Source organism: Vicugna pacos, chromosome 9 (assembly GCF_048564905.1).
Source record: "Vicugna pacos chromosome 9, VicPac4, whole genome shotgun sequence".
Classification (NCBI taxonomy): domain Eukaryota; kingdom Metazoa; phylum Chordata; class Mammalia; order Artiodactyla; family Camelidae; genus Vicugna; species Vicugna pacos.
Genome location: NC_132995.1, coordinates 14,014,704 through 14,120,256, shown reverse-complemented (window position 1 = coordinate 14,120,256; position 105,553 = coordinate 14,014,704). Strand labels below are relative to the sequence as shown.

General features: G+C 35.8%; 1 protein-coding gene and 1 non-coding gene across 9 annotated transcripts; one reads left to right on the top strand and one right to left on the bottom strand.

Annotated features, from left to right (window-relative positions):
• Positions 1-1,234: 1,234 nt before the first annotated feature.
• Positions 1,235-100,363, bottom strand: LOC102539973 (uncharacterized). 8 transcript variants are annotated; one of them, XM_072968687.1, is made up of 9 exons: positions 99,326-100,363; positions 89,983-90,042; positions 87,314-87,440; positions 86,912-87,010; positions 73,608-74,622; positions 59,962-59,977; positions 42,018-42,162; positions 41,077-41,933; positions 2,630-6,402 (listed from the first exon to the last, which is right to left on the bottom strand). In XM_072968687.1, exons 2-9 carry the CDS (start codon positions 89,989-89,991, stop codon positions 5,290-5,292), a joined length of 3,381 nt encoding a protein of 1,126 aa, XP_072824788.1. In that variant the 5' UTR covers positions 89,992-90,042; positions 99,326-100,363; the 3' UTR covers positions 2,630-5,289. The 8 variants fall into 8 exon arrangements, with proteins under 8 accessions (XP_031528371.1, XP_031528372.1, XP_072824785.1 ...); XM_072968686.1 differs by lacking the exons at positions 2,630-6,402; positions 59,962-59,977; positions 73,608-74,622; ... (2 more) ...; positions 89,983-90,042; positions 99,326-100,363 and adding exons at positions 50,935-51,027; positions 52,100-52,226; positions 53,474-53,559; positions 55,713-55,796; positions 59,273-59,384 and having other exon boundaries at positions 40,265-42,422; XM_031672511.2 differs by lacking the exons at positions 41,077-41,933; positions 42,018-42,162; positions 59,962-59,977; ... (3 more) ...; positions 89,983-90,042; positions 99,326-100,363 and adding exons at positions 15,210-15,308; positions 16,410-16,536; positions 18,857-18,943; positions 23,385-23,475 and having other exon boundaries at positions 1,235-6,656.
• LOC116277838 (U1 spliceosomal RNA) lies at positions 63,055-63,221 on the top strand. The gene has a single exon (XR_012076378.1). It is a non-coding gene; the product is annotated as a U1 spliceosomal RNA (small nuclear RNA).
• Positions 100,364-105,553: the final 5,190 nt, after the last annotated feature.

Here is a 105,553-nt window from a genome sequence, read left to right as displayed (position 1 = left end):
TAAAATTAAAAAGTCAATAAATAACCAAAAAGCATATAACTAAAAGACTGTCTATGCTGTGATTCATCTGTGCAACAGAATACCATGTTAACTATTACAGTAATGAAGTATATTCATATGCAGTGATTTTTACAAATACAATGACACTGCACTGATATTTTCTAACAGGGTACCCAAGAAACTTTTAATAGTGGCTGCCTCTGGGATGGGAGCTATAGAAGGTCTCACCTGATGGAGAGGGTAATAGCTCAGTAGTAGAGCATATGCTTAGCATGCATGAGATCCTGGGTTCAAGCTCCAGTATCTCCATTAAAAAAAAAATCTCATGTGCTATAGAGATTTACATTTCATCATGGACCGTTTCATTTTATTTTAAAGTTTTACCAAATGCAAGTGTATTTTTTATTTTTTCAAGGAAAACACTTATTTTCAAAAGCAGTTTTGCTACTATGTAAGGACCCGTGCAACTAACAACATGCCTAAAGCTGGATTTTTTTTGCTTTCATCTCAAGGAAACCCATGCAGAAGATGCAGCCTGAAGATGTTCACTTTAAAATTACTGAAATAGTAAACTATTTGAAACTATAATTAACACTGCTCTGTTATATATGAAAGTTTTTGATGGAGTAAATCCTAAGAGTTCTCATCACAAGAAAAAAAATTTTTCTATTTCTTTAATTTTGTTTCTATACAAGATATATATTCACTATGCGTGATAATCATTTCATGATGTAAGTCAAATCATCACGTTGTACACCCTAGACTTATACAGTGCTGTATGTCAATTATATCTCAATAAAACTGGAAAAAATAAATAACTATATCTAAACTTAAAATGTTAGCAAAACAATAAACACCATAGTACAGTTATAACATAAGCCACCTTGAGAGAAAATAAATCCAACATTTATAAATGTATAATACCTGGAATGATTAATACATGGATTATTTTAAGAATTCTGAAAAAAATCAATGAGATAAGCTAAAAAGAAATAGAGAAAATGCATGAATAAAAACGCACCTTAAGGGAAACATGACTGGTCAATAAACACATAGGAAAAAATGTGATCAATTCACTTGTAATCAGGGAAATATGGACACATATCCAGTAACCGAAGGGATTCAAAATTGGTACGATGATGGAGCAACAAACTGGCACTATGTGAAACAAAGTATCTTCTTGATGTATCTTTGAGAGTCTTGACTTTCTAAAGAAACAGGAAGATACACAAAATGGTATTCAATATAGCATTTTTATTACAATGAAAAATCATTTATGTCTCAATCACTGTTTAATAGAATATTTAAGCATGTTTAATATATACATTATCAAGGACCAAGCGGGAATCTTTTCAATGCGATAGAAAAGCACCAGCCCTCCATCCAGCCAGGGAGCTGCCTTGACTAGGACATAAGCTGCAAAGGAAGGTGCCCTTCCTCACCCGTTCCCGGCACGCTCACTCACCAGAATATCTGAAATGACATCCTTGAAGACAAGCATTGTGATTCTGGTACCATCTACCAAAGTGGTTCACATTCTATAGGTATTAAAAGATTAAAAGTCTCGAGTGAGACTTGCACAAGAAGTTTGAGATACACTGTGTTCAATGAAAATTTCTTTAATATATCTTTTGACAAGCTGATAAAGTGTACGTAGATATAAAGTAAATTTTTATCCTTTGTTTCATTTATACTTTTTCCCAAGAAATCTTTTTTTTTCCCCCAAATATCATCAAGGACTAGTATTCCCTGAAACAAACTTGTGGGGAGTGTTGGGTTAAGGCCTTAAGCAATGCTAAACACAGGTCTTCTGGAAATCTCTAGTACTTGGGAAAAGCAAAACACTAACCTATTAGTGAAGACTGATTTTCTAAATTCAACTATTGAGAATTATGAAGAACAGAATCTTCATAAATGAAGCTGGTCTAGATTTGGATTTTTAGGCGCTATCTTCATCTAGTTTTGCTCAGGATTACTTCTGCTGTGCAAAATTACTTGGTAAAATCCCTCTGAGGATTATGTATTTCTTAAGGCTTTTACATGTACAACTATCATATTTTTTTCCTTAAACGGGAATTTCACACACACATACTTGTCTGTTGGTCTTTCTGAGTCCTAGAGCAGAGTCAATTGTGATAACAGATTCTTAGAGAAGAAAATGTTTTCCTCTATATTTTTACAGGTATTGGAATACACACGGTACATATAAATAGTGTTAGCCTATAATTAAAAGAAAATTTTCTTGATAATCTGTAACTATGTCGCTATCATTGTTAATGCTCTTAATGTATTTATTTTCTTTTCCTCGATTAGACCTGCCAAGACATAGTCATTAACATTTGGATCAAATCTACTAGTATCTAGTCTCTTAAATTCTATTGTACTTTGCTTCTCTTGTGTTGGTTTTATTTTGCTCTGTTTCTGGTTTCTTGACATAAATGCTTATTCATTCTTTTAACGTACTTGTCTGTGTGACATGCCCAGTACTGACTGCTGTGGATGAGTGAAGAAGATGAAGACTGAGCCCAAACAAAGTTTCCTTAGTGCATTCAGGGGCATGAGTTTCTCACTGAATAGAATTTTAATGACTTCCGCAGGCATCACATTAACAGTCATTTCTTAAATAGTGTATAGCATCAGTTTTGATTTTAAATATTTTATTATTGAAACTTTCAAACACATTTTAAAAAGTAGAAATATTAAGGACAACGAACCCCCATAAACCACTCTATTTCAGTAATTATCAGCATTTTGCCAATCTACTCTCTAGCTCTCTTTGTCAATTCTATTGCTTTTGCTGGAGTACTTTAACACAAATCTGAGTATCTTATCTTTTCCTATATATGGAAGCACGTATCTCTAACACATAGCATCTTTTATTTCTTAATAACCACACTGATATCATCATTCCTAACAAAACTAATATTTCTAAATATCACCTAATACTCAGGGCATGCCCACATTTCTCCCGGTCTCCAAGATGTCTTTTTACATTTTGTTCAGTCTAGGTCCAAGTAATGCCCACCTACTGAATTTAGGTGATATGTCTCTCAAGTCTCTTTTAATCTGTTGACAGCGTCCTTCTTGTCTTTTTGTCTTTTTCATGCCACTCATTAGTTGAAGAAATCAGGTCATTTGTTTTGCAGAATTTTACACGTTCTGGATCTGCTTTGCTGCTTCCTTGTGGTACCACTTGCTTTGTTCAACTATTCCCCAAATTCTTGGATTAAAAATTTTTTTAAAGGTTTGACTCCTTCGGTTCATTATTGTGGCAACAGGGCTTCACAGGTGGGGGTGTGCACTTTCCATTGCATTGTATCAGGAGACACGTATTGTCTAACAAGTCCCACTTTTATAGAGGTTAAAACTGATCAGAGGGCTCAGCCGTGGTCAGCTTGGTAAGTCCAACATAAAGTTCTCACTATAAACTCTTTCACCAAATAGTTTTAATATCCATTGAAGATCATTTGCTGGACTCATTATTCCACTAGGAACTAGAAAATGATGAAAATGATGAGTAGTTTCTAAGTCTATCATTTTTTCTGTATTTACTGGTGAGATTCTTTGAATCAAAAAAAATTTTTTTTAATTTGATGTGCTTTGGGTGACCCTGAAACTTGGTTCACATAAAAGTAAAATAAATACTTATTTTCCCCTTTATTTACTGGTTTTCAGAATGATGAGCTGATGCCCATGCATCTTCCATGGCTGACCGAACTGTGCAGCCATAAGCAAGTAAACTAACAAACTACAACTGGGGTCATGACAAAAGACCCAATTCTCAGTGGTGGACAGTGGGGCAATCTGAGCGACAAAAACTATACTGGCTGTAATGGAATGTTTCTTTCTTTTAAAAAGAGTTTTATACACACAAACATGCACACACACAATATTCAACTCCCAAGTGGTTAGTTTCCTTTTTGCCATCTTTTTGATAGTTTCTAATTAATCTTGATGGTGGTCAGACAACAGGGATTACAAAACGTTAGCTCTTTGGAATTTATTATGGGAAAATAATTTCATGTTTCTCTGATTCTCCAACAGTTGAACTCTTAACAATCTCATCTTTATGAAATTCATAAGGTTTCTTTTCAGCGTGAAATTTCTGATGCAGCTCAAGTGATGAGTTACTTCTCACACTCAAGTCTAGGAAGTCATTTAACATCCTAGACTTTATCCAGAATAAATTATCTTAAGTTTAGTAAGTGCCGAGCAGTGACAGGAGGCATTTCTACATTGATTACTTCTACAGGATATTCCTTTCATATGAATTCACTAATACTAATGATGTTAATAACAATTATAGATAATATTTACAGAAAACATGCTACGTGGCTATTTTTCCAAGTATCAACTACTCAATCCTCACAACAATTCTATTACACAAAGTAGCAGGCTGACTCTGAGTTGGCCCCAATGGTCCCTCTCTCCTGGTATTCATACTCATGGGCAAGCCTGTTTCCTGGGGTGTAGGGCAGCCTAGTTCCTTGCTTCTCGCCAACAGAAGACAGCAAAGGCAATGAAATGTCATTTTAGTGATCATATCACACAAGACGATAACTTCCATGATGCTAGCAGACTCTTACCGCTTTCTTGCCTTACATACTTTGATGAAGTAAGCAGCTGGGTTGAAGAGGCCCTTGTGGCAAGGAACTGAGATCAGCCTTTAGCCTACAGCCAGCTGGAAACTGAAGAATTCAGTGCAAGAGCCCTCAAGGAAATGAATTCAGCCAACAACCACATGAGGTTGGAAGTGGATCCCTTCCCTACTTGAGCCATCAGATGAGATTCAGCCCTGACTGAAACCTTGATTTTAACCTCATGAGAGACCTTAGAGCAGGAGACCCAACTAAGTTATGCCTAGACTCCTGACCCATAGAAATTGAAAAAATAAATGTGCATTAATTTAGGCTACTAAGTTTGTGGTAATTTACTACACAGCAATAAATAACTAATATACATAGCTACTACTATCACCATTTTACAAGTGAGCAAAATGAGGCACAGAAATTTAAGTACCTTGTCCAATAACACACCAATAATAAAGTAGCAAAATGGCGATAATGATAGGTAAGGCTAAAGATTTTCCTGCATTCATTATATTATTTTCTCATATAAATTTGCTAAAGATAAATAATGTTTAAATGGTGGTAGAAGGTTTTAAATCAATAATTTCTTTCCTATAATATAAAGTTTTCTTATGCTTAGTTGTGACCATGAAACAAATTTATTCAAAAATGAATTTTCTGATGTTTTGTAACATAATGTGCCCTTGAACACATTCCTGTATTAAATTCCATTATGAATTTTCTGATGTTGAGTAAGGTGTGAATGTTGTCGAAAGGCCTTCTTACATTCCTTACATTTGTAGGGTTTCTCACCAGTATGAATTCTCTGGTGTTGAGTTAGAAATGAATAAAGTCTAAAAGCCTTACCACATTCCTTACATTCATAAGGCTTCTCACCAGTATGAATACTTTGATGTTGAGTAAGCTGGGAGAGCAGTCTAAACGGTTTTCTGCATTCCTTACATTCATAGGGTTTCTCACCAGTATGAATGCTCTGATGTTGAGTAAGTTGTGAAAGCAGTCTAAAGGCCTTCCCACACTCTTCACATTCATAAGGTCTCTCACCAATGTGAATGCTCTGATGTGAAATAAGTTGTGAGTAACTACTAAAGGTCTTCCAACATTCCATACATTCATAGGGTTTCTCACGGGTATGAATTCTCTGATGGCGAACAAGTTGTTGCCTTAGTCTAAAAGTCTTCCCACATTCCTTACATTCATAGGGTTTCTCACCAGTATGAATACTCTGATGGACAGTAAGCTGCTGGCATATTCTAAAAGCCTTTCCACACTCCTTACATTCATAGGGTTTCTCACCAAAATGAATCTTCTGATGTATTCTAAGGTCTGGACCACATACGAAGGCCTTCCCACATTCCTTACATTCGTAGAGCTTCTCAGAAGTATGAAGTCTCTGATGTCGAGTAAGGTGTGTACACTGTCTAAAGGTCTTCCCACATGCCTTGCACTCATAGGGCTTCTCGCCAGTGTGAATTCTCTGGTGCCGGGCGAGTTGCTGATGTACTCGAAAGGCCTTGCCGCACTCCTTACATTCATACGGCTTTTCCCCAGTATGAAGTCTCTGATGTTGAGTAAGTTCTTGGAGGACTGTAAAGGCCTTCCCACATTCCTTACATTCATAGGGTTTCTCGCCAGTGTGAAGTTTGTGATGTCTAATAAGGTGCGCACGCTGTCTAAAGGCCTGCCCACACTCCTTACATTTATAAGGCTTCTCACCAGTATGAATTCTCAGGTGTTGGCTAAGTGTTGAGCGACGAATAAATGTCTTCCTGCATTCCTTACATTCATATAACTTTTCTCCATTATGAACTCTCTGATATTCAGCAAGAAGATTATGCCTTTTGTAAGTAGCGATTTTTTCAGAATCAATTTTCACTTGCCCAAAATAGCCCTCCTGTGGTTCCTTCGGCCCCTCCATCTTGCTTTTGCATTCCCAATCATTTCTAAAAATGGAGTCCTGAAGGCTACAGCTTTTAATTCTTTCCATTAGCTCCCACTGGAATGAGCATATTTCATAAATGTCCTTTTCTGAAGATAAAATACTGGTCCTGTATCTGGATTCCAAACCTGAAAGAAAGCCAGAAAGCAAACACATGCTGTTTTCCTGTTCCAGAAGGAAATTTCTACACAGAAATAAAAAGCACCTAAAAAATGGCTACTACCAGTGAATGGACTGGACAGCTCAAGAAGACAGGCATTTCTGTTACAATAACACACATTTGCACCTAAAGAAAACCTATCCTATGCAAAATTACACACTGACAATTAGATTTTATGAGGAAAATAGGGCTGGAGAAGACCACTGAAACCTATGCAGCTTTACTGGTAGAGCACTAACAAATATATTCATTGATACCACATGAGATAACCAAAAGGCAGCCCAGCATCACTGAAGGTTGCTTCATGGGTACTAAGATGCACCAAAAATAAAGTGGAAATGCTGGATTTCAGGTGCTGAGCCATTGTACGTGAAAATTAAGTCCTGAGCCAGTGAGGTTACCGTTAAGGTGGGAAGAGGATGAAGTGTACCCTGTCAACGGCTAGCAGCCTTGCAAGGCTGATGGTATGTGTGTCTGGGGAGGGAGCCCTGGATGAAAGCATTTAATATTAATTTTCTTAATATATCAGTGAAAGGGCTCTTAGTGATACAGCATCAAACAAGGCTCCTCCCTGTCCTGCTGAATGTGATCAATACATTTCTACTATTCTGGCACCATTCAACTAGAAAAATTACCTGTGAAATAGCTAAGTTCCACATTATATTGATATCATTTCTGCTTTCATATCATTATTAAGCCTATTTGTATTATGGATTATTAACTATATTATGGAACAGACTGTATTCTCATGCACTTCAAAAAAAGGGCAAAGGGAACACAGAGAATAACGAGTCCAGGAATGGAGGTGAGGCTGGTGATTAGGGAAGCAAGTCAAATCAGTGGAGGTTTAAGCATGGATAAGAATCACCTGAAGATCTGTTAAAACTATACAGAGGTATGTTTACCTGGCTGAAACAGAATCTACAGGCCTAGGTCCTGGGCGTGTTTCTGTTTTGTTCTTATTTATATTCGACAATAAATGACCCTACTGCTGTTAAATGTTTTCTACTGATTATTTAAATGTTTTCAATGATTTCTTTTTACAATTAGAATAACATATAAATACCTGAGCATGGATAATAAGGCTTCTGCTTATCAAATCCTTTCCTACTTTCTCTTGTTCATGCCATACAGGCCCATTTTCAGCTCACAAAATGCACTACAACTGTTGCCATTAAATGGGACTGTTCACAGGCTGCTCCTACTTTAAGAAATCCTCTGACTTGGCATGGCTGGCTTCTCTCCATCCTCTGGACTCAAGTCAAAAGTCACATCTTCAGAAAAGCTATTCTTGCTGATCCTACTTAAGTCTATGCACATTATGCTCTGTCCCAGCAACCTGTTGCTTTTCTTTATAACACTTTTCCCAATTTTGGAATAACATTTGTATTGATTTTTCTCATTGATTTATTAATAACATATTAATTAATTAATGTTAGTTTCTTACCCCTAAGTTTTCCCTGTAGCATAAACAATTCTGTTTACTTACTATCGAATAACAAACCCCAAGTACACAATAGTCTTTTTTTTTTTTTCAACTGAAATGGTTAATTAAAATAGAAACTGTCTGATGACACTAATGGACAACCAAAGCAGCCAGGACTCCTGGGGCCAAGGTCCTAGAGAGAAAGCAAACATGAATTAAGCCAACACTCCACATGGAATTTCCTGAGGTATTTGCCGACTCTTCAACTGAGCATCAATCATGGTCAAGAAAGTAACTTCTAAAAGGCTAACAGTCCAGGTAAAGATTCTGGCAGTCTCAAAGCACTGGGGAGAAAGACACTGGAGTTCAGAATCCCCCTAAAGAGAAAGGTCCTCATAATCATCCCAGACTTTCAGCTGAGACCCCAGAAGGGCTGCAAACAAGCAGTAAACAGACTGTTCTTGAATAGAGGAAGTTGATCAGCCCATACTCTGTATGCCTACCAGAGGTAAATCATCTCTGAAGAAAGACAATATGTGATTCAGAAACAGTATTATTCAGAGCCTCTAAAATTTTTCAAACATAATGTCTAGAATCCAACTGTAAATAATCAGGTATAAACAACTGGTGAAAAAAATGACTAAAAAACCAAGAGGTAAAATGGACAATAGAAACAGACCCAAGCTAGTCCAAAACATTGATTAATATTCCAAGAAAACAGATACAAGATGTAGAATTTAACCAGAAGTGGAATTCATTAAAAATATTCAAACAGAATTCTTATAACTGAAAAATACAAGAACTAAAATTAAAAATTTAATAGAAGATTAGACATAGTAGAAGATCACTGAACTAGGAAATGGGTTTAGAGGTGATATCAAGGATGACGCACAAGATTAAAAATAAATAAGAGAAAAAGAAAAAACAGAAAAAAAAAAACCAGAAAAGATACACAAGACAATGTAAACATGTCTAACATATGTGTAACTCAAGTCCCAGAAAAGAGAAGAGCAAAAATGAAAAAGAAACAATATTACTGATAAGATATCAGATCTAATTTTTTTATTTCAAAACTTCAAGCAGAATATATACATTACAACATAAAACTATACACCACAATAAATCTGTGAAAACCAAATAAAACAGAAAATTCCAAAAGCAGTTATGGGGAAAAGGATGCCTCCAAGACAATACCTCCAACAAGTTACAACATGACTGACAAGCTGCTACTCAATGAAAATGGCAGAAACCAGAAGCCAAGAGGACATCTACTAACAAAGTAACTGCCAATCCAAAATTTCATACCCAACAACAACAATAAAATTCTCTACCCTTTAAAAATGAAGACAAAATAAAGATATTTTCAAATAAAACCTAAAGAGAATTCATTGTCAGCAGGTACAATAAGAAATACTAAATAAAGTACTGTACAGCACAAGGAACTATATTCAATATCTTGTAGTAACTTATGGTGAAAAAGAATATGAAAATGAATATATGTATGTTCATGTATTACTTATGTATAATGCTGTACACCAGAAATTGACACAACATTGTAAACTGACTATACTTCAATAAAAATACACATACAATAAAATGAAAACAAAAAACAAAAAAACAAACAAACAAAAAATCACTAAAGGAAGTTCTCCAGGGACAGAGAAAATGATTCTAGATAAAAACTACAATGCGGAAAAGAATAAGGAGCACTGTAAAAGGTTATGTACATAGGTAAATCTAAGTGAATACTCACAACATAATGTAAATTAATACTCTGTGGGGATATAAATGTAGATAGAATTAAGAAACATGACAACAGGAGGGAGGGTATAGCTCAGTGGTAGAGTGCACAACTAGCATGCACAAGGTCCTGGGCTCAGTCCCCAGTCCCTCCATTAAAAATACTACTAATAATTAAATAAATAAACCTAGCCACCCTAGCAAAAACAAATAAATAAAAAGATGAAAATTTTTAAAAAGATACCTGACAATAACAGTACAAAAAAGTAGAGGGTACATCAAAGGAATTAGAATGTTATTAGCATCTCTACAGTGTTGGGAAAGATACAAAGGAACTAATTTAAGATACAATGCAGTAAGTAAAGAATGCATGTGTGACTCTCTAGGGCAACTATGAAAAATACATGTATAAATGACATACTCAAGAGCAAAAGCTAAGATAAAAATACTTGATTAATCCAAAAAAAAGGGGAGGAGTGGGAAAAAAGGAGGAAAGAACAGGTTTTACAAACAAAAAATTAGGAAGATAGCAGATTCAAATCTAAATATATAAGAAAATTACTTAACTACAGATGGATAAAATACATCAATTAAAAGACAAAGATGCTCCTTATCCACATCAGGAGAAGGAGGCTATGTGAGGAGTCCAATCTGGGTAAAGAGGACACGTGCCCTCATGGGGGCAGCCCTGTGAAGGCTACTGGGGAGCTGAAGCGAGATGGGGAGAGTAAGCAGACAGAGGAGCAGCCCAGCACATGCTGGGCAAATCCGCCATGACACTAACACCTACCACCCACCACCACCACTCTAATCAAAACTACTATCATATTCCATTGGGACAAATGAAGTAGCCTCTTAATAGGTCTCCCTACTATTTAGCTTGCCCATATTCAACCTGTTCTGCACAGAGTGATAATTCTAAGACAAATCAGCTCATGTCATTCCCCTGCTCCAAAATTTCCAATGGCTTTCAATCACACTTAAAAGTCACACACCTTCCCCTATGACACACAAACTTTTACATCATCTAGTCCCTGCCTAACTTTCTGACTTCATCCTGTTATCCTACTTCTCATTTACCTTTTGAATAATCATTCTAATCATCCTAATTTTCTTGCTATTCCTCAAAAACACAGTTTTTATCCCTCCAACCTAAGGCCTCTGCATTTACTATTCTGTTAGGACTGTTCTTGCTTTAGATATTCATATGGTCCAAGATCTTTTTTCATGTCTCCACTCAAATATCACCTCTTCAAAAAGCCCCAGCCATCATATGACAAACCTATCTACACCTGCCACTTTCTATCCCTTGCTCTTCCCCCTTTTCTTAATCAAACTTGTCACTATATAATACTATTTATTCATTTACCTTTTTCCTTAATGTCCTTACTCCTATTAAAATGTAAACAAGACTGCTGGGACCTACCACTCTTGCTCACAATTGTTCCACTGGTGTCTAGCACAGTGCTTGGTTCAGATTGGGAACTCAAGTATTTTCTGAATAAATGAACAAGTATATTTTTAGGCAAGCATACATATATAAACTAATCAAATCATATCAGTGTGCATATAAACTATTCAAAATAAAGACAGAAAAGAAACTGGATCCCATGTAGATATTGCTATGGACTGAAATAAGTCCCTCCAAAATTATATATTTAAGCCCAACCGCCAATATGACTGTATTTGGAGACAGTGCTTTTAGGAGGTAACCAAGGATAAATTAAGTAGTATGAGTGGGGTCCTAATTCACAGACTAGTGGAAAGGATGGGCTAGGCTGGGCCAGGCGAGGCTAGGACAGAACTAGTGGCCTTAGAGGAGGAAGAGAGAGCTCTCTCTCTGTCTCCACCATGTGAGGACAGTGTGACAAGGGGCCATCCACAAGACAGGAAGAGAGCCCTTATCAGGCCCAAAAAGGCTAATCTTAGACAGCTAGCCTCCAGAATTGTGAGAAAGCAAATTCCTGTTGTTTAAGTCACCCAGTCTATAGTATTTTGTTACAGCAGCCTGAGCTGCCTAATATACATTCAGATATAGATGAACTGTAGTCACTGATCAAGAAAACAAGTAGCCCCTCTCTTTGTTCAAATCTTTTAACTATCACCCTCAATAGGACGTTTTAATTTACTTTTTTTGGATATTATCAATCACAGTCTCTTTTTTTTATTGAAGTATAGTCAGTTTACAATGTTGTATCAATTTCTGGTATACAGTATAATATTTCAGTCATTCATATACATACATATATTCCTTTTCATATTCTTTTTCATTATAGGTTAATTTACTTATTTTGAAGTAACTGTAGATTCACAGGATGTTGTAAAGAAATGTATAGGAAAGTCTCTTGCACCCTTCACCCAGCCTCTCTCAATGTTAACATCTTACAGACTATAGTGCAATACTTAAACCAAGAACTTACCCTTAGTATAGCTATGCATGCCCTCATGTGTGTATGTGTATAGTTCTGTGCAATTTTATCACATGTAAAGCCTTGCATAATCACCACCACAATCAAGATACTCAACTATACCAGAACCACAAGACTCCCCTGAGTTACTCCCTTATAGCCCCAACGATCTCCTCCCTCGCTACATTCCTAACCCTTGGCAACCACTAATCCATTTTCCATTTCTATAACTTTAATGTTTCATACATATTAGATAACTGGAGTCATACAGTTAATAAACTTTTGTGACTGGTTTTTCTCACTCGGCATAATCTCCTTGAGGTTCCCCCAAGTTGTTGTGTGTATTAATTAACGCATTCCTTTTTTGTTGCTGAGTATTATTCCATGGTATGGATGTACCTTTTACTCTTATTTAATTGGGCTGTTTATCATTATAGTGGTTGTAGTGTACAGACTGGATGCTAGCCCTTTGTTTTACTACTATTTTCTCTCAGTCTGTGACTTTTCTACTCATTTTTTATTGGTATATCTTGATGAACATTTTAAATTTTGATAAATTATGATTTATCAGTTTTTAATTTTTACAGTTATTGCTGTCACCTAAGAAACCTTTCCTTACTACCAAGTCACTCCCGTTTTCCTCTAAAAGCCTTATATTTAGCTTTTATATTTTTACATATAAAATATTTAGTTTAAAATTTTTTATTTTTTATATTTAGCTTTTATATTTGGATTTTTACATTTTTTTAATGTTTAGTTTTCATATTTAAGCCTAAAATCCATCTCAAATTAATTCTGGTATGAAGTAGAGGTTGAGATTTTTTTCCAGTTATTCCAGCACCATTTGTTGAAAAGACTTTCCTTTCCCCACTGGAATGCTTTGGTGCCTCTGTCAATAAATAAATGACCCTTTAAGCGCATGTGAGGTCTATATCCAGGGTCTCTGTTCTGTATGCTGACCCTTAGCAAATATCACAATGTCTTGATTACTACAGTTTTATAACATTATCTTGAAGTACCTTGAAGTCATGTAGTCTAAGTTCTATAATATGACCTTCCTTTTTCAAGATTATTTTAGACATGCTAAGTCCATCACTTTTCCATATAAATTTTAGAATCAGCTTATTAATGTTTAAAAAAAAAAGGTTCCTAGGATTATGACTGGTATTGTGCTGAATCTACACGATTGACATTTTTACAGTACTGTGTCCCCAGCCCAACAATGGTATCTGTCCATTTATTCAGGTCTTTTTCAATTTCTCTTAGCAACGTTCCATGGTTTTTATAATTGAGGTTTTGCACACTTTGTCAAATTTATTCCTCAGTATTTTGTTTTCTACACTATTGTAAATTGATTTAATTTACTTTAATTTTTCTTAATTAACTTTACTTTTCCAATTTTTTTCACTCTTAGTATACAAAAACACAGTTGATTTTTGTAGCTTAACCTTGTATCCTGTGATCTTACTGTGACCTTCACTTACTACATTGAGGAGCTGTTTTGATTCCTTAGGATTTTCTAAGTATACTATTATGCCATTTCCAAATAGCTTTACTTCTTCCATTTTGAGCTTTATATAAAGTCTCTACTTTCTTTTTCTTGCCTTATTGCAATGGTAGACCTTCAGTACAATGTTAAATAGACATGGGGAGATTGGGCATCCTTGTCTTGTTCATAATCTTAGAGGGAAGCTCTTCAATCAAGTATGATAAAGTTTATGATGTAGGTTAAGGTGCTTTTTATCAGGTTAAGGAAGTTTCCTTCAATTTCTAGTTTTCTGAGAATTTGTATCATGAGTGGACACTGAATTCAGTCATATGCTATTTTTATATCTATGGCGATGATCACATGGTTTCTCACATTTCTGTTAATATGGTGAATTACACTGATTAATTTCTGAATGTTAAACTAAGCTTGATTTCCTCGGATAAACCCTACTTGGTCATCATTTTTATATATTGCTGGATTTGATTTGCTGATATTTTGTTAAGACTTCTGTATTAGGGGGTGGGTATAGCTCAGTGGTAGTGCATGCTTAGCATGCATGAGGTCCTGGGTTCAATCCCCAGTACCTCCATTAGAATATTTTTAATTAAAAAAAAAAGAATTTTATATCAATATTTATGAAGGAATAAGTCTATAATTTTTTTCCCCTTTGGTAATCTCTTTGTGAGGCCATAGTATATGAGTTGTGCTAGCCTCATAAAATTAGTTGGGAGGAATTCTTTCCTTTTCTGAAGGAATCTGTGTAATACTGCTGCTATTTCTTCCTTAAATACGTAAGAGTTCACCAGGGAAACCGTCCAGCCCTGGAGTTTTCTTTGTGAAAATACTCTAGATAATAAACTCAATTAACTTGAATAGATATGAGGTTATTCATATTTTCTTTTGTGTCAGTTCTGGTTTCAAGAAATTTTTCCATTTCATTTAAGTTGTCACATTTATTGGCATGAAGTTATTTGTGGTATTCTCTCATTATTCTTTCAGTGGCTATAACATGTGAAGTGAAAACCTCTCTTTCATTCCTGGTATTGGTAATTTATGTTGTCTCTCTTTTTTTCTTGATTAGTCAAGCTGGTGTTCACCAGTTTTGCGGATCTTTTCCAGAACTCAACTTTAAGCTTTATGAATTCTACTTCTTTTTCTATTTGGTTGATTTCAGCTCTTATATTTATTATCATTTTTTTTTCTTCTACTGAGAACAGTTTCTCTCTTTGAAACAGGAGAAAAATATGAGAGCTGTAATCAAGGCCAGTAGGAAGCGCCCTTGCTGGCCCAGGCTTAAAAGATTTTAATTTGCTTCCCAGGCCTCAGGTCTCTCCTCCACAGGCCATGGGATTTTAAAGAGAGATCCCTAACAACATCTCAAGGGTATGTCTCTATCTTAACAAGCTTGGCCACTACCTATAGTAATGACTTTCCCATGCCTGCTCAGCCCTCACTCACCACGGTGGAGTCTTCTCGTCCCTTCCCTGACAACCATCCAGGGCTCCTTCCCTTCATCCAATAAGGTAATCTCATCTGGTTTAGAAATGGAAGGTCCTGCTTAAAAGATAATGTAACACGCAATGATAAGCCCCGAAGTCCTTAGGTTCTGATTTGGTTAAATTTATAATAAACTATAGATCAAAACAACACTTTATATAAGTCCTAAGAGCAAAGAAATGCAAGCAAGCTGAAGGACATTCATTAGGGTAACCTCAGGGCCACAAGGAATAGACACCAGATGGTTAAGAACAGGCCTCAAAACAACTTAAACTCATACCAGCTCTGTTGAGAGGCAGTCATATGTAATGGTTGTGAAAACAGACTATGGATCCAGACTGCCTGAGTTCAAATCCTGCCTTTGTTGTTGTGTTACTGCAACAAATTATTAACCTTTAGTGCCCAAGTTTTCTCCTCTGAAATGAGGATAATAGTACATTTTTCATAAAGTTGTTGTGAGGATTAATTAATAATGTACAATGCTCAGAATAGTACCTAAGTACAAATATATGCAGTTATATGCATATATACACATATTATTTGTGTGCATTAGCTATTAATTTCTATTGTTATCAATTTGCTGAGAGGAGAATAAGAGGCTTCCTGAGACATCCTCAGATCCTTACTAGGACATTGATTTAATGTTAAATGCAAAGCTCTTAGATTTTAACTTTCAACCACAAAGCAAGCAGAATTGACTATGTCTGTTATAGCAAACAGAATGCATTTACTTGAGTTTTAAATGAACTTTGTGGATCCACCTCATATTATATAAGTTCTACAGTGCCTCTGGTTTTTAAGGAGACTCAGCAGCCCTGTGTCTAGGTATCCCCTTGGCAGGTGAATTAGAAGTCAATCCTGAGGTCAAATACCATACGAAATCTGGCTTCTTAAACAGTGCTTCTGTTGGAAACAACCCAGAATTCAAACCTCGCCCCTTGGATACTAAGGAAACAAGGAAATAACAGAGCCTGAAGGAAGTCTGAAGGGCTTAGCAAAATGAGAGTGATGAAGTATTAGAAGGAAGGGCCTATTTCCAACCTAACAAAGCTTAAACCATTCCTTTGGAACAGAGAGAAACATTTTTATCTAGTTTCTCAAAACATAGTCCTGAAATTGACAGTAGAGAAAGTCAATATAATTTGGGATAAACAGTCTTACCCAGTGAGATGAAGTTGCTATAATTCTCCCACATCACATCCCTATATAAGTCCCTCTGGGCTGAGTCCAGGAACTCCCATTCTTCCTGTGAGAAGTCTATGGCCACATCCCTGAATGTCACTGAACCCTGAAAAAATAAAACTCATATATTACTTATGAGAATAAATGACATATTTTTTAAATGGAAAGAGAGATCAAGGACTGCACTGCAGAGAGGGAGCACAGAACAAGCCAAAAAGGTAGGGCTGAAAGTTTGTAACATGCATAAGAGACAGAAAATTAGTATCACTGAAGCAGAGTGCTACACGTCTTGAACAGTCCTGTGGCTGTGGATAAGATTAAATTTTTACCCAAAAATAATATCTGGAAAGGAATAAAATAATCAAAAAAAATCCCAATTAAATGAAACAGTGCTCACAAGCCTTCTGCAAGCTGTGTCTCTACCACAAATTCTTAAGAAACACGTCTTCTACTTTCTTTTCCCTTTAGTGATCATGAAAAAATAGTGATAAAAATTTCTCCCAAATGTACTAAGAAAATAGACTCAAGTTCATTACAAAGTTTCAGTGCTCACCTTTTACATTACGTATCACTTACGAATCTGGGTGGCCTTCTTACTCCATCCGCCACCTCTCACTCAACACTTTAACACTCGTGGTTAGGTCTTTGGAGCCTTGAGAAGGTATCAAGGCAGCACAAGAAATTTTAGGCCTCACAACACAAGGCCTCAGTTACATCCCTATCTAATCCACCCAATCCTAAACTTACCTACCGTAAGATCTCAACACATGCAGGGACTAAAGCCACCCAGTGCTAAATCTCATCTTACATACTTAAAAAAATTCAGGTCTGTGGAGTTCAACTAGCTTCACATTTCCCCCCAGTACAGAATTACAGCACACACATGATATCTTTGGCTTTAGTATTTTCATTGTCTCTTTCACTGAATTTTTCTTTTCATTTGCTTTGTTTCTTTCTCCACAATTTCCTTCAATACTTTTCCGACTTTTTAGGGGTTCATTTTACAAAATGACAAAAACAGAGGCAAAATGCATTATGAAAATATGTTTCCAACATGGTGGAACGTGACGGTAGGAATGGCTCACACTCAGTGTGGTGCTGACGCCTCCCTTTTCACCAGCTGGACCAGATATACATGCCCCCTTCAATGACACCTGCGTGCGCTGCAAAACATCTGCAGGTGCTTCTGAGGGTCTAGTAACTGTATCTGGAATCTAACAAGACATCCTGCACTTTTTTTATAATTTAGTTTTTTTTTTTGGTGGGGGGAGGTAATTAGGTTTGTTTATTTGTTTGTTTATTATTTTTATAGGAAGTACTGGGGATTGAACCCAGGACCTCATGCATGCTAAGCATGCGCTCTACCACTTGAGCTATACCTCCCTCCACAAACTGCATTTTTATTTGTTTGTATAAAAAAAAAGTTGCAGCGGGGAGGGTATAGCTCAAGTGGTAGAGCATATGCTTACCATACACAAGGTCCTGGGTTCAATCCTCAGGAACGCCTCTAAAAACAAATAAATAAACCTAATTACCTCTCCCCCCAAAATAAAATAAAATAAAATTTTAAAAAGTTGCTTTCATCTACACAATTTCACTTACATAAAGTTCTAAAAATAGGCAAAATTAATGTACGATGTTTGAAGTTGTGATAGTGATTACATTTAGACTGAGTGGGGAGAGAGTGACTGAAGGGGGGATGCTAGTAGTATCTTCCTTCTTGACCTGGGTGCTGATAGCATAGATGTGCTCAACTTATGAAAATTCACTCAGGTGCTCACTCCAAGTACGTTATATGTTAATGCAAACTTCAAAAAACTTTTAAAAGATGTCAAATTGTGTACTGGGGATATATATTTTTCCTATATAAAGCAAGGCCAAAAATCACTGTACTCGGAGAAATATGTTTTCTCTGATGTCTAAGTATTAAAATCAAAAGCTGAGGGTGTAGCTCAGTGGTAGAGCGCTTGCTTAGCATGCACGAGCTCCTGGGTTCAATCCTCAGTACCTCCATTAAAATAACAAATAAGAAAATAAATAAAAACCTAATTACCTCCCCCGAAAGTCAATAAACAAACAAACAAATAAAATAAAGGTATAACACTTTAAAAAAAAATCAAAAGCTGTCCTACAGGAAAAATGTTAATGGGGGGATATTCTGCACAGAATACCTGCATTTTCTCAAGGCATTTCACTTTTGTGCTCTTGTGGTTCTTGACAGATTCTGTGGACAGGACATGGTCCACATTAGTGGAAAAAAGGGAAAAGAGGACACTGGGTTGTCAGTTCCTATCCCTCCCAGGAATGAGAGGAACTGCAGTGGGTGCTTGGATGGAGCTCTGCTAGAGGAAGTTTCAGGATAAGGAATGTATACATGGCCTAGAAACTGGCAACATTTCAAAAAGGAGGAAGAAGAATCAACTTACGTGGGCCATTGTTTTGAACTTTAAGAACTGGTCAGTCCTTTTTAAGACTTCCCTGCTGGAGAACTTCAGAGTCCAGATAAGACAGATCTGGAAGAAGAAAAAGCAGGCATGAGACCAGATGTGCCTCAGAGTTCCCCAAATGACTTATGTTAGATGAGCTTTTTTCTCTTCCTTTCCTGCTTCTAAACTTTTCCTCACCACTGTCCCCACACCCAAACTGGAAGAGAGTACAGGGAGTCTGAAGAAACCCAAGCCCCGATAAACCTGAGCTGAACAATGATGATCTTGGTGTCGAAGCCCAGATACTTCAATGGGAGGGTTTCTGGCCAGTTCTCTATCGGGCAGTGTCGATCTGTCCTGACACTGGATTCCTAGGTCTTGTCCTGAGCAGCTCCTCCTCTCTCTGGTACAATTTTTCAGGGCTGAGAAAGAGCCACACCATCCACACAGAGCCTGCTATGAGCCCCCAAGATCCTGCCTGAACTGTCTAAACACAAAGACTGAAAACCACACAGATTGAGCCTGGCAGCTCCTGCCGCTGTAAAGGTGCACTGGCCTTCCCCCATCCAGGACAACTCACTACTCTGTTCCCCAGTCAGAACCTCTCACACTGTGTCATCCTTTGCCACCCCCTCTCTTTCAGTAGAGGACTCATGATCACTGTAGTCAGTCAACAACAAACATGTGTTGATGGCAGCTTTATGTACATCACCCACTGACCCTCAGCACTGTTCTGAAAGGTAGTTCCTCTCTCCTTCCAATGGTTCTGAAAACTAAACCTACTATATTGCCACACAGTATAAGTGGGAATTATATTCAATTTCTTGTAATAACATATAATGGGAAAAAAATCTGAAAAAATACATATATGTATGTAAAAAATTTTAAATAAATGCAAGAACAAGAAAGAAAGAGAGAGAGAAAGAGAAAGAAAGAAAGACAGACAGACAGAAAGAAAGAAACCGATGTTCGGGGTCAACTCATTTGCCCAAATTCACAGTTTTTATGTGGCAGAGCTTTGTTTTTGAGTCCACATGTCTCTAACTGAAAAGCCATCTTTCAGCTTTAGCTTTTGCCTCTGAAAGCTAGAATGCCTACTTCACTGAGAGAGACCTGAGCAAGGGCAATTCACTGACAAATAGAAACTAACCTTTCAAAAGATACTAGACGTCACTACTAATTAATGAAATGTGTGAAAGCAACCAAAAAGTATCTTTTTACAGTGACTAGACTGGGAAATCAAAAGACTGGTGGCACGCTGTATTAGTATTAGTAAGGCACAGGGAAGTGGATCCCAGGTTGGTCCAAATTTAGAACTACGTGAAATGGCGTTTAAACCTTGTAACCCTGTAAACCAGAAACTCTACTTCCAAGACAAAAGGAATTATTTGCACATAAAGCTGTTTGCAGAGGTATGCTGACAGATACGGTTTATAAGGGAAAAAAACCTAAAAAGAATCACACTGAGGAATGATTCTAAAAACTTGTTGAAAACCATGCAGAGTAAAAAATGATGTTGCCCTATTTTTGATGAAATGGGCAAAGTCAGTATGCTAAAAACAAATTAGAAAAAAACAAAAAATGGCATAAGTGAACTTATTTACAAAACAGAAACAGACTCACAGATACAAAATACAAATTTATGGTTACCAGTGGGGAAGGGGTAGGGGAGGGATAAACTAGGAATTAGGGATTAGCAGACACAAACTACTAACACATAAAACAGATAAACAACAAGCACCTTTGTTTAGCACAGGGAACTATATTGAATATCTTGTAATAATCTATAATGAAAAAATTTGATAAAAGAAAAAATATATAAATATGTAACTGAATCACTATGCTGTACACCGGAAACTAACACAGCATTGTAAATCAACTATACTTCAATTAAAACAACAAAACCAAAACATACCCCTCAAATACCAGGATGTGTGGCATTAAACCATCTTGACAGAAAAAAAATCACACATACGCCTACAAGGACTAGTTAAAATGTTTCCAGTGATAGCCCATGACAGTTGCCACTACATTAAACATAGTGTGACTCCGAGCACATAAATATTCCAAAGGTTAAGACTTTCCCAGTTCAAGTTTTCTTTCAGTCTTCTGTTGAACTGAGAAAAAAAAGCTCAGGATACTCTAAAAACAGCTGTTGTTTTTTCCTGAGTGGCTTTTCCTCTGTTCCTTAGCTTCTGTCTCATGAACGAACTCTATGATTTAATTTGCCCATGAATGTTAGATTACCACCTAGAAAAGAGCAACAAAAAGTCCCTGACTGATGTCTCTGAAACCCTGGTGGCAGTCTCTCGACTGCTTCCTTTCAGAGAGTCCTGACAAATGGGATTATTTTGCTTCTGAACCAATCCTTTGGGCTAAGATGTCTAATGAAGCCCTCCAGCTGCTAATAGATCTTCCTGTCCTATTAGTCTCACTTTGCATGTAACATCATTAAAATAAAAATTGTCAGGCATAAACTTTACTGTATGAAATCCACTTACCTCCACAGGGACCCCAAAGCTTCAGTATAATCTGGACAAAACTTAACAGTGCTTGCTGTCATCAGATTAATATCTCCTCCCTCGTGACAGATTACTGAGTAAGGCAGGGAGGATTTTTTTTAAGCATATCTATGACGAGATTTGGTATACTGTTATAACCACTACCATTGGATTTGCTGTCAGACTTCCAGGATATAAATCTCAACTCCTGCAGTTATTAGCTGTGTGATCCTGGACATGTTACTTAATTTTTCTGCCTTTGATTCCCCCCTATATAAAATGGTGATAATTATAGACTCTATCTCAGAGCATCATTATGAGTATTAAATAAGACACTACATATAATAACTCACTAAAGTAGGAAATATTTAATAAAAGTCAGCTGTATCAGTGAAGATGAACATCACTACATAGTCTTCTTCCCATAATTATTTTAAAAATTCTCTTCTTTCTTTTTTCTCCCACAAAAAATTTGAACTTCTCAGCCCCACTCTTCCTTATAACACTAATAAATTTCAAAGCTTCAAGCTGATAGGCAATTCCTCTTCATTAACAAGGTTATTGTGTTGTAGTGTCTGATTCCAACTAAATGTAATCTCAAAAAATCACAGCCTAAAATAAATCTGCATGAAGTTTACTTGCCGACCATCCAAAGGATAAGAAAGCAGTAGCTCACAGGAGGAATTAAATGTTCGTGTCAATAGCCACTGGACAGGAGAGGATACTGGAGGTGGGGGTGGGGGTGGGGGGGCTCTCCCCTCATCCTCCCCATCACTCGCTGGGAAGCAAGAACAAAGCACCAGGTCAATGGACAGGATATTTCGGGTGTTAAAGCCTAACGAGCTGAAGACTGCCTGGAACAAGCCTGTACAGTCTAACAAAATAAGATTTATTGACTCAAGAGAGGGAGGAAATTCCACAGGAACGGTTGGAATGTGATGGAGGAGAAGGGTAAGAAAAGCTCTTTTGTAAAGAGTTGTGTGCCAACCGAAGGATTTTGAGGAAGTGGGGAACAATCCTGGAATGATGGCCGTTTCTGAGGTAAGAATAGGAGAGGCAGGGATTAACTGGACACTGAGGGCTATCAGGGAAGCGAGGGTAATTTAGCAATTGGGTTACCCCAGTAATAAAATAAAAATAGCAAGGCGGGCCCAGAGCATCATTGGTGAGAAAGCTGTAGTGTTTCCACGAGGGAGTCATTACGGCATTTTACAACTGCCGCATGACCTGGGCAGAAATAATGTTTTGTATTAACTATACAGATGGCTTTATCTGACTTTTTTCTCCCAATCTGATTAATGTCAGGGCTGCTTTTTCTCTTTTCAATTCGACCTGATTTTCACTCTTTCACAGTAGAAACAAATGTTCCCAAGTCCAGAAAAAAATGAAAATTACATTTCATGGAACAAAGAGGAAGCACAAACTCATCTTTAGATATATGTGTGTGTGTATCATATCATATATATGTATGAATTCTCCCCTTTTTCTCTCCAATCCTGAAGACCTGCAGGTTGGAGGACGGAGACGGGAATGTCGACGCATTGAGCCTTTCCGGAGCTCAGCCCGGCCAGGCTGAGGACACACCCCCGCTATCACACTTGCTCCCACCAGCCGCCACACACATAACCCGAGGAAGCAAGAGGGAGCCTGGGGTGAAGCTGACCCTCCGCGGTATCAGAGAGAATGGACAGAGGACAAAGGCCAGAGCCGGAATCTGTCTCCGAGTTCAGGAGAGCTGCCTTGGGAGGGAGCTCTGGTTAAGCGGCGGTTCTGGGAGCTGTTGTTCTTTTCAAGGCTGCGCCTTTTTGTTAGGGGCCTTCACTGTGGGGTTCATAAATTTAACTCGGAGCCATTCTGGGCCGCTTCATCTGCGCGGCCCTGAAGCGGGAGGGCAGAGGACGCATCAGGGCACCCAGTGTCCAGTCAGCGTCACAAGCTACAGTCCCTGCAGCCCGGTACACACAGAGGCCCGCGCCGCCCCCGCGCCGCCCCCGCGCCCATTTCCTCCATGCACGCGACCAACTCACCTCTCCGAGCCGACACCAGCGAGGAAGCCGGAAGGAAACTAGGTGCAGGGACATCTGGGACATGTAGTCCCCGGTAGGGAGGGCCTGGTCATCGCCCCAGAGGGTTGCGCGGAATGCGCAAGCGCAGGCGCTGGCGCTGGCGCTCGGGGCCTGAGCGCGCGGCGGCCCTCCGGGCTTGGCGATGGGCGGGCGGGGAATGGCTTCCAGCCTGCCGCGGGCTGAACGTGGCACGCTCTGCGATCTCGGGTTTGTGTTGTGGTTGAGGAATCCCTAATAGAGCTTAGAGAGAAGTCTTGGCACCAGCGAGCGCTTAATATATGTACTAGGCACATGGCAAGTGCTCAGTATATATACCCAAGCAGGACATGGGTATACATCAGGTCTCAATATCCCCATAACCCTAGCAGACCTGGACACACGGAGGTTGCTCGTGCTCTCGCTCCCTCTCTCCCTCCTCTCTTAGGATTTTCTTCCTTCCTCTTGCGCTTGTGGAAGTATAGTTCTATTTAAAAAAAAAAAATCTATTAAGGTGGTTGATATTGTCGTTCAGAAGTTCTTTATCCTGATTTTTAAAAATCTAGATCTTGTAATTACTGAGAGGTGTGTCTATTTCTATTTTCCTTTTAGTTCTACCAGGTTCTGCTTCAGGTATTTTCAAGCTCTGTTAAGTACAAGCATTTAACGTTGTCTTCCTGAGGAGGAGGACTGAAAAGTGAACATTAGAAGGAGTGTTTTCAGAAATCTCTCAGATGTCTCCTGATTGGTCCTGCCCTGAGTTCGTTCAGGAAGGAAACAGGATAAGCCCACCAGGAGCCACACTGCAGCATACTCCCCATCTTGACTTTTTAATATATTAGTTAGTAGATGGAAGAATTTTTCTTCTCTCAAGAATATCAGACTTTAGAAATTATTTGAAAATATCTAGGCTAATCTTAAGCCTCATTTTGCGAACAGTAGAATGTATATGAAGAAGGAGATACATGAAAACTATGATTGGGGATTTATCTATTTCTGCCTTTAGTTAGTTCAGTTTTTGCTTCATGTATTTTGAAGTTCTGTTACTATAGAATATGCACATTTAAGATTGTGTCTTCCCAATGAATTGACCCTTCTGTTATGAAACATTTCTCTCTCTTGTCTTGACATCTGTTTTGTCTGATATTAGTACAGTCACTCAAGTTTCCTCGTGCTTACTGTGTGCACGGTATATCTTGTTCCACCTTTCTTCCTTGAACTCGTATGTGATTCTATTTAATATACATTTCTAGTAGACAGCATGTAGTTTGGGTTTCACATTTTTAATCCAGTGTGGCAGTCTCTGGCTTTTCATTGAAATATTTAATCAATTTATATTGATGTTATTATTAATTTGGTTGGATTTGTGTTTACTATTTTGTTGATTTCTATTTGCCACATTAAAATTTAACAACTTCTCCTTTCCTGCCTTTTTTGGGGGTAGGTGTTCAATTTTTTCTGATACATTTGAATTCTCCTGTTGGTTCTTCACCTACACCTCTATGGATCTCGTCAGAGGTTGCCCTAGGGATTAGATATATATTCTTTATTTAACATAGTCTACCCTTGAATTAATGGAGTTAATATTGTACCACTTCATGTAAAATATAAGAATCTGTAACAATATCATTTCATTTGCATTTCCTATTCTTTGCCCTACTATTGTCACATCTATTATATCAGCTACATACCTTATAAAACCATACCGTGTTACATTATTTTGCTTTAAATAGTTATGTTTTAATAACATTTAGAAAAGAAATCAAATTTTATAATTACCCACGTATTTTCCATTTCTGATGCTCTTTTCTTGCTGTTGGTCTTTTCTTCCCGTGTCATCTAATATCAGTTCCCTTCAACCTGAACAACTTCCTTTAGCGTACTGTAGTTGTGCTGGTTATGATCTAAATTTTCATTTATCTGAAAATATCTTCATTGTAAAAGGATATTTTTCTCTGGAGATAGAATTCTAGAATTCACATTTTTTTTAGTACTTTAAAGATGTTATTCCATTGTCTTTTGGCTTTGGTTGTTTCTGATTAAGTCAACATTATTCATGTTTTGGCTTCCCAATATGTTATGTATATTTTTTTTTGTATCTGATTACAGGATTTTCTGTTTATCAGAAATGAGGGATTTGGATCATAGTTTTTGTTCTACAACACTGTATCAATCCTCTCATTCTAGGGCTCTGTTTACAAGCAGTAGGTCACTTAATATTGTTCCATAAAAATCTTTTTTCCTTTTTCCAATCTTTTTCTTTTTTGTACTTCAGAGTAGATAATTATTATTGATCTATCATGGAGAGCACTGACCATTTATTTCTTCTGATGCCTCCCATCTGTTCTTATACTCATTCAGTGAAATGTTTGTTTCAGTTTTTTCAGTTATAAAACTCTCATCCCCACTTATTTTTTATCCTTTCCATTTTCTGCTGAATTTCCTCTCTATTAATTCATTATGGCTATATTTTCCATTAAGGCAGTAAACATTTATACTACCTCCTAATTAATTCCAATATCTGGGTCATCTCAAGTTCTGTTTCCATTGGTTGCTTTTTTTCTCCTTATGGATCACATTTTCCTGCTTTTTTTTTTTTTTTTTGAATGCCTAGTCATTTTTTTAATTGTATGTGGTATACTGTGGGTGCTATGTTGTTGAGAGTTTATATTTTGTTATCTTACTTTAAAGAGTACTAATTTTTTTTTTTTTTAGCAGCCAGTTAATATACAGGCAGATCAGTTTAATCTCTTCAAGGCCTATTTTAAAGCTTTCTTCCCTTAGATCTACAGTAGCCTTTGCTATAGGGCTAGCATAACCCTACCCTCGAGTTGTGGCCTTTTTAGGGCGTCAGCTGACTACCAGGATATTCAGCAGTGTCTGTCCACTCTGAATGTTTGGAATTTTCTTTCTCCCAACACTGTATGACTTCTAGAATCTTTGTTCAGGTCTTAGCTCCCCAAAGCTGGTCTCTGCTGGGCTTTATGGAGTCTCTCCCTGTATGTGCACAGCTTAGTATTAATTAAAAATTTAAGGAGATCCCTATGCGAGGAGTTATGCGGCTCCTTCTTTGCAGAAAACTGTTGTCTTGACCCTACCCTACGAATTCCAGCCACTTAGCATCCCCAGACTCTATTCTTAGCCTCTACAGCCCAGTGAGACTCTGAGTTTACTTGAGTTATACCACTGCATATCATATTCCGGACAGTAGCCCTAGGCAGAAAGCAGAGACAATCATGGGCTTCATGTTCTTCTCTTCTATCAGTGATCACAGTCCTGCTGCCTGTTGTCCAGTGTTTGAAAACCATTGCCTCATATTTTGCCCAGTAAACTAATGATTGTTTTTGGCAAGAAAACCAGTCTGATATCAGTTACTCCATCATGGTCAGGAGCTAATTTAAATGTTTTAATCCCTGGAATCCACACCTCTCTTGGATTTCTAGTTCACTAGGAGTGTTGGTTGGAGACCGAACCACCATCCTGTGCTAGTTCACAATCTTAAGCAAGTGAATTAATTAAGTTCTTAGCATATTTGACCTGTCTAGCATTTAGGAATACACTGCTTTTATTACAGTGCTTATGATGTACTTGACTGGATTCAAGAAAAAGAATCTGCAGTTTCATGCATCTCAGTGGAAAACTGAAACCATCCTGCAATGATTGTATTTTACTTTTGTTAATTTAAGATAGCTTCATTTTTCTTTTATTGTAATGATATAATTAGGCTTTTGGTACCACCCTGTCTTTAGGTGTTACTTTTAAAATGTTAATGCTTTCTTGTAGTCACATTTAACTGAAACAAAAGTCCTTCAAAATCTATTCACCAAATACTTATCACACTATAGGTCAGGCAATATTATGCATCAGGTATATTAATTAATAAGTAAAATCACACAATAAAACCAGTTACTACCCTCAACGAGCTCACAGCCAAGAACTGAAAAATGACTATTTTGATATAATGTGTTAAGTACAAAATTGGACTGACAAGACTGACTTGATCAGGACTCTTGTACTCACCATTTCATCAGCAGCATCTCACCCAGTTCCTGGAAAATATCAAGTACTTAAATGTATGAAAAATGAACACATGGAGACACTAGGGTGTAAAAATCTCCTTTTAAGATTTGAGTATATAGTATAACCAACTATTGGGTGAGAATGTTTACATAGACAATTCAGATATCAGTTTGTTCCATTGAGTACAGCAGATATTTCTTTTTTTTTTTTCAGCAGAGATTTCTTGATTACTTTTGTAACACTGGTAGATTCTGGGCATAAAAATTACAGAAGGAGATTATACTCGTATAGCATTAAGTGCAATAATCAAGTTAAGTACAGGATGCAAGAGAATTCAAATGATGGATAAATGGCTTCTAGACCTTATGTTTGAACTGAATCTTAAAGGACAAGTATGATTTTATTTCAAGAGACATATATATTCCAACCAAAACTATGGAGTTATATAAAAAGATAATGTTTGGAGACCTCATATTACTGATTTCAAGACTTCTATAATGTCACAGCAATCAAAACAGCATGGTATCAGTAAAAGACTACATACAATATCGGTGGAACAGAGGAGAGAGCCCAGCAATAGACCCACACAAACAGAGTCAATTAATCTTTGACAAAGGAGTAAAGGAAATTCAATGGAGAAAGGATAACCTTTTCAACAAATGGTGCAGAACAACTGGATGCCCATATACAATAAGAACAAAAAGCAAAATAACACAAACCCTTAACACAGACCTTACACTTTACACAGAAATAAACTAAAAATGGATCATAGCCCTAAGCATGTAACACAAAACTATGAAACTTTAAGAAAAAAAAAATAAGAGAAAATCTTTGGGACTTTGGGATGGTTGACGAGTTTTTATATACAACAAAGCATAATCAGTTAAAGTTAAAGAAAAAAATCAGTCAGTTAGACCTTACTGAAAATAAAAAACCACTTGGGTGAAAGACACAAAGAGAATGAAAAAACAAGCCATAGACTGGAAGAAAACATTTGCAAATACTTATCTAATGAAAGATTTGTATGCAGAATATATTTTTTAAAATCTTAAAACTCAACAATAAGAAAATAACCCATTTTAAAAATTGGCAAAAGCTTTGAGCATACACCTCACCAAAGAAGATCTACAGATGGCAAATAAGTATATGAAAATATTCTCAACATCATTTGTCATTGGGGAATTGCTAATTAAAACAGCGGTGAGATATCACTACTATCTTAGTCTGGGCTGCTACAACAAGTTAGGATAGACTGGGTGGCTTAAACAACAAGTATTTATTTCTCACAGTTCTGGAGGCTAGCTGGCAGATCAAGATCAAGGCACAAGCAGCTTCGGTATTTGGTGAAAGCTGGCTTCCTGGTTTGCAGATGGTCATCTTGTCTCATCTTTACATGACAGAGAGCAGAGAGAGGAAAAGCAAGCTCCTGTCTCACATGGGTACTAGTCTGAAAAAGGCTACATACTCTATGATTCCATTTATATGACATTCTGAAAAAGGCAAACTATAAAGACATAAAACAGTTCACTGATTATCAGAGGGTTAGGGATTTGGGAGAGTTGAACATGTGAAGCACAGGGAGTTTTTTAGAGTGGTGAAAACTATTCTGCATGTTACTGCAGTAGTGGATATATAACACTATGTGTTTGTCTAAATCCACAGATCATCACAGCAAAATAGTGAACTTTAATGCTTACATGTTAAAAAAATTCATTTAGGAAGTTGATACTGAGGGATCTTAGGATGAGATTTAGACAATGACAAAAGAATCCAACTGTATTAAAAATGTATGATAAACCTCACTGAAGAGTATGGGTGGGGGGAAAGAGGCTGACCTAAGTAACTTTGGGAATGAGTAAAAACTGTAAGTCTAAAGACAAATGCACATAAATGGTGTATGAACAATTTTGAAACCACTACATGTACATGGGTATTAACAAATAAATCAATGGATGAAAGACAATGAAAGCTAGGTTCCTCAGTCTTGGAATAGGAGGTTCCAGACCACCAAGTGGGAAGATAAGAGGGTCCTTGTTACCAACTATAATGTGTGTGTAGGGTTTTCCACACACCACCAAGCAATTTTTGGACATCAGGTAGACGTACAATTCAACTCAATTCTGATACTATCTACCCAGAGACAGCACCAACCTGGCTCCACTGGCAACAAGTTCTCATCCTTAGGTGCTTTCCAAAGGTCACTTCCTTAACATAACAAAACACACCTTTATCACTCTCATCACCTAGGAAATTTTGAGCGTTTTAGGAGCTCAGGGCCAGGAATGGAGGGTAAGACCAAATATATATATATATATATCTTATTATAAATAACAATATCACACTATAATGAAAAGAGTATAAAAAGGAATATGTATGTATATATGTATAACTGAATCACTATGCAGTACACCAGAAATTAGCCCAACACTGTAAACCGATTATACTTCAATTAAAAAAATAATAAAAGTTAAAAAAATCACAATATCACAGAAGGCAAAATGAACTATTTGTTATTGGATTAGAGTCAGACAAATCAATATGAATTCATATTTGGCTTAATATATATGAACACACCCATATATAAATAATTATAGATTTGTATATATACTTGGGTTAGTACACACAAATATATTTTCTAGCTCTGTCTGCTGAGAGGGCTTAGAAGCAATCCCAGGAAAAACGAGCAATCCCTGTGCCCAGCTCTTCATTTCTAATACCATTCAACAATGAAAGAAGTGTGAAATGTTAAATAAAATGGAGTCACTTATGTCAAGGGGTTTTAAAATGGAGCCAGAAGGCCATTAGGAGGTGGACCTTATGTACATCCTCACCAGACAGAACCAGAACTTTTGAAATGGGCCAAACCACAAATATGCCAAGGACTCTTCAAGAACACATGCAATTTGTCACAGAAATGTACTTTTTCCTCCCACTGGTGATAGCCTTACACTCAAGTTTAGCCAAAACTAGCTTCTGTCTCCAACTCCAATTAAGAGTCTGTAATCCAAGCCCCTGAATTTTACTCCCTAGTGGGACACCGTTTGGGTTGCTACTAGAATCTGTGTGCCTCCAATTGCAATTCTTTGATCCAAAATAATCATTTTTTTTTGCTTGATTATGGCCTCCTAGGTTTATTTAGGTTGACAGGAAACAGAGCTCCTTGGAGAAATGGCTGATTCTAGGGTTGGGCAGGAAATACACAAGATGAGCCTGGAATGTCTTGTAGTACCGGAAAGTAAAGGAAGTGCTCAAAAAACAAAATGATGGGGGGGTATGTCAAAGGGACACAGGAGCCAACTGAAAGAGCTCACAATAGCCAAAGCAGGAACAATTTAAGAAACATAAACAAAAACATAAAAACATGGTATTGGATTATAACCCAAAGTAGAAAACAAATATCCATGAATCCATCCTGACACGAAATAAATGGTTGAATGAATAAATGGGGGAGAATGAACAAACCTCCCATACAGAATAATTCTAAATAATTTGTGTGGACTACCCCTCCTCAAGTAGTTGGTGCATTACTCCCCATCCCTAAAGTGTGGGCTGTGCATAGTGACTTCCTTCCAAAGAGTGTAGCATGGAAAGAGGGGAAGAGTAATTGCACCGTGGAGAAATCTGGAAAACACTACCTGAGCTACGTATTCAAGGTTAATAGCGTCACTGATAAGTTATGTTGTTAGCATGTACCTCTAACATGATGTTGTAAGAATGGCAGTTAATGTGGTCTTCCTCTCCCAAGATTCAAACCCCCAGTCTAACTAGGAGAAAAACATTAGACAATCACAAATTCAGGGACATTCTATAAAATGACTGACGAGTACTCCTCAAAACTGTCAAGGCCATTAACAACTAGGAAACTCTGAGAAACTGTCACAGTCTTGAGGAGCACAAACAAGGACACAGAAGACTAAATGTGATGTGGTATCCTAGATAGGATTCTGGAACAGAAAAGCATAATGTAAAAACTAAGGAAATTTGACCAGAGTATGGGCTTTAGTTAATAATAATATACAAACGTACCACAGTAATGTAAGACGTTAACAAAAGGGGAAACGGGGTGCTCATTATTTGGGAACTCTGAACTATTTCTGCAACTTTTCTGTAAATCTAAAACCATTCTACAGGAAAAGGCTTATTTAAAATAAAGTATGAGTCTATAGAACAAGATAATGGGTACAGGAAACTTGCATTTGACCTTTTAAATTAAGAAGTAACAAATGACGCTGTACACCAGAAATTGACACAACATTGTAAACTGACTATACTTCAATAAATAAATATAAATATACACACACACACACACACACAAAAGTAACAGATGAAAAGTGAGATTTATATGATACTGGAGTGTTTTAAGGATCCCCATGGCAGAAAAGTGGCCAGAGCTTAGAACAAAGCCTTTAAAACTCAATTAGGCCTCTGTATCTCCCACCCTACCTCAGTCTCCATTCACTGAAACACTAGAAAGAAAAGTATAAGTGAAACCAGATTAAGCTTTTTTTTTTTAAACCAATCTGCTTCCATGGAGATTAAACTCATGAAGTAAATAACTCAATAGCTTGGCTGAATAGCAGAACTGTAAATAAGTGGAAGAGTGACTGTAACAATAGAAAAATCAAGATTAGAGTTTCTCCCAAAATTCTGTACAAAATAATAAAAATGGAAAACATGACAGAAAATGATTATGTGAAAGGCAGTGCCAGAAATTGTAGTATCAGTTCTAGCAGGAAGTATAGAAGGAGAAACCAATAATAAGGAAGAAAAGGAAATTTTAAGAAAAGAAAAAGACAAAAAAAATTTCTTGGAGGTAAAAAAAGACAAATTTTCAAGTAAAAATTATGAAAGCTAAAATTTTAAGTACTCTTTCTTTTTACCAGGCCTAGTTTTAAGAATGTTACATGTATTAATTATTCCTCCTAACAGCCTCATCATGTGGATACTATTTTGATCCTCATGTGACAGACACAGAAACAGAGAGGTGACGAAACCTGTCCAACATCACAGAGCAATTAATGAAAGAGGCAAAATGCAAGCTTGTTTTCTTCATTATTTAAATTTTTTATTTTGAAGTAATATCAAATGTAGAGAAAAGCTGCAAGAACAGCACAAAGAATTCCTGTATACTCTTCATATAGATTTTTATAAATGCTAACATTTACTGCATTTATTTTATGATTCAATTTTTTTCCTGAACAATTAGAATTTAATTCAGAAGTCAGTTGCACACATAAGGCTCCTCTACCCCTGAATGCTTCAGTGTACACATCCCAAATGCAAAGGCACTCTCTCCCATAATCTCCATAATTACGATACTCAAAATTATGAAATTTATACTGAAACAGTACTTTTGGTATTTACCTTATTCAAATTCACGATTGTTCCAATAAAGCCTTTATAGAAAACAATTCTTCTGGTCCAGGGTCATGTATTACACTTAATTGCCATGTCTCTTTAGTCCCCTTAACCTGAAACAATTCCTCAAGCTTTGTCTTTCTTGACCTTGACATTTTTGAATAGTACAGGCCAGTTATTCTATAGAACCATTGCTCAATTTGCATTTTTCTGTTATTTCTTTATCATTAGATTCTGGCTATACCCTTTGGCAGGAATATCACAGGAGGTGTTCTGTTCTTCTCAGTGCATTGTAACAGGAGGTACCGGATGTCATTTTGTGCCACACTGGTTATGTTCACTTCGATTACTGGTAAAGGTGGTTTCTGCCAGGCTTCTTCACTGTAATGTTACTGTTTTTCCCTTTGTAATTAATACTGGTGTGGAGAGACTTTAAGATGTTATCAAACTGTTTCTCATCAAATTTTCACCCACTAGTTTTAGCATACATTGATGATTCTTACCAGAAATCAATTACTGTGATGGTTGATTGATGGTGATTTTGTAATTTCACTGTTCTTTCTACATTAATAAGTCAGCATTCTACTATAAAGCATGTTTCATAAATTTTTATCTCAGTCACTGATTCAATGATTTTACTCAATCTGCTACTGTCATGAGCTATTTTAATGCTCATATTGTCCAGATTTGGCCAGTGAGAACTCCAGACTGACACTGTGACCTTTTGACATAGTTCAATCATTTTTTTTTTAAACACTTCCTTACTTTCTGCCCCTACAAAATGTTCCAAACCTCACCTTGTGCTTTCTCTGCTCAGTTTTTTAATGCTATTTGTCTGAGGAGCCCTGATTCCTTGGATCTGGGTGCTGGATATTCTCATTGCTACTGGGATGTAATTGCTTCTATGTCCTCTCTGCTATGGGGACATACATACACACACAGAAATATATGTATTTCTATATTTACCTATTTTTAAAAAGCATGACTTCGTAGTGATACTTCAAGCTGCAATCCAATTCCACAGGGTTCATTGTAGCCTCCTCTTCTCCTTGTTGCAACTCCTTACTCCAGCAACGATAAACTTGGCTCCTGTTATATTTACCTACTCCCGTATTACAGTTACTTTTTTGACAATTTTAGAATACATGAAGAAGCAGTTTCAGAATTGCTAATCTATATCATTGAGTAAATCAATCCTACTAACTAGAGTTAATTATTTGTTTCCAGGTGTTTTTTTTTTTTTTTCCTTTCTGTTTTTAGCCTGTGGGAATATGGTCAAATTGTCCTCAAAAGTTGCTTGCATTAGTCTTTTTTTCCCCTTTAATGTGAAGGAAATGTTTATTTTTGCTTATATTCCAATTTAGGGTCTCTCTTCTGTTACTGACTTTTAAAATCTGTAAAACATTAACATGGTCCCCAATGTAAAAAATATAGAAAAAGATAGAAGAAATGTCACTTCCCTTATCCCTTCCTGTACTAAAATTCCCCTATACATTTGGATCTAATTATGGAATTTTGTTCTATTCCACAGGTCTGTTCATGCAGGAGTATCACATTGCTTTGATTATAGGGAATTTATAGTATTTTTAATTATCTGGTTGGACTAGTACCCCTTTGTACTTTTTCTTTTTCAGTCTTAGCCTGGCTAACGCATAAAACCTGTATTGCAACCACTATGGATAATGTATATCCTTCACATGAAAAGATCAACTGAATTGTCCACCTCCAGTAATTCTCCTTCCCAGTATCCTTTTTCTTCACAAGGCTTATCAATATCTGAAGTTATCTTAGTTAGGTATTCTCTGGTTGTCTGCTTTCCAGATTCTCCTGGAGACTGGGGATCTTGTGTTTAATATTCACTAGCATATCATCAACAGGCAGAGCACACCACGGCACACTGCATGTATGCACTCTGCATGCAGTTTTTTCATTAGTTATTCTGGTAGGGGCAGTCATATCACACTGTGGTTTTCATTCTTCCATTTTCTTGATAATTAATGAACTTGAGCACCTTCTGATGTCTTTATTGGCTACCTGAATATCCATTTTTTGGAATGCTTATTTGAGTTTTTCCCCATATCCTATTTGATTGTTTGTCATTTATTGATCTGTAGTGGTCCTTTATATACTCTGGATGAGTTCTTGGTCAAATATATGTATTGTGAATATATTCTCCCACTCTGTGGCTTCTCTTTTCATTTTCTTAATGGTGTCTTTTGGTGAAAAAGATCTTTAAATTTAATATAGTAAAATTTACTATTTTTTCTTCACATGGGTAGTGATTTTGTGTTAAGAAATCTTGGCTGACCCAAGGCTAGAAAGATATTCTATATTTTCTTCTAAAGGTTTTGTTTTATTTTTTACAATTACATCTTTAACATATCTTGAATTGATTTGTGTGAAGTGTAAGGTAAGAGCCTAGATTAATTTTTATCAATATGGATATGCAAGTGACTCAGTGTTACTTATTGAAAAGACCATCACCTCCTCTGCAACCACGAATGAAAAGGAACCTTTGTCATAAATCAGATGACCACATATATGTAGTCTACCTCAGGGCTCTTTATTTTGTTCTGTTGGTCTACTTGTTCATTTCACATCAATATATTGCCTTAATGACCAAAGTATACCTTATCACATTAACAAATTCAAGAAGAAAAATATATCAATGTGGCAAAAAGGCATCTGACAATACTTAGCAGGCATTTTTAATAAAGTTCAATAGGGACTGAAAGAAACAAGTGAACCACACAATGTCTGTTTACCTCAAACATAGAGCAAACATTATATTAAGTGATTTCCACTAAGCTGGGAAAAACAATTAGATGCCTGCTATCACCATGAATCCTAAATCTGGTTCTGGAAATTGTTTCTATTGCAATAATAATAAAACAATCATGGTAAGTACTCAGGAAAAAAATCACATCTGTTTGCAGCTGACATAATTGCCTAAAAAATCAAGTCCAGTAAAAAAATAAATTTAAAAGGTTATTGGGTAATAATGAAAGGTATAACTTCATCCATAAAGTTTTAATATAACAATATCACAATAAATACAGAAATAAGCCACAATCTGGGAGAAGCTAAGTCCATCATTCTACTAGGTAAAGGATTACTATCTAGAATGTTATGTTTAAGAATCCCACAATTTTTATATGAATGTTTTTTAAAAAAGGAATATTGGCAAGCTACAGTACTTAGCAATAAATGGATGTGAAAAGATGCTCAACTCACTATTTACCAGGAAGATATTAAAACACATACCAGAAGTGGGGATAAAAGGAAGTAACATTTCACTGGTTGAAGGAGTTGTAAACTGGTGACATAATGTTCTCTTCCACAGCAGCATGTACTGAGGTTGAAAGTGAACAGGATCCATGACTTACCAGTCAGATCTTTTGATAAATACCTCAGAGAAACCCTGCTTATGTACAGCAAAAAACTCAAATATTCACTAAGAAATTTTTCAGTGAGAAATTTTATCTAACCTAAATATTGACCAATAAAAGACCTAAATACATATGATGTATCCATACAAAGAATAGGGCCAGGGAGGTTCTATTCTGTTGAAGAGCATCATGTTAAATCCAAAAAAAGCAAACAGCTGATGAGTCACTTTCCTCACCATACAGATAACCATACACCTACCATAATGCTGACATCGCCATCCTCGAAGCCACTTCTTTTTGGTTACAGCAACATCTTCTAAAGTGGAATTACATCTGCAATAGGAAATGGCAATGGGGGCTCTATAGTGGAGTATGAGATACACTGGGTTAGATAAAATGAAACTTTTTTGATAGTCTTTTGATAGGCACTAGTGTGAATTTTCCCCCCCAAGAAATATAGAATACAGAGCTCTCTCATGCTTGTTTGACCACAAAGTTATTTTCTTCAAGAACCATTAAGTACTGATGTTTTGAGGAACATACTTTAAGAAATTTTGAGCTAATGCACTGTCCTCAGAAGACTTCTGTTAACAAGAAAATGTCACCAGGGAGGAAAAACACATTGACCTACTAGCAAAAACTAATTTTATCATAGCACTTAAAATACTTGTTGTAGGTATTACAATTTTGTGTAAACACTGTGTACTACTCACAAATTAAAAGCAATTTGACATCATGAGTGGGAAAGATGTACTGTTCTAGATGGTGGATGATTATTCAAAGACTTCTGCCCAATCTGCCCACTCTGAGCAAAATGGACTTTAGAGGCACAAGTCAATGTATGACAGTAACACTAGTCTGGTTGAAAACAAAGTGTTGTGGAAATACTAATTTTTCTTCTGTGGAAGGTAGTAATTTTTAAATATTAAATACCTATTTTTCACTTATTTGTTCATTCTTTTTATAAAATTGATGAGGTTAAAATAAGTGAGAATTAAGAAATAACCTAAAAGACACTGGGGCTAGATCATGTCATTTTCCCCAACATTGTTACATTGCTTAAGTTAGAAACCTAAAATCTTGGTACCTAATAATCACAACAGGTCAGGCCCCTGGATATTCCTGCTAAATCATTTTATGTTTTATAATTGTTTTATTAGACTATTGAGTTCAATGTACTGAATTTCATTTGGAATGTTTGCACGTATCTTTAATGATACTGGTCTAGATTTTGCTTTTTAGGAATGCCTCATCTAATTTTATTATTGGGATATTTGCCTTATAGAATAATCTGGTAAAATTTTGTTAGAAGTTATATGTTCTTTAAAATTTTATTGGTGTAAAACTATTTTCTAATTTCTAAAAAACAAGAGCATAACTACATACATTTTCCCTTTGTAGATCTCATAGATTATAAATCTAAAATCTGTAAATTATAAATTAAAATATAAAATAAATAAAACATAATATCTATGATTGGTCAGATCTATAGTATCTTAGACAACTTTGATCATTTAGGTTTCTCTAGATAACTCATCCTCTATATTTTTACTCATATTGAAATGCATATATAGTAATACATCTATAAATTAAAAAACTTTTAAATCTCCTTGATATATGTAGCTATTTTACCATTCCCATACATAATACTATAACTGAATCACCTTTTTTCCCTCAATAATAACTACCAATTCTATATTAATGTTCTTTTCAAAGAGAACATTCTTGGATAAAATCTACTGTTTTATTAACTATTCAATTTTTACTTTTTTATTTTGGGGGGAAGTAATTAGGTAATTTTACTTTTTAAAATTGTATTTTTACTTTTATTGCATGAGTTACTTCCTGCTACTTATCTCAATGAAAAAAAATTTTCTGAGTTTTTTTTTCAACACACTTTTTATCAATTGTCTGTTGTGTGGCAGGCACTGTAGATGTGGGGACAGAGTGGTGAACCTTCTCAATCCAGGTTTTCTAAATGCATTAATATTAATTTTCTACTAAGTAGAGCTTTGGTGACTTCCCACAAATTCTTATTGTAGGCATCACATTATCATTTATCACTAAGAGGTCTAAAATTTCAGATTTTCTACTTTAAAAAACCTGTATTATGGAAGTTTTCAAATATATGCAAAGGTAGTAAGAATAGTACAATGAACCCTATGTACCCATTATCTAGCTTCACCACTTTAGCAATATTTTGCCAATCTTGTTTCATCTACCCTTCTCACTTTTTGTTTTTCTTCAGTATTATAAAGCAAATTTAAAAAGTACACATGACAATTTCATCCTTGAACATTACAGTACAGATCTCCAATGCGTAAGGATTTATACACACATACAAACCCCACAACCATGTCATCATGTCTAACGAATGAATAATAATTATTTAATATAATTTAATACCCATTCTAAGTTTACCTTTTTACAATAATGGAAAAAAATTTTTCATTTATTTGTCCAAATCAGGATTGTACTAACTATATTTTCTTATTTTCTGTATTTTTGATGCTCAGACATTTGGGGACTTGATCTTGGAGCGACTACTCCTCCTAGGGATAGCAAATTCCTTGGCAAATGACTCCCCTGTGACCATGCATTTTGATATACAAACCAATCAATCCAAAGTCCACACCCCAAAATATCTCCTTTAACAAACTCTCACATACCAAGCCAATATTCCTCCTAGCCTAAATCACCCCAGGGCCAAGTACTGGACAACTAAAGACCACTCCTGTATCAGAGCTCAGCAAAACTGTTCAAACTAACCAGTCCTAAACTTGCTCGGGGGACCTACCTGGCACCACGTGCCTATTCCCTGCTGGGAAAACTTCAGTAAAGGTTCTGAGTCACACCCTCTCCCACCTGTGCCTCCTAACAGGACCGGGTGCTTCCTCCACGTGGACCTGTGTGCATGCAGTGCCTCCTGTTTCTTCTAGAAATCTTCCAGTATAAGCTTCTTCCTTCATGACAGTCATTTCCACATCTGTGTGTCTTACCGCACCTGATTAAGACAAATCCTGGGTACATTTTAACAAAAGGATGTCAACACATTCCACACACTATTTAATTCATATGTCTCTTAAGTCTCTATAAATTCTATTTCTAATGTCTTGATATATATTGGTTAAGAAACAAGGCTTTTTAGTCTGTGAAATTTCCCACACTCTGGATTTGGTTGTTTGCTTCTTTGGGTCATTACTTTGTTCATTTATTCCCTAAGTTTCCTGTAAACTGGTAGATTTAGAGACTAAATTACACTTCTGGATCAGTATTTTGGGCAAGAATACTCCACAGGTGTACACATCCATTGCATTATGTCAAGATAAGCACACAGCCTCACTGATTTAATTTAGAGATGTTAATATAGATTAGTGGGTTGTCATTCTGCTCTATCCATCAAAAGCTTCCTATAATCTTTCACCTAATGGATGGTCTTCACATTCATCGCTATCACCAAGATCTATTATTTCATAAATAAAAAGTGTGTTTTTTTGATTCCTTTCATCTTTATTAGCCAGAATTCTCTAATAAAGAACTTTCTTTCACCAGCTTTTGGTTGTCTTGAAACATAGTTTCATACAGGAAAAGTAAGATAAAAGCTCCATTTTCTGCATTTCCTTATTAATAAATGCCCTAATATGCTCTGTAGCTGACCAATACATTTGGTCAGAAAAAAGAAGAAGCTATCAAAGACTATAGTAATCATGACAAAAGGACACAGTATCCAAATTGAGGGGATTCCCACTCATCAAAGACAGGACAATGTAAGCATTTAAAAAAAAGGCGACAATGGATTTTAAAAAATCACTCCAGGTTTTATAATATAGGTGGATTTGTAATTTCCAAATAGTTTTTTTATCTTATCCTTTGTTAACTTTAAATTAAGTTTATACTGAGGTTAGAGAGTATAGATTGTAGAGTATCTTCTTTATGAACTGAAAAAGAACATCTTTAACTATTTTAACAAGAATAAATTACCTGACGTTCAATAAGGGATGAGTGTTGGTGGAAGGCATTTCTATGTTCATTATGCCCTTAGTCTTTCATATGAGTTTTCAAGAGAGTAATATTCATGATGATAATAATAAACCAAAATTTAATGGCTTAAAACAACAACCATTTTATTGTATCTCATGATTTTGCAGGTCAGGAATTTGGGCAGGGGCTCAGTTGGTCCATTCTTCTCCTCTGTATGGCATCAACTGAGGTCAGTCAGTGCATTCAGCTGATGCCTGGTCTGGAGGATCCACAATTATTTCACTCAAATGTCTGGTGTCTCGGTGGGCATGTCTGGAAGACTGGGCATAGCAGAGTGCCTCTCCCTCTGCCTCTCTATGTAGTTGCAGGGCCTTTCCATGTGGTCTCTTCAGCAGAGTAGCCTGACCAGGTCAGGACCTGATGTTGACAGAGTATTCCAAGAAATGAGGCAAAATCTGCCAGTCCAGAAATTAGCACAGCAGTACTTCCACTACTCTACTGGTCAAAGCAGTCACAGTCTGCCCAGATTCAAGGGGGAAAGGATATGGATTCCACCTCTTGATGGGAGGCGTGTCAAAGAATTTGCGGCAATCTTTGCTCTGCCACCATGTTATATTGTTTTATAAATGAAGAAATTATAACCAGAGCAGTTAAGCACCTTGTTCAATATAATACAGGTATGAAAGTGATGGGATAGAGATGATAAGTGTCTTTCCCACATCTGTTATATTAATAGGGTTAGTTTTTAGAATGAATGTGAAGATTTTCAGGTTTGAGTGAGGGTGGGATATATTAAATTAACATATCCTTTTAACACTACAAACTCCCTTATACCCAGTGAGGTGCATGTATGAAGCACAAGGGACTAATTACTACATTCACAGATTGTTGTACAGCACAAGACTGAAAAGGCTTTCTTATATTTTTACATTATGAATTTTCAGATGATGAGTAAGATGTGAATGTTGTCTAAAGGCCTTCTTACATTCCTTACATTCATAGGGTTTCTCACCGGAATGAATTCTCAGATGTTGAATAAGAGATGAATTAAGTCTAAAGGCCTTCCTACATTCCTTACATTCAAAGGGTTTTTCACCAGTATGAATGCTCTGATGTAGAGTAAGTTTTTGGCGCAGTCTAAAGGCCTTTCCGCATTCCTTACATTTATACGGCTTCTCACCAATGTGAATACTCTGATGTTGTGTAAGTTGTGAGAGCAGTCTAAAGGCCTTCCCACATTCCTTACAGTCATAGGGTTTAACACCAATATGAATACTCTGATGTGAAATAAGTTGTGAGTAACGACTAAAGGCCTTCCAGCATTCTTTACATTCATAAGGTTTCTCACCAGTGTGAATTCTGTGATGAAGAATAAGATGATAACCACGACTAAAAGTCTTTCCACATTCCTTACATTCATAGGGTTTCTCACCAGTATGAATTCTCTGGTGGAGGGTCAGCTGTTGCCGCACTCTAAAGGCCTTGCCACATTCTTTACATTCATAGGGTTTCTCGCCAGTGTGAAGTTTGTGATGTACTCTAAGGCCAGAGCCACACAGAAAGGCCTTTCCACATTCTTTACATTCATAGAGTTTGTCAGCAATATTAAGCTTCTGATGTCGAGTAAGGTGTGCATACTGTCTAAAGGCCTTCCCACATTCTGTACATACGTAGGGCTTCTCACCAGTATGAATCCTCTGATGGAGAGTAAGTTGTCCACGAACTCTGAACGCCTTCCCACATTCTTTACATTCATAGGGTTTCTCACCAATATGAATTTTCTGATGTACTCTAAGGTCTGGGCCACATAAGAAAGATTCTCCACATTCCTTGCACTCATAGAGTTTTTCACCAGAATGAAGTCTCTGATGTCGAGTAAGATGTGCAGTCTGTCTAAAGGCCATCCCACATTCCTTACATTCATAGGGCTTTTCACCAGTATGAATTCTGTGATGAAAAGTAAGTTGTTGGCGTACTCTAAAGGCCTTTCCACATTCCTTACATTCATAGGGTTTCTCGACAAAATGAATTCTCTGACGTGAAGTAAGAGATGTGCGTTTTTGGTAAGAGGACACTTTTTGAGATACAATTTTCACTTGACCGAAATAATCCTCTTGTCCTTCAAATTTTCTTTTGGACTCCCAATCATTTTTTAAACTAAGGCTCTTAAGGCCACAGTTTTTAATTCTTTCCATTATCTTCCACTGGGTTAAGTTCATTTCATAAACATCATTTTCTGAAGATAACTTCTTAGTCTCATACCTGGTTTCCAAATCTGACAGAAAACAAGAGAGCGAACATGCAGTTTTCTTTTTTTAAAAGAAGTAAAATGTCCACAGTAGAAATAAAAGACAAAGTAATAACCAATAAAATTCTAAAAATAGTTATACAGTTTGGAAAAAAAAATCAAAAGGGAACACCAGGAAAACAAGTTCGTGTAAGAAAGTGAGAGGGTGACTAAACACTTTAAGTCAGTGGTTCTCAAGTTGAAACGTGAATCAGAATCACCAGGGCGCTTGTTACAAATACTGTGATTTAGACACCATCTAAACCACTTGAATCAGATTCCACAGTCCCAGGCAGTTCTTTATTTAATATTCTCCACATAAAGATTCTGATGGAGAAGAAAGATTGAGAATTCATACTTAAATTTTTTCAGCAATTTCTCTTATTCTTAGAATAAAATCAAACTCCTTGTTGTTAAAAGGCCTCTGCTTGCCTATGCCAACTAAAAACTGGCACTTGCCCTCTGCCTCTACAAAGATTGAATCACGTTGGCACTTGCCATCTACCTCTGCTTGGGTTAAATCATGAGCCGCTGCAGCCCCTGACCTCCAACACTCCCTGAAAGGAGCTCAGGGTGGAGATGAGGAATGAGGAACTCTGTGTCTGGGAAAACTAGCAGAACAGGACTTTATAGTTAGATATTTTCAGGAGATTTTATAAGCCCAAATTCTTGAGTTTCTTCATATTTAGAAAAGCACTGAATTCTTTAACAGTGACACCTGCTACTCGTGACTAGCAGCAAACAAGCCTTTGCCTAAAATGTGTGCTTGACTGCACGTACCCCTCTTCACTAAAATCATATATATAATGCTGAGCTTCCCCCTGCCTCTTTGGAGCAGTTCCTCAGAGCCATCTGAGATGCTGTCTCCAAGGCTATAGTCCTCATTTTGCCCCAAATAAAACTTGACCCACAACTTTCACGTTATATGATTTTAGTTCAGTCGACAACTATAACACATCATCTCAAATCACTGCCCTCTCCACAGCTGCCTGGAGAGGCCTCTTAGCAGATCTTAGAACATGTTCCAACTTAATTCCATTTCTTAGGACTTTTCAGTCTGCTCTATTTCCCACAAATCTTCTGTTTGGACTCTGCATGGTTGGCTCCTTCTCACTCTGAGGTCTTAGATTAAAAGTCACTTCCTCTAAGGGCTGCTGACTCTACTGACAGTACCTAAAGCTATGTCCTTATTATACAGCTAACCCTTGAACAACACAGGTTTGAACTGCACAGGTCCACTGATGCCTGGATTTTTTTCAATACACATACAAAAGTATATGTGTAGAACATCGTGTGCAAGAGTTGTACTAAAGTGGACAGCCTATCCTTACACAGGCATAGGTGAGAGATACTTACAATCAAATTAATGTGTTGCTTTTCTTACTATTATATAACTTTGCTTTCAAAGAATTACATTACCGTACAATATACTTCTCTCTTATAATTGGAAAAACTGCATATCAGCCTATTGTCACAGGTAATTGGTTTTTTAAAAATGTAACAATGTTTCTAATACTGTATTATGAATATCACTGTAATATTGTATGCCATAAAAATTTTATGCCAATACATTCATTAGTGTATAAACTATGCTACCATGAAGCAATCATATCAATTACACTAGGCTACCATAAAGCAATCATATTGCTCTTCTCCATTTTCAATGTATAAATTATTATACCTGTAAATAAATATGATTTTTTCACATTATCTTTTCATTTTTAATGCCCAGTGTCAGTAATATGTATATAACATCTACAGTGTTTTGTATCATATAAGACAATATTGATGTAGGTACTAACAGACAATCTTATATAAACAAATGACATAAACTTATGGTATCAATAAATGCAGTACAGTACTGTAAATATATTTCTCTTCCTTATCATTTTCTTAATAACATTTTCTTTTCTCTAGCTACCTTCATTATAAGAATACAGCATATAACATATATAACATACAAAATATGTGTTAATCAACTATTTGTGTTACTGGCAAGGCTTCCTGCCAACAATAGGCTATTAGTTATGTTCTGGTGGAGTCAAAAGTTATAGTGGATTTTTGGCCTGCACTGGGGGTGGCACCCAAGACCTTGTGTTATTCAGGTGTAAACCACATGTCTGTGTTGTTATTATGCATATATTACATATCAACAGATCTATGTTGAAATTATCTATTTATTAATTTTTCCAATTGTTATTCTGCTTATTTTCTTACCCCTAAATCTCGTCAATGGCAGAAACAATCCCTGCTTCACTCCATTAAATAATAAATCCAAAGCACATAATAGGTTTCACTCATTTAATTCCCATAGTTATATACCTACTCTGAATATATTTCTCTGCCTCTAACCTCTCACAGTACAATGACTAAGCAAGCATTTTCTCATTCATCCAAGCTGGCCCAGCAGAACATATAAAAGAAAAATGGTGGTTGTATATTCCTGTACACCCTTCCATTGCTTATACCCCGTCTATGCAGTATTCTCTACAGTGCCCATTCTACAGCTATGGCTTATTCCTTCTTTGTCTCCACATCACAACAAAGTAACTGAGAAACTCTACTTACTTACACTGCCCTTAAGCTTATTCTATTACTCATCCATTTTACAAATGCTCAACGGATTTTGTTCCTTCATTCCCTTGCTCGAGTCTTCTCCCTTCCATCTCCTCAGAGGCAAGGGCATTTCTATATTTCCTAGCAATGTGTACCAAGGACCTCTCAGGGAAACATGTTTATGCCTTAATTAAAGTTTATGAGATCCTTAGCAAAAAAAAAAAAAAAAAGATGTAATATGTAAGTAACTCACTAATAGAGTCAAAGGGTTTTACAGTAACTTGAATGTGAAGAACTTGCTAACAAAAATCATGATGGAAGTAAACCAAAGGATGGTAACCAGTGGAAGAAATGGCCAGAGGGGAGTTTAAGTGCTGTATGAGATGTGTATGAGAGAGAAAAATGAGAAGTTTTTAATTATTACAATACAGTCTATATAAGAAAGTTGAAATCATAGTTTCTACTAAAAGTGAAAATTAATAACAACAACAAAAAAGTAAATCCACTTAGAATTTTATAAGTCTATATTAAATAACTCTTAGATTGACAGGAAAATAAGATCCAAAATAGTATTTTTTCAAAGAAAACTACAGTAATAATAAAAAAAAAAACTACAGTAAATTATTATCTGTAAAACTGTAACCACAGTGCTTGAAAGAAAATAAAAAACTTAAATATATCAACAGTATAAATGAAAGAAAAAATTAACTAAAAATCCAACTCAAAAAATTAGAAAAACAAACTGAAGCAAAGCAGAAAGAAATTAACTACATAGAAGCAGAAGTAGATTAGTTAGAAAACAAAAAAAAAGAAAACACAAAGTAAAACAAAATTCTTTTTAAAAAATCAATCAGCAAAATAGATAAACCATTAGTTAATATAGTTAATATATAACAGCAAGAAGGCATAGACATAGAAATAAAGAAATGGCAAAGTGAAAATAATCATGAATAAATACAGAGGATAGTTGAAAAAAAGATTACTTTGCCAGTAAGTTTTAAAACATAGCTAAAATGAATAATTTTCTAAGAAAATATAATTTACCAAAACTGATCATAGAAGAGATATAATGTTTCAAAAGATTAGAATGTAGTCAGACTTACTATCTCCTTCTCCCAGGAAAAAAAGCTTTCAAAAGGTTATTAAAGCTTTAAAGAATAAGCCATTCAAATTATATTTACTCTGAGAACTAAGAACTATTTCATGACATAATAATGTCATACTAAATAAAGATTGTTCATAAAAAGAAAACTACATACCAATTTTCTGAAAACTAATGTAAAAATTCTAAGCATCTAATGACACAGCATGCCAAAAGACCCAGTGCCGTATATTCAAAGAATGCTAAAGTGGTCCAGTATGGGGAAATCTATTAAGATAATTCAACATATTTAATAGAGCTGAGGAAAGAGGAAAAAAAAATCACATGACCATCTCCATAGATGCTGAAAAGGCAAGTAAAAAAAAGAAACATTCCTGATTAAAAAAAAAAAAAAGCTCAGTAAAACAAGAGTAAGTATCTGCCTAAACTGATAAAATATACATAACCATAACAAAAAAGCAGCTTTGGAGTTATTAGTCAAGGCACTTAAATATCAAAAAAAAAAAAAAAGAGAGAGAGAGAAGTAGAATTTAAAAGAAGGAGGTAAAACTGTATTTCCAGAGGATCTGAATGAATCATTGGAAAACTTACAAAATTTAAATACTATAAATGATAACAGAATTTAATAAGGTAGTAGGTATAAAATACAAAAACCAATAGCCTTTATATATACATTTAACAATACAATATGATGGAGAAAAAAAGATTCCAGTCATGCTAGTAACAAGAATAAACTTAAAATATATACACAACCTTAACAAAGAAAATGCTGAAACACTCATGAAGCATTTGGTGTTAGATTTTTCTAAAGAAATCACATACCAAATCACAGAGGGAGATTACTCTGCACAAGGTGACAGTGGCCTACCAAGGGTGTTCATGCTGAGGAACTGAGCAGGTATGGAGACAATGGCAAACAACAAATAGCTGTGTTCAAAGTAGCCAGGTATATGGAATTCTGCAGACTATCACCCTTGGCCAGACAGCAACTACTTTTGTCTGCCTCCAGAGTAGACAACACATAAGTGGGCCAGGGCATGAGGCAGGGCAGTGGCTGGTCATGTCCTGGGGATATGGCCACCTCCATAGGCCCAGTTGACAAAAGCACTCCTATCTCACATGGGTTAACTGTGTCTGTTCCAAACAAGTTTAGGACAGTGCCACTTTTTTCCTGAAAGTATCTAACTTAATTAAATAATACGTAAACTCATGAGAAGTATTCTCTACTCATTCCAAGTTTGGTTCTTGTTCTACTTTAAAAATTTTTTAACTAGAAATAACAGACTATGAATTATGTGTGTGCTTTAGATGAAAAAGTAAATACGAGACACAATGGAAGGAAAGGCTTGAACACATATCAAAAGTATTGACAAAGACCTGTATTTTAATGCTGAGAGTTAAAATACACTTTTATGGTATGTACATAAAATATTTAACCCATTTTTTAAAATTTATTTTTATTTTTGGGGGGTAATTAGGTTTACATATGTTTTTTTTTTGGAGGAGGTACTGGGGATTGAACCCAGGGCCTTGTGCATGCCGAGCATGCGCTCTACTGCTAGAGCTATCCCTTCCCCACTAACCCATTTTTATGAATAAACAAACCAAACACCATTCCTAATTCTGTTGGACCAAAGGATTTCTATTCTATTAAGCAATGCTGATGAGAATACAGAAAAATATAAACCTTTGCTTTGATCAGCTAAAAATATGTAAATATAAAAAATCATAAATGTGATTCCCCCTTTGCAGAGAACCAGCTTTAATTAAGTGGGAAATGTCACATAAATTACCTGGACTCAATACTTAAGTCTGTTTAGGCATTTTATTATTAACCATCTTTCTTTGTTGATGCAAGAAAGACTAGGATATAGAAGATTTGGTTTCAAGGAAGTCCTATTTCCATTTCAACACTGGGGACAGAGGATAACGATCTGAAAATAATAAAACCTGACATCCAAGGAACTGTAATTCTGAAGTATCAATTTTCACCACATCCTGAATATGCCCATAGTGAATGCCACCACTTAATAATCCTCACATTCTATTCATGATTATCTTTCTGATTTCACTGAGAAAAGAACAATACAAGAACATGCTGTCCTCTCTTCACTACAAAGACCAACTTACTTGCATTCATAACCACACTGTTTTCCCTTCAATTCCTTCTTGTTCCCTGGATCCCACCCACTTCCTCTATCCCTACCTCAAGGACACTGCTTTCTCTACTGTATCAATTTTCTCCACCTACAGAATCATTCCCACAGGCACACAAACACGCTCTAGTATCTCATATCTCACCTACTCTTCTCTTACTAAGTCATTCCAAGCAGGTTTTCACTCCGACTCCATTAAAATCACTCTTGACAAGGTCACCAGCATTCTCCTTCTTACTAGAACCTCAGGTCTCATTCTCTACTCCCCATTTTGAAACATTTTCTTTTGTTTTTATTTTGTATCAGTGGCTGGTCCTTCTCTACCCTTTGCCTCCCCCTCTTTTAAATGTCTGTCTGGTGGCATAATCCATGAATCAATCTTCAGGCCTCCTCTCCTTATCTGCATGGGTTCCTTAGATGAACACATTCAGACCCATGGACTCAAATTCTAACCATAAAGTGAAGACACCCAGGTGTAATGTACACCAGGCTATAATCTCTCCCTGAGCTCCATGTGTACATATTCAACTGTCCTCTTAACATCTAAAACAACAATTTAAACTTAAAATATCCAAAAAAGAAATTCCCAATGTCTACCTGCCAACCTGCTCTTCCTATCTTCCCCAGCTCAGTAAACTGTGCTTCCGTTCGCCCAGCTATTCAAGCTAACACCCTTATCTCCTCCTTTGATACCTCGTTCTCACTTACTTCATTCATAATTCTACCAGCATGTTCTTTTGGCACTATCTTCTGAGTCTTATGGCTTCTTACTACCTCCTATCTTTGCCATTCTGATCCAAATAATCATTGCTTCTAGTCTGAACTGAAACTGCTTCCATACTGGTTCTTCCTGCTTTTGCACTTGACCAGAGGGATCATTTTAAAACATAAAGCAGACAACAGCATACACTTTCTCTTGATGATTACATTATCAAGCCCTTGCCTAACTCTGATCTCATCTCCTGTTAATTTCCCTTCCCCATCCCCCTGTTCTAGCCATAATGGCTTTCAAACACACAAAGCTAACTTCCGCATTAGATCTTTTCTATCTGCTCAGAACACTCTTCCTCTAGAGTAAAATGGCTTGAGCTCTTACTTCACATCTCTTCTTCAATATCACCTCCTAAAAAAAGCCTTCTTTCATTTGTCTACTTTTCTGTATGCATTTATAATTCAATAAAACTTAACTAAAAGGAAGAAAGAAACAAAGAAAAGGAAAGAAAAAAAACAATGACCTTGTTTAAGATGTCTAACTTTGAGTCAATAATTGTTACTCGGCTAAATATTTCCTGACTAAACTGGTATTATCTTTTTCACTTGGAACAACTGCATTTCATAGTTTTTTTAGTATTAACAGTTGTAAATATCATTAAATCACCCATGTGTGAATAAGGAAATAAGTTAGGACTAGGGGGAAAAAAGTATGTTTTTCTCTATTCTGGTAGAAAGTAAGTCAGAAGATATAACGTTATAAACAGTATGGGTACTGAAATGGCCCTACTGTTACAAAAGAACTTCTGGACTAAAATGAGTCTCCTCGGCCAAACCTGAATATACAGAGAGCAAAATACCAAATGATAACATATGTCTCTATATCAAGAATTTTAATGTGTGTATATGTCCATGAATGACTGAAAAATTGTGCTGAACACTGGAATTTGACACTACATTGTAAAATGATTATAAATCAATAAAAAATGTTAAAAAAAAAAGAATTTTAAGGGTTCTCTTTTTCTTAACAAGAGGTTCAAAGAGAGATGAAGAAGGCACAGAGGGAGAAGCTGAACCAAGGGCTCATTCTCCCTATAGTCTTATCGCATTCATGTTTCTCCTGATGTGAAGGTAGATATATACACAGGTGGGGAAAGGCAAACCAGAATGATATTCTGTGACCTAAGGATCTATCTTCTAGAGTAATTTATATGAAATTTTACTTGCTGATAAAACATATAGTATTATTATAATGTCAAGCACATTCATCTCTGTAGTCTTTTTTTTCCCATTTAAAATTTTATCAGAAAAGTTAGGGGAAAAAAATGCTTCCCTGACCATAACTAAAATAGTCTTCTCATTCCATCCCATTCTCTATTCCTTTCCTACACTTACTTTCCTTCATAGTACTCTCTTATTATATGACATTATATTTTCTGTTTATTTACAGTTACCCTGTTTCTCTTACTACAAGGTAAATTTTCATGGGGATAGGGCTCTACTGGTTTTGTTTACCACTGTATTGACGGGTGTCCAGCAAAGTGCCCACCGCAGAGCCCGGGTGATTGATGGATGGATGGATAGAACTAGCTATCTATCTATCTACCTATCAATCAATCAATCATCTGTCTATCTATCCAAAGCAGCAGCAACTGAATCAAAATTATCTATCTATAAATGCAAAAGAAATACAAATATAGATAGAATAATATTGGGAACAAAGAGAGCACCTCTCCACACCCCATGCCCCCTTCAAAAGGGAGGAAAATTAGTGAGAACAAAATAAAAGGAGAGTGGTAAGTGGGATACAGTAGTTCTGTTTGTATCCCTAGCGAAGTCTCAGACGTTTTCTCTTTAAGCCATCAACTCTCAAAATCGGCTTTATGAACAACACAAGAGGCTGTGCTTCTTCCCTAAGTAGTTGGGCAGTTTCCTCTGGGGATGGCTTCCCTCTGACTTACTAGCCCTCACTCACCAGGATACCGTCCTCTTCCTTTCCTCATTACTTTCCAGGGCTCTTTTCCTTGCTCCAATAAGGAAATCACATCTGGTTTAGAAATGAAGCATCCTGATCAGAAGAAGAGATGCAAGGTAACAGGGAAATTAAAAAAAAAAATTCAAAATTACTTTGATTTAGTCTTGGTTAAATTTTTAATAAGCTATAGGTCAGATGATAACTGATAAAGCCTTTAGATCAAAGAAAAACAAGGTGGTTAAAAAAACATCATGTTAAGATTACATAATATATGGAGATTAGAGAAGGAGGGAAGAGGTCTTAATTTATATTCATGCAAGTTCCCCTTCTTGAGAGGCAACAGTAGTTGAGAGACTGTTTGGGTTCAAATCTTGCCTCTGCCATATCCCAGTATCATAACCCTGGACAGGTTACCTCTATGCTTTATTTTCTGCACCTATAAAATAGAAATAATTTACAGTACCTACCTTACGTGATTGTTGTGAAGATAATATTAATACCAATCCATATCTAAGCACTGCCTAGAATATATACTTAGTGCTACATAAATTTTATTTGCTATTATTCATCATCATTATTATTATTTTGCTGACAGGAAAACAAGAAGTTTCCTGAGGCATTTACTGTTTTTTCTTAGGATATTCATACAATGTTAAATGCAAAGCTCTTGGACATTTAACTTTCAATTCTAAAAGTAAGTAAAAGGGGATATGCTTGTTTACTAACAAAAGGAATGAGTTCTCTTGAATTATAAATAAATCCTGTTGGTAAAACTTGCCACTAAAAAAAATGTGTTCTTTTGATCGAGAAAAACCAAGATACAAGGTCTAGCTATTTTCCTTATAGATATACCAACAAGCAACAAAACACCTATAGCCATTCTGAGTTCAAATACAAAGTGAAGCCCGATTTCTTTGACACTAGTAAGGCTGTAAATCACCCAGATTTCAAATCCAGCCCTTTCATCATTAAGGAAGGCCTAAAGGCCACATGAAGACGGGGAAGATGAATATGCTTAATGGTGGTGCTCACTTCCAAACAAATAAAGCCCAAGCCATTCCCTTGAGAACAGGGAAAAACTTGAAAGATATTCATGAAATTTCTAGAGAAGAAAGCTGATACTACAGAGAACAGAGTCTAAATTTCTAGAGGCAGATGACCTTACCCAACGAGACCAAGTTGCTGTAGTTCTCCAACATTACATCTCTGTACAGATCTCTCTGTTTCAAGTCCAGGTATTCCCACTCCTCCTGAGAGAAGACTATGGACACGTCACTGAACATCACTGATCCCTGAAATGACAAACCATATAATACAACTGAAATTTAAAAAAATTTGTTTTAAGATGCAAAGAGGGAAAAATGGATGAGACACTGCAGGAAATGGATCACAGAGCAAGCAAACAGGCTGGAAGCCTATAACATATCCAGTTAGGAAATGAGTGCGCCTGAGGCAGGAAGCCTGTGTTCCTGAAGGGTCCTGCTGCTACAGATGAAGCCCCTTGTATACTCTGGTGTATCTTAACTGCCCAAACATGTCTGGGAAGGAAAAAAAATAATCAGTTTTCTAATTAAATGAAATACTGTATACAAACTTGCTATATGTCTCCCTCATAAATTCTCAAGAAATGTGAGTTTTTCCACCCTTTCTCCTTAAAGAACACATTTTTTTAAAAAGTTTTCTTACAATATCTCTGTTAGAAAAGAATCTGAATACAAGTAAAGAATTTCTTCCAAGTTCATAATTGAATCAGAAAATATCATAAGCATTTCCCCATTTATGACAAATTCTTTAATGAACGTTAAAAAAGCAGTCTATGCAATGGATATATCAGACTTAATCATTCTATACCAGACTATTTTTGTCTTTACAAAATATTTAAGGTCCTCCTCAATTCTGAGGGATTACAACCACTCATGTATCTGCATGATCCTCCCTATTGTTTTCCATCCCTCACTATATGCATTCCTTGTTCCTGAGGTAGAGGATACTGATGTAGCTTCTGGATACTAGTGATCCAGAATCACAAAGATGTCATTCTAGACCAGCACTGTTGTTCAAATACATGGAACCCTGTTTCTGGTGTACAACTCTTAGAGCTTCCCAGAGCAGAGACAATCTCTCTGCATGCAGACCCAATCACAAGCCTAATTCTAAAACCATACACTGAGGTTGAGGCCAACCAACAACAAATCTTATCTTACATACTTGGAAAACTCAGGTTTGGAAAAATTCAGTTTTCCCATGAGTAGTCAAACATCTCTCTTAAGTGATTTCACTTCTGGTCTTTTGGTAAAAGACTGAGCACATACAAGAGATGTCAAATGTTTTATTCAGTGAATACATGCACAATGACTGAAAAAAGAGGATTCACAGGACAGGCATTATGCTATTTGGCCTCATCCCTCACTGGATTTGGAGGAACTGGGAGAAAGTCCTTAGATTGGGCTCTGACATTCAAGAAGTTTCAGGATAAAGATAAGTTCATCGGACCTTAACATGACAGTATTTTTAGAAGGTGAAAGAAACAGTAACTTACATGGGCCATGGTTTAGAAATTCAAGAACTGGTCAGTTCTCCTTGGGGTTTACTTGCCTGGAGAAGCAGAGTTCACAGAAGCCAGAGCTAGGGGAAGAAAAAAGAGGCCGTGAGATCAGATAGGCCTCAGAATTCCCCCAAATGACTGGATTTAATATATCCTTTCCCCTCCCTGGACCTCCCCACCACACACACACACACACACACACACACACACACACACACAGAGAGAGAAGAATATTATTCAGGCATAAAAAAAGAATAAAATCTTGCCATTTGCTGTAACATAGACGGAACTTCAGAGCATTGTGCTAAGTGAAATAAGTCAGACAGAGAAAGACAAATACTGGATAATTTTGCTTATATGTGGAATCTAAAAAATACAAACAAACTGTAATCAAGCTCATAGATACAAAAAACATACTGGCAGCTGCCAGAGGTGGGGGGGATAGGAGGGGTAGAGAGCATGACATACTTGAAGGGGGTCAAAGGTACAAACTCCTAGTTATAAAATACACATTGTAATGTACAGCATGGCAACTATAGTTAATACTACTGTAGTGTATATTTGAAAGTTGTTAAGTAAGTAGTTCTCATCACAAGAAAAAAATTTTAACTATGTATGGTGACCAGATGTTAACTAGAATTATTGTGGGGATCATTTTGCAATACATATAAATATCAAATCATTATGTTGTACACCTGAAACTAATATAATGTTATATGTCAATTATACATCAATAAAAAAAGAAAAACAAAACAAAAAATAAAAAAGGACTTTAATGTAATGGATATTTTACACACTTTAACTGTATCCTCAGGATTGCTATGTAGTTAATTATCCTATCTATGCAATGGATGAGAACATTCATACTAAAAGAAGTGAAATCACTTGCAGAAATTCAGTTAATAAGCAGCAAAGCTGCATTTGGAATCCTTATTTTTCTAACCACAAAGTCAGCTTTCATTCGACTCTAGCTCTTCCTATGAAACCCAGAATCTCTTGTTTCAAAAAGAAAAACATGAGCACATGTAACTCACTATAAATAGAAATAACACATCAAACTACTAAAAGATATTAAATCTCACTTTGAGTATTATTGATGTGCATGTTAGCAAGTTTGTAAGGAAATGAACATTCTCACCTGCAGTCTGTGTAAATTTAAAAGTATGTGCAAGCAGCATTTAAACCATGCAAACCCCTTGACTCAGAAATTCTACTTTTGAGATGAAAGAAAAAAACTGTATATATTGATAAAGATATAAGAATGTGCTGATGGATATTATTCATAGTGGGAAAAAGCTCTTCAGAACTAAAATGTCCTTCAGTAGGAAACAGGTTAAACAAATTACAAAGAATCCATACAGTGAAAAAACTTGCTATTCAAAAATTATAATGTAGACCTTTAACTGGAAAGATGGAAATACATCTACTACATGTTGTTGAGTGAAGAATACAGGTTGTGACTAGTGTAATCCTGATAAGGCAGGTAAAAACACCTATATGTATCTGTATATTCATGTATGTGCACAGTAATCACTAAATGCTAAGCTTTATTATTAAAAAATTTTAATTGAGGTATAGTTAATGTACAATATTATATTCATTTAAGCTTTAGAAAATGCATAAGAACATATATTCAAGATATGCAGTCTTTAGAAAAATATAACAAAATGGATTCTATGATTATATTTGTAAAGCACATATATGTATCAGCATAAAGATACATTAACAGGCATCAACAGGCAGAAAAAAATCTGCAAAGATTGCTGATTTCCACACTATGATCTTAATTTTCTTTTTGTTTAAATTTATTGCATAATTTTATATGGTCATATATACTGTTGAAATATATAACTTTGTAAAAAGGAAGCTTTTCTTCAAATAGGTGAAAGAGATTCATTTTTTAAAAAGCAGTCATCCCTTAGAGGAAAAAAGCTGCTGTCTTTATTTATTTCAGCTCCCAATATTTGAACCAACTCTATGATCTCTAAGTTTGTTTATATATTTTTGCCTGGCAAAGAAAGGTAAAACATTTCCAACTAATGCCCTGTTTCACTGCTGCTGCCTCTCATTACTTTGTGTGTGTGTGTGTGTGTGTGGCGGGGGAGTGGGGTGATTTGGTTTACTTATTTATTTTTAGAGGAGCTATTGGGGATTGAAGCCAGGATCTCATGTATGCTAAACAGTGCTCTATCACTTGAGCTATATCCTCCCCCTTATTATAACTTTGACTTACGAATTTATCTTGCTTTTGATCTAGTCATTTTAGCCACGATATCCTTCAAATAGCTACTGGGTTTTCTTTGTCCTGTTGGTCTCGCTTTGCATCAACATCATGAGAAAAAAAACAAAAACAAAACAAAACCACCCTATGAGACATAAGAGTTACTGCATAAAATACATTTACCTCCATAGAAATCCAATGGGTTTGGTACTATTTGGTCACAATCTGACAGTACTTGCTATAATCAGATGATGTCTCCTTCCTAGGAACTCCCAAGCACCATCTGACTTCTTCACTGACTTTATATTATCTTAGTCTTATTCTTGTAGGGGTTTATCTACCTTGATAGATAATAAGCAACTTTAGGATTTTAGTCACAGTATTTTCCCCAAGTAGTAGCACAGGATCTGACATACTATGAGACTTTAAAAACGTTTGATAATTCAACTTAGAAATTTCTAGGAATTTATCCTTAGGAAGTATTTGTAAAAGTATACACAAAGAAGTTCATCAAAGAATAATTTATAACCAAAAATCAGAACACCTAACAGTAGGTAACAAGGTAAATAAATTATGTTCCACTGTAATAAGGGCATACTGTGCAATTGTTAATAATGAAGATACCGGCTCATATTAATTAATGAAGATATACATGATAAACTGCCAAGTACACCAGGCAGGCTAAAAAGATGCACAATGTTGGGAGATGGTTGACTCTTATACATGAACAACACAGGCTTGGTTGTCAGGATCCAGGATGTGAATCTGACAGTTATCAACTAGGAGGCTTCGGATATGTTACTTAATTTTAGTGCCTCTGCTTCCTCATTGACAAACTGGAGAATAGTAACAGTATCTATCTTACAAGGTTATTGTGAAGGTTAAGTAATATAATTAATACTTACAGTGCACTTACAATGGCTTATAATAAACACTGAATAAAATGAAAAACGTAACATATCCTTTATTTCATTTATTAATGAAAATTATCTTTAATAATTTAATACTAAAATGCCCCAAAAGAGGTTTTTTATTTTGGTAAATTTTTTGAAATTTCCAGAACTGCTCTTTCTTACATTAATAAATTTTAGAACTGGGCTTGAGAATGTAATTTTTCTTAAATAATAATATTAGCAGAAATCAATGTCTCCATAATCCTAAAAAGGGTAAATTCTGGAAAGGTTTTTCAAATTAGAGGGAAACCACTGCACTCACATTTATGCTGTACAGGCATAGCAATATAATAAATCTTATGACTGCGCAGGATTCGTTTTTCAAAGTGTTGGAGATTCTTTATCTCCTTAAATAAACAATTTTTATGATTCTATTTTGTAAAGCAAACATATGTATACAAGTACACAGAAAGAATATTTGGAAAAACAAACATCAATATTGTAATATTCATTAATTCTGGATAACGGAACGAAGGGCAATTTAAATTTTCTTCTTAAAACTTCCTTAGGTTCCTGTATTTTATTCTTTCTACAATAAACTTGCATTAATTTTATCATCAAAACCAAAAATTAAACTACTATTTTCATACAAATAAAATAAAAAAGATTTGGGAGAAGGAGTACCTTCTGGTTGTTAAGAGAAATGTGAGTCATAGGCCTGTGACGTAAGTGGGTTCCACACAAAAAAATCAGCATGGCAGAAATAGTTAACAATCCTCAGTCCTTTCACTGTTCTTCATCAAAACAATGAGCTATCTTCACTATCTTTCTCCGGTAACTGAACACAATGAAGGTAAGCAGCATTCCCAGATTTAGAAAGAGTATGCCAAAGCAGACAGAACAGTATTTGGTACAAAACAGATGCTCTATCTCTGCCTTTCTCCACTGAATAACTCTTTGAAGTTTTATATTAGATATAATCCTTGCACAATGTCTTACAAATCCCTGGTTTATTGAAAGGGATTCAAACATAACAAAAAATTTCTGGAGTCTTCTTGTCCAAAACTATGACTACTGCTTAAAAGTTGATCATTTTACTTTTTTTCCCTTCTCATGAATCACATAATATCAATGGCATAAAATCCCATATCATGGATGAAATATGATTTATTTAATAATTCTCTACTGTTAGAAACTAATTTTATATAGTTTCTTCCCAAAGAACATTCTCAGATATTATAATCTTTGATTCTAGGCCAGCAGATGTGAATCATTTTGGGTCATGCTTGATAACCTCATTAAATTATGGACCTCTTTCCCAGGAAAATGGCATTTTAACAAATATCCATAATTTTACATATAATTTCAAGGGGTTTCTGCTACCCTGAAAGCCTCAAATGGATTTAAATTACCACTAGTTAAGAATTCTTGTTCCAGATCGTTTGAGCACCTCATCTTTTAAAACTAGGATATATCCAACACACTTAGCCTGGTATTTTCATTTTTCCTGATCTAGTGGAGGCCAATGGGGAACTGTCCCAAATCACTACTTAACAAATAGCTCATGTTTATTAAGTACTTAAAAAGTATCAGGCACTGTCCTAAGAGCTTTACACATAGTTATAAAGAGAAAGCTCTCAGAAATAAAAGGAAGTATCTGCCACATAGATATATGCATGCAGGCACTAGGAAGGGGAACTAGATCTCAAGTTAATGGAAAGGTCATACTAAGGAGAAATAAACAAATGTTCCCACGTCCTAAAAAATAAGAATGCATTTCAGAGAACAAGAGGAAATACCCACTTGCCTTGGCCTTGACTTTTAAATGGGCAATAGCAATTCATTTTTCCTCCTTATCGTCACAGCCTTTTTCTTAGCTTAACAGGACTGAGGAAGAAGGGCATCTTAAAACAACAGGCCTTTATAGGAGCCCAGCCTATCCTGGCTGAATCAGGGAACGCCACGACCACACCTGTCCCACCAACCACCGCCCACACATACCCAGAGTCAAGTAAGAGGAAGAGTACGGACCCTTCCCGGTATTAGAGAAAAGCAAGGGTCCCGGATGTCCAGGGCTGGAAACGGACTTCAGAGCAGCTTCCCAGAGGGAATTCGGCGGTTCTGAAACCTGCAGTTGGACGGTGCGGGGCAGTGTACGAACGCGTGCGTGTGTGTCTGCGCGGGTGCCCGAGGATGTAGCCCGGTGGGAATACTCCCAAGGGCCAGCCTGGGAGGCACGTTCATTTCCAACATTCCTATCCCAAGGCGAATTGAGCCTTTTTGCTGGGAGTCTTTTCTCTGGCTCTCAGATAACTGACTAGGGGCCATTTCTCTGAGGCTGGCAGGAGATTCAGCTGTGACGCTACGGTCGGAGTCACACAGCCTACGGCCACCGCAACCTTCGGTCACTCAAGAGGCTCTGCACCCAATTCAGTCACACAAACCCACTAGTTCCGGCCTCACAACCGCACATAGTCCCGATGCCACACCCCGGTCCAGTCACGCCCACACACACTACACTGTCACACCACCGCCGTTCTCGCGCACACTCGGGGCTGAGGTGCGGGGTTTCCAACGCTATGCGGTGCCGCTGCGCTTCTCTTCCCTCTCCTCATCCCCGGGGCGCAACGCCTTTCCTACCGAAGGCCGAAACAAACACTCCGAGCCAGGACTGCTCACCTGGGGCGCCGAACTCGTCTGACGGCGATGACGAGTGGAAGAGAGGGCGCGACAGCTCAGGTGAGTTCACCACCCTCGGGGCCTAACGGGCCGCGCGCGGGGGTTACTGGGAGCGCGGACTGCACCCGCTGAGTGCGCAGGCGCAGTCAGGCCCCAGGGGGCGGGGCATCGGTGAGTGAGCCCGCGTCGAGCGAGCTGTGTTGAATGGGCACGGAGACCCAGTTGGGCCCCAGCGGGGGCGGGGTTTTCGGTTCTTTGTCTTCAAGTAGCTGCAGGGCCTGCAGCGGGGCGGGGGCGGACGACTGGCGCGTTTAAGGGTGTGCGTAACTCTCCGTGAGGCCAACTGGGGAGGCCTGTAACCGAGGACGGCGCTGGTCTGTCTGTCTTTGGAGTGGTTCTGGGTGCGATCTTTTCATTGAATGTGGCTGGTTTGTGTTTGAGATGGTGCGACTGCGGGGATTGCGGTTCATGATGATTTTATGACTGGAATTGTGTCGGGCTGTGTAGGACTGAGAATGTTGTGGGGGCCTGTGAGATAGTGGGGCTGACTGTGAGTGCGGGAAGTTGCGTTTCTGTATCTATAATTGATGCTGAACAATTATGTGGCCCGGTTTTGATCGATTTCTCTTCCTTGGGCCTTCCCTGCAGACCGCGGATGTGAGTCACTCAGTGTGTGTCTGAGAAACGACATGTCTGATTGTGTGGCTAGTGTGTGTGCTCTGGTACGTGTCTGCAGGACTGTGAAGAACTGGCTATCTGGATGACTGAATGTGAACCAAGAGCCTGACAGTCCTCAACTCTGAAAGAAAGAAATGTTACATCTTCAAGGAGCATCAGTTTTACTGAAGGATTTGGTGAAAAAACGGATTTTTTTCTGGAAAAAAATATTTATTTTACACCTAATCACAGGTTTACTATGGAGAAGAATGCAAATAAGCATTACTTTTAAAGTAAGACTTCAAAGGAAATTCCTCCCATGAAGTCATTAGTTGGCTTCTGCCCAGAATTCTCATTAATGAACTTTCCCTGTCTTATAGTGTTAAGGGATTTTGTTAGCAAAATTTAAGAAGCCCTAGTATATGGAAAAACATCTTTACACAAAAGAGAAGCAGTGTGGCTAGAGTAGACAGCCCACGATTAGGAAATCAGATATCTTGGATTCTAGATCAGACACTCTTCCCTTTGTTAAAATAGGGCAAGAAACTTGTTTTCAGACTCAAAGCATGAGTTTATACTGACATTACTAATTCAGATTTAACATTGCAGGGTTTTATTCTCACCTTTTATATTTCTGCCTCTTTTCTCTAACAAATTCTAGTTCCTAGTAATATGAACATATTTATTTATTTATTTGCATTAGCCTAGAATCACCAGCAAATAGTTTACATTTGCAATACCAATATTATTACTAACAATTAAAAAAAATTTTTGGTGGGGGGGAGGTAAGTAGGTTTACTTATTTATTTGTTTAACGGAGGTACTGGGGATTGAACCCAGAACCTCGGGTATCTTAAGCACGCACTCTACTACTGAGCTATACCCTCCCCCAATACAATTTTAGATTCTTTTAAATTCTGCAGTTCTTTTAAAGCAGGGGTTGGCAAACTATAGTCTGCAGGCCAAACCTGGCCTGCCACCGGTTCTACAGCTAGTGAGTATCTATGGTATCTATTTTTAAATGGGTATAAAAAATCAATAATAATAATAATAATCAAGAAGAACAATATTTTGTGAGGTGTGAAAATATCTATTTCAAATTTCAGTGTCCTTGAATAAAGTTTTATTGAAACATAGCTGTACTCCTTTATGTTTTGTTTATGGCTGCATTTAAACTATAAAGGCAGATTGAATAGTTAATGTAGACTGGCCTGTGGAGCCTAAAATACTGTGGGTTCTCATTATTCAGGGTAGTTACTATTCTATAAAGTTGTTGCAAACACTGAATTAGTGAACTGTTGCTCCTAGCAGAAATACAGCGTTAGTTTCCTGCAGGCATCTGGTCACAACATTTTCCTCAACCAATCAATACATAACATTGTTTTATGTGTTTCTATTTAAGGACGCTTTTTATATATTGTTGATTTATTAACATTGAACTCAAGGCCAACAGCACTATAACTCATTCCTGAATGAAGTCTATCTAACATATATTTTCTCTGCGAGGCATATCACAGCCTTCTTGCCCTAGACAGCACTTCAGCATAGACTTGGGGGCTATTTTAAATACCAAAATCACCAATAAAAAGCACAAAAATGAGGGGAAAAAAAGTGATACTAACTACACTGCAAAAAGGGTACAGTGTAACTGAAACAAGGCAGAGGTTCCTTTATTTGACCTCTGCTGAGAACGTGTGCTGAGGAACTCATTTGTCATCGATCTTCACAAGTCCATGAATGATCACAGAAGTGCTGGAAGTACTGACTCTGAGGTTACAAATGATTTTTTTTTAACAAGTAGGTACGTTTGAAAATATGGAATCTGCAAATAGTGAGGATAACTGTATTTACTGTCTGGCCTTAAACAGAGAAAGTTTGTCAGCTCTTGTTTTAGAGTGTATCCCTCTTAATTACACAGAGTGTTTAAAAACTAGTTGAAATAATTCTTTTCCTATGTCATCAATAAATTCTGTAGTAAATTATAGCCCATTAAATAAACAAAAATCCATGAAGAAGAGAAAAAAGGAGTGAAAAAGGAAAACTCCTCTTTATAGAAGAATGCCAGTTAATAAGTTTGTTTTGTTTTTCATAGCTGTGAACGCTGCTTCAAATACTTTTACAGTATATGAAAGCAACAAGAGCAGACCAACCTGTAATGTATAAGGGAATACCAATAAGACTAATTGCAGACTTTTTAAGAGAAAAAAATGGCAGACAGATAAACAAAAACTGAGAGATTTATTTGCTAGCAGATTAGCAGAGACACCTTACAGGAAATACTACAGGAATTTTTTCAGGTTGAAAGCAAGTGATCCCATACAATAATTCAAATCCACATGAAAAAGAGTACTAGTAAAGATAATTGCGTAATTATAAAAGTGTACAAATGCATATTTCTTTTCTATTCTTTTTACTGATTTAAAAAGCAACTAAATAAAACTGTGTATATAATAATATTTGGGGCCTATAACATGTAGAAATATATTTGCCAGTAACAGCTCAAAGAAGGAGAATGGGAGCAAAGCTGTACTAGGCTAAGGAAACAACAGCAGAGACATGGTAGTAACTCCAATCCACAGAAACAAATGAGAACCATAAATGGTCAATAAGAAGGTTAATATAGCAAACTCTATAAATATATACTTGTTCTCCTTTCTTGTCTCAGCTTCTATAATAGGCATAAAATCATAGAAAGTAATATAATAATGTAGAGTGTTAAAATAATATATTTTAGGGTATGTAGCATATATAGGTGTAATATATATAACAATATAGCAAAAAAAAAAAAGAGGAAGAGGGAATAGAGCTATATAGAAGTGACATACCTGTATCTCAATGGGCTAAATCTGAAATAGATCTGACAATGTAAGGTCTATACGGCAAGCCCTAGAGCAACCATTAAGAAAATAACTTTTAAAATGGTAAAAAAAAAATCATTAAAAGAATTTAAATGTTATGTTAGAAAATATTCAGTTAGTGCAAAAGAAAGAAGTATAGAATAACAGAGGAACAAAAAGGACATAAGATATAGAATACAAAAAATAACACGGCAACAATAAACTCAACAATATCCATAATGTTAGATATGAATGAATTAAATAATCCATCAAAAAGCAGAGACTGTCATACTTACTTGGCATGATCACGAAGGTGGTTTTCCCAGGGTGAGGCTTATCCATTGCACTCCAGATGTGCTGACCCCTGTTATTTCCCCAAATATGAGAAACTCAACTGCATAATTTGTGGCAGTCAGCAAATCTATAAAGGCAGAAAGTAAACTAGTGGTTGTAGATTTGCTGAAAATACTTACAGAACATATATGTAATCAATGACTTGTATCTTGAATATACAAATAATTCTTATGATGCAATAAGACAAACCAACAAACACTGGTAAAAGACGTAACAGATACTGAGACAGGCTGGGGGACTGGCATCCTCTACTAGAGTGCTTGCACCTGGACAAATGTCTCCTGGAGCAATAGAACACAAAGAAACTATAAGAGACTAAAAATAGTTGCACACTTGTGCAGCTGGGGCAAGTATGAACAATAGGATATAAAAAGGCCACAAACCAACTGCCCTTTCTGAGGTGCTGGGAGCAAAAGCAGGGGACTGTGCATGATCCCTGCACATGGCACCACCAAGCGGGTAGACAGACCACCTAAGCCAGCATCCTACACAACCCACAGACCTGCCCCCATTGTTATCCCATTTAAGGACCCAAGCAACTCCTCTTTGAGAGTGAGCAAGGGCACCTGGAGACCATAAATGAAACAAAAAAACAACCCATGGACTGGGAGAAAATATTTGTAAACAAGGTAACTGACAAGGGCTTAATTTCCAAAATATACCACAACTCATACAACTCAGTAACAACAACAAAACCCCATCAAAAAATGGGCAGAAGACCTAAACAGACATTTCTCCAAAGAAAACATACAAATGACCACTAGGCCCATGAAAAGTTGCTCAATATTGCTAATTATTAGAGAAATGCAAATTAGAACTACAATGAGGTATTATCTCACACCAGTCAGAATGGCCATCATTCAGAAGTCCACAAACAATTGGTGTGGAGAACAGGGAACACTCCTGCACTGTTGGTACGCCATTATAGAAAACAGTCTGGAGGTTCCTTAAAAAACTAAAAATAGAGTTACTGTAAGATCTACCAATCCCACTCTTGGGTATATACCTGGAGAAAACTCTAATTTGAAAAGATACATGCACACCAGTGTTCATAGCAGCACTATTTACAATAGCCAAGACATGGAAGCAACCTAAATGTCCATCAACATATGAATGAATAAAAAATATATTATATATACATATAAAATATATAATGAAATATTACTCAGCCATAAAAAAGAATGAAATAATGCAATTTGCAGCAACATGCATAGACCTGGAGATTATCTTACTAAGTGAAGTCAGACAGAGGACAAATACCATATGATATCACCTATATGTGAAATCTAAAATATGATATAAATGAACTTATTTACAAAACAGAAAGACTCACAGACAGAAAACAAACTTACAGTTACCAAAGGGGAAAGGTGGGGAGGGATAAGTAACCAGTTTGGAATTCACAGAAACAAACTACTATATATAAAATGGATAAACAACAAGGACGTACTGTATAGCACAGGAAACTATATTCAGTGTCTTGTAATAACCTAAAATGAAAAATGATATGAAAAGGAATGTATATTTTATATATATATATGTATAAAACTGAATTACTCTGCTATACACCAGAAACTAACACAACATTGTAAATCACTATACTTCAGTTTTTTAAAAAATCAGTGAAAGGTCAAAACAAAACAGAACAAAACAACCCCCTCCCTCCAAGCCTCCTTCTAAAGTGGTTCAGGGAAACTACTATATAAAAATAAGTAACAGAAAGTTATCAGACAAATTCCATAAAAGTTTCTATTTTAAAAAGGGAGAGAATAAGGAACACAGTAACATCCTTACAGACAATGAAATCACATCAGAAAGCAACGTGCACTTAAGATCAAAATTGGAACCTACTATTTCAAAATGAACTTATGTTGCATTTAGGAAATGATACAAAATATGAAGGAACAATATAAATTGGAACCACAAAAATTCAGAAATGAGGTGCTAAGTCAGAAAAGAATTAGAAGTAAAAAGAATTTAGAAATAAAGACTTAACTAGAAGGAACACAACATGGAATAAACCAACAGATGCCTATGAGAAATAGAAGGTAAAAATGAGGAAAATTTCTAAAACTGGAAAGAAATGAAGAAAGTAATAAAAAAAAAAAAGACTTGAGATACAGAGTACAGAGAAAAATACTGAAGACAGGCAAAGAAGATCAAACATATTAACAGAAAGTCCAGAAGGAGAAAACCAAAGCAATGGAACAGAAAAAATACTAAAAATTCATACTACTAAAACTACTGATTATTATTATTGTAAAAATTCTGATATAAAAAAGATTTGCAATTACATGTTGAATAAGTAGGTGATGTACCTGAGAATATCAATTCAGAACAACAAACTCCAAGTCATATTAGTAAAATTACTTTAAAGAAAATAACAAATTATTTGGGCACCTAGGGAGAAATGAACACGTGACTTTGAAAAGGAAAAAAATCAGGTTATCCTCAGAAATTCTGAGAGTAAATATTTTATAAATATAAAATGGAGTAAAATATTTTAGATACACAATGGAAGGAAATATGAGCCAAATATTTTATATCTAGCAACTAAAGAACTTTTATTAACATACGAGTATCAGGAAATACTGTAGGTTAAAAGACATGTCAGTCAAAAAAGAGCAAGGCAAAACATAGTGTTTAGAGATGTACAAATGGATAATATTATGAAGGAATACAAGGAAGTGACTACTAGAAAGTTAGAAGAGTTTTAGTGGTTACTTTTGGAGACATGGAAAGGTAGTAATTGAGACAGGGCACACGGAGGAATTTCTGGGTTATCTGGTAAACTTCTGTTTCTTGACCTGAGTGATGATTACAGGGGTGTTTATCTTATCACAATTCATTTAGCTATATTTTTTTGTGGTTATTCTGTATCTGTGTTTTACTTTTGCAATAAAAAAGATTTTTAAAAAGTAAGCAACAACAGAGTCTCAGGAATTACAACGTAACTTTCCCCCTACCTCACAGCGTGTATACATGGACGGGAAAAGGCATAAAAATCAGTGCTTTTGAAAGCCACTCAAGCCTGAAAACATTTGTATTTTCTGGAAAGCTGTTCCAGTTTCTTAGAGAATGGACAAAAACTGGAATTCTAAAGGGATTACAATATGCCTGCTAAGCCTTCGAGTGTATTTAGAGCCTGAATAGACATAACCTGGATGGGGCAGGAATTCAAGCCCTGAACATGGTTTAAGGTAATCTCCAACAGGTGCCTCTATCATCCTGACAGAAGTAATATCATTGTTTCTTGATCTCAGGGAAGCTTCACAAATAATTATTTTCAGAGGCTATGAAAAGCATATGGTAAAGAAACTAAACCCCTGATGAGACAAGGTACCATGAGAGAGAACCATAAGACAGCAACAATAGGCTTTTATTTGAATCACAGACATAAGCTACCAAAGAACTTTGCTTATATTTAAAGTTTGACTTTATTTCTTTAACATGTATGTAGAAAACTATTAAAAAAATACATAGATTTGAAAAAGACATATAACTTTTATATGTGAAAAGTACAAAAACCAAAATTAGATATTTAGTGTATGAGTTGGGCACAAAATTGGATACAACAACAGAAAAGAGAATTACTTTACTGGAAGAAAGATCAAAATAAAATACCCAGAATCTATCACAGAGAGACAAAATGAGGCTCTACATAAAAGAGACTTTAAGGATATGTCAGAGTTAGAGTTGCAATTAAGCTTCAATATTAGAAGAAACTATAAATGAACAATCTCCAAAGATGATGAAAGTGTCTAAACCATTGACTTAAATCCTCCAACCTAGACCCATTATGGAGAAACTGCAGAAAATCAGACAATGAGAAAACCTTAAAGCACCAAAAGAAAAAGAATAAATTTCCTTCAAATTAGCCATTAGACTGACAGCTAACTTTTCATAGCAGCAGTGAAAGTTGAGAGTGGAATGATAGCTGAAATAAAATACTGTCCACTGAAATAAAATAATAATGAGACATAGGGGAAATGATCCCACTTGGAAGTGTTGAGAAACAAGAATGAATGAAAAGCTATATAGGAATTAAGGGAGGCAAATGTAAAGGAACAGTGACTATAAAAAACAGTTATGTCTGTGGGGTTAAAAAAGAATAAAAATGCAAGGGAACAATAATCTACATTGGGATGAGTGGATAAATGTAGCTAAAATACTCTAAGTACTTTCTGTTTTCATGGGAGTGAATGAAGATGTGAACTGTTAGAAATTGATAGGTTTTAGCATTCATATTTTCTGAGGTAACCCTTAAAGCATAGAAATAGTATGTAGAATTTACAATAGTAGAGGTAAAAAAAAAGATAATATTTAAACTCCTGAAGAAAACAAGGAGAAAAAAAGAATAAAGAATTGGCAAGATAAGAACCGAAAAGCACAAAGCAAGATGGTAGATTTAAAGCAAAATATACCCATAGTCATATTGAATAAATTAGATCTAATACTCTAAAGACAGAGAATGTCAAATTGAATTTAAAAATTCAACTGTATTGTGTTTATCAAACACATCTCTAACTTAAGGACACAAAAAGATTGAAATTAAGGATGGAAAAAATTGTATCATGCAAACAATGAACAGGAAAGTTCATGTAACTGTACTACTAGCAGACAACCTAAACTTTAAGACAAGATGCATCATTAGAGATAGTTTGTTTGAAGATCTTGTCTGATGTAGTTATCATGCAAGATGACTTTTTCTCATGCTCCCCTCCCCTTAAATAATATATAGTCCCCAGACTCTCCTTTTTCTTTTATGTAGATTGTTACAACTTAGACAAAAGGTACAGAATGGCTACAAAGGATCCTAACGCATATACAGGAGGTATAGACATTACCCAGCGTGTTTTCAGTTGAGTGAGGAATAGCTGTATTACCTTAAGTGAGATTTTCATTTTCGGCTATGGGAAGAATTATGTATGATTAACGGTAAGCCATCTTGTGAACACTGATCATTTATTTGGCTGCCCAGTTCATGTGTACCCTTGCTATGATGAAACATCCATCTTTAAGAAGCAGAGGCTGATTCTCACTAACCTGAAAATGCGTCTCAGCCTCTACACCAGCTCATGCACAGGGATGGGACCTAAGCTTCAGCACTCAAACACACTCCTCTCAGAACAGCAAGGTGATGGTACAAGGGAACAAGGACAGTGGCAATTCCATCTGGGTGATGGGTAACACCAGGTACATAGGTGGCAGTAGCAGGAATGTCCAAAGTCCAGCACCCATGGTGTCAGTATTTTGAGTTGGGGATTCTGTGTACAACAACAGCAGTGGTGACCTTACCACACAAGTTCTGTGTCATCATTTGGAGCACTATTCCTGGCTCTGTATCTTTGTTCTTCAGCACTCTAACATTTCCTATGAGCAACTCAGTATCATTTGAATCAATTCCTTATCTAGTCAAATTAACAAAAGGTAGAACATACTGACTGTAACCAGTATGTTCCCATTAAAATTAGAAATAAAACAAATATGCCTACAGAAAAAAAAATTGTGGATAATAATTTAATCACAACTTTTTTGTTCTGATTTCTGGACTGATTGAAAAATAGAACATTTTTGTCAGTAAAGCTTAAAATGCATGTCCTAATACTTCATTCAAACTCTAGACACTGGGTCATATACAGGTGGAGGACTGGGTCTGCAAAGTGGCATACAGAATCATAGCCTGCCCCAGGAACATGAGAAATTCAGGGTCAAATATAGAGAGGTAATTTATGTGTTTTAACACATTTCACCAAAGCAATACATCATTTTTCTTACGATACGCAAACAAGAGTAGGGGTGAAAATAGGAAGCAGAAATTCTTCTCAAAATCTAACCCTTCAGTCTGTAAAAATGGGGAAAATATAGTTAAAAGACAAAGTCCTGCTCAAAACCACTGTCATCAGGTCTATAGCATGAAATAAGGTAAGAAAATAAAATAGGTATAATACTGTGAGATGGGTATATACCTTTATCTGCACATTATAAGAAGTCAAAAGAATCACTTTATAATCAATACCCTAATAAAATATGTTAAATTTTCAGATATTACTAGCATATTTTAAGAACTGTATATATTATATTTTATGTACATTATAAAGATATTAGAGGGTAAGGAGGATGAAGAGCTGTCAAAGAAATTTCAAGACATACACATGTATTAATGAATAGCCACTCATTGTCAATTGTGCACTTATTTGGGATACTCTGTATTTAAAACTTGAGTAATTCAAAATATAATCCCAATGAGTTTTTAATTGGAACTGGATAAAAATATTTTAAAAATTCTAACAAAGAAACATTTATCTTTATCTTCAAATAAAAACTATATATTTATAATATATGTATCTTTATTTACAAGTAATAAGTTACTGAAAAGTATAAATGAAAGATTGCTGGAATGTAGATCTGAGGATATGAGCATTTATTACATGAGAAGTATTTTATATATTTTAATTCAGTAGATGAACAGTTTAATAATTGTTTCTGGCATAATTTGCTTTATTTCTGAAAGGAAACAAAGCTGGCATACTATATCATACCATATATAATAATCAATCCAGATGGATTAAATGTTAAATCTGTGTGTGTGTTTATACACTCACATAAACACATATATGAAAAACTACACTTTGTTCCTTTATCTTCTTGCCCTCTGAAGTTTTCTATAAACAATACCTTTTTAAGAAACATAGAAAACATTGGAAATGGTTTGGGAAATCTATTTTATAGAAATAAAATAGACAAGAATATATTGTTAAGAGTGTTTATTGCAGCACCGATTTTAAACGGCAAAGAAGGGGAGACAATCTGAAATATCAGAACTGGGGAAATACTGTAGTTGAGTAGGTATTGGTATAAGCATACTGGGGAATATGCTGTAATCATTTAAAAGACTAAGTTCAATCATTATTTACTGATGAAAGAAAATCCAAAATGTACAGTTGAATGTAAAAAAGCAAATTACAGAGAAATGTATGAATTATCATCCATTTTTTGGTAAAAATATACTAAAATAAATAATTTGTTTGTATTAGTGTTTAAGCATGAAGAAATATATACACAAGGCTTAAATGTTACTCACAAGGAAATGGACAGAGAAGGAGTGAGGAATGGAGAGGAGCAGAGATACTGATTTTTTTCTTTTTATTGGCATTGTTTCACTGGTTTGGGTGCAAATATATTACCTCTGTAATTTTAGATGAGGAACTTAATACATAACTTGAAATACGCACACCAAAGACTATAAAATGTCACTTAGTTCTCATTTTGGTAGTAATGCAAAACATTAGAACAAAATAGCTTCATCTTTACTAATTCTCCCATCTGCAGGTACGCAGCTCATTCTACTTATCTCAAATTGATTATGAAGTGTTTTACTTCTTCATACCTGGTAAAAAATATAGTAACTCAAAATTTTTTTCTTTTAATGTCCTCTAATGTGGGATTTAAAAAAGAGAGTGGGGCATGGAAGGACAGACCTATAGGAACTTCAGATATATGGATTTTCCTTCCACAGGTACTGTTGTATCCATCCAATGTAGGAAGCTGCTTGCTTGAGCACGAAAGTTGAGGCCCAGGAAAGGCCCATCTCAGAACACTAACCTAAACCTGCAGGACACTTTTTTTTTTTTTAAACTTTAAGATTTTTTTAAGAAATCTTTAGCAGGCTTCCACACAATAATGGCAGAGTTGAGTAGTTGCAACAGAAATAATACGGCCTACAAAGGGTAAAATATTTACTTTCCAGCCCTTTACAGAAAGTTGGCTGACCCTTTGGTCCAAAACAGAATACATAATTCCAGTGACATACTTGCTGCTAGTGCAAAATAGGGATGGTCTGGCTTTTTTTTTTTTTAGGTTAACCTTTTTAAAATTTTCCGTTGTGTGTGTATGTATAGTTCAAGAATAGGATATAGAACATATAATATATTTATTCTATTTTTTAACTGACATGATGCAGATAATAAAAAATCTACATATAGAAAATATGGATATGGATCAAGTCCTTAAAAAAAAAACTTTGTAGTTAGAAATTAGCTACTTTATCCCTGGAAGTACTTTTCATATTTAAGAAATTCTGGGAAAATTGTCATGTTATAGTATCCCTTGCCCCACTTAAATTTCCTCAGGACCAAGGAATTTGCACTATTAAGAATTTCTCCTGTGAGCCTTTTGCTCACCTATTGCTCCAGCATCCAGAACAAAATTAACCTATGGGTCACTTGCTACTTGCAGGGTCAATATATCTTCTTTGGTCCCCATCATGTTTGAAAAAAAAAACAAGACAGGAGCTGCCACTTAAAAATCAATGGCTATCACACAATGCAGAAAGGAAGATTCTGGATTCTCCTCAGAAGTCAGAAGATCTGGCAAAATGAGGCCTGCACTTCCTCATAGCACTCATTAGCTGGAAGTGGGCACTGGGCATCCTCTCTAGCTACTGTCTCAACCAGGCTCATTTCTATTATTCATTTAATAGATACCTACAATTTGCTATTTTCTTTAGTATGCTTGTCTATATCTTCATGGATGAACCTGAAAAAGAGCTTCCTTTCTTGTGTCTTCCTAACCCATTTCTAACATCAGGATTATGTTGGAGTATGTTATGAGATGTCTACTTCTATATAACAAATAGTTCCTTGAACGCTTGGTTAAGTTTGCCTGTTCTCATCACAAGAAAAAAAATTCTGTAAGTATATATGGTGGCGGTTGTTTACTAGACTGACTGTGGTCATTTCTCAATATACATAGTATCAGATCATTATGTTGTACGCCTGAAACTAATATAATGTTAGCATCAGTTATATCTCAATTTAAAAAAGTTTTACCTGAAAAGAAATTGGGTTTGTTGCTTCTTTAGTAACAGCCACTACATCTCACGCTAAATATCCCTTTATCTGTTTATGAGAGGGTCTTCCAAGGGTTCTAATTGACTTGGAGTCAATACTAGTAATTTTTATTTTCCTAAAAAATAATTTTGTCTAGGTTTTCAAATGTATTGGAAAGAAGCATTGCATTCAGTGTAAAATTTAAAATTGATAACTATAAGGCTTTTTTTTATATGTCTGCATATCCATTTTTCATAGTTCTGTTTGTCTTTTCACACATTTTCTTCATCAGTGTCACCAATGTTTTGTCTATATTACTGTTTTTACAGTAGGTATTATATGATGTAGCAAAAAGGATACCACTCTGAATATAGCCTTTCCTGCTCATTACACACGTTACTTTCCCCACCAACACCCAGGATTATTTCATGTGCCATAGGAAGTAAGTGATGATGGCAAATTTTCTTACTTCATTACCCTCAATGGATCTTTCTTCCATTATATATCCTGATGTTGAGTAAGGTCTGTAGAAACAGTTGCTTTTCAACAAATGATACTAATGACAATGATGAATATAGTAGCAATGACCAACATTCTGTGGATATCTATTTATTATATGACAGGCACAATTCTAAAAACTTTGTCTTTATTTGATCCTTACACAAAATTATGAGGTAGGTATTATAAATATCCTCACTTTATAATTTCTGCTGAGACATATATGTATAAAAAGCAAAATTATTCAGGTAGGATAAATACTAAACCGATAAAGACTATCCTTTGGGAAGGGAAATGAGTGCAAGGATAATGGTCAAAGGGTATGTCTGCCTTATTTGCAATGTTTAAATCTATTATAAGGAAAACACATTGATGCATTATTTCTGCAATTAAAATAAAAGACATGATTCAAGGATACGCCCAGGGAGAGCGTCCATTGGGGCACTGTGTATAACAGCAAAAACTCCGGAGGAAACTGCGATGTCTATCAATAGGGATTTGATGAAATATTACAGCAACACATGGAAACAACCATGAAGATCCTAGGATCTCCATGTAGTGAGTGATAAGCTGTCCATGAATGTGTTTTACAGTAAGAATGTCTGAATTTTGTAAAGAGCAGAAAGAATAAGACATCTTCAAAAATAAAGAGGTCACTTTTATTGGGCATTAAAGGTATTTTTAAAATAAAGGTATTTTACAAACCGTGATGTAACAGATGGACTTTACAGTCATATGAATTTAAGATGCATTAAGAGATGAATGTAACAACTATAGGCAAATCTGGGGAAAAAGAAAATGAAAGTCACAGGATTACATTTCAGCATGTATACTTTGATGTTTAAGATAAGGTTAGAAAGGTGCCCAAAGTGCTGCTGTCATTTTCAATGTTTAAGAGACTGAATTATCTGATGGCAAGAGAAACAGGAGCTTTTATTAAAGGGCTTCCAAAGTGTATTCTACTCATAGGGAGTTTCTCCTACAAGATTTTTCATGGCTGAATAAGCTGTCATTGACAAGATGTTTCTACATGATTCTATTTAGAGGGATTAATATCAAGATAAATTCTCTTGTTGAATAGTTGATGTTGAATAGTTTTGAGCTGTAATTAAAAGCCTTCCCACACATTTTAGATATTCTATGTTTTATCACCAGTACAAATTTTGATGTGGAATAAGTTGTGAGTCATAATTAAAGGTCTTTCCACATTCCCTATATTCATAGGGTTTCTCACCAGCATGGATTCTATGATGACTAATAAGCTGTGAACTCTGAGAATAGGCCTTCCCACATATCTTACACTCATAGGGCTTCTCACCAGTATGAATTCTCTGATGTCGAGTAAGGTCTGAACCAGAACGAAAAGCCTTTTCACACTCCTTACATTCATAGGGTTTCTCACCTGTGTGGATTCTCTGATGTTTAATCAGTTGTGAGCTCTGACTAAAGGCATTACCACATTCCTTACATTCGTAGGGCTTCTCCCCTGTGTGAATCCTCTGATGCTGAGTAAAGTTTGAGCCACTACTAAAGGCTTTCCCACATTCTTTACATTCATAGGGCTTCTCACCAGTGTGAATTCTCTGATGTCGAGTGAAGTTGGAGCCACTACTAAAGGCTTTCCCACATTCTTTACATTCATAGGGCTTCTCACCAGTGTGAATTCTGTGATGGCGAGTAAGGTCTGAGCCGCAAATAAAGGTTTTTCCACATTCCTTACATTCAAAGGGTTTCTTGCCAGTATGAATTTTCTGATGATGACTGAGTCTTGAGGGATGTCTAAAGGCCTTTCCACATTCCTTACATTCATAAGGTTTCTCAATGGTATGAATTATGTGATGTGTGGTAAGCTGTGAGTCACGTCTAAAGTTTTTCCTATATTCCTTAGTAGCACAGTATTTCTCTTTATTATTAATGATTTGCTGTAATGTCAAGGATGGATGTTGACTAAAAGTGGGCATGCCTTCATGGGTGAATATCAGTTGACTGAAATGTCCCTCCTGAGAGCCAGGTTGTCTCTCAAACTGGCCATTACATTCCCAGTCACCTCTGAAACTAGAGCACTGAAGGTCATGTCTTGTAAGTCTTTCCATTATCTCCCACTGGGCTGACTCTATTTCATAAATTTCCTTCTTCAGAAATAATTTCTTGGTCTCACATCTTGATTCCAGGACTGAAAGAAAATATGAAAGCAATCACTCACATTTTTCTTGTTTGGGAGAAATAAAACTTCAATTAAAATGGGAGAATTAAACTGAATTGAAAAAAAAAAGGACAAGAAAAGAAGAGTGCGGAAAGATGGCACAGTAAGATGAGGGCAGTAAGAAAGCCACTGGTTTCCAGATGTTGCTATAAATCAGAATTACTTAGGGGAGCTTGCTAAATACACAGATGCCTTAGACTCCCTTGCTACAGCTTGACTCTAATCATACATACACACACAAAAAATCTTACAGCATATGCACACACACACACACATAAAAGCATCCCACAGCAGGAGCTGTAAAACAAGGGAAATGATCATACCTACTTAATAACTCTTGTCAGGATTAAATGAGTATGGCTGAGGGAAATTTTCCAGGGGTTGGCGAAGACTTGGAATAATTTTTATAAGTAAAGTTTTATTGGAACGCAGCCATTATGTATTTATTGGAATACGTAAACTTACTCGTTTATGTATTGTCTGTGGCTGTTTTTGAGCTACAGTGGCAGGAGTAGCTGCAACAGAGATTGTATTGTCTGCAAGCCTAAAATATTTACTATTTGGCCCTTAAAAAAAAAGTTCACCAGGCCCTGGTTAGATCCGTATTGTCCATTACAGTGGCCACTAGCATATGTGTCTATATGAATTTAACATAATTCAAATTAAATAAAAATTCAAATTCAGTTCCTCAGTGGCAGTATCCACATTTCTAGTGTTCAACAGCCAAATGTGGCTAGTGTCAACCACATTGGAAATCACAAACATAAGACATTTTCACCACTGCTGAAAATTCTAGATTATGTAATACCTTAAGAAAAGTCAAGTGTTGAGTGAATCTAGCATGGGTGGTGTATAGGGAAAATTTTTTGTGATTAGATACGGTATATGAAAATACTTCGATGAAAATACTACGCCTTGGAATTCTGTGATTCTGAACTTAGAGAAAAAGAGGAGAGGTGTTAACAAGTGCCCAAGCACTACAGCAGTGATGGCCAACTAACAGGAAGGGCGTCTGTAGGTTCAAAGAGAAGGAAAAAGAATTTAATGGGAGGCAGTGTATTGCTATTGAAAGATCAGAGGTACAAGGTTCAGTTATAGGAGTTTTGAAGTCAAACTCAGTTAATTACAAGCTTTGTTTTCTTGGGCAAATTAGCTCATCTTTCTGAGCCCCCAGTTGTCCGTCTGCATGATAGGAATGGTAACTCCTGCAATCATTGTGAGGACTGGGAATACTATATGAAAAAGTACTGGGTATAAAATTCGAATTTGGAAGATAGTATTATGGAAGAATTTCCATACAAAAATGGGGATGTTAGGCAAGTGAAGTGTTTTGAACACCATACTATGCACCCTGGGGGGAAACCTCAAGCCAAAAAAGTAAAGATCACTCTAGTACCATCTTCTTCCTCTTCCTCTCATAATATATCTAGCAAATACTGCCTAATCTGTCTCCTAAATATATCCTGAAACTCTTCCTTTTATAGTAAATATAACACCTAATGAAATATCTCTCCTTCAACTACTGAATAGTCTGCTGCCTGGTTTCCTCACTTGAGGTTTGCAATCTCAGATCCATTTCACTAGAAGGGCATTAGCCGGCCACTGCTCTGCTTAAAGTCCCTTGGTGGTTTCCCATTATGATATTGCTCTTAAAATAAAAGCCAAACTCCTGAACACGGTTGACACAGCTCTGAATGATCTGGTTCTTGCCTCCCTTTCAACTGAATCTCACAGTGTGTTTGTTCCCTTTTGGTTTCTGAGTTCCACCCACATTAGCCCTATTTTGCAGTTCTTCAAATGCTCCTAGCTGATAGTCCCTGTTTAGGCCCTTTCAGGTAACTTTTCCATTTGTCTAGAAGGTATTTGCTTTTACTCTTGGCCTTGACAACTATTACTTATTTTCCAAATCTCTACTCAAAGGTCATACTTTTTGAGGCCTTCTCTGATCCTATTACCAAATTATACCCTCCTTGTAATTACACTTTGAGCACTCTGATCTCTTCCTTAACAGGATTTCCACAGTTTGTAATAACATATTTATTTAGATTCATTTAATACCTTTTTTCCCGCAATAGGTCTTAAGTTCTGTGACGGCAAGGAAAATGTCTGTTGTCTTCATCAGTGTGAATCCATCTCTGAGTATGGTATATGACACATATTGGAAGATCAACAAATATTCACTGACTCAATTAGCAAGTAAAGATATACTCCTTAATGAAAAATGTCTAAAAAATTCCTCTAGGAAGAGAGGACATAATTTTTTCAAACACGGCACATTGGATATATGCATTTATTACTGCTCTTTTATGAAATTCCACTAAAGTGATAGTAATGAGATTAAAGAAAAGAAGAAACTCCATGAGGACAAAGAGAGTGGAGGGAAAATGCAGCAATAAAAATTTGGAAACTAGAGACTAGATGAAACACTAATAAATGATATAGTAGCCATTAAAAAAACCCAAACAAACCCTGAAACCTAAGTCACAGATTAGTCCTATTGTAGAAAGTCAGTTATTTTCAGGAACACAATCGTCAGGCACCTTAGGAAACAGGGTGCATAAGGGGCTATAAAATGGAATATTAACTGAAAATCTCCAAGAAACAGACAGACCTCAGATTCTCAAACCTACTCTATATAGCACGCTGATTTTCGAGCCCACTATACCCAATAAACTCACAGAATCTGGCAGCCAAGCTTATTTTTTTAATTCCAGAAAGAAAGCAGAGGAATCTATTCTGGAGAAAATCAGCCCAAGAGGAAAGACCTGACAGGTGGTGTCTGTTCTAGGCAGATCACTCTACAGTGACTACATTAACAAATCTACAAATCCTCAGTCACTAACGAGCTCAAATGGGCTTTTTAATGCCATGGGTTTATATGAGCTAATAGCCTTGAGTCACTAGCTATTTCAGGAAAACCTTAAATATAAGAGCTTAAAAATAAAGAGAAAACAACTCTGGAAAGAGACAATGAAGGAGAAAAAAATCCAACATTCAAAAGAATGCTTCTAAAAACCATATGTAACAATCCCACAAGAGAATGATGCCAGAAAAAAGAAATACGTTTTTATAAGAAATAATACAGGATTAGAAGTTAATAAAATTATCTCACAGAAAGTACAACATAAAAAGAAAGGTGGAAAATAGGAAAAAAAAATTCTAGGGCTAGCACAAGAAATTTAAGATTGAATTATGAGTGTTTAATCATTCAGAAAATTTAATGAGCCCTTACTGTGTCAGACACAGTGCCAAGCACTGGATACAAAAAAATGATCAAAGTTAGAAACATACAGAATAGAGAAAAAGAGAAAACAATGGGAAACAAATGATCAACAAAATAATAGAAGAAAATTCTAGTGATTTTTAGTTTCTAGAATCTCAGTGAGTCTCAGTGAGTGCCCAGCCAAATGAAAGAATAAAATGAACATCATGATACTTCAACATGAACATGAGAACATCACAAATAAATAATAAACTCTAAAAGCTTTCAAAAAGATTAAACAGGTCACCTAAAATAATTAAGAACCTGAATAGGTTTTGGAATTCTCAACAACACTAGATGCTAGAAAACTTCAGAAATCCTTGGAGTAATGCCTTCAAAAATTTGAAGTAACTTTTTCAACCTAAAATTACATCTCCAGTCAAATTATCAATCAAATTATTAGGGTGAAATGAAAACATTTTTATTCATGCAAGGATTCACAAAATATGCTGTTTACTTCTTTGGCATATTTTTGAAAGATGTGTTTCAGAATAATGAGAAAGCAAAGAAAGAAAGAGGAAGGCAGGAGATCCAACAGTTAAAGTATATAAAAGTATCCAAGGCATGCAAAAACAGAAGAGAATCAAAAAGGAACTCAAATTGGAGTGGTAAAGGGAATCAATGGGGTGATCCTAAAGGAATCCACTGGATGATAATAAAGGGAAATTCTAAAAACTAGCTATGTAACAATTGTCCCTGGGTAAGAACAATAGAGGGTCAGGGGAAGATGCCTCAAAAAACAAACCAGTTACCTCATGTGTCTGAAAAGAGTTAGGTTAGTGCCAGACATATAGAAAACTAAGAAAATTAAGACAAGGTTCAACTTCATGGAAAAGAAAACCATTTACATAGCAATTAAGTGAACTAAATAATGACTTAATTAAATTTATGCTGTAAGTATATTTGGAAGATGAGGAAAGAGGATGTAAAGTAAGCTAAATCTTCAAATTCCACAGTGAAAAGTCAAAACCATCATCACTAAAACTAGAATTGATTCTTGAAAAAATAATTCTCAGGGAAAGGATAGAATTGGTGATTGATAAATGATGGCAGGGTCATGGAGAAGGAAGAGTAATAGGAAATAAAATAAACATAAGATATGAATTCCATCAGCCATAAAAAACGACAACATAACGCCATTTGCAGCAACATGGACGTCCCTGGAGAACGTCATTCTAAGTGAAGTAAGCCAGAAAGAGAAAGAAAAATACCATATGAGATCGCTCATATGTGGAATCTAAAAAAGAAAAAAAAAAAAAAACCAGAAATATAAAACAGAAACAGACTCACAGACATAGAATACAAACTTGTGGTTACCAACGGGGTGGGGGTGGGGGTGGGAAGGGACAGACTGGGGTTTCAATATTTGTAGATACCGACAGGCATATGCAGAATAAATAAACAAGATTATACTGTATAGCACAGGGAAATATATACAGGATCTTGTGGTAGCTTACAGCGAAAAAAAAAGTGACAATGAGTGTATGTTCATGTATAACTGAAAAACTGTGCTCTACATTGGAAATTGACACAACATTGTAAAATGACTATAACTCAATAAAAAAAGTTAAAAAAAATGAATTCCAGAAGGAGGATATGGTGATGATGCAGAACCAACAAGACAAATTCCCAGAGATGAAGAAAACTCTTAGTAAGTAGGTAGTTCCTTTCCATGCTGAGCAGAATTTATGAGGAAAGAGTTTTAATTAGATATTCTTGGTAGAATTTCTGAGGTTCAGAGAAAAAGAAAATTCCATGTAAGTAAAAATCCAATGAATCAGGTTGTCTCCTACTCATGTTTGTGTTCGGCGTTGCCCCAACAGTTCTCTAAAGTTCTTAATTAGTTACCAGCCATGAGATACCAGGTTTAATATAGAAATCCGTATTTCTAGCTTTCATTGAAAGACTGGAATATCTGTTAGCACTTGGCCTTTGTTCTCATATGACAGCTGTCTCCTAGATTTAACAAGTGCTTACTCCTTTCAGACAGGGCAGGGACTCGCTCTCATTAGCCACTGTCCCCACTATTTCCTAGTCCCACACAGATGCTCAGGCCAGAGTTTCATTTGCCATGTACATTTACAGTATTGCTTTTCTTAATTTTACCTTCATTCCTAAAGGGTTTTTGCTGGCCATGGCATTCTGGGTTGACAGTTCTTTAGCAAATAAAATACTGTTCTACTTTCTTCTGACCTCCACAGTTTATGAAGAGAAATCCAGTCATTCAAATTATTGTTTCTCTACAAGTGATGCATATTTTTCTATGGTTCTTTCATCACTTTGTCATCCATTTTCAGCAAACTGACTATGATGTGTCTAGGGATGGATTTCTTTGGGTTTATCCTGTTTAGGGTGGCTGAGCTTCTTGAATTTGTAGGTTTGTTATTTCTTTCACCAAATTTGGTAAGCCAATATTTCTTCAAATATTTTTTTTAGTCCTATAGTTTCCCCTCTCCTTCTGGGACTTCAGTGACACAAATATGAAACCTTTGTTGTTGTCCCACACATCTCTGAGGTTGTATTCCTTTAAAGTTTTCAACCTTTTTTTCTGTTACTCGTATTGACTAATTTCTTTTGATCTACCTTCAAGTTCACTAATTCTCCTCTGTTATCTCCATTCTCCTATTGAGATTATCCAATGAGTTTAAAAATTTTTGGCCATTGTATTTTTCAGTTCTAAAATTTCCATTTGTTTCTTTTATTATCTTCTTTTTGTTAATTGGATTTTTTTCTTCTCTCTTTTTTTTGCTGAGTTACATGCGTTCTGTATATATATTTTGGATATTAACTTTTATTAGATATATTATTTGCAAATGTTTTCTCATTCACTAGGTTGCCTTTTCATTTTCCTGATAGTTTCCTTTTCTTTGTAGATTTTTAGCTTGATGTCATCCCATTTGTTTATTTTTGCTTTTGTTGCCTTTGTTTCAGTGTCATATCCAGAAAAATCCAAGACTGATGTCAAGGAGCTTACCCTCTGTGTTTTCTTCTAGAAGTTTTATGGTTTCAGATCTTCTGTTCAAGTCTTTAATCCACATTGAGTTGATTTTTGTGTAAAGTGTAAGACAGTGGCCCAGTTTTTCCAACACCATTTATTGAAGAGACTGTCCTTTTCCTACTGTATATTCTTGGCTCCTTTTTCATGAATTAATTGACTGTATAATGGGTTTATTTCCTGTCTATTTTGTTCCATTGATCTGCATTTGTTTTTATGCCAATACCATAATATTTTTACTATAGGTCTGTGATCTAGTTTGAAATCAGGAAGCAAGATGCTTCCAGCTTTGTTCTTCTTTCTCAAGATTGCTTTGACAATTCAGGGTCTTTTGTGGGTTCCATATAAATTTTAGGATTGTTTGTTCTATTTTGCTGAAAGATGCCTTGGGATTTGGATAGGGATTGCACTGAATCTGTAGATTACTTTGGGTAGTATGAACATTTTAACAATATTAATTCTTCTAATCCATGAGCATGAAAGCATGGAAGAGTCTTACATTTATTTGTGACTTCTTCAACTTCTTTTGATGTCTTATAGTTTTCAATGTACAGGTCTTTTCACCTCTTTAGTTAAATTTATCTCTAGGTATTTTATTCTTTGGGGGTTTTTTTGATGCAATTATAAATGGGACTGTCTTCTTAATGTCTTTGAGTATTTATTATTAGTGTATAGAAATGTAACTGGCTTCTGTATATGGATTTTGTATCCTACAGCTCTTCTGAATTCATTTATTAATTCTAACAGTATTTTTGGTGGAGTCTTTGGGGTTTTCTGTATATAGTATCATGCTATCTGCAAATAGTGACAATTTTTCTTTTTTCCTTTCCAATTTGGATGACTTTATTTTTTTTTCTTCCCTAGCTGCTCTAGCTTAGACTGCCAGTACTATGTTGAATAAAAGTGGTGAAAGTGGGGATCCTTGTCTTGTTCCTAATCTTAGAGGAAAAGCTTTCAATTTTTCAACATTCAGTATGATGTTAGCTATGGGCTTGTCACATATGGCCTTTAATATGCTGAGGTATATTCCCTCTTTTCTGAGCTTTGATCATGAATGGATGTTGAAAAAAAGTCAACATTTTAAATAAAATTTTATTTATTGTAATTTAAAAATATATATGGAAGACCTAAAAGTCAAGTATAACCAAATACTTCTGAAGAAAAAGGTGGAGGGATCTGTCCCACTAGAGGTCAGGACTTTTTATAAAAGCAAGAGTAATTATGACAGGGATAGATAAAAAGGCCAATGGAATGAATGACCTATGTATATGTGGAATTTTAACATATGACAGAAAGAGCACCATGGATCAGTGGAAAGCAGTGGAGCAAAGATAATATGTTCCCTGTATGGAGAAAATATTATAACTGCTCTCACACCACTCATGAAAATCAATTCTAGTTATATTAATAGGGCTTTTATAAGAAAGTCAAAACATAAAAATTCTTGGAAGACAAAAAAGGAGAAAATTAGGCTAGGAAAAAGTTCTTAAGACCCCACAGGTGTGAAACATACAGGAAAAAAGTAGAATTTTTTATAAACTATGTATAATTTAACCATTAAATATATAATTTAACCATACTAACTAACACAAAGAATTACTGTTCACCAAAAGCTATCATAAAGTGAATAAATAAGCTACAACTGGAAAACATGTCTATAAAACATGTTACTGACCAAAATTAGTACCAAGAAAATACATAAGAAGTTCCTACAAATTTTAGGAAACAAACAGCCTAATACAAACATGATCAAAATGGCATTACGCAGAAGAGATACTAATGGCCAAACGTAGAAATGTAATTATCTTCAACAGTAACCAGGAAAATTTAATTGAAAACAATGAAAGAAGATTTTATTTTAAAAAAAAGATTTTATACTCACCAATCAGATTGTTAAAAAGTGAAAAAAACTTACAATATCAATTACTGGGAAAGATGGTGATAACAAACACTTGGAGAACAGTTTGGCATTACCTGGTAAAGCTGAATAAGAATGTATGCCAATGTAAAACCAGTTGGGCCACATGGCCTGTCTGGTATGTATTAATGTCCACTAAATTCTCAGACAAATCTCCAAAAGCCTGTACCCTCTTTTTTTGGCTATGTGTCTATACAAACTAAGTGGAATGGAGACCTGAAGTGACTATCTGGAGATAACAGGATCCAACATGTTAGCTCATTTTTTTTAAAGCACCTTTAAAAAGGTTTAATTAAAAAAAAAACACTCTTTAAAGGTGGGGATTTCAAATAATTAAATAAATAAATAAGTAAATAAATAAATAAAGGTGGCAGGCAGGGAAAGAATGTACGCCAAGACCCAGCAATTTTATTCCTAGGTGTATTTCCTAGCAAATCTCTTGCATATGCAAATCTAGAGGTTTACATGTTATTATGCTATAATTTATGTTAATTATCTGTTATATATCCTATTGTGTATGGATTATATTTCACAAATAACTATACTATTTTTTTAAATAAAAAACTTAATGGATAGGTTGAAGAGCCAAAAAGTCAAAACTGAAGAATATACTGGTGAATCAACACAAATCAAGGCAAAGAATTCAATATAAAGGCAGTATAAATGGAAACAGAGATGAAGAGTAAAAGACACTGGAGATGATCCAGATGTTCTAAGGTCTGTTTACAGGAGCTTAAGAGAGAAGAGAGGAAATGTAGCAAGATAGTATTTGAAGAGATGACTGCCAAGGCTTTCCTATCACCAGAAAAAGATATAAGTGCTCAGGTTGAAAAATACAACCAGAAGCAAAATATGAAGGAATAAAGGTAACCACATCTGAATATATTACAGTAAAAATTTAGCCCATTAGAAGAAAAGTTCATAAAGGAATAACAATCATACATGAAGGAGAAAACATAGGAGAATATCTTCACTTCATGGTCTTATGGTAAGTAAAGATTTCTTAAACAGAACACAAAGTACAGATAGTGTGATTTTGTTTATGTTAAAGATTCAAAAATAGGCCAAGGAAGAATTTCTTACATAAGACCCAACAAGCATAAAGCACAAAAGAGAAGACTGATAAATCTGATAAAAATGAAGAACTTCTGTAAACAAAAAGAAACCATAGAGAGCTAAAAGACAATTCAGAGTAGAAGAAGATATTTGCAATTTTTAGAACATGGAATATATTCATATGCAAAATAAGTAAAGAGCCATCACTAAGAAAATACAGGCAATCCAACAGGTAAAAAACACTTGAACAGACAATCCACTAAAGAAGAATTTCAAAAGACCAATAATGATAATGAAAGTGTGTTCAACCTCATTAGTAAAAAGGGAAATGCAAACTAAAACCACATTGCAGTATCACTGTACGCTAACCAATTGGTAGAAATCTAAGTGTGACAATTCCTTATATTAGGAAGCATGTGCAACAATAGGAGTGCCTATATACTGCTGGTGAGACTGTAGACTAGTGTAGGCATTAAAGAAAAGCTGGGGGGAGGGTATATTCAGTGGTAGAGCACATGCTTAACATACACAAGGTCCTAGGTTCAATGCCCAGTTCCTCCTCTAAAAATAAATAATTACCCCCACCAAAAAAGAAAAGCTAAACATCAGACAGCTAAAGATATGATGTCTTATGATCTATTCATTTCTCTTCTATTCAAGTAACACAGAAAATGTTCATAGTAGCTATTTGTAACTGTCAAAAACAACCTAACTGCCTATGAAAAGTAGAACTGATAAACTGTGGTATATTCATCTAATTGAAAGAATCAACTCTGACTATAAGAAATAATATGTATGAAATCTTAAAAGCAAAATGCTCAGTTAAAAAAGCAACATAAAAGAATATATATAGTATGATTCTATGTATGTAAATTTCAGACTCAGTTAAAACTAACCTATATTGTTGCAGGTCGCTCTCTTAGGTAGTAAAAGTATAAGGGGACACAGAGAGATCTGTGCTGACAGTGTTATAGTTTTGAGCTGGGTGATGGTTCCATGAATTTAAATATCTGCCTACAGTTTGTTACTTTTCTGTACTTGTGATAATTTCCAATAAAAAGAATGAAAATATACTCACTTCTGGGCTTATCTATCTCTACAGGTACAAGTGGATAGATGGATCAGAGAAATAGAAAAAGAAGCCCTGAAATACAAACTAACATAAATCAGAACTTATTACTGAATAGGCAGATAAAACAATGATGAAATAAGCAGCTGTTGAATAAATGGTGCTAAAATAGGATATGCGAGGAGTTGGGGGGGGCACAGGTAATTGATTTGCACTCTCAATTACAGCTTACTGTAAAAGAACTTTAAAATGGATTTAAATGCTATCAAAATAGCAGAAAAAATTTTTAAAAATAACAGAACACCTATAAAATTTGTGGAGGCCACTTAATTTTCTAAAATCAGAAATAGTAATAACCACAAAAGAACTGAATACAAACACATTAAAACATACACTTAAAGATGCCAATCCAAATTAAAATTTAAAAAGTAAAAGCACCCCCTGGAAATGGGTAAATATATGTTTTATTTCATAAAGTCCATAAAAATTGACTGAAAAATTACAGTAATCGATTAAAAAAGTATAAAATATAGTAGGGAACAAGTTAAAAGACAAGAGCACCATTAAGGTGAAAATGTCTACTCTCACTAGTCCTCAAAAGAATGATGCTAAAACAATCCAGTGTACCAAGAAATCATCGTAAGATTTCTTCAGGATGATAAGGCATTCACATTATGTAAGGAAGAAAATGTCCATATTTTTTAAATTACATTTTGAGGTAATGCAAAGGTGAAATAACCCGAGGTCTTGGATTCATTTAGAAATACTGAACAGTAACAACTGGGGCAGATGAAGTACTGGCCGCCTGGCTGCTCCTCAAACACAGCTAATGCACATCTGCCTCGGGCCCTCAAATGTTTGGCTTCCTTCTTCTCTGGCATGTTCTTCCTCCCAGTAATCATATACAATGGTTCACTGCTGTACTTCTTCAGATCTCTGCCCAAACGTCACCTTATTGGAAAAAGCTTCTCTAATCATGTCACATAAAATAGCACCCTCCATCCCTTTTCTCCACTTTGTTTTTCTTTTTCACTATTATAGGATATATTATATATTCATTTATTTGTGTATCTCTCCCTGCACTGGAGGGTAAGCTCTGGGAACAGATTCTATTCACTGCTGTAACCTTGGTGTTGAGAACAGTGCCGGGCATGCAGCAGGTACTCAATGGACATATACTGAATGAATGAACGTGCTGTCCCGTTTCTCCTCCTTTGTACCAGACCTCTTTATCTTTGCCAGCTCCAAGTTCTCACTGGAGGCACAGACCTTTTTTTCGCTAACATTCTATATACAGTCAATGACACACGTGCTCGAATCTCCCTCTATGGCCTCTATGTGGATTAACTCCTCTTCTACTTCTTTAGCCCTCACTTTCTGCTGAGCTCCCTATTTTAACCTCTCTTATGGTGGTTCTACTTTTTAGAAGTTGTGTATAGTACCCCGATTGAACTATGAAATTGCTTATTCATTTTTTAATCTCTTCAGTATCAATCAGAGTACCTCACACACTAGACTATTCAGTAAATGTTGACTAAAAGTATGAATGAATCAATGAGTGTATGAACTACTGTATCTTAAAAACCTTAAAGAAAATAAGCCTTTGGTAATGTAGAAAAAAAAATTTCAAGAGACAGTGATAGTTTTTAAAGGACTAAATACAAAAGAGGATGAGAAGCTGATAAGGGAGTAGATCCAAATTATGGATAGAGAGGAGTACTATTAGAGAGGGTGGAGGAGGGCACCAGCTGGTTAGAATTGGGACAAAAGTATAAGAGCAGAAAAGCAGGCAAAGTGTGAAGTAAGGAGAAAAGGTAAGGTCATTTGAAAGGTCATGCTGGAAAGGCTTACTTCTGCACAGTAGGCCTAAAGTTTTTAAGGGGAGCTTCCCAGACTGCATCTCAAAGGGGCAGTCTTTCCACTGACCAATTGGGTCATTACCTGCTGTGCCTCACTTACCTGGCCACTGGTATCTTGTTGGTTCTCTGTCAACCAACCAGGGCTCCTTCCCCTGCTCCAAGAAGGAGATCACATCTGGTTTAGAAATACAATGTCCTGCTTACAAAAGAAGTAACGAGATAAGTTTATGATGAGAATGTCCCAGAATTCAAATCCAGTCCCTCCATTATTAAAAAAGAGTTAAGGAAAGATACATCAGATTTATGAAAATATAAGAGGACTTGAAACTTCCTTCATAACTCAGTGCAGCTTCCTCTTTCTAACTTTACGATATTAAAAACATTCCCCTGGGAACAGGATGTAGAAAGCCAAATGGTTACTTGAAAGGCACGTGAGTGTAACACCAGAGGAAGCAAACCTTCTGAGGGCTGAATCTGAATTATCATGGACAGATGTCCTTACCCATTGAAACCAGGTTGCTGTAATTCTCCAACATCACATCTCTGTATAAATCTCTCTGATCATCATTCAGGCATTCCCACTCCTCCTGAGAGAAGTCTATGGACACATCACTGAACATCACTGACCCCTGGAACAACAACCATGTTAAATTTTTAAAAATTAGGTTTGATTAACAAAAAAGTGTTTTGTGAAGGAAAGAGAAAAAAAAATAAAAGTGTACGAGAAGTGAAAACAGAAGCATACAGAGTGGGGCTGAATGTCTGAGATACAAGTGGAAGACTGTAAACAGATAAGCAGGACTGAATCACTGTGCTTGCATGTCATTCTGCTTCCCCCAGGGCAAAACTGCCTGTGTAGAGTGGGACACTTCCCTTACCCAAACAAGACTGGGGAAGTACAAAATCCAGGTAAGAGGAGTTTCCCAATTAAATGAAATAATGTATACAAACACCTAGCACACGCTTATAATATGTTACGAATATATGTTGAGTCTCTTTCCTCTTTTCCAAAATAGCTAATGGTAAAATTTCAGAAAAAGGGATAAAGACATTAAAAGCATCTAGAGAATAGGTCAGATAAAAGATATCAAGAATCAGAAAGGCGATGGGGCTCTTAAGAAAATCACTGATAACAAGAAATGGTTAGGACCAATTCTTCAATATGCTGAGAAGAAATTCTGACCTAGAATTCTATAACCAAACCATCATTCTGTTGTGACAACTGAAAAAAGGCATGCCTAGACATTAAAGGACTCAAGCACAATTTCTTAGGGAACTATCGGAGGTTGTGCTCCACCGAAATTGAAGAGTAAACCAGAAAAGAGGAAGACATGGGATTCAAGAAATAGGTGAATTAACACAGAAGAACAGTGAAGGAAACTCCCAGGAAAAAGAAAGGGACGTCTCAGAGAAATAGGCCTAGAGAGTAACTAGACCAGATGGGGAGCAGGGTGAAAAGGAAACAGGTACAGAAGTCTCCATGTTCAAACAGAATTGATGTGTTTGACCAGACGGAAAACGTATCAGCTGGCATGTGGCAGTGATTCTGGAGATTCTGCACATAAGTACATGGACAGCTAAGCAAATGGGGGGGAGCAGTTAACCCCCGGAAAAATGAAAGGCTGTAACAGAAAAAAGCCATGAGTTGACTCAGCAGTGAGTGGTATTTGCAACCATAAGAATGTATGTATTACTGAATTAACCAAAAACTGTGATATAAGGATGAATGACAGAAGAAGAGGAAAGGAAGGATGACGCACAGGAGTATAATGTCCTGTCCACTCAGCAGTAAGTCAAGGAATAATGAGGAAAATCGACTCATCAGTATTCAAGAGTTGACGGCAGCTACCTTTTGGGAGTGGAACTAGTGGTGGCGCAAGACTGAAAGTACTATTTCACTCGTGCACATGTACAAGATGACTTTAAAAAATATTTTATCTTGGAAAATTAAATTTGCGTATCATTCAAGACTGATCCATCGTAATGCCACACTATTATATAATAAGTGTTACTCCTTGTTATACCAAATTCTTTTCATAAGCATATGTTTTGCACTGAATAATCTTCTATTACATGGATATAAATGACAACTTCTCTTTTGCTTTCAGACATTGAGGCTGAAGGTGACCTTTAAAGACCTTCCCAACATTGGCCCAATCTTACCTAAAACCGCCCATTGCTCAACTGTAAACTCCCTTTGTTTCTGAGCTACTTGAAATGATGCAGCATGATCCAGTTTCACATATGGCATTACTGAAGTCTACCATCAAGGATGATGGTGGGGTGTCAGAGCTTTGTACTGATCAGCAGTCATACCCCCAAAACCTATAAGGCTTATACACCAGATCTTTCTGTGTATTAAGGATGAAATCAAACAAAATCATTCCATTTTCTGACTGGAAGACAGGTCTGTGGAGATGATCAGGGCTTTGACCCACAATGTGCCCCTAATGACTCATCTCCACTCCATCAAATCACTGTCCAAGCAAATTAGATGCATTAACAAACGGAAATCACATTTCTATTCCGCTGAGATTTCTGACAGAAGTCGGGGATAGAAGATGCTGAAGGACTTACTAAATGAGTCTGTAAACATTGTTTAAAAGAAGAAAGGGGGAACTGTGGAGGGCACTGGGTTGTTTAGGAGGAAACAGGGTTCGGGTTCCTGAAGGGGAACCAAGTTAACCCACATAAAAAATTTTTTTCCAAACCTGGTCTCAGTCAGACTGTTTTTATATTGTGTAGTTCACAATTTGTGGGAAAAAATAAGGATTCTTGATAAAATCCATATGTAATTTTCTAATGGATTTTAATCTGATTAAGACCTTTTCAGACAAACTTGTTACATGACCCCTTAGCCCTCTTAACATTTATCTGTAATTTATGAGTGTAAAGATCTTTAACCAGACATCCTTTCCTTTTTTTCAATGATGATTACCTAACCACTTCTTTTTTCTAGAAATATCTTCACCAAGAGAGAAATTTTTGAATTGGTTCATTAGAGATCTTTTTCTTTAAAGCAAGGGTAAGAGAACTTTGGCACTGCTTGTAACTAAACTGTCTGAAAGCTGTTGTTTTTTTAAACACCAAAAAGCATCATGATGAGGAAAGCAAATATTTAAATGTACTAGGAATAAAAATGACTCTGAGCAAAAAGAAACAGCATCTTACCTGAGCCATGGCTTTGATATTGAGTCCTCCTCTGGGCTCCTCTTATGGAAAAAGGCAGAGCTGGGGGAGGCAAAAAGAAGCTATGTAAGATCCTATGCCCCTCATGACTCCCAGAATGATTGTTTCCCCTCTGTGCACTCCACACAAACCCTTGAGGGTTATTAGAAAAATGGGTGAATCTCTCATTATCCCCTTCTCCAGAAACCTTAGACTTTGACTGGACCAGGATTTGTACAACTTGATATGGCTTAGAGAATATAGTTTGTATATATACATATACACACAAAGGCATACTTTTAAAAAATACAAATTGTAGCATATTATATATAATGTTATACACACTGCTATTTTTACTTAATAGATCTTGGACCAGATCCCAACTAGTACATTCAGAGTTATGTAATTCTCTTAGCCACACTGTATTCCATTAAATGGATAAACTTTAATTTATTCAACTGATCTGCTGCCAATAATTCCTAAAAGTTGATCATATGCCTTTTAGTTTGGATATACATTGGTCAAACCAATTTTCAATGATCTTGGGTTGTACAGTCAGGTCCCAAGTCCTGACCAAGAAACATCTTGTTGATGAACCAGATCCTCTAATCTTGCCTCGTTTGAGAAGACTTTTGGGGTTAATGAGTCTTGCCTTAAGAAAACTGAAACCCAGAAAAGTAAAAAAGTAATTTTATGGAAACTTTGGGAAGATATTAAAATTAGTGTAAGAATAGGAAAGAATTCGAAAAGAGTTAAAATAATGTAGAAATAGACTAGACCCCACTGATGCTTTAGAATAGCTTTTGACTGTAAGTGTGATAATAAAATTTGGAACAATTGTGTATATTCTGTGTGCTTCCTAAGATGTTTAAAATGTCCAAAAGAATAAGTTAACTAATAGAAGTCTAAATTGTTTAAGGGGGATAAGTGAATTTGTGATTGATGTTTAAATATTTAAGAAAATTTGTGGGTTTTTTTGTTTACTGGATATAGGAATGTAATAAACTGAGCATCATAAAAGTATAAAGGGTAGTGAGCATTTCTATATACAAAGCTCCTTGATCATTAAATAATTTATCAATAATTTCATGTAAAACTGAACACTCAGAAAGTAACACCATGTTACCAGGTTATCAATTATTTAATGGCTACTTCTACCCCTAGTTAATCACTGCATTCCCCTACAGGTAAACTATTGCAGGAAATGAAAATCAAAGTAATCCACAAATGCCTCTTCCTTAAAACCTGAAAACATTCCTTTATTATAATTAGTATTACTACTTATTAAAGACTTAGTATTCTTTTATCAACATAGCCTACTATGTGCCAGATACTAAAGAATCAACAGTCATCCTCAAAGACTTGAAAAAAATTCCTTCTCCTATACTCCTCACTTTTAAGTCCCCCATTCTGGTCTCTCCTCCTGGCCTTTCGCTGGTTAAAGGGACATCTTCAAATGCTGTACCTTCCAAGCAGAATGGGCAGGAAACATTCTTACTTTCATAGCTCCATACTATGTTTGTCACATTCCCAACCCTCTTCATCTCTGACACTAGATTCTTCATCTCTGACACTAGATGGTATCCTCCCTAGGCTGAAATCTTGCATCTGAGGGATCTGCTCCTCCCTTTTAAAGCCAACAATCTCTGTATGCTTACAACATGACCACAGCTGGGGTGTGGAGCACTGCCAAAATATACCACTATAGAGAAGAGAGTCTTTTAAAGTCTAGTAAGTAATTTAAAACTTGAGAATTTTGTACTCTTCTAAATAATAAATCTACCTTTTTAAATTAAAAAAATGTAATGTTTTAATTTATTTCTGGCATTACCCTGAAAATTTCCTATGTGCCAGGAATTGTATTTGTCTGTTAGTAACAGAGACCTGAAAAGCAGTTTAATTTTTCTTGTATAACGAGGAGGCTAGAAGTAGGCTTTGGCCCCCACAGTTGTTTTAGACACAATATCTATCATACAATTAAAGCTTACTAGACAAGCAAGGAGATAGAAACAGAAAAGAGAAGCAGAACCATAGACAATTCAGATACTGGAGTTGGCAAACACATACTTTAAAATAGCCACAATTAAAATTTTAAAGACAACCAAAGAAAAGATAGGCAAATGGATGGTAAGATGAAGAAAATAAACAGAATTGAAATCAATAAAAAAGAATGAAATAGACAATCTAGTTCAGCAAATTAAGAAATAAAGAAATCATTGCTAATTTTGAGATCAGACAAGCAGGAGACAGGATTACTGAACTCAAAGACAAGCCAACAAAAAAAACTTCCACTTGAAGCGCAGAGAAAAAAATAAGTGAGTGTAAAAGACATATGAACACAGTCAAAAGATCTACCATATATGTATGTGGAGTCTCAGAAGGAAATAAAGGGATCGGAGAGGAATTAATACTTCAATAGATTAATTAACTAAGACTCAACGAGAATTGCAAGAAGCTCAGCAAACCTAAAGAATAATATATAAGAAAGTAAACAAAACAAGCACACAACAAAAGCAAAACCACAATCAAGTATATCAGAGTCAAACAGCTGAAAACCGAAGAGAAAGGAAAAAAATCTTGAAAGTACCCAGAGAAATACAAGATTTACTACCAACAGCACTGATGAAAAAAGGGAGGGATAACGTAAATGAACAAAACCAGGAATGAAAAAGGGAACATCATTACAGACACCACAGACATTAAAAAAATAATAAGACAATACTGACAACTTTATATTCTTAAGTTTGAAAGCTTAGATGAAACAAATTCCTTTAAAGAAAAAAAAAGCCCAAACTGACAAAACAAATAAAAACAACAGAACAGCTGAAGAGTTAAATTGATTCCATAATTTATAACCTTATCAAGAAAATTTCAGGCCTCATAGCTTCACCAGTGAATTCTTCCAAAGTTAAGGAATAACGTTAGTTTTACATGCACTGAAAAACAGAACACAGGGAATTCTTCCCAATTCATTTTATAAGGCTTCTACAAACCTGACACCAGAACTTAACAAAAACATAAAAAAAAAATTATGGACCAATAGTTCTCGTGAACACACATGCAGAAATTCTACATAAAGTATTAACAAATTTAACCCTCTAGGGGAAAAAATGTAATGCATTATGGCCAAGTAGAGTTTATTTCAGGAATAAAAGGCTGGTTCAACATTTGAAAAATCAACATAATAATTTACTATATTAATAATAAATAAAAGAAAAACTATTTGATCCTTTCGTAGACACAGAAAACACATTTATCTAAATTCAGCCCTCATTAATGTAAAATAGTGTAAAAATGTCTTAGCAAATGAGGGAAAATCTCCCGTAACCTGATAAACAGCATCTGCAATAGGTGCTTTTGTAGATGTTAAATAGAAGGACAAATACAAAAAGCAATTGTACTTCTAGTAGCGACTGGAAAGTTTATATACTATTTATAGTTTCAACAACAAATGTCAAATACCAGGTATAAATCTAACAAAAGATGTGCACTGAAAATTATAACAAATTGCAGAGAGAAATTAAAGACCTTAACAAATTTAGATATACACCATGTTTAATAATTGGAAGATTCAATATTGATGTCAGTTCTCCTCAAATTAACATATAAATATACAAACAAAATCCCAGCAAGGATTTTTCTTTTTTGATGAGAATTAACAAGTTGATTCTAACAGCAACAGGAAATTGAAAGGACTTACAATAGCCATGACAGTCTTGAAAAAGAAGAAAAAGATTCGAAGGATTAATACTATAGATTTCAATAGTGATCCTGACAAAAAGACAAGTAAATAAAAAAGAACACAGTTCAGAAAGAGAACTACATATATAATATCACCTGATTTCTGACAAAGGCTTTTAATTAAACAGTGGTGGAACAGCTGGGTATTTGAATGGAAAAAAAAAGTTAACCTTTATCCTTACCTCTCACCATACACAAAAATTGAAATATGGGTCACAGAGTTAAAAGTGAATGTTAAATCTAAAAAGCTTCCCAAAAAACCCAGGAGAGTATCTTCAAGAACCTTGGGAATAAACAAAGATTTCTTTTCAAGATATTAAAAGCCACTAATCATAAAATACAAGGGGTTAAAAAAAAACTGCTAGAAAGATGAGGAAAGATAGAAATAGGCAATCACACACACAAAAAAAGATTCTAAAATGTTCAAGCACAGTCATAATTAATGAAATTAGAGAACACCGAAATACTATGTTCCATATATTAGATTGGTAAAAGCTAAAAAGGATGCATGCCAACACATTCTGCTGGCTAGGCGGTGGGCAGAAAGAGGCACTCATACATTGCAAGTGGAAATGAAAACTGGTACAGCAGCTCTAGAGGAGAATTTAGCAATACCTAACAAAACTGCACACGTGCTTACCTTTGGACCCAGCAATCATACTTCTAGGAATCTATTCTGAAGATACACCTCCAGCAATATAAAAATACATGTATACAAAGTTATTTATTGCAGCACTATTTCTAGTAGTAAATTACTATAAATGACCTAAACACCCATAGTAGGCGAGTGGTTGAATAAACCATGATAAATCCATATAGTGGAATATTATGTAGCCACGAAAAAAAGAATTATTAGTATCTTTTTGAATTCTAGTAGAATAATGTCCAGGATATAACATTAAGTGAAAAAAGAAATGTTCAAAAGAGTTTCTAGAGTGTGCTATCTTTAATGCAAAAAAGAGGTCATTCAAAAGAATACCTGTATTTGCTCCTTTGTGCAAAGGAAATACCAGAAGGATAAAGCAGAAAGTAATGAGGTTGATTAGGTACAGGGAGTGGACAGGAAACTTGTTAATGTTTTCATATTCAAAATATTACGGCATATTACATTCAACCAGAATATGGGGGAACCCAAAGTGTAACACACCAAGTGAAGTGTAGGAAAAATTAGTAACAAAACTACACTGAAGAGGCTGGTGAAGTAACTTTGGAAACAGTTTTCAACTGTATTAAGGTTAGGTTAAAGAAAAACGTTGCACACAAATACTTTACTATAGCCAGTACATTTGTTTTTTACATGAGTATGGGTTAGCAATTCTGCAAACTACTTTACATGCATTATAGGATATGTGCAAAAAAAAAATCATTGATACTAAGAAGCAAGTTTCTCACTGTTGGAGAAAAGAGTTGCAAATAAGGAAGTGGCCAGACCTGAAGGGAGACAATTCTCCATGAGTCTTGAATGTTTCTGAGCTTCTTGTGAGATCAGAGACACTAAGTGCTATAATTCTGGATTATTCCTCCAATATGTTTATATAGAACATCCCTGGAAGACAGAATTAGTCTCTCTCTAGAGCAAAAGGCAGGCATGCTTATGATCCATTATAAAAGATTTAGGTTTCCCCATCGACAGATGACTGGATAAAGAAGATGTATATTTATACAATGGAATACTATTCAGCCATAAAAATGACAACATAACGCCATTTGCAGCAACACGGATGCCCCTGGAGAATGTCATTCTAAGTGAAGTAAGCCAGAAAGAGAAAGAAAAATACCATATGAGATCGCTTATATGTGGAATCTTAAAAAAAAAAAAAAAGAACTTAAATACAAAACAGAAAAAGATTCATAGACATAGAATACAAACTTGTGGTTGCCAAGGGGGTGGGGGGTGGGAAGGGACAGACTGGGAGTTCGAAATTTGTCAGCATATGTAGAGTAGATAAACAAGATTATATTGTATAGCACAGGGAAATATACACAAGATCTTGTGGTAGCTCACAGCAAAAAAGAATGAGACAATGAAAATACGTATGCTCATGTATAACTGAAAAATTGTGCTCTACACTGGAAATTAACACAACATTGTAAAATGACTATAACTCAATAGATTAAAATAAAATAAAATAAAATAAATAAAGTTGAAGGGAATCTCTAGAAACACTTAAAAAAAAAAAAGATTCAGGTTCCCTAAACTCAAGGGAGCACATAAATGTCTGTGTATTTTGCATCATCCTATAGGTGCAAATGAACCAGTGCAAGGAAAATACTGATATTTTGGTTACTGCTATTGCATGGGCAATAAACTGTCTCTCACCTCTGACTTCTCATGTCTTCTGCCAGCATCTGTGAAGCTGCAGCAAGCTAACTTTTAACTTACAGGTAGGACAGAATCTCAGATACTTCACAGATCTTGACAGTGGTATTGAACTGGAATTGAAAGTATGAGTATGAACTGGTGGTTTTTAAATACACACAAATAGATAGATACAGATGTGTGTATATACATTTGTTACTTTCCAGCTCTAGTCCATTGACAGAAACTACAGCAATCACACGTGGCAGCAATGAGCACACCAAGTGCCCAGAGCTTGGTTTATAAATCTATTCTCCAGTAAAAGAAAACAAGGCTCCTTGGAACCACTGATTCCAGGGCTAGAGGAGGGAAAATACAAGCATGGAACATCTTGGTGCCAGAAAGTAAGGCAGCGCTCAAAAAACGATGGCATGTTAAGAGGACACAAAGGTCAACATGAAGGAGTTCTTAATGGCCAAATTGGGGGCAATATGAGCAACAAAACATACAACTATAACAGATTAAAACTCACAGAATAATATAAGTATCTACGAGTTCATAAATAAATAATTGAATAAACATATGAGGAATAAGGAACAGCTCTTCTTTATACTAGAATTTAAATTAATAAATACAGAAGGAATGATGGAAAAGGAAAAACAGCACTAGGCAAACATCACAGTAATAACTGTTACAAACAAGAATTATCAATGGATGTTAAAATTAATAGGCGAGGGGATCAGGGTATATAGCTCAGTGGTAGAGCACATGTTTAGCATGCATGAGGTCCTGGGTTCAATTCCTAGAACCTCCATAAAAGTAAAATAATCGAAGAATAAAGAACAACAAAAATTTTTTTAAATTAATAGGCGAAAGTATAATGAGAAACAGTATTTTTGCAGTCTCAAAGCATCTCCCTACAAGGTACTTATTAATTAAAAAAGGAAAAATAGTAATTTTACAAAAGAGAGCCAAGGTAGACATCACCTTAACCAAATGGTCAAAGTTAACATTACTGATAATGAGATACACTGATGTCATATAAAACCTGATATGACACATTGAGAAGAACACATCATTTGTGATCTTTTTGCCAAAAATACATAATCTAAATTTAACCATGAGGAAACAGCAGACAAATCCAAATTGAAAGACATTCTACAAAATAACTGGCCAGTGCTCTTCAAAAGTGTCAAGATGGTAAAGCATAAAAAGGGCTAAAGAACTATGTCAGATGGGAGGAGACTAATATCAACAAGACAACTAAATCAATGTGGAAATGTACACTGGATTCCGGAACAAAACAGGGCACTGATAAGACAATTAGCAAAATTTAAATAAAGGCCTGTAAATCAGCAAAAGGCTTGTATCAGCATAAATTTCCTGGTTTTCATAATTGTATTGTGGACACCTAAATGAAGAGTTTATGGTAATTATTTACACTAAGTTTACAATATGATAAAAGTTTTTTTTTAATGAAAAAAAATGTTTAAAAGACAAGAGGGCAAAAAGAACAGAACAGACATTTTAAAAAATTGGATATTCAAATGGCCAATAAAGATATCAAAGGTGTTGAACATCATTAAACATCAGGGAAATGCAAATTAAAACTGTGATAAAATTCCATTACATTTCCACCAGAATATTTACAATAGAAAACAATGTGGAGCAACTGAAACTCTCATACATCACTGGAGCAACTGAAACTCTCATACATCACTGGATGGAGTGCAAACTGGTACAACAAAAGATCCTGGTAGTGTCTATTAAACATATGCCTGCCCAATGATCTGGCAATTCCACTCCTAAATATTTACCGAAGAGTATCTACGTGTTCATCACAACCACAGCAGAATGTTCGCTGCGGCAACACAATCTGTAACAGCCTCAAACTGGAAACTACCAAATGCCCCTCAACAGTGTAATCAATTTAAAATTGCAATATATCCCCAAGTGTAGTGAGAACCATGTAAAATTACACTCAAAAACATAGATGAATCTCAGAGACGTAACGTGGAACAAAAGAAGTCAGGCATAAAAGAGCACATGCTATGTAATCCCACTTACATGTGAAATTCAAGAATAGGTAAAATTAATGAATGATTATAGAATTCTGAATACTGATTCTGGGAGAGGAATAACTGGGAAAGGGCATAAGGGAATCTTCCGGGGTGCTGGCTAAGTTCTTCATATTGATCTAGGAAAATGTTTTACAGATGTATCCTTAAGATTTGTGCACTTTATATATGTCATATGTCATTAAAATGTTTTTAAAAAACTATTAAAACGATGTTTTGGTAGGGACGTGGAGCAATGAGATGTTTCAAATGCTGCTGTGCAAGTATAAATCTGGCACTCACTTTGGTAAATATTTTGGCACTACTTTGTAAAGTAGAAGATACATGACCCAGCAATTCTACTGGTAGGTAAACTCATGCATGTGTACTCTTTGTAAAAGAATCTCATGGCAGCAGAGTCCATGAAGTCAAAAAATAGAAATAACTCAAATGTCCATCATTCTGAGAAGAGATGAGTAATAGTGGTATACTTCAAAGGATGGAATACAATGCAGCAAAGAAAAATTACATCTAATACAGACAATATACTATTATTAGATATAATAACACTATTATATCCAATAAGATAACTCTCAAAAACATAGTTATACAAATAAGCAAAATAAAAGATAAAAGCATGGCAGCATCCATATAAAGTTTAAAAACGGTGTAAAACTACAATATAATGCTTAAAGAGGTACACATAAGTGAAAAAACCTCAGACATTTATCCAGTCATACATAGTCACACACAAACAAACAATCATGGAGACATACAACTAGAAGTAACCCACAAATAAAACAGTAGGGTCGCATATCCAGGGCCTCAAAGGGTCACATAAGCACAATCACACATTTACCAAGAGGACATTCAATCACAATTGGCACTGTCATAGGCACTGCACACCTGCACATGATCGCAGTCACAATCACACTAACCACAGACAAAACCACACAGTATCCACAGGTATCCCCACCTGTACTCTGCAACACAGGTCACACCACTCTATGGGGACAAACGCTATCACATACACCGAGTCACAAGCTCCTCACCCGAATATACAATGCCACACGTGACTACACGGTCATCCCTGGGTCGCATCCTTTCACCAGCACAGTCACAGGCTCTGACTGTGCTGCACACGGTTATCGCTGGAACCACACGCTCACTACAGTAACAGCCACACACAACCACACGGTCATGTATCACGTACCACCACACAGATACAACCACACAATTTCAGTCTCACCTCCTCAGCAGTACAAAGCCGAAGCTCCGGCCCTGCCCTCTCCTCGGGTTCCCCACCTCAGGTATTCCGAGCTTCCAAACCCACAGAACCTTCCACAGCACTGTAACAGTTACCGGCGCAAACCTGAGGGTCCCGCCAGCGCGTGACTTGCAGGCCAAATTCACGCGAGAATCGCGCTCTTGCCGAGGAGTCCTCTGGGAAGTGTAGTCAGAGACGTCCTTGTGGCAGGCAAAAATGGCTGCCGGTCGTCTTGATTCCTGTCAGGGCTCACCTGCGGCCCTGAGGAAAGGATTGTTTCCTTTCATCGATCCGCTCACCGGAGGCCTTACGGAGCCAGGCGCAGCCTCGGGCCGTGGCTCCCAAAGAAGGCCACTCCGAAGCGTTTGAAAATGGATTTCCCGGGCGCCCCCTAATAGCCCCTGAAGTTGAACAGGCTCTGAAAGAAAAGGGCTGGTCCGCGAAGGGAGATAATTCGCACCGCCGAGCCTTCTGGGAAAAGTAGTTAGGGAGCAGGAAAAGCGGTGGATGGACCGTTTGAAATTCGCCTGGATTCTTCACAGCCTGCGCCTGGCCACACCCCGGAGACTTCTGGGAGTGTCAGCGCGCCCAAGGAGCGCGCAGGCTTCCGGGGTCGCCGTTTTGGCCTTTGTTCGGCGTGAGTTTGGCTTGGGGTTTCCTCAGTGCAGAGAAGTTGTCAGACCTGAGCGTCTGAGATCTGAAGCTAGTCAGGGAGATCGAAGAGGAGGAGATCTGGAACTTGCAATGGATTTAGAGAGGTTGAAGAAGAGGAATCGCTAAACGTGAAATGGGGAGGGGGTGGCCCAAAGGGAGGCGTTTCCTACGCTGCCAAGAGGGCAGTTGTTATTCTGTGGTGTGTGGTAGTCAGAGCCTGAGAATGAGGGGGCGGTGAGGCAGGCGGTGCAGGAAGGAGTGAGAGCCGGGGTGTGTGTGACTTAGGGTGTTGGGGGTCGTGGAGAGGAGAAACGGTATTCAGAATTTTGTGTGCTGGGGGTGTGTGTGTAATTGATCATTCAAGTAAGTGTCACCGCATTGTTATCTTGGAAAATAATTTCTGAGTCTCAATGTAAAACAGTTAACAGGAAGAATAGATCTTGGAGTTTGGGGTTTTGTTTTAAGATTTGATGGGAGAAAGATTACATAATTGAGCTAATGAATGACTTAAAGCTTGACTTTTATGTAAAACCAGAAGCATCGATTATGGAATAGAAATAAAAACAGCTTTCTTAAAAAAAAAAAGTTGATTTGAAAGAAACTTTTTTTTAATGAGGTGCTTGCTTTTCCTTAGAGCCCAGACACTGAACATATAGCCAGTCAACTTTATGTGTGCTTTTAATATCTTGCCGGAGGAGTGCATATCTAAGGGAGTTGATTTGTGAAGTCCTGGACTAAGAAATGGCTTTAAAGTTTGATGGGTAGTATCGGCCATTGGAAATAGCAGAGAAGTGAATTAGGGAGTGTTATTCCCATTTTCTGATTAAAAACCATGGTTTAGAGAGATCAAGGAATGTGAGTTTTAAGTTCTTCAAGGATCCTAGTCAGATCGACAGATTTACTGGTTTACTCATTTCCTCTGGTTACACGCCAGGCCAGGTAGATTTTGTTAGGTGTAAAAATAATTTGCTTCTAATGGCAAAGATGCTTTCTCCAAGAATTTTACTACAGCTACTTTTAATATAATATAAATAAAAGGAGAAAGTAAGGTAGATGGATATAAAATTCATGTAAATAAACTTACTATGTACAACCAATCTTGGAATAGTATAAAACAGTCAGAATCACCTTAGCAAGAAATAAATAGAACCTATCTAAGAAAAAAATTTAAAACACTACAAGGGACACACAAAAAGAATTAACAAATGAAAAGTTATACCATATTCTTTATTGAAATCTTTAACATCATAAATATGTCATTTTAAGTTAATTTATTAATTTAACATGATCCCACTGAAAATAACATATTTTTCTAAATAAAGGTTATTCTAAAGTTCAAATGGAAAAACAAAGAAGACAGTATATCTGGAAAAAAAGCAGTGTTGAGCAGTTGACGCTAGTCTTACCAGATCACAAAACATAAACGCTAAAACTTCAGAAATTGAAATAATGTGGGATTGTCGTCTTACTGGACAGACAATGAAACAGAATAAAGAATCAAAAAATAGAACCAAATAATTTTAGGGCAGTGGTTATAGTTCAGTGGTAAAGTGCATGAAAATATGCTCAACCTCATTCATATAAAGATAAATGCCATTAAAACTATAGAAATACTGTTTCTTATGGACTTGAAGGGGAAATATTCCCAAAATTCAAAAACTTACATTGTTAGAGGGATTTCACATTGGTACAAACTTTTTGGAAGGCAATTTGGCAGTGTCTTTCAAAATTCAAGTTGCATTTACCCTTTCATTGAGCAGTCCCACTTCTGGAATTTTATCCTACAGGTGTAGGTATGATGATGCGTATCTAAAGTTATTCATGTAGCAGTCTTCACAATGCAAAAATACTGGAAATAGCTGTAAGTAAGCCACTGAACATAGTGCAACACTATGTAATTGGAGAAAAAAATGAGATCACTGTCTATGGTCTGATATGAAAAGCGTTGAAGGTATATTAAGTAAAAAGAATAAGATGTAGAACCTTTGTCATAATATGTTGTTTTTTGTAAAAGGGGGCGCATATTTGTATTTGCACAAAGTTGAAATTTGTGTGAGAAACTGATGGAAGTGATTTCTGTGGTAGACATTGGGGCAATAGAGTGGGCAGGGACAAAGAAGGGAGTAATTATTTCCTTATACTTATTTGGGACATACTCTTTCTACATAAATATTTGTGCATTGTCATCTTTACATGAGAAAGGAGAGGTTATTTTTGGGTTCATCACATTTCTTTTCAGAAGGGTATCACAACTGCATTCTTGACAATTTCCTTGGCTGAAACTTTTCATTTTTTAAATTAAAAAATATTTTATTTATTAATTATTATATTATTTTATTTTAGTTGGGGGGGAGGTAATTAGGTTTATTTATTTATTTTTAGAGGAGGTACTGGGGATTGAACCCAGGACCTCATACATGCTATGCATGTGCTCTACTACTTGAGCTATACCCTCCTCCTTCATTTTTTAAATTCTAATCTTCTGATCACTAAAAGAAATAACAACAACAGCACCAAAAACATTAGTGAATTATTTTTCCTCTGGCCTTTTTAAAATTAATTTGGATTCTGTTATTGACCATCTTCTCTCAATCTTTAAGTTTTTTTTTTTTTTTTTAGCAACTATATCCCACTATGATGGCTTCAGCACCATTTACTGACTCATGCCAACAGATTTGTTTCCATTATAGGCCTGTCTTTTTTGTGTATGTGGTAAGTTATACATAAGATAAAATTTACCATTTTAACCGTTTTGAACTACACAGTTTGGTGGCATTAGTACATTCACATTGTTGTCCAACCATCACCACTGTCCATATCCAGAATTTTTCATCACCCTAAACTGAAACTCTATACTCACTATACAATAAATAGCCATCCTGTGTGCCTTCAGCCTCTAGTAACCACTATACTACTTTCTGTTTCTATGAATTTGACTATTCTAGGTACCTCTCATATAAATAGAACCGCAAAATATTTGTTCTTTGGTGTCTGGCTTTTTTAACTTAGCATGTGATGTTTTCATGGTTCATCCATGTTGTAACCTGTATCAGAATTTCATTCCTTTTGAAGGCTGAATAATATTTCATTGTATATTTATACATTTTGTTTATGCATTTATCTGTTGAGCATGTGGGTTGTTTCCATCTTTTGATTATTGTCAGTAATGCTGCTGTAAACAAGGGTATACAAGTATCTCTTTGAAATCGTGTTTTCAGTTCTTTTGTGTGTATATTGGGTGAATTACAGGATCATATGTTAATTAAATATTTAATTTTTTGAGGAACCACCATATCCTATATCCTGCCAGAGTGATATTGTGACAGTCTCCTTGCTGGGATGGTTGAGAGACCAACTGCTCTTTTACAGTTTTCTTCTTAGCCACATTCCCTGTGTACTTTGTAAAAAATCAACTTTATTGAGGTTCAATTTAAACACAGTGAATTTTACCCATTTTCATTGTTCAAAGAGTTTTGGAAATGATTCTCTAAGAACTCTTTACCTAACCTGAGGGCAGGGAGCTCTCTTCTATGTTTTCTTTAAAAGTTTTATAGTTTTATATTTTCATATTGAGACCTATTATCCATTTTTGAGTTAATTTTTATTCAAGACTTATAGCAAGGTTTGGTTTTTTTGCATAGGGATGTCCAATGTCCAACACCATTTGTTGAAAAGACTATCTTTAGTATATTCAATTGATTTCTGAATATTGAATCAGCTTTGCATTTCTAGGATAAACCTAACTTGCTTGCAATATATACTGTATTGCTAGCTTTGATTTGCTAACTTTTTGTTGAGCAGATTTATATCTATGTTAACAAGGAATATTGATCTGTGTTTTTTTTTCTTTTTTTTGATACTGTCTTTGTCTGGCTTTGGTATCAGAGCAATTCTAGCCTCATAAAGTGAGTTGGAACATTCTCCTTTCTGTTATTTTGGTAGAGATTGTGCAGAATTGACATTATGTATCCTTTAAATACTTTGTAGATTTCAATAGCAAAGCCATCTGGGCTGGAATTTTCTTTTTGGAATTTTTAAATTGTGAATTTAATTTATTTTTAAAATTGAAGTATATTTGATATATAACGTGTAAGTTTAAGATATGCAACATGTTGATTTGATACATTCATATGTTGCAGTATGATTGCTTTTCTAGCATTAACTAGCACCTTCATCATGTCACATAATTATCATTTCTTTTTTGTTGTGAGAATTAAGAGCTAGCATCCTTCTCTTGTTGGTGATCTTAAAAGGAGAAGTTCTCAGTTTTTCAACATTGAATATGGTGTTACCTATGGGTTTTTTATATATAGCTTCATTGTGTTGAAGAAGTTTCATTCTATTCTTTCTTTTTAACATTTTTTATTGATTTATAATCATTTTACAATGTTGTGTCAAATTCCAGTGTAGAGCACAATTTTTCAGTTATACATGAACATATATATATTCATTGTCACATTTTTTTCTCTGTGAGCTACCATAAGATCTTGTATATATTTCCCTGTGCTATACAGTATAACCTTGTTTATCTATTCTACAATTTTGAAATCCCAGTCTATCTCTTCCCACCCCCTGCCCCCTTGGCAAACACAAGTTTGTATTCTATGTCTGTGAGTCTATTTCTGTTTTGTATTTATGCTTTTTTTTTTTTTTTAGATTCCACATATGAGCGATCTCATATGGTATTTTTCTTTCTCTTTCTGGCTTACTTCACTTAGAATGACATTCTCCAGGGACATCCATGTTGCTGCAAATGGCGTTATGTTGTCAGTTTTTATGGCTGAGTAGTATTCCATTGTATACATTCTATTTCTAATTTGTTGAATGTTTTGATTATGAAAGGGTGTTGAATTTTGTTAAATGCTGTGTATTACATTGATGTGTGTTGAACTATCCTTGAATACATTGAATCATTCAGGAATATATTCCACTTAGTCATAGTGTATAATCTTTTTGATATGTTGTTATTTCAGTTTCTCAGTATTTTGTTGAGGAATTTTGTATCAGTATTCCTAAGAACTATTGGTCTGTAGTTTTCCTTTCTTGTAGTGTCTTTGTCTGGCTTTGGTATCAGAGTAATGCTGAACTTTTAGTTGGAAGGTGTACCCTCTTCAAATTTTTGAAGTTTGAGAAGGATGGGCATTAATTTTTCTTCAAGTGTTTGGTAAAATTGCTGAATGAAGCCATCTAGTCTGTGGCTTTTATTTGTTAGGAGATTTTTGATCACGGCTTCAATTTCCTTGCTAGTTATAGGTGTATTTAGATTTTTTATTTCTTCAGGGTTCTAGTTATGTCTTTCTAAGGAATTTATTTTGTAGAGATTTTACATTTGTTGATGTACAGTTATTCACACTATTCTCTTATTATCCTTTTTATACCTGTAAAATATGTAGTAATGTCCCTACTTTCATTTTTTATTTTAGTAACACACATTTGAATCTTTAGTTCAACACACATTTTGAATGTTCTGTTTTTCTTAGTCAGTCTAGTTGAAGGTTGTCCATTTTACTGATTTTTTTCAAATATCTTACTTTTGGTTTCACTGATTTTCTATAT

Bases quoted from the DNA above. Each gene is read 5' to 3' on its own strand.
- LOC102539973 (XM_072968687.1), bottom strand. The intron at 74,623-86,911 runs GTAAGTGAGGCA...ATTTTCTTTCAG, and splicing joins AACAAGATACCAGTGGCCAG to TCCTGGAATCAAGATGTGAG. The intron at 6,403-41,076 runs GTAAAAATATAA...GCTGAATATCAG, and splicing joins ATCATCTGAAAATTCATAAT to AGAGTTCATAATGGAGAAAA.